Source organism: Populus alba, chromosome 13 (genome assembly GCF_005239225.2).
Source record: "Populus alba chromosome 13, ASM523922v2, whole genome shotgun sequence".
In the NCBI taxonomy this organism is placed as follows: Eukaryota; Viridiplantae; Streptophyta; class Magnoliopsida; order Malpighiales; family Salicaceae; genus Populus; species Populus alba.
In genome coordinates this window covers 1,473,591-1,616,049 of record NC_133296.1, presented here as the reverse complement: position 1 = coordinate 1,616,049, position 142,459 = coordinate 1,473,591, and the positions used below count along the sequence as shown (strand labels likewise).

Genomic DNA, 142,459 nt, shown 5'->3' with positions numbered 1-142,459 from the left:
CATGTGAAAGGACTCCAATTCCCTTGGATGCCTGTGTTAAGTTTTTTAGATGGAAGGAAAAAAGAGTCTTTACACTATTTTAAACAGTGTAAATGTATTTGCAGCTATAGTGGTTTCTAAAGGCCAATTAACTCTTTCTAATATTAGATCAACAATATTTTCAATGATCAAATTAAAGAAGAAGAAGAAGTTAATAGCTATTGTGAAAACACTATAGGCATATATTCATTGCGTTGTGGATTGGAACAGTGTAATACTAGCTTTCCCTCCAAGATCAAAAGCAAATGAACTTCCTTCGAGGGTAAAATGATCTTTTTCACGGGATCTGTTTGTCATTATAAAATTGATTGGGGTTTTAATGGCCTTTCCACTTAGTTTTAGCACAATAAAAACTATATATTTACCCTTAAAAGAGAGAGAGAAAAAAAGGGTATAAGAGGCTTTGATGTCATTTTCTTTTAAAAAAACGATAAAATAAAATTAGTGCCTCTAAAGAAAAAAATTGTAAAAATTATTTCTATAAGCTTTTTCATTTTTTTTTTCATGTAGATTTTTTATGTTGTTATCAAGTTGGTTAAAGGCAATTTAGTACTTTAACAAATATAGAATATTAAAGAAAAATGGCTACTACATGTTACTGTAAAGGTAAAAGGCAAGATTGAAGGTTAAAAAAACACTCAAGAATAAATAGGTGATCATGTTGAGAATTGAAGAAAATTGCTCATGGTAATGGCACAAGGCAAAATTGGTTATGAAAGATTTCAATTATAAGAAGGGAAATGATTTTGAAAAAATCTTTTCGCTCGAGGTCAAAGACGTCTTTAATTCGAGTTGTGCTCGATTTAGCTACTAGTTTTAATCTTGAAGTTGAACAACTTGATGACTAATACAAGGAGATCTATATGGAGAAGCTTCATCCTTTGATGGTAGAGCATGGTTATGATAGAACTACTTACAGGGTTTTCCACGTAAAAATTTCTAGTGTTGTTTGTTTATTTAATTTTCATATTTTAATTATGTTGATTGGTTGACTCTATTTTTAATTGCACAAAGAGAAAAAGGAATTGGGACTTTGGATTGTAGATTTGGTTATATTGGTGTCTTTTTTCAATATGTTAATATCTCAAAATAAAAGAAATAAGGATATTGAAGACAAAGATAACATGTCTTCGTGTACTTTCTGTTTTGAAAATATAAAAATTCACTCTAAAACTATCTCAAAAACAAATTAATTTTATATCTCCATTTTTGTCTCTTCATCCAAATAATTTTATGTCCATATTATCTTCCTCTCTTTTATTTCAAAATACTAACCAAATGTTAGTTGAAGGTATACAATACCTCATGTTAAAAAGCAAAGGGAATGCATTATTTTTTGTTTAGAGTATCCAACCATCCTATACAAATTTTTGTACATGTAATATTCAAAATTCTTAAACTATCAATCAAGACATTTATTTTATTTTATTCTAGAAAACATTCCAAACCATGAATAGATGCATGGTTCTACAATATCTCTTTGTTAAAAAGTATAGATAATGTTTTCTACGCGATATTGAAAAAGCTCGAACTATCTCAAGACAATTTTCTATCTCATCCCTGAAAACTTTTTGAAACTATGAAAATGCATGGTTTGATAATACTTCATGTTAAAAACAAACGTAATGTCTTTTGTTAAAACACATTGAAGTTTGAAATATCTAGTTTAACAAATGTAACATAATATCGCATGTTAAACATCTGATTATATGATGACTCTATTGAATAAGATGTTTCAAACATTCAGCCATTTTTTACAGATTTTTGTATAAATTATTCAAAAGTTTGAAGCATCTATCAAGACATTTTTCTATCTCATCCTGGAAAACATTTCAAAACTAGCTCGAGTGAAGAATCCGAAAGCACTTGAGAAAGTGCCAACAAATGTCATAGACTACGAATGCAGCTGAAGTTAGCAGGTGTGAAATTTTGAATTTTTTTTTTTCCTTACGGCTTAAAATTGGTCTGTCAGAGGTGTTGGCTAATTGGCATGCATAATCCATTGGATCCTATAAATGGGAAGAAAAAAACAATTGAAATAGCTATAGATTGTAGACCCTCCAATGTCCTGATACGCGTTGTCACAAGTTACGACAGAACTTTCTGCCCAATTGTCCATTCTTTATTAGAAAACTCATTAAACTTTGGAACACACAATCCCATATTTTATGCCTCCATCCTCCCTGCCATCATATAGCCAATAGTGTAACCTAATTTTTCTGATTTCTCGAAATCCATGCTCTAAAAAATGAAAGACTAGCTCCATGTGTGTCGACACACACACACACACACTCAACTCCCTGATAGTTCTTCGAATTATAACATCAGCAACTCCTCATAATTGCCTGTCAACCAAACACGCACGTAATGAATAAAAGAAAACAAAAATCAAATATTCGACCACCACCACCAAGAAGTAAAATAAGGGAAAACAAAATGAAGTGTCTAAAGGGGATTGGATGACCGGTCCGAGGATCCTAAAAATTGAGCAGGTAAAGTCCTTTGCTTTCTGATATTATTAAAGTGGCCATAATTGAGACTAGCTAGGCCGATTACATCAGGCATTAGGGCTTAGGCCAATCAATCTTTAGACTACTTCCAAGATTGATCCTCGCAACAACAACAACAAAAAAAACGCAAGGTGCAACAAGCTAGCTAAGCCACTAATAAATGGAAACGGTCTTCCAAATCCAAGTCAAAACCTTCTCCGAGTAAGTAATTATACCAAGTCAACATTAAATTAATTGCATCAACTACCTCGCATCTCTTTTTAGTGAGGTTTAAAGTTCAGATGCAATGGATGCCGCCTTCCTCAGGGAGTTGGTACTGTTCACAGAAAGCAAAGGGGCTTCCCATCTGGACATATGCAGGTTTGAACTTTGAAGAATTGAGAGGGATTTGGTTTGACCAAATGGCGATCGATAGGGATACTGGCAACTTTGGCAGTATCCATTCGAGCTGTGAATGAAACCAAATTGTTTTCAAGGATTTAGATTTTGTTGCTGTTGATTGAGGGTGAATTGTGTTTCTAAGATCTCAGCTGGCCTATTTTAGGTTTTGTCCCTTTTCTGAAATCTTGAAATCCAAGGAAATGACCCCTATGTATCACAGCTCACCCTCTACATAATTAGGCCATACGCAAGTATGTTTAGACACAATAACTTACCTAACAATTAACATTTCATTCAATTTTTTATGTATTTTCTATAGGGTCTATACTAATTAATCTATATTATCTTCGACAAACACGCATTATACAGAGCAATTAAGTCAATAAATGACCTTAAAAATTTCATAATATAGTTTTTTCTTCAGCTGGTGTCCAAAGCAGTTTAGAAAAAGAGCAAGTCTTCAAGATACACATGTCTAATCTATTCCAGAATATAAGGATTCCTGCTCATGGCTATGGAAGACTCCAATTTAAAAGTCCCAAGGTAATGTTCTTGCATGGTGGTGTATATATATATTCCCATATCATAAATTAATTGTTGATCCAATTAAGTAGTCCACAACTATGTATAACTTGTGATCAGATGCTTTGTATCTTGATTAAATATATGTCTCTTCTAATTTTATATATAATATCAAGATAGATTATGCCAGGCCAGTATAGTTCTACAATTGTTTTTATATGTAGGCCAATCACCGTGATATATGTGAATAAATGTAGGAAGAAAAAGAAATAATTATATATATTAGACACAATAAAAATTTGAAAAAATAATGAATATTATGGTATTATGAAAACTTCTTTCAGGAGTAAGAAATTCGGCTATTATTTTATCTAAAACCACGTATATAGTGAAAGAGATTATAAAACTAATTCTAATATTATCAATCTCAAAAAATATGAACTATGTACGCATATAGTGACATTGACAGTTAATAGTATGTCATCAAGAACACTTTAAAAGAATTAAAATCTTGGATTTAAAAGAATTCTTGACTCCGTTGGACAGATCATGGATGAAATTCAAGACTAAATATTTACTGTTTAATCAAAGATCCATCGTCCTAGCTCTCAGTGAACATAAAATACAATCATGTTGTGAATAATCCTGTCATAAAACCATGTTTATGGAGTTTAATTGAATTTTAATGAAGAATATGTTTTCAATGGAAATCTTTAGTTGTTCTCTCTTACTCTCTAGCTATTACTTTTTTATTTGTTTATTTGTTGTTTATTATTTCTTTTTGGTTAGAATTATTGGCAAGGAGACTCATAAATTCTTGCATAATATGTCAACCCAAGTAGCTAAGTGATCGCTGTACTTATCCATTAAAACCAAAAAGTTGCTGCTTTAATTTCTTTCCCCTATCATGCATCCATGCAACAGTTTGAGCATGGTATCGCTAAATTTCAAAGGCATTAATGCACACAGAGGGATCATTTCACATTCGTGGCAGTACTTTAGGCCATGCAGGGAGACGTTCTTTGAATTATTTCAACAAGATGGCCAATAAACATGAAGCAGAAACAGCAAAACCACTCTCGAAAGAGTAGAAGTTGTGTTCGATGAGCTATAGATGAAGCTGAAAAGACAACGTGTATCATGACCAATGATGCAAAGTGAGAAAAAAGATATCACAATTGCAGAATCGGCACTTTAAATTAATTCCAAAGCATTTTAAATTTATGATTTCTTTTTTTTTTTCCACAAATTAATCTAGAGCCAGCAATCGTGGATGACTATCCACGACATGCAGCCAACAAACACTGAATTTCCACAGATTAATCAAGCCAACAAACACTGAATCTCCACCAAATATGGTGGGATTCACAGTAGCAGCATGCGGACGAGATAGACTCAATTTCCATATTTAACTAAATAAACAAAAAATGGGAATTTAAGGCTTCTCCTTTTCAGGCCAGGAAGCTCGTTTTCCAATTCTATTAAAGTCTTCAAGACCCATGATCAAGGGCAGAGAACCTAACTTCAATTGTACCTTTAAAAATGCTTTTTTTCCTCCTGGAATGTCAAATTTTTCTACTAGAAAGAGAGCCCAGATCCACAAAAAGTACTGATGAAAATGCCATTTTGTTCACTGTTTAAGACAAGGCTGTACACGGAATGTGAAAAGGTTGATTATAGAAAAACTCTCTCATGAGTGTTTTTTTTCACACGGCAGCATCTGTTTTTAAATTTTTAAAAAATATATATTTTAATATATTTACTAACTACATATATTTTATATTTCGTATAAGAATTAATCTAAGGAACAAATATTTCATTTGAAGACTGTCCTACTAATTACAATGATTATGATTTACTCAGTAATCCATGCTTTGTTGAGAAAAATGAGAGATATGACATTGGTATGACACTGGCTTTACACCCATTTCATGTAGAAAAACAAAGGATTAATTTAGAAGATAAAAAAAATTAAAAAATGTGACAAAGACTCCTCCCTTTTAAGTCATTTCATCAGTGAAAGCACAAACTTTTGTGGGGTCTCATAATCTATACTATATATTCCCTCAATCTCTTTGTCTTTCTCCAGATTTCAGCGGTTCATGTGAGTTTTTTGGCGCTGGCTTCTTCTCACTGGGCAGAAAAAGAAATCCAGAAATATTTGTATTTAGCTCCATTAATTGAACCAGCCCTCGAAACGTCTCTGTTTGCAGACCATATATTATTATTGCTCGAAGCATGCATATATATATATATATATATATATATATATATATATGATTTACAAGAAACTAATTAATCATAAAAAGACGCACTTGTTTCCAGATCAATATCCAAACAACCTGGCAAAATCATTGTCGTCTAAAACCCTAATCAAATCTATCTACTTCTCGCAATCCTCACCTACCAGCCCCACAGACGATAAAACTTTGATTCATTATTATTTGAATCTCATAGCAAAAAGTCGATTCCCATCTAATCAACTTCTTCTCAAGGTTAATTCTAGGGTTGTGCATGCAATGGTGGCATAGCCTACCCTATTGTGTAAGGCACAATAATTATCTTTGGACTGTCAATGAGTCCAAGGTTGGCTCTTGTTACCTTGCAGCAAGGGAATGTGACCTGCGAATAGTACATGGTCGGTACCATAAAAGATGTCAGAGGACAAAAAATAATTGGAGAATAAAATGATATTAGTTTGGATTTTTTTACAAATATTGGAATTACTTTAACTTGGATTATTTGAAATCCACTTTCACTTTCAACCGTTGAAATGATACATTAAAGGCTATTCACACATATCGAAGTCTTGGGGTGTAGTTTCTTAGAGACTCTCACTCGATATACCACTGTTCTAGGCTGATCTGGGATTTGTTTTTGATTCTTTTCCATTAAAAAAAAAATTATAGAAAAAGATAAAGATCAATGTCTCTTGAATAATCTCTCACAAGGGCGTCAAGGCGAGGTGGCACGGGTGTTGTTGGAGGCTCACTTTTATTTTATTTTATTTTTTCTTTTCTTTATTATCATCTCGGTTTTAATGCCATCTTTTGTCGATTGTCTTTTAAGTTACTTTTGGTTTTTATACTTCTTTTTTATTGCAATCTATTATTTTATCCTCATTTTAACTGAATTATTTTTTAATTTTATTTTTAAAATTAAATTATTAAACTTTGTAATTTTTTTCAAGTTAACTCGAGTTAATTTGAATTGTTTTATTTTTATTTTTTTGGATTAATTTTTTTTTTAATTTCACCCTTCAACATTGTGTTGGTTTGTAAATTGAGATTTGTAATTTTTTTTAATTTTTTTTCTATAAAATTAATTTGTTCTCGTGACCCGATTCTCGAGCTTAGCAAGTTTAATCGGTAAGTGGCCCTTTTTTGGTCCTTTCTTTTTAGAATTGAATTTATTTTTCACATTTTTATTAGTTGATGTTGGGTAGTTTGAGATTTGAATTTCATAATTTATTTTGATTTGCTTATTATAGGATTATCACAGTCTCATCCTAGATCACATATTTTATAGGTTAACAAAAGTTGGTCTAAATCGATATAATATCACTAGCTCAATATCTAAAAATAAAAAAATATATATATATCATTCAATATGCACCCGATTTTGAGTTTATAATTAAAAAAAAAGTAGTGATAAAAAACAAGTGATCAATGTCTATATTTTTTTACATTTAAAAAAATATTTCAATTTACAACGTAACACAAGTCAAAGCTAAACTGTCATATGAATAGTACATTTCTACTATCAAATGAGTAAAGACGTGTGAAAACATAACTTGGAGAGCTAATTAAAGCTATAAAAAGACATATTAATAAGAAGACTGCTGTTAGATTTTTATTGGTCCGTTATTTTTAAAATAATAGCCAATAATAATTACTATAATTTTTTTATAATAACAATAATGGTCATTTTATTTTATAATTCTGTTATTATTGTAAATCACCAAATCATTCCTTCAAATAAAAGTATATTTTGAATAGTAAATAATTCATACAATTCTGATGAAAAAATAATACATATTGCTTATACAATGGTAAAAAACCAATCTAAAGAAAACAATCCAAAACTAAGCAGAAAAAAATATAATTAAAGCTAGAAATAGCTAGGAAAGTAATTAAAACTACAAAAACATCTTTTATGTTTAATTTGAGGGTCTTTCCGGGTCTCAACTGATTATAGTAATTTGACTCTTTATAAATGTAAAATCTTGTTTGAGAGTGTGGTCGTGGTTGTTTTTTTAAAGAGTTTTTCATGTTGAAATGTATCAAAAAATTTTTTTTTTTTTTTTAAAATTATTTTTGAGATCAACACATCAAAACGATCTAAAACATAAAAAAAAAAAATTAATTTTTAGCAAGAACAAATTTGATTTTTTGGAAACACGATTTGCACCACATTCCCAAACGGTGCCATATAGTACTAGACATAAAACCTTTTTATCAAATTTAATTCCAATTCAGTAGTTGAATTTAAAGTTATGAATGTTTTTTTCATGTTTGGTGTGTATAAGCTTCCTCTTAGACTTTACCATGTTTATTTAGTATATAAATACATCCACAAAACGTTGTACATCAACTTCACTTTGTTCCCGCACCCTTCTGAGCTCCTTTTTCCTGTGTCTTTAGTCTTTTTTGAATGACAATTTCACTCTTGAAATTGACATCTTTCATTTTTATTTTATTTTTGTTTCGAAGATCCTCTCTATCTTATATAAGCCTCAATGGATTTATGAAAATCATGTTAGCCAACGATTGAGTTCTATTGTTTTCACTGAAAAAGATTCGAACAAATTACATGCCCACGCAGCACAACTTTAGCTCTCCCTTTTGTCTCTGAGCCAACCATTCAGGGATATTTACATGATTTTGTGTTGCATAGATATGTATACACACACACACAATGACTCCTGTTATGACTAATGAGAGAATTAGAATCTTTGCTTAGAAGGTAATCTCATATGATTAACTTTTTTAATTTTTTCTTTGCTGTTATATAAAAGTTAATTTCCCACGAATATAAAGCCGAAAGAATTATCTTTTTTTTTTTTTCTTTTTGTTTTGTTTTGGAATATCACATGATCTCAAATCAGCCATCAAATCTACTCGTGTGGTGTTTGTCCCCTCAGGTGGGTTGAGCAGAGCTCTCTCTGTTCCCTAACATATGCATGCAAATTGCAATTCATGCAAAAATGCCTGTGAAGGCCTTGTTTACCCTGTTAACGTTTACTGGTATGAGACAATGTTTTGTGATTCGACATAAAGAAACTTGTCATCATGCTCTTGGAAGGGCACCTAATCGTTCTTATCAGCCATACACGTGTCACCAATCGTGACCTCTGATAGGGCATTAGTACTCATCAATCAATGTACAATTCCCTCTCTTGCTTGGCACTGCCAATCTATGAAACAATTACCAGCAACCTGTGTAGCAAACAACGGCGGAAGCCAAAAACCACTTTCTCAAAATAGAGTGGTTTCGATTTTTGGTTGTTTTTCTTGCAAAAAATAACATGAATGCTATTACTTTTTAGGTTCTTGTTTGTGAAGGTGATAGATGCTGACAGATGTGGGACAATGAACGAAGTGTAGTTTCTTTCAAGGGAAACAGTATTAGGTCATAGCTCGATCTTGCCCGCACCTTCATCCCTTCCTTCTCCTCCTCCTAATGAGGATGGTTAGCTAGGGTTTGGTGCTGACTGCTGAACCTTTGCATTAGAGCCGGTGGGACCCGTGCATGGAATTTACCACGTCACTTGTGACCTGTCATGATCACCTGGAGAATGGGTTTGATATGGTGATAATTCATGAGAGTAGTAGGCTCCATCTCTCAATAGAAATCTGTGGGTGCCAGCTCGTTGGTCGGTTGCTTGAGCCATGAGTACCCTTCAATACCATTGCATAATAACCTCAAAACTTGTAGTTGTTTTCGAAATTTCAACTTGAGAAGCTGCATATTCGATCCATCACATGTTCAGTTTACTATTTAAAGTCTGAATCTGCTTTTACTCCTTGGACGTGTGTGTGTGTGTGTGTGTGTGTGTGTGTGTGTGTGTGTGTGTTATTTCGACATCTTAAGTTCATAACAAAACGTATTGATGTTTAAAATAAGTTATTTTTTTAACATACTAGTACAAGATCCAAATATAGAGGAGATAAAAAGTTACTAGTTAGATAATCAGAGAGATGAAGACATAGAATAAATATATCCAGAATAGTTTTAAAGTGAATTTATATTCTTTAAAAATAAAAAATAAAGTAAGACATGTTTTTAATGTTCTTATTATTCCAGAACAATAATCAAATGATATTTTATTTGCATGTATATATTTATGATAGAAAATATATTATGAAAACATTTATAATTCAAAATAAATATATCCAGAATAGTTTTAAAATGAATTTATATTCTTTAAAAACAAGAAATACAGTAAGACATGTTTTTTATATCTTTATTATTCCGGAACAATAATTAAACACGCTATTTTATTTGCACGTAGGTGTTTATGATAAAAAATATATTACAAAACATTTATAATTCAAAATAAATACTCTTGGAAAATTGATTGGATATTCAAGTACATTAATGGAGAGTAGATCTGGTTTTATTGCATTCCATTCGGCTTAGTTTGCCAAGAAAGAATCCAGTTCTAATATTCACTAATATTCAAATTACTTTAATTAGTTTATGCTGGGTTCATCATCAAATTTAATTTGAACACCCTTAATAGTAATTCCGTGATTGAAATGTTTGTAACTTTACAAGTTTAATTTTCCCTATCATGTCGACACTTCAAATTAGTTGATAATGTCACCATATATATTGAACTAAATTATTGGAATGTCATGTGATGACTTTCACTCAAGATTTTCAGATCACATTCGAAACGTTGTGATAATTACATAATTTTATGTACTTACGTTGACAACATAGAGAATATGAAGAAATCATTCTCTATGTAAACTAGTCCGAGTGCTTTTCTTTATTCTTCATCTTTCCTGGCGGCTGACAGCTGGTTTTCATCATGAACTTCATATGAAATTGCTATCTCCCCGCATTAAAGCTTGTCTAGAGCTTGCCTAGGGCTAAAAACTTCCTTCCAAAATTCTTAATGTTAAGAGATTCTACTAGACATGGGCCTTGGGCACATGGAATCAGTTCAGAAGTTGGAATTCTTTGCCCTCAATATTATGAGATAGCATTTGTTCTTGAGGTGAAAAAGTGAAAATGAATTAAAGGGCGATGCACAAATAAGTTTCACTAATCACTAATTATAGATCATGATTACGATTGCAATGATAGCTACATTGAACCTAAACAAACTTCCAAACAACGTTTATATATATATATATATATATATACATGCAGCCTCATCCAGCCTGTTAACTTACGGACCCCCAATTGGAGAAATCGGCATTACAAAGAGAAAATAATTCTATTACAATCATAATTTATCTTACTACAAAGCACTTGTGCATGTTCTTGGCACCTCATGCAATGACAAACTTTTGATCATTTTTTTTTATTTTAGATGGAGACTAGCACATATACATGTATGCAGATTTCCAATTACATATAATGGCTAGGAAAGAAACTCCTAAAAGATAAGAATTGATCATTTTTTTTAATTAAGGGAAGAAGCTCTAGCAGTAATCTTTTGTATTATTGTAGTCAAATGCAGAAAAGGTGCTACTGTAGTATTGGGCCATCTCGCACCTTTTTACTGTAAGCATATGCAGTCTTTGCTTTTTGTAAGGAAACTCTATTACAAACAGAGAATTTAGTGATGAAGAACAGAAGCCCTAGATCCTGATCTGGTTATTAGGTTGCTTTTTATCTTTCTGTGTCGACTGTTTCTCCATCTAGTCCACAAGGTACAGGTGCCTTGGATGGGAACAAACCAGACCCACAATTCGTAAGCCACCCATCAATGGCTCAGGCCTGCTTGCAGAGGTCAGAACAATCCCAAAATCTTTCAAACTTTGCAAGAGTTTGGGGATCTCAGTGGTGTGAATAGAAAAACTCGATGAGGATTGATGGATCAAAGTCAGCCCAATATAGCCTTTGGGCCATAATAAAATGAAAACTCCTACCCTCTGCTCGGTTGTTTTGAAGAAATCCACGGAATCACTTCAAGCTTGGTTATGCTTCATGATCAGTATATATCACTACTGATGATACTAATATTCAATATTGTTTAATTAGAAGTTGAGGGTCTAGATAATTTATAAGCTATCAGTATTACTTATTCTCTTAAGAGGTATTATTTCTGGACAAAATCAACAAGGCTATGTGTCACGGGGTTAAATTTTTCATACCAAAATTTGACCCAATGGGGCAGTCTAGTTGCATAGCGCACACGTTTTTATTATATAATCATTTGTTGATGAGATAAATAAAAATTGAGAATTATTCTTGTAAAGTTCGGTATGCTTGTTTGTGTTTATTATTTGTTTACAACAAGGCAATTGTAAAAACTTTTTTGGATGAGCGAAACATATAATCATAAGAAACACGAGTAAAAAGGTAAGGTAATGTTTACTCTAGTTGGGACTAGATTATCGTATTGGGTTGAATTTGGGTTCGAAAAATTTAACCTCGTATCAGTCCCATCACGGGATATATTTTTTGAAGAATCAGTTGTGTAATGGATTTGGACCTATATCATCGATCGGCGATGTTATCCAAGAAAATGTGAAGTATGAGCTCCCAAGCCTCTCGGGGTTGATAGTGATATCAATATCCAACACTAATTAGGAGCTAATGGACTGATCAGCTTATAGATTCATTGTAAAAGAGCCCGAATGTGAGATAATACTTCTCAAAAGCTAGTCATATAACGAAATTTAAACCAACATCATCAATCAATATCAGCATATATAAGATCGCATTTTAAAGTATTAAAGGTTGTGGCGATTTTTTATATGATGAGAAATGATGTGTTTGTATATATAGTTTTCATAAAATATTCACAATAATTTTAAAATAAATTTTTGTTATTTAAAACAAGACGAAGACATGAAATATGTCATTTTTATCCAAGTTATTTTTATCACTTCCATTATGAAATAATAATCAAATCTGTACAAGTTTTACTGGATTTTCGACTGATTGGGTCAAATTTATTAACTTATTCATGAATTGAAATAACAAATGATAAAAATACTTGCCAAGTTTTTTTTTCAGAATTCAAGAAGATTCAACCTAAATAGAAATGCAAGATATCTGGGCTGAGTCATGCGTCTTCGGGACAGATGGAGAGACAGGAAAGCATACTGAGCTGGGTCAAGCTAAAACAAAACCAAGAAGCATGTTTGCATACATATATATATATATATAATAACTCTTTACTGTAATTATTAAACCCGGACAGGACTCAAGCGTGTCATACATGTTAGCCGCAATTTAAAAAAAAATAATAAAACAACTTTGTTTTAGGAAAATTAATTTTTTAAAAAAATTAATAATTTTTTAATCGGTTGATGAGTCACACCAAATTAAATTTCTCTATTTATTATAAAATTTAATTTAGGTTAAAATCTGAATCAATAGGATCAATCAAGCACTTTAGATGGGACTAATTATTAATTAAAAAGGCTTTTTCCTTTTTTTATTATTGTTTTTGGGAACAGATAATTCAGGAAAGAGCATTTTTCATAAAGAAAGAGCATTTTCTATCAATTAGCCAATAAATGTTCATCATTCATTGCATTTTGCTTACTCTATAGTTTCACGTCGTCATCAAATTTATGAGCATTTATGTATGATAAATATGCACACCTGTTTTTCTTACACCCTTTCTACAATAAGCAAGCCCAACAAGGGATTCAATAGCTTGTTTGTATATGCTTCCTTCATATTTCCCACCTTCAAAATTTAAACCTGAGATTTATTTGTTTGTTTATCTATATATTAAAAAAAAAAAAAATCATCCCTAAAAGTACAAGATATTTTTTTTTTGTATTTTAAAAATTTTGAATTTTTTTATTTAAAATTAATATTGTTTTATATTTTAGATCTGTGTTGATATAAAAATAATTTTAAAAATAAAAATTATTATTTTAATATATTTTAAAAAATAACTGTTACTTTTTTAGACACCCTTAAATAATTTGTGTATAACCTACTCTATGTATGCAAAGTTCTTTTTTCTTTGATGGACATCTTCCAGAAGATAGACACCTAACAACCGCACTGATAAATATATAAGCTTTCAATCAATTTATTGCAGCCCGCGCATTAATTATTGTGATAGGTAATGTAGTGAATTATATTTATTAAAAATATATTAAAAAAAAAATTTTTCTCAAGAAAAATCTTATTTTTTATATTAAAATCATAAAAAAAAACACTTAAAAATATCAATTTAATATTTTTTAGATAAAAAACTAATTTAATACTATTTTAAAAAATAAAATACTACAATAATATCAAACATACATGAAAAAATATAACAAAAATATAATTATTTCAAAAGGACATATAGAAAAACATCATGTTGCAATCAAGATTTAAACATATCTAATCATCTGATTGAGATTGTAATGATAGTTATAATATAAAATATTTTTTATTTAAAATATATTAAAATAATTTTTTTTTAAAATTATTTTTTATATCAGCACATCAAAATAATTTAAAAATATAAATAAATATTTTTTAATAAAAAAAATATAATTTAAAATAATATAATTTCAACTATATTTTCAAATAGTCTCGCATTGATTTTTTTTTTTTTTTTTCACGGTGAACCCAGTTTGAACACAGTGTTGGGGAGGGTGGATTCCTTTTTGCAAGGCAGAGGTTTGATTCAAACTCATCATGGAACGTTCTATATACTATCTAGAAAAAATGGGGAAAAGTAAAGGAAAAGAAAACGAGGAGGGTATGGTTTTCAAGTCTATGTAAACGCAATTGTTTTCACATGTGATTGATATCGAAATTTATGTTATATTTTAGACAACAAATACCCAGATAGATAGCGTGCCTGAGGGAAACTATAGATTGAATTTTGAATTTGGAAGAAGACTTGAATTTTGTAACTAAGAAAAACAAAAAAACAATAATAAAACTAAATTGTATGTGTGGTATTGTATTATATTGTGCTTTTTAAAAATATTTTTAATTTGAAAATACATTAAAAAATATATATTTTTTTAAAAATTTAACTTCATTATATTAAAATCATAAAAATAAAACACTAAAAAAATCAATTTGATATTTTATTAAGGCAATTGTACTTGTGAAAGGTTATAGCACTCTTAATATGTCTTGCCTTAGATAAATTATATTATTTATTTATCTGATTTAAACTAAGATAATGTCATGTTTTCTAACTGTTGGTTTATCTAGAGTTTAAAAAAATTCATCCATTAATAAAAAAAATTCTTATCTTATCAGATTAAAAACATAACTATTTTAATGTAAAAACATAAAAAATAAAATGAATAATCTTATATTATTTAATATAAAAAATACATTTTTCGTATAATTTTATAATCTCATATATCAAAAAAAATTAAAATAATTTTTTTTTATATATTTTTAAAATGTTAATCAAGTTCTAACAGATAATTATAAATTTGCTTCAATACCAAATGTTTACAAATGATCAAATCGCCATGTCTTTTATTTTTAGAGGTTGACCTTAGCTTTTTTACAAGATGATTTTTTTGAAAAAAAAATAATAATAATAATAAATAAAGAATAAATAGGATAATGAGTGGTAACCACAAAAATTAATTTAGGAGAAAAATATATAATAAAGGTAACCACATGATTAGAAACCCCAAGAAAACATGAACTTGAGTTAAAATCAACATGTATGACTTCCACTACATAACTAGTCTTGTTTGTCGGTGACATTGAAACATCAAAGGTGAATTATCCTGTTCTCTTTGAGTTCTTGAAAATAATTTATTCACTGTAACATGCATGATGCAATATTAGTGTTGAATTTTCGCTTTTGAATTTAGTGGTCAACTCGGTTTAATTACAAATTCTAATATTATTTAATAAGTATTTTTTAAAAGTGATTTTTAATTAAAAATATATATTATTTTAAAAAAATATTTTTGACATCAACATATCAAAATTAATTATAAATACTTAAAAAAATTAAAATGTTTTATAAAAATAATTTAAAAACACTTTTAAAAACAAAAATTTACATAATTTCAACCCATCATGATTCAATTCATTACACAGTAGATGCATTGTTAAATTATTAAATACCTTTACAAAAACTTAATTTAAATATGCGTAATTAACTAGTTGTGGTATGCCCCCACGTTGATTAAAAAAGAAAATCACTACTTCATATATATATATATATATACTTAGATTTGATATCCGCGCGATGCGGCGGGTCTTTTTTTTTTGTATAAAAAATATTAAAAAAAAATAAAAATTTAAAATCTTGGGTTTTCCTACAAAGTTATATCAAAAATCTTGGATTTGGCTGCAACGCTTAACCTAAGAGTAATATTTATAATATTAATAATAAAATTAAACTTGCATGACCCAAGTTTAAGTGAGCCTGACTATAACACCGAACCCAAGAATATTGGATGTGGGTATGGCTATAAGGTTGTGTCATAAAAGTGTGATAATTAAATAGATTAATTAAAAAAACAAAGAAAAAAAATCAACAAAAAGGAAAAAACTAATGAAGAAAAAGAAAAAAAAAATTGAATTAATTGGGTTAACCCTTTAAACCAGGTTATCCTCGTAAAACTTGGGATTTGCGTCATGAAAGTTTGATAACTAAATAGAAAAAAAATGACAGGTTTACCAAGAATTAACCGGGTTAACCCATCAAACCAAGTTAACTCATCAAGCTCAGGATACATGTCATGAAAGTCTGATAATTAAATAGAAAGAAAATTAACTTTAACAAACTAAACTAAATGAAAAAAATAACTCGTCAAATCAGGTTAACCCATCAAACCCGAGATTCGTATCATGAAAATATGATAACTAAATAAAAAAAATTTAACATTAACAAACTAAATCAAACAAAAAAAAAATTCATTAAAATAAATTAAAAAGAAAAAAACAAAAGAAAAAAACAGTCATATAATATATTACAATATAATAATAATTATAATGAAAAAACATGGGAAAGCTAAAGCTAAAGCTAAATTCTCAACTAACTCAATATTAAAAAAAATAAATTTAACAAAGATAATTTAAAAAAATAAACATGTAGGGGAAACACTGCAGCCAAACAAAAATCATGTAAGGAAAACACTGTAGTAATCCATAGTGTTTTTTTTTCTTTTTAATAAAAGCTACAAAGCTAAGTTCTCAACCAGCTTAATATATAAAAAAAAACCGAGATATGTGTAATGAAAGTATGATAACTAAATTAAAATTTTTTTTTTCACATTAACAAACTAAATTAAACAAAAAAAAAATTCATTAAAAGAAAAAAAAACACAAAGAAAAAAAAAAAAACCAATGGGCAAAATGAATTAAAAAAAAGTCAAGTGTTTCACTGTGTGCATAGTGATACATTATATGTAAAAAACAGAAGAAACAAAAGCAAGGAAAAAAAAAAAAAAGCTGCTACAGTGAAAAAACATTAAAAAAAACAAATGCAAAAGCAAAAGAAAAAGAAAAAGAAATAACTACTACAGAAAAAAAAAACCAAAAACAAAAAAAAAATGCCACCGAAGAAAAAAACAAAAAATAAAACTGCAAAAAAAAAAAAGCTTAAATAAGTAAGAGGTGTGAGGAAGCTACAGTAGTTTCCCCATGTCTTTTAATATATTAGAAAAAAAAAACCAAAAAACAAAAAAAAATACCACTAAAAAAAAATGAAAAAAAAAAAACTCAAATAAGTAAAAGGCGTGGGAAGCTACAGTAGTTTCCCCACGCCTTTGTATATTACTTAATATATATATATATATATATATATAGACACACACACGCACAAAGAAGAAGCCAGTTTGTAATATTCTAGATTGTAGCTTAGAGTTGACGAGTCAATGATAGTGAAGAATACAACCCACTTGGTGAAGTGCTTTTCCATGTGAAGGGAGAAAGAAAGAATAACGAGTACTTTAGGCACGAATGTTTATTCTTCAATGAAGGCATCTTACATTATCTTGACATCTTACAATGTTTATTCTTCAATCTTCTTCGACAAATTGGTTGAAAATATAGTAATGGTTGTTTTTTAAAGTGTTTTTGTTTATAAATATATTAAAATAATACTTTTTTATTTTTAAAAAATTATTTTTGATATCAGCAAATTAAAATCATCTGAAATTTTTTAAAAAAATATTAATTTGAAGTAAATAAAAAATTAAAAAATATATATTTTTAAAACATAAAAAAATACACTTTATTCATGCATTATGAAGCAAGATGCCAGAATCTCCATCAACATTTCTAATTCAAGACTGCCTCAGTTTTATATGTACAGATTCTTTCGTGTGGTTTTCTCTTTGCCTCAAAATTCAATGGAAGAAAGGATAACCATTAAAAAAGATAAAGATAGAGCACGTAGATCTACTTTAAGAGCTTTCAAGGAATTACGCATCATTATATAAAATTAAAGATTTTATTATAGGTATAAAAACTAGTCAAGTGTAAACTTATTTCTACAATTTATCAAATTGATTTGCATAAATTTCAGTATTATTAAAAATTTATATAATTATTAATTTTAAAATTTTAAAAATTAATTAATATATCTATAAATTAACCTAAATATTCACGTTAACAAAAATAAAAAAAGAGCGCATCTTGTGTTTTGTCATGCATAATTGCAAACATTTCAACCATGATCGTTCCAAATTAAAGATTCATGTATTGTTGTGGAGTATTTATTATAATAGCTTGAATGTTAGGTAAAAACAAAGAGAATTCTATTCCACACTGAAAAAGAAAGAGATTTTATTGTATTCTATTCCAAATTGTTCCTAGAATAACTTTATAACTAGAATGAAGAAGAACAAATTGAGGATTAATTAAAAGAAATCCGTGCAACCTTATCTATGAAACTGAACATTTATCCTTGATATTGAGAAAATATCTACATGAATGACTAATTAAGAATATGTTTGACATTGGAGTGGCTGGAAAGCGAAAGCATTGGAGAACTCAAGTATGGAGTTTTTTTTTTATTTTTTTGTGCAAAGCATACTGTTCCCTATCTAGAGATTATGGAGGAATTGAAGATGTGAATTTAGAATGATAGGATCGTTTTTTTGTCTCTTGTTTTGCTCCGGGTCCTGGACGCTGTTGGGCAGGGGTGGAAAAAAAAAAATAATTAGTTAAATAAAAAAAATTAAAAAAATAACTGAAAAAACCGAACTGTAAAAAAAAAACTAATTAGAATTTTTAAAAAACTGACCAGTTCGGTTCGGTTTCAGTTTTATAAGTCTGAAACTGAAAAAACCAAACTTAAATCCAAATAAAAGAAAAACTGAGCCAAACCAGAAAAAAATCAATCCCAACCTAAAAAATCAAGTCAAACCTGTTTGAACCGGTTTTGTTCTAAAATAATCGAATCGAAACCAGTCGGTTTAAACCGATTTCGGTTTGATTTTGATTTTTTAAAAAAAAACCTAGTTTAATTGTTTTTTTTAATAATAAAAATAAAATCAAATAAAAAATAATTATGCAACTGCAACCCAAAGAAAAGAACACAGTAATCTTTTCCAAGGAAAAAAAAAAAAGCTTTTAAAGCTGTAGGTGGCTGAAATTGTCAAATGGACGGTAAACAATCCAAATCATAAAGACGATTGACGATAATCACCCGAGTGGCCCAGCAATGGCGGCCTTGGCTGTGAAGCTCCCATTGTTTGACTTCAATATGGGATGCAGATTTAAGTCTTTATGCCTACATATTCCTTGTGACCGCTCTAATTAAGGAGCCTCTAGACTTTTTGACTATGATATCTTGTCGTTCAAGAATCACATTCTTGATCTGTAAGATAAGAAAAAAAAGATTATCTAATATTAATTCAAATTGTTTCACTCGGTTGTAATTATATCTTGAGTCAACTTGCAAGATATTGTATTAACTAGAGTTAATTATTTTATCTAAAACAAACAAATGTTAATATTTAAAATAATTTAAATAATAACAAAGGATAACTTGATGTTGATTAAATTTAATAAATGTTAATCCTGAAGTATATCTCAATTAGTCAGATTTTAGATTTATTTTCTAGAGATTACTAGTTTGAGTCTCGTAAATCTTAAAGTTACTAGAGACTTACATGATCGATAACTTTAAAATTTATAGAAATAATCAAGGTGCATGTAAGTTGGTCATTAAATTTAATAAATGATGCACAGACCAACCCTTTGATGCTGGTATGATAACATGATATAGAATTTGGCCCTGAAAAATTAAAAATTAAAATGTGTGTTTGTGTAAAATGCTTGCGGCCATTAAGTAATGTTTGTTCAACTAAATGTCATATAGTTGACTCTTTTATTTAAAGACTTCGTATTGCAAGGATTTTCACTGAAATTGCAGATGACACGATTTATATTGTAATCTTGAAATTCAAATGTCGGCTACGTATACAATACGGAAAAAATAAAATAAAAATGTTTGAATGAATATCACAACAAGTTTTAATATAGCGTATAGTGTAGATATATTCAAAAAAAAAAATATTTAATTCAATAAACTTCCATGAAAAATAGCTTACAATGTTGTATATATACGAAATAAAAATATTTTAATTAGTAAAATTTTAATTAAATTAAAAGTTTTAATCTAAATATAAAAAAAATCAAATACAACAAGAAAAATAAAAAAAATCTCCAACAACTTTTAAATTTTATTTTAAGGTTTTATTTACCTTAAGAAACTATGAAGTTTAAACCCTTCAAAAAATAAGGTCTTCTGAATTTTTTTTGGTTAAAAATTCAGTCAAATCTAAGTTATTTTGACATTGTTGTTATTTTTATCTTTAAACGATCTGTCTTCTGTCATTGAGCTCTTTGTATTGCCTCGTATGCCCTAAATGGTCTCCACTGATGTATAATGGGGTGGATTGCCATCATCTTTGTCCTTCAAACAAGCCAATAAAATTAGGGTTTCTTAATCTTTAAAGTTTTAAGGCTATAAATTGTAGAGAAAAAATAAAGTTTTCAAGCCCTATAAACTAGACATTTATATTTATATTAATTCTCTATTTAAAATTCTTTTAAAAAAATGATTCTTATAGAACTAACAGAATCCAATTAATATTAAGATTTCTAAACGAAACAAATCCTTATAAATATTAAAAAATAAAATAAATTAAATCTTTTTTCATAAAACCTTAGAGTTTCTCTTCGTTTCTATGCAATTATAGGTTATAACCACAACCTTGTGGTTGGAGAAAACTCCAATATATTTAGAAACAAATTTAACTCAATAAACTTCCATAAAAAAATAGCAAAGGTTTTTTAAATATAAGAAAAATATCTTAATTATTAAAGTTATAATTAAATTAAATTCCTAGTCCAAATTGAAAATAAATCCAAATATAGCAAGGAAAATAAAAAAAAAAATTGAATAGTAAAAAAAAAATATTGAATAGTAACCTATGTGTCTTATTTTTAAGGCTTTACTACTTACCCTTGATGAATATGAAATTTACATCTTCTAGAAAACAGTATCTTTAAAATTTTCTATCAAAATTTCAATATAATCTAATGGTTGTGCTCGTTTTACTAAACTGCATACTAGATTTTTCTAGAACTCCTCAAAACATATAAAATCTTAACAATTAAAAAAAATAATTATACAAAAAATAATATAAAAAAATAATATCTTATGTCAATTTTAGTCAATGTAATAAAGTCGTTAAAGTCACATATTTTTTTCTATCAAGTTTTATATTCCAATGAAAATTAACGAGAATAACATGACATACACACACATATACACTAAATATCTGACCCATACTTACCGTAGGTCAAATATTTTTTTAAAAAAATAAAAAATTTGTATGCACATGCTTCTTCAACATGTTTTTGTAGTTAAAGAAATTTTAAGTGAAAATAAAAAAGTTTATGTAATCAAATAAATCATATTAATAAATAAAAAATACTTATAAACAATAATTAAAAATAAAAAAATAGAAAAAAATACAAGATAAATATAGATTAAAATATTTAATCTTGTAAACCAGGACATTTACCCAATTGTATTGCTAAATTTATTTATTAAAATAATTTGTTTTATTCAAGCATATGATAATAGAAATAAAAAAATAAATTAAATTGATTAAATAAAATAAAAGGAGAAAAAACACTATGCAAAGTTGCACATATTAGAATTATTATCTAAAAATAATTTTTTATTTTAAAAAATAAAGTTTATTTGTATAAAAAATAAAAAAATAGGTATAGATTAATAAGAAAAAATATTTAAAAATTATATGTATAACAAAAAACAAAATGTCATTTAAAATAGTTTTTTTAAACAAAAAAAACGAGTATGATCTAAATATTAAAAAAAAATAGAGCGAAAAAACTATATAAAAAAAGAGTTTTTTTTTTAAATAAAAATAATTAGAAAAAAAAAAATCGGAGGGGCTTCTATCATGTTAACAAAAATTTTATTGCGGCATGTTTGGTTACTCCTCGTGGTCGTGGCTCACGAGAATTATCAAGAAAAAAAAGAAAAAGTTACATGATTCATGAGTATATACATAAATTAACTATAAATATTTTAATATATTTTTAAATAAAAAAAAAACTTTAACAAATAATTTAACATAATCATCTCAATCCTACCTCCAATAATTTCTGGGAACCTTCTGAGCAAATCAATTAGTGCACGTGGGCTCACTCTGACCCAAGCACTTACATCACCGCCACCACAGATCAAACAAATCAATGGACCCCACTTTCTCTACAGTCTTTGCTCTTCTGTTCGACACCTGATCACTTTTCCACCCCTTCCCTCTTTTATAAGGCCCCCAGGCCGCCATCTTCATTTCTACACCCCACCTCGTGCCCTCCCCGGCGCACTTTAGCAACCACAACCACCCCTGAAAAAAAACACCACCTAAACTGAACTCAACTGAACTGCATAGCTCCTGTCCGAAAATCACAATTTTGTCTTTTTTTTTAAAAGGTTGTTCGATTTCTGCCATCATGGATTCTTACACGTTCATACACAGGATCCTTCCTCTCTTGATTCTCTTCTTCCTTGCAACTCCTTGCGGTGTCGTTTCGCAAAACAACAGCCCGAACGACAGAGGAGCGTACAACAACTACGCGCAGGTAACACCGTCGATGGCGATTATCATTGTCGTTTTGGTGGCTGCTCTCTTCTCCATGGGGTTCTTCTCAATCTACATCCGCCACTGCAACGAAGCCAGCGCAAACGGGAGTATCAGGGCATTGGGTGTAGTCGGACTCTCTCGACGGGCCGCCGCATCGCGTGGGCTTGATCCTGGCGTTATCGAGACGTTTCCGACTTTAATCTACTCGGTTGTTAAAGGCTTGAAGATTGGTAAAGGCGCGTTAGAATGCGCCGTTTGTTTAAACGAATTCGAAGACGATGAAACGCTGCGTTTGATTCCGAATTGTGACCACGTCTTCCATCCTGATTGCATTGATGCTTGGCTGGAGTCTCACACTACCTGTCCTGTTTGTAGAGCTGATTTGACCAAACCCGCCGACCCGGTATCCCAACTCAGTGAATTGCACAGCCCCGAGTTGGACCTCGAGGGCCAAAACGGTGCCCTTGGGATCGAGCCAGAAAACGGGAATGCTAACGTGGAAGTGCAAGTGGTTGGACCTGAGCCTGACGTTATGAGCGTGAATGTGAATAAAACTTTGAATAGGAACCGGACACGTGGGTCAAGATCGGGTAGGCCACCGAGGTTTCCTCGGTCGCATTCGACCGGGCATTCTTTGGTTCAACCGGGAGAGAACACCGATCGTTTTACTTTGAGATTGCCGGTTGAGGTTAGGAAACAGGTGATGAACCGGAAGTTGAACCGATCTACGAGTATGGTGGTGCTGCCTAGACAAGGAAGTTCAAGGAAGGGTTATAGGACCGGGGTTGGTGAAGGGAGTTCAAGAAAGGTGTTAAATTATAAAAGACTTGAGAAATTGGACCTAGAACAGAGGTCAGACCGGTGGGTTTTTGGTAGGAACCCGTCATTCTTAGCAAGAGCGTCGTCGTTTCTATCGAGAGCTTCATCGTCGGTAAGGTCACCAAAAGTGGTGGCTAGTGACAACCAAGGGGGTTCGTCTAGACTCGGTGGATCTGACGTAGGTGAATCTAGCAGACCACCGGTTTAGAAGGGTGATCTTGCTTGTCCAAAGCTTTAGGATGCTACTATTAATTTCTTTTTCTTTTTTTTTTGACTTTGTCAACATTTATAAGATGTGTATTTTTATTTATTTTTTTCGTGATTAATGTAATTTAATATAAGATCATCAACATGGAATAGGTCAGGTCAATTTGAGAAAAAGGACTTCATTTTTTTCCCCAATTGTGGAGCATTTGTCAAAGAATCAAAGTGATGCTGCTTGCTCGTTCTGACCATTATTAAGCTGAGCAAGGGAAGTCCAATTTTGTTGGTCTATGATTCAAGAGAATGAATGAATGTTCCTGGAAATGTTTTGCCGGTGGAGGGTAAAGTTCATCGGCTGTGATGCCACAACATATTCATGGAGAGTCAAGTGAAGATTGTGTATAACAGGTTAGGAGTAACAAAATCAGTCAACTTTTTTAGCTATTTTTTTTTTAACCGTAAATATCCAAACTAACTTGCAAGCATTTTAATTAATTTCTAGAGATCTTGAAGTTAATGACCATATAAATTTTTAGTAGTTTTAAAATTTATAACAGTCGAACTATTAATTTTTAGAGAATAAACTCAGGACCTGATTTACACCCTCAAAATTATTTTTTTAGCAATTTTAAAACCACAAGTGAATGCAATTCATTCATGTCAAGAATTAAATTTTAAATAGAATTTCATCACTAAAAATAATACAATAGAGGCTAATTCTTCTTATTTAGTACACAAAGAAGATAAATCACATCTATCCATCTGTTTTTTTTTTTTTTGAGATTTTTTAAGAGACAAGATTAAATTAAATTTAAATTTATTTATTAGTTGAAAGTGATAAATTAAACTCAATTAAATACCATGATTAAATTGAATTTTCAACTTTCAACTTTAAAATAAAGAATTGATTCTAAACGGTCGTCTCATTTGTTTTCATGAAGTGGGGATATGCTCACGGGAGATTGATGAATGGATTGGTCACAGAATTCATGGCACCAGACCTTGCAAGTTCCTCGTTGGACACTGTTTCTTTCGGCTTTTATTAAGGAGATTTTGGATTTTGAGAGGAACGACTCGTATCCTCCTACGTTTTTTCAATTTTCCTTCCCTCCTTAGCATCTTTGTTGGCCTGCATTAAGTGCTTAAATTATAAACTTCCTGCTCCTTTTACTTGACCGAACTAAAATACTTTTTGGGCAATGAAACGACAAAGGATTCTGCGCTGCTCACTATGCATGGTCCTTGTCCAATAATACCGTCGATTGGCCAAGCGCTGAGCATCTCACTCTCTTGTCAAAAACGAATAAAGTTGCACGAGATCTTGGCCCAGCGGGTGAAGGGACTTGTTCTTTTTCTCTGTATTTTGGGTTCAAACCTCATCATGCATGTTTGTTACCCCTGCAGTGTCTTACATGTTCATTGTGTTTGCAGGATGTTCAGTAAGCCGTGGGATTAGTCGTGATGCGCGCAAGCTGGCCCGAACACCCACGTAAATAAAAAAAAACGAATAAAGTTTACTTCTGGTTGTCTCGGGTGGAATTTAATTAGTTAAATTTATTTATTTAAAATTATAAATTTAAATTTTATAAATTTTTAAAATTACTAAAAATTTATTTATTAATTTTAAAATTTATGAAATTAATTAAAATAAATATAAGCGGTAAGATATTTATATCAATAATAATATAAAAAAAAAAAAAAAACAACTAAAGTTATCATTAAAGGCCTCAAGAGATGCTAGCCAAGTCAAATGGCCATGGAGACTATAAACATTTGTCATTCAAAACGGAGGGTGAATGATTGTGCTGCCTCGTGTTTGTGTGCAACCAAGGTAATTTGTTCATAATTAGTGTTTTTTGGTATTGTATTTAATTATATTTTAAAAAATATATTTGATTTTAAAAAAATATTAAATGGATATTGTTTTTAATATTTTTTGATGAAATTATTTGTATTGACACAAAAAAATATTTTACACCACAATATCAAATACATTTATCATTTAGAAAATTTTGGTTATCAAACTCGCTTTCTTTTCTTTTCTAGTAACAAGCAACTTATCTTTAATTTCAAAGTATCATGTCAAAACTTTAAAAAATATTACTACAGTGTAGTAATTTATATACCTTTTTTTTATGTTTTCAAAATATTTTTAAAAAATATCAAATTAATTTATATCTTAGTATTTATTTATTATATTGATATGTCGATGTTAAAAATTAAAAAATATTAAAAATATTATTTAAATTTATTTTCAAATAAAAAATATTTTTAAAAATTATTTTTATACCACAATGCCATGCACCCGTGTACAACTTGACCCTCGAAACAATTCTTGTGAATTTTACTTTAGATGCGAGTGATTTGGGTGTTATAAGTGAGTGATATGTGTCTTTTCTAAGAATTAGGATGTGCATTTCTTGTAAGAATCTGGGATAACTGGAGTTTTACTCATTTATCTGGACTCACAAAATACACTTTCTGGAAAATAGAGTTTTCTCGAATCCAAAAAAAAAGATGTGTGCCTCTTCTAACAAGTAATTATCTCATAAACTCATATTGCCAATTGCCAGTTCTTCAGCTGATCTTTAGAAACACAAAAATGCATGGCCATTGCTAATTGACTCCTGCAAGCCGTTTTACAAATCACATAGAAACAAGACATTGCTTAGTAAAACCCCATATCAATTGTTTGTTTTTCTTGTGACATTCTTACATATTATAAGATTGTATGCTTGTTTTTGTTTTATAAAATGCAATGCCGCATATGGAACCTTTACACTCAGGGACGGAATTAGAGGAGGCAAGTAGGGGCACGGTTCTACAGAAGATTTTAGATTTTTTTATTATCTAGTGTTTAAATATAAGATGATATAATATTTTTTTATTTTAAATAGATAAGTTTTTTAATAATAAATTATATCTTGATTTTTGTCTCCTTGTTAAACAATTTATAATCTAAGCTTCGTCCTGATTACACTCTACTATAGTTATTAAATTAATCCTTAGGTTATAAATTAAATGGGTTAACTTGATCATCAAATTATTTAAAAAATAATTCAAAAAGTCAAACTAAATTAGGGATTAAGTCTATATTGAACTTTTTCTTGACTCCCGGCTTGTCCCAAAAGCCAGATCAACGAGGTCCTGAAATAAACGAGAAGTCCCACTCAAGTTTATTAAATGTGCCCTCTGCTACTACTCTAGACATGCATGGTAATTAGTAAAGCAACCTTTGTAATATCTTTGCTTCAACAAATTGATTTTTTCCCTCCTGATAATTACACGAATATAATTAATATACTAAAACGGAAAGGGGTGTTAAACATTGTGCCATACTTACAATGCAATGTTTACCCTGGAGTAGTGTTAAATTTGCTCATCAAACTTTTATTTTGAATAATTGAGTTTTTTTAGCCCAAATTAATACTTAATTATATATTTTTTTTGGAAAAAAGATTTGAATTGAAAGATAAAGAATTGAGGTGAAAAAAAAAACATGTAAAACAAGTGACGACTTTGAAATTTATTTGAAAAGTTCCTTTTAGTACCCATATTTTTTAGCTATTAGGTAATTGATCCCTTTAATTTTTAAAAATTTAATTTTAATATCAAACTTTATTTTCTTTGTTTTTCAGTTTTTTTTTTTTTGAAAAAGAAAGGGGCTCGTTGAATTTTGATATAGAGAGAGAAAGTTATTGTTTGCGATAATTTCAGCCACCAAAACTATCAATTTTTATGTCAAATAGTTTCATATGATAAGTAGAGCACAAATTAGATTTTTTTTTTAACCTTGAAAGAGCATGAAAAAAACATATTTGAGCTTGAGAAAATTTTTTATTTTAGGTTGATTTTAGGTTTTAAGGTGGTTTTTCGTGTTTTTGAAGGTCATAGATTGATTTAACAAGATTTTTAGCATGTTTTCAAGGTGTTTGGGGTCAAAAATAAGTTAAAATAATTTTTTAAATGAAAAACAAGAACCATACTTTTCCAACTACCATAATGAGTGGAATCTAGAGAATTCCAAATAACTTATTATCTATTTTTTTCAAAGAAAAAACATATTGTTTGCCGCATTAACTTGAAAAAATAATAATTTAAAGGCCTATGGCCATGACTTTACAGCACTACATGCATGCCTTTCCTTGATTGGTTAGGCTTGTCAGGCCCAACAATGTCTAATTTTATTTTTTATTTTTTTAATTAATACTTTTTATATGTATTTTTAAAAAATAATTTTTAAGTTTATATTTTAATTAATATCTTTTTTCTGTGATTTTTTTTCTTATTTAATATTTTTTAAATATCAATTATTTTTAATTATATTAGATATGTTTAATTTTTAAAAAAATTACTATGATTCTTCTGTAATATATGATTTCTACAAAAATGATGCTACATTACAGGATATTGTCACTAATAAGATTATTGATGCTAATAAATATTCAAACTACTATACACATGAAGACAAAATTGTAAGGTATATATAAAAAGAGGATTGTAGTGGGAGCTACAGGGTCATTAAGAGAACATATAATCATATTATAGTCCCTATCAAATCATTAAAAGGATTGGAGTTCAATGCATCCTATTTTTCATGTTTCTTTATTAAAGAAAAAGGTTGGAGATGCAGTTGTTGTCTGATCTACATTATTAGTGGTGGATGAAGTAGATCTTAGACAGAAAGCTTGTGAAGAAAGATAACAAGGAAGTGGTATTATAGGATTGATTCAATGATCAAATTCATTTCCTAAAGATGTAACATGGGAAGAACTAGAGAAGATTCAAATGCAATTTCTAGAATTCTGCGTAGATTCTTGAGGCCAAGAATCACACTTCAAGGGAGAGGTATATATTGTTACATTATGCATAGTCTACACACGTAATCAATGGCAGCTGATGGAAAGAAGGAAGAAAGCAGTAGCAATGGCATAACCATTAATGTTGAATGATTGAAGAGCAAGCAGCACGTGATTCATCTAGTTAAAGTGGTTAAGCTCAATTAATTAGTCAATATTTTTTTCAGCACGTGATTGGTCTTTTCGATATTGAAGTGGCTTTTCCTGACGAAGTTAATATATATATATATATATATATTGTCAAAGCAGTGTAAAGGTTTCGCCTTCTCCATTGGCATCAACTTCTGCTGCTTCTTTTGGTGTTTGAGGAGTACTTCAGGAATTTGCAACATTAAGGGTTATGAGCATCAAGATAACATAATACATGAGTCTTCCTTATTCTCCATGTCAAGTGTTGTTGAAGGTTAACATTCCTAACCAACTTTCTTCCAACTTATGATTTTGATCTGGGGATTAGAAGTTCTTGAGGTTAAAGTGCAACCTCAGCTGTATACATGTAGATTTCATAGAATTAGAATGATTCTGTTCCTGTTGACAATTGACTTCCACTCTCCAAAAGAAAAATGCAATGCAGTATTCAATTTTATTCTCTTTTTTATGCTGCAAAATGACCACAGATGAAATGTTCATGCACGCAACAAGTTCCCTTGAATGATACCTGCAAATTGGGCACAAAAAACTGGCAAGTTTTGTGTTCAAGTTTTTTATCAGGAGAATATTGTTAGTTTCTGCTTTCAAGGCCTCCTGAAACATTTTTGGTTGTCCTGAAAAATGTTAATTCATGCAAATTAAGGGTGCTTTTCCATCTCAACAGGAACCGCTGCAAGAACGTTGTCTTACATATTGGAGAGCGTGAGGGTTTTTTACTTTTTTTTTTGAAAGAAGCTGTTATTATTAAGTAATGCAAAATTGTGCAATGCAATCATTACACAGAGAAAAAGTTTGCTGAATTAGCTAGCAAACCTATTTAACATAAACCCTACAAACTCAATAAAAACCTTCCACCATCTGGTTCCTGCATAGGAGCCAAAAGAATGCCCCAATCAACATAATCTGCATTGGATTAAACAAAGTACCGATAAATTATCTATGAGGGTCATAGCCAAGCCACAAAATCAGATATTCTGTGCACTCCTTGTTTAGCGAGATGATCTGCCATGTGATTGCTTTCCCGGTAAGAATGAGAGTAGGTGATTGAATCAAAACATGAAGCTAGCCTCTGAGCTGAAGAGAAGAGTTTATGATGAATCCAAGGCCTATTATAAGAATTATTCATCCAGCTAATGACATTGCAGAATCAGATTCGATAATAATATGTTTATGATGTAAGAAGCAGTTAGAGGCTGACAATTCGATAGCTTTGACTACTGCTCTCAGCTCAGCTACATTAGAGTCTAAGATCCCAATCGGCATAGAAAAAATACCGAAAAGTATTCCATGATGATTCCGCAAAAACACCACCTATTCCGGAGGGGCCAGGTTTTCCGATAGAGGATCCATCAACATTCCATTTGAATCTATTCGTCATAGGGGGAGACCACATAATACCAATCCTCAACTTTTGAGAATTAGTCCACCGAACCAGACCTTCAGCAGATCGAAGCAAATCTGAGGAGGAGTAGGGAAAATCCGGTTCAATAGCCTTTAACCATAAGCAAAGCCGAGTAACAATAAGGAAGAACAAAGTATCATAATCTGGGATCTTCTGCTTAAATATTACATCATTGCGAAGAAGCCACATAGACCATGTCGCAGAAAAGAACAACATCACCCATACTTTTTTCTGAAATTTGCCATAAACCAAAGAGTCCCACTGAGAGAAGAGATTTGCCAAGTTCCTTGGACAACACCAAGCTAAGCCCCACCAATTGATGATTTTAGACCAAATGAGCCAGTGCTTGTAGCAATGAATAAAAAGGTGGTCGACCATTTCTTCCTCAGCCAAGCAGATCGGACAGATTGCAGCTGAGATATCCAGTATGCCTCTTTTAACTAACATGCTGCGGGTGTTGATTTTGTTGATGATGGTCATCCAACAAAAAACCTCTACTTTAGGTGGGACGAGACCTCTCCAAATCCCCTTAAAGGAGAAGACAGTGTTCAATGGAGAACTAGGAGATAAAAGCCCACATAGAGATTTAACCGAGTATCTTCCTGTGTTATTGGCTTTCCAGACAAGCCGATCCTCTGCTTCTTTGTCCAGTTGCATTCTTGACAGAATAGCGTACATTTGAGTAAGAAGTCCAGTATTCCGGCCTCTCAAATCTCTGATCCAGGAGAAAACCCAGCACCATGCATGACCATCCCACATTCCCATCTTTTCTAGGCTGGCGTCTTTATCGTTGGACAACTGAAATAGAGTAGGGAACTTCTCTGCCAATCTGCCATTGCCTGTCCAGTCATCAAGCCAAAACTTAATCCATTTTCCATTGCCAACTAGCATCACAGTGTTATTAGTCACAATATTCCGCAATCTAGAATCTTTGCCACAGTAATTAACAAGCCGAGACCATGTGCTTCCAGCACCTGTGATATGATCCTGCGGTATAAGACTGTGGTATTTAGGATTGTAAATGCTTGTAATCACATCCTTCCACATGCTCGACTCCTCAGAGCCATACCTCCATAGCCATTTGAATAGTAGAGCTTTATTTTTGTTTTGCAGAGATCCAATGCCAAGTCCACCAGCACTCTTTGGCATCGACACAGTTGGCCAGCCAACATTGCATATAGACTTGCCTTCCTCTTTTCCGGACCACAAAAAGCATCTAAACTTCTTTTCAATTGCTGTTGAAACCGCCACAGGCATAGGGAACAGAGAGAGAAAGTAAATTGGCAAGTTGCTAAGAACCGATTTAATTAAGCATAACCTTCCCCCTATCGATAAGAGCTTCCCTTTCCATGCAACCAACCTAGAGCTGATATTTTGAATGATAGGATTCCACATCAGAAGTCTGCAGGAATTTGCACCAATGGGGAGGCCAAGATATTTGAAAGGGAGGTGCCCTTGCTTACATCTTAGTGTCTGTGCAGTGTAATCACACACGTGATCTTCTATACCCACACCAAAGATACTGCTTTTGGAGAAGTTAACTTTCAAGCCTGACATGAGCTCAAAGCCACAATAGTATGCGCTTAACATTCTGCATGCTTTCTAAGGAGGCTGAACTAAAAATGAGTGTGTCGTCTGCAAACTGTAGATGAGATAAATGAAAACCAGCCTGCCCGATGCTCACTCCCTCAATCAGCCCCAGATCACACCCTCGTTGTAGCATGCAGCTCAACCCCTGCACCGCAATGTTGAAGAGAAAAGGAGAAAGAGGGTCTCCTTGACGAAGCCCTTTTTCTAAACTGAATTCCTTTGTGGGGGAGCCGTTTACCAGCACAGACATCTTGGCTGTTGATATACATTGCATAATCCAGCCTCGCCATCGACTTCCAAAACCCATACTGGCCATGACTTCATTCACATAGTCCCATAACACTGAATCAAATGCTTTGTGGAAGTCTAGTTTAAAGAGATATCCTTTGCCCTTTTTCTTCTTCATGAAGTTAATTGCCTCGTTGGCGATCAACACACTATCCAGAATTTGCCTTCCTTTTATGAAAGCATTTTGGTGGTCACTGATGACTTCAGGCAGAACTCGTTTCACTCTGGATGCTAGCAGTTTTGAGATAATTTTGTAGAGGCTGCCTACCAAGCTGATAGGCCTAAAATCCTGCAGCTTATTGGCTCCTTTTACCTTTGGGATAAGGGTGACAAAAGAGCTGTTGATGCCTGGAGGAAGAATATTAGTCCGGTAAAATTCATCCACCATTTGAACAATGTCCCCGCCAATGATGTTCCAAGATTTCTTGATGAAGAAGAAGTTGATACCATCGGGACCTGGTGCTTTGTTTCCTTCACAATCCCACACAGCAGTTTTGACCTCATCAGCAGAGAATGGCAGTTCTAAAGCAGTCGAGGACGAGGGCTGAAGCTTTAGGAAATTCAGATTATTGCAGGAGGCTCTTGGTCTATCTGTAAAAGAGTACAACTTGCTGAAGAAATTGAATACAGCCATCTTCACATCACCGGGTTTCGTCAAAGTGGCTCCGTCAACATCCAGAGAAAAGATTTGATTCTTTTTCTGGCGTGTTGTAGCAGATAAATGGAAGAAGCGGGTGTTCCTATCTCCAAGTTTGCACCACTGCACTCTTGACTTTTGATGCCATGCAGACTCTTGCATTCTGTATAACGTTCTAAGATTGGCAGAGATTATGTTGCTTCGGAGTAATTCATTAGCTGATAAGTCTCTACTCTCTCTTTGAGAATCTAGGATGTCTGCTTCAATTTCTAGAGACGAGATCTTGCTAGAAGTGTTGCCCACAACATCTCTGCTCCATTTCTTGCATCTATCTTTTAATAACTTTAAGGCTACAGCCATACTTCGTTTGCCAGAGCTTGAATTTGAGGCTGTATTCCAGTAGAGCTGAACCATCTTCACAAATTCAGAGTTTAGCCACCAACAATTCATCATCCGAACAGGCTTTGGTCCCCAGTTTGTAGAGTCTACCAGCATATGTAATGGTCTGTGATCTGAAAAATTCTTCGGGAGTCCATACAGAGTAGATGATGGAAGATGTTGCAGCCAATCGCCCGTCACAAACATTCTATCAATACGGCTTGCAGCATTTCCTCTAGACCACGTAAACTTCTTTCCATTTAAGGGGAGTTCAATCAGACCACAACTGTCAACACACATCTTGAAACTTAGCATGGAGGATGAGATTTTAGAGCTACCTTTCCTATCTGAAGGGGTGAGAGTTTCATTAAAGTCCCCTGCAAGACACCATGGTTTGCTAATGCTGTTTGTAAAAGACACAAGATAATCCCAGACCTCCTTCTTTAATAAACCATCATTTGGGGCGTAAACCAAAGAGACCATACATTCCAAATTATACCGAGACAGTACCCCTTCAATATTTAGAATATGACCATTCATAGCCACTGAACAATTAGAAACACAGAAAGATGCCGTATTCCATATGCAGAGAATACCCCCGGAAAGGCCTAGAGAAGGCACTGCAAACCAGTCCCTAGAATGTCTACCCCAGATTGAGTTGATAGTGCAATCATCAATATTTTCAAGTTTTGTCTCCAGAATACCCAAAATATCTAGATTAAATTTTCTAACAAGAGACCTCGCACAACTTTTCTTGTCTCTACCTCCTATACCACATGAATTCCAAATAATAATACTACTCATCAAAAGGAATAATAACCATACCTTGGACAAGAACTGAATAGTGAGCTCACTATTTCTTCCTTCTAATCCACTCCTCCTGCTCTTTTTCAATAAAACCTTGTAGTGTCTGTGTCATGAGATGGCTGTCCTCATGACTTTGCAATATTGCTTTTCCCACCACCCAGCAAGAGTTCGCTTCATCCCTGGGGTCAGGATGCACAGTCTCAGGTGTTTGTTTGTTAGTTGATGAGGAAAAAAGAACTTGCACACTGCTTGCATCATCCTCTCTAGCTAGGTCCCTTCCAGATCGAATAATAGCATTTCTATTCATGATTCCATTATCGGATACTGAATACTCAGTGATTCCCATCTCAGCTTGTTTAGAGCTTCGATTTTCCATTTTGCGCGATTTTCTTCTTTTGAAGGATGAAGATTTACGAGACAACTTTCTTGCCTTATTGCGTTGGGATCTCCTGTTCTGTAAATTCAAATCACACAGTTCGATTGGATCTGCAATGGAAGAAATAAAGTTGGCAAAAGATGGCCCACTGCTTGGGATAACACTTGATATCTGGCCCATATTGGATGGCTTCTGGATTTCATCTTGGCCCATCATTGTCAAATCTTCGCTAATGCAACCGGTTTGCTTGTCCAGCCCATATTTCTTGAAAAAACATCTTGTTTGTTGCACATCTGTCTCTATGCACTGAGTTGTAGCCACCCCAACATATTCATAAGGAACCAAAGCCAAACGGTTACTATAATCGTACATACAATCGTCTGATGGAGCTGCATGTCTGCAGACCTCCGTGATTTCTGGATGCAGGTACTCCGATGATATGGCAGATGTGAGAGATGCGTTGTCAACCTGGTTCTGGTTATCCCATGCACATAAGAACTCAAACTCAACATTTGGTCTTATAGCCCTGGGAATTGATACTGCCGGAATAATTTCCACTTCCACTTCCCCTGTTTCATCATCGGATAGCACAGATTCCGTGTAGAGAGAGACATCCATGGAGTGCTTGACTGTTGTGAGTGAGGGGATTAGATCACCCTTAATTTCTTGCAAGCTAACATCGACTTGTGTTCCATCAAGCTCGAGAATCACTTGATCGTTCAAAGGTTCCAACTTTCTAGTATTAATGAGAACTCTGATTCCAGAGATGGATCCCTGACTAACACATGTTGTATCATAGCCAATAATGTTTCCCCAACTCTGCAGGAGAATGTCAATGCAATTTTTGTTCCAGCCTTCCATTGGTAGGCCAAAAATTGCTAACCAAGCGAATCGATCATGAGCTCTAGTGCTTCCTTCCCATTGTCTGAGGTTAGTAAAAAGTGATTGCAATAAAGACCCCTCCTTTGCTTGTTCTTGTTGTACACTCAACCGGTCCACAAAAGTGATGATCCCCTGGCTGGCACCTAAAAATCTGAAGCTCACTGTGTTATCAACGGTTTGTAATATTTTTGCCTCCATGGTTGCGACATCGACATTGGGCAATATATTCCCTACCAAACTCCTATAAAGCCATTCCTTATCTTCATCTGTGGAGACATACTGCATCATTCTTCTTTTCGTACTGATCGGATGGGGTTTTGTATTTGTGAGAACCTCAATAAATGATCTGTTGTCTCGCAACGTAGACTTTGTGTTTTGTGTTTTGACAGGCTTTGGGCTGGGTTTTGGCGATGTAGGGGGAGGCCTAATGGGGTGAAGTTTAGCTGGATTCACTCTCAGCTTATATGTATCAAACCAGATGGTGTTAGCTTGATCGCATAGATCAGATATCGGAACAGGAGATAAGATGTCCACAAAGCCAAAACGTCTTCCAAGAACGGTCTTTCGTGTAGATATAAAGAGTTTGGTAACTCGACCAAGCTTGCAAAATGCTCTTTTCAGATCTTGGTATTCCACCCACGAGGGAAATCTTTCAAAAAAGAGTTTAACTTGTTCTGGGCCATAAGGAGTGATGATACAGGGTGTAGGGTCAGGTGCTTTGAAGATGGGGACAGAGGATGTAGTAGGGACAGATGCATGGTTCCTGAATGGGAGTTTTTGGGAGGTTAAGGTTGCTATGTTCAGGTGAGGGTGAGGGTGAGGGATGTGTTTGTTATGGTGATCTGATGGTTTTTTTGTCGTGAGGGCGATGGTGGGTTGAGAGCGAATCATGTTGTTCACACGGTTTCTGTTGCTATCATGGAACTAAGTTTCCCAGCAGTAGCTAGATGCAGAGCTGGTTAAAACAGCTTAATATCTCTGAACTGCCTCTCTCCTTCTTAGAAGCAGAAACCCAACTGGACGAAACACCAACACTGGCATCTCCTTCGCCATATAGTTGCTTCTCTGTTCGGCTGTCTCTAGGGGAGGAGAGTGGAGGCTGGCCTGGTAAGCTGATGAACCAGATCCGAAAACGAAACCAGCTGGGAAAGAATTCCTTTATTGCTGATGTGAAGGCAGGTACTGATGGCGATGAAGATAACAAGATCCAATTGAATCAAGCTACGATGCAGGCGGGATTGGACCTGGAGCTTCGATTAGGGTCCGATCCACACGAATCATCTACGAGGTCGAGTCACAGAGAATTCCTTTGATCATAGTGAGCTGCCAGATGTTCGGGATTGTTTACTGGATGCTCCTTTGCTCAGTGTTTTACGAGCAAAACTCCAGATATTGATGTCACGCAGCGAGAGAAGCTGATCTGCTGCTTTTTCCTTTGGATTCACCTTCTTCTTCTCCTTTACAAGCGGCTCTGTTGGTTCGAAGATGGAGGAGAGAGTGGCTGGGAGGCTGATTTGGTGGTCGGTGGAGCCCGATCTTTGCTGCGAGGACACTGCAGTCAATTAGTGGAGGTGGAGGTGGAGGGCAGGGAGGAGGTGGTGGTGGTATACAACATAGAGAATATATATATCTGAATTAGAGATTTTCATAGCTAGCCATGCATAAACTCTTCTACTCTACGGACTTCTTGGTCAGCAACAATATCTGCAGTGTGATTACCCTCCTCCTTATTTTTTATAAGTAAAAGGTTACAATGTGAGCTTTCAATCAATCTGTTGTTACATAGGCTTTGGTGGTCGTCGGTTAATTTGCTGTGAATGTGGTAGTGGCGTGGCTGTTGCTAGTGAGAGGCTGGTCTTGGATGAGGGAGAGAGGAAAAACTGCTGTGTTCGGTGAAGATAAAGGAGATGGGTTGTATTTTGGCTGGAAAAAAAGGCAACTATGGTGGTGTAAGAGTGGTCGGCGGTAGTGAAACCGTCAGGGGAGATGGAGGAGAAAGGTAGCTGAGGAGCTAGGATTTTTAAGTTTTTTTTTTTTTGGCTCAGCTAACCGTTTGTTTGTGAGGGTTTTTTACTTGATTTGTATAGAGGATAAAAGAGGGGGAAGTAGTTTCTGAAGTGACTTTTTTCGCATGGACCTACCCATATTAGGTGAAGCAAATCTGGATGTGATGATTAGTTCATTGATAACCGGAAGACATTCTATCTTGATAGATGGAAGGGTCAAATGCTCAAAACACAGTACAATTTTGGATTGTGTCGGGGACAATAACTTGAGAGGTAAAACCTATGCACGAGTTGAATCTGTTTTGCATTTTTCATAAGCGACAATGATGGACTATCTGTAACATTGAACTTTACTGCTAGCTTTATGGATAAGTTGAAGTTCATAAACATTATCATACAATGGTAATGGGCAACTGTATATGTACTTGCCATGTTTCTAGGCAGCTTCCGACCCTTCGAGTCTTTCTCTTCAAGATCATGCCCCTTTTGCTTCCATTTAATACACTCACATGGGAGTTGTATTGGTGGCGCCACCCCCAATTTTGTTCTATCTGAAACCTCCTTTTTGGAGGCTGCATTTACAATTTTCACTTGTAATTCTCACGCTTTGGACCCCCCCCCCCACCTCTTTCTTCACAAGCTATTGTTTCCCATGTCAACTTTCTTTTTGTAACCTATATACCTAGCTACAGAGAGAAGTTATTCTCCATTACCTAATTTGTAATGCACCATATTGTCACGCAAATACGACACATTACCCGAAGTTTCATTGCTTTGAATTTGAACCAAAAAGATAAATGATGTTAACACACTGCCAAATGACATGTTGCTTCTTTTCCTTCTTTTCTATCACTAGTTTGATCCAGAAAGTTGGATCCAGAGGGACCATCACTGAGTTTGCACTATAATCTGTAAGATATATCCCTTTCCGACAGTATTTTAGACCTTAATCCATCCATTTGCATAAATAGCCTTGCTTGAAGAACTGATTGAGTGGTTGCTGTATCGATCACTTCATATTATTTATGGAGTATTATTTTCAATGCATAGAGAATGATGGGTATATTTACGACATTACAATTCAAATGTAGGATAAATTTTTCTCAACTTGAACTTGACTGCTTTGCAAGATGATTACCACCAAACTTCTATATTCCGCTCAGGAGATCTTCACCTGATATTTAGAAAGATCCCTTGTTAAAAGTGGAGATCTTTAGTAAAGAGAAACTGCCTTCTCACTCCTATCTTCATCCTTGTCTGGTCCACGAGGAGCTGTAAGAGTAGCAGTAAAGGGAGATGGGCAAACCAGGGCTAAAAGACTAGGCTCTGAGACCGGCAAAGAAGCTGGAGGTGAAAAGCAAGGCGACCAAAGGCCTAAGGGAGAAGTAGAGGTATAGAGTTAATTAGAAAGCAGGCTAAGAAGCCGAAGGCTAATAAAAAGAACCCTAATTGGGACTGCAGCTGGAAGGGAAGGAGTGGAATTTGCTCCCCCAGTGGAATTCGCTTTCAGCTCTTACTGGCTTCGTCTCGTACTCGTGTATTAGCTACAGCACCCGCATAAGCGGGAACTAGTCCTATCACTGACCTCCTTAATTCTCATTGCCTGGTCAACATGAAACCAAACGATCTGAGTGGATCAACTGCTTTGGCAGCTGGGCCCATCACTGTAGAGCATCCTATTCCCCACTAATCTATTCGAACTCCGGCGATGGAATGGCAACCAAGAGGAGGCCCCATAAGCTTCGAAGTTTTCCAGGGCATATCAGTTACTTCCTTCCAGGGCGGACTGACCTGGGGCCGCGTCGTTGGCTCACTGGAACCCATACACCAGTGATCTGCTTCACTGCTGTCTGATATCCCCATCTCTCTTTCTTACCTACCCTCTCAACTTCCCGTTTGGATATCACAGAGAAAATCCTATACTCTAGCTTTCATTCCCCGCTGGCTGACTTGCCTGCGCTTGGAGATTCGAGCACAACAAAGAGCTGATTTACGGAATTTCTTCACATCTGTCCGCTTTCAAACCAAGCGTGAAAAGTCAGTGCTTCCTTAGATTTTGATAGAGACAAAGATCTTTAAGCTGAAAACTGGAGTTTAGGGTGCCTATAATATGAGGTCTGAACCCATATTTGGTTTGAATCTCACGTGCCTATTGGTGACTTTAAATGCCTAACAAAACATCAATTTCCAAATTCAAAGCTTTGATTTTTGATACAAGTGGTAGGAGTTCCTTTTATTAGTCTTTATTACAGCAAAATCTACATAGGCCTTGGACTTGACTGATTCATAAATCTAGATGAACCAGTGGAAGATACAGAAGAGAGGTTCTTGACCAGAGGGACGAGTGACTGAACAACATCTGTCATTAAAGGCCGATAATCTGCTTCTGGTTGCACACACACTGCTGCAATAGCAGCTACCTGTGATGAAATTAACAACAGCGTTCACCAATTTAGTTGGAAATTTTAGCTTTAGGGATACGTCAACATGCTGAAAGGATTAGAACTAAGAGGCAAGTACCTGAATCAAATCCTTCATTGAATACTGGCCTTGTAATGCTGGATCAACCATTTCCACTATCTTATCTCTGTTAGTTAGCCTTGGAAGAGCCTGCGAATTCATATAATAACAGGAACTCAGGAATTTGTAGCTAACAAACTTGGAAAGTCCTTACTAATTATCTATCAGAGCATGCTAGTGCATTTTTTACAGTCGATAAATGGTTGGTGAACTAACCCAGGGGACAAGAACATGTTCACCGGAGGGCCGCTTGGTATCAATCGGTATGCGACCAGTTAAGATCTGTAAAAGAACAACTCCATAGCTGTATACATCTGATTTTGTGGTAAGCTTGCCAGTTGAAGCATACCTAAACATGACAGAAAATAATCAAGCATTAACACAAGGAGCTTCAGAACCAACTAATTACTTTCAAGTACAATTTTTAACTTGTTGGTTGATGAAATCATTTGATGCTATCCCAAGATATTTGGTATCAATAAACTTGGTAGTGAAACTAATTAAAAACCTAATGTAAAATTCTCTTTTGAGCATGACCTTTCGCTTTCCATAACAGTCAGAAGATGAAGAAAATGACATGCTGCCTTGTGGGAAATTTCATTGCCCATGTGCAATCTTATATGACAATTGACATTGCATTGATAGTGTTTGTTCATGAAAATTGAGATGCGGGACAGATGATGGATCACTCACTCTGGTGCTAGATAACCAGTGGTCCCCAGAACACGCGTCGAATTCTGACCGTTGATCCTGTCCGAATCTATCTTAGCCAATCCGAAATCAGAAACCTTAGCCCTAAAATCTTGGTCTAGTAAAATGTTACTACACTTGAAGTCACGGTGGATAACTGCTGGGATAGTATGCTCATGAAGGAACTCCAGGGCCCTAGCACAACCAAGGGCTATCCTCAATCGTGTCCCCCATTCCAAAGGTCGATATTGCTTGTGATGGAGATGGTGTTGAAGACTACCATTATGCATAAATTCAAATATTAGGATTCTATGGTTTTGGTCAGCACAATAACCAAGTAGCTCCACCAGGTATGGTGAGTGCAACCTGCTTAGCAAATCTACCTGCAATATGGAGATAGAAAATGGCACAATGTATCACACACCATGTGCAAGGTTTGGTAGCATTCAATACATAAGAGTAGGTAGCTTGATAGATAGAAATATTTATGCATGTATTTCAAGTTCTACAAACAACTTTTCTCTTAAATTCTTATATATTGACTTTGCAACCCCATTTGAGCATTTGAAGTTTTGACTTTAAGCCTCTTAGGTCATTATTAAACTTTAACGGCAAATATAGAGATTGGGAAACAGGAAGATAACAGACCAAGAAGAGAGGCCAGATGAGGCCAAGAGTTAATAAATGAAGTCACTTGCCTCTACCCTGAATGCCCGCTCTCCTTGCTTCCCTTCTCTATGGAGCATCTTAATTGCAGCCACAGTCCCATCACTTAGGGTACCTCTATACACCACTCCATACCCTCCATTCCCTATCACATTTGATGCGTTGAATTTGTTTGTGGCAATCTCAAGCTCTTTGTATGTGAAAACTTGGACTCCTTTGTGTTTACTTGGAGGCTTATGACCCAAATTGCTTCCATATAGACATCCACCGTTAACATCTGACATGTTTCCAAACATACACGGCACAAGAGAAAATATGCATGAACCAGGTAATTCACATTTTAAGATGATTAGAGATAAATAAAATGGTCCTGAAGATTAGATGTTGAAAATTTACTTTCCAAACACAAAGAAAATCAAAATGAATAAAAATCATAGGAAGAACTTTGACATGGAGCAATTACCTGGGCTTGAAGTGAAGCTTATGGTGGTATGAGCAATGAACTTGCTAGTGTTGCAACTGCTCAAGTCTTTGCAACTGCCTCTATTCTTAGAAGATTTGAGTCTTCTTACCATTGCTATAATAAGAAAGATTGTGAGAACTAGAACGACAGAAATAGCTGATATGATGATTATAAGGATAGAGGTGGAAGAGAGGATGCCATGACGGTGATCATGGAGTTGAGAATGCAAGCTATGATGCTTATTGGTATGGTTTCCATGTGACTTTGCAGGTTCACCAGTGGTGCTAGGTTCCATGAGCACAAAGAGCAAGAAAGAAAAATGAGAGAGAGAGAGATGGGAATGATAATGTGTGGCGCAAGAATGTATAAGAGAGGGTTAAGTTTCCCTTCCTAGGAGGTCACGTTGCCTAGGCTGACAGAGAATTCCACTATCTACCCCTCTCTTGCTCGTGAGTACTGAAGGTCTTTTGTGTACTTCATTCGTCCCTTCTTTTGTATTTTGTAAGGAGAAGTCATTGTCAATATTGTAGCAGAAAAAGATTGGAACCTTTTGCACCATTTTCACTTCTATACTCATTAGCTCAATCAATACATATGTTTGACTTATATCCCTAGTTGGAGCTGATAATGCTGATTTCTTAAGCAATGGCATAAACCAAATTTTGTCATAACCCTAGGCATGCAATTTCCGCAAGGCTAAGTTACCACATAGGTCAAAAATTCCTTATTATGGTTGAGGCTGTCTTGCAGGATTATTCCAAGGGCAAGAATTGTGATCATAGACTCATCTGTTGCATTGAATTCAGGGAAACCAGAAGCACCCCGTGATCAAACAGCCATAGCCCCTATGTAAAATATTTTTAATTTACAGGAAGATTTCCGGTCAGTGAAGCTAAAATCACATCCTTTATCCGATCCCTCCCAAGAGTCAATTTGCCTTGCCAAATATTTTGATTTTTAATTATACTAGAACACAGCTCATTTTCTACTACTATAGTGGATGAGACCATTGGACTCTTCTTCACCTTAGTTAAATTGGTGTCATAAATTTTCCTTGCACCGAAAATTTTGCTCCACCTCCCCCACTTGAGCTTTGAGAAAGACAGCAAGACCTGCCCTCCCAACCCCAGCTATAGCAGGATATCACTATCTGTATGGGCTGGGCCATTGACCCTTTTTCTTCCATGTCTCCAAAACAGGGACCCTCCAATCCCTGAGATAGAGATAATTAAGAGCTGTCAATGCTCATCTGCAAGTCACACAGGTCATGTGGCAATCACAATTTAATACAAAACTGCAAGCCTTCGGTTTAGGAAAAGAAATAAATTCAAGTTGGGACCAGGTCCGATATAATTAAAAGAAGTTAGTGCTATACTACAATGCCATCTCATGTTACCTCTATCAGAAAAGCCATTCAAATTTCAGATCCAGAATGATATTCTCACCTACCTAAACCACCAAGTTGCCATCTTCTTACGTCAAGGGCTCTGGCATTGATCAATGTCAATGGTGTCGTCAACTGCTAGCTAAAGAGACCAGTTTACGTGTGCAAAATGGAACCTTTGATTGGCAAACTGACCATCAATATATACAGAATCTCCATGCAAAATCTTAGCATTAACCATCATACCTCTTCCAATTGAATAGCCGTATAAATTTCCACATGTTTGCCATTCCATTAAACAAAACTGTTATACAATGTGACATGAAAGTAAATATTGGACATTAACTTGTAAGCAAAACCAACTGGATTCCCATTTTTGTAGGAAAGCCAGACATGTCCTACGACAATGCTTTATGCCTAGCCAAAACAGGCAACTCAATAGCCTGGCAATGCTTCTATTGGCGGGTGCATAGCTACAGTTATCCACTTCAGTTACAAGATTTTACAGTTTCGTCAATCATCTGGGAAACCAAGAAACGTGTTCATAAGCTTGGCAACCGGTGTGGCATCACCTGATGGGTACGGAAGGAGGGACTCCACATTCATATCAGATATTGTCTGATGAAGCGTTTGAGGATGAGCACAATATAAATGCTTCCTCTCTGCTAGTTCTTCTGCAAGTTCACTTTGATGATTGTCCATCAAATCTTCATTTACCACTACAATTAGAGGTTTACCAAGCTGCAGAGTTTCAAATATGCTCCCAGACCCTGCCCAACAGATAGAACCAGTTAATGACCACTCCAGCATCCAAATTAAGTGCTTATCACTGTGGTAGCACATAGTTACCCGACTTTTTTTTTATCTCAAAGATTTTACCTTGAGATAGATACTTCACTAAATTATGAAGACATCAATGCATATCAAGACATCGTATAGCTTTGACCAGCTTAAAATTTCCCCCCTCCATCCCCTCTCAACTCTTCCTTTCTTTCATGTGAAAAGTACAGATTCTCTAGACCTTTCCAAGTAAAAACTGAAAAAGCCGCAGTGCAACATCACAATCACCAGATTAATAGTTAATCTGAAAAGTTCCAGTTGACATTCAGCAACCAAATTAGTAAAATTTATCTTTAATTTAAAGAAGTTAAGCATTCTCCTAAACACTCACAGGCACATGATGGGCTACATTTACCAAATAACAGAGAGCCTGAATTATTTCGTGAACCACGTTATATCGGCAACTCTCTCAATGATCTGCATCATTACAGATAAGAATAAAGCAGTAAAATGACTTTGACCAGTTTACCACTTTTGTGGACACAAAAGGGCAGGAATAGAAATCCTTATGGGCTATAAAACAAGTACAAGGAGCACAAGGTATCTACCTCATTTTGAATAATGAAACTTTCTGTGTTAATGATTCTCCTTTATAGAAATTGTAAAGGGGCACAAGATAACCTTGCTTCTAATGATGAAATCTGTAATTTTCCTCCAGATCGGTACTGACAATGATGTTTCCCCATGTTTACTAATTCACCTGATTTCAACTATTGTCTAATACTTTCAAGTCCTAGCCTATGGTGCTGTATACTAGAACAGAACCTGGCTTAACCCCACCAGCAGCATTTCGCTGCAAGGTAATCCTCAATTGCAGAAAAAAAAGGGTACATTTTACCCACATTTTCTGTCATGCTAAAATATAATAGTGCGTGTGAGCTTAGGTGTGAATAATATAGTAGTAATAAAGGGAAATATAACCCTGACATCCACCGAATATCAAAGATAAATAATAGCTTACCTGCATGGCTGATGATAAGAGATGCTGATCTCAGATGGTCTGCAATGCTTGGAGAAAAAGTGAAGTAATCAACAGCCAGAGATCCATCTTCTCCATCACACTGCATTTAAAAGGAACTTATAAGAAATGTGAAGAAAGCATGAATTTGAAGAGTAATATGTCCAAGGAAAGAATCAAGTGGAAAAGGAAAGACCCAATAGTCCCCAAAAACCCAACCTACTAAGAATCTTAAAAACCCAAATTATAAGCCTTCACTAAAGAAAGATGTAGTTGAGCTTGCGATAACGGGTGATTCTAAATAGTCATGTATGGGTCTGCCACAACTAGATGAGAATCTATTCTAAACAGATTACATGGAGGGCCTAGCAGATATATATATGGACCAGTGGAATAGGTCCAGGCTCAAAAGAAGGTCTGCTCGTGCCAGATCAAAATCACAACTTAAAAGAGCCATAATTTTTTATCCGACTGTTGAATCGCACTCAAATTTTTATAGGAATTTCTGGAGTAGCCAAAGAATCACTACTCTGACCATTAGATCTTTAGATTTTGAAAATCTCGCCCCGAGACCCGGGTTTTGACATTTTTTGTGTTTTTCCTTGTTATTTTCAGATTTCATGCTTCTTTCTTTTGTAATTTCAGATTTTTATTTTATTTCCTTGTTGAGTTTAGGTTTCTGGTCTATTTAAGGCTTTGTAAACCTCCTAAAAAGGAGGGACTTGAGGATTGTTATTATAAAGAAAATAAAACTTGTGAACTTGGAGTTCATATCTGCAGTTCCTTTTGCTCATTAAAATTCTTGTGTGTTTTTTTTGTTTGTTGTTATCTTTAGCTTTTGTCGGGAGAAGAGCTGATATAAGAGTTTAGGTTAGAGCCAATTATCCAGCATATTTATGACAAGACATCTCTATAAAACTCCTTCCCTCACCCTCAGGAATCAAAAACTCAACATCTGATCAAACCAAGAAGGACAAATGCAAGAGTGAAAAGGGAATGAACTATAAGAGAGAATACCTTAGTAGGAGTGTAGGATCCTCGACCCATTTGAATAACAAGGTCGGTATACCCTTTTCTTAATAACTCTTGTTTGACTTCCTTAGTATCCATTGTTCTCACTAGAGCATCAAACAATGTAGTTCCTACAGTTACAAATACCACTTTCTTCTCTTGCTTCACACTATCCCCGGAATCTCCCATTTTACCTTGTCTGGTGATTTTTCACTATCCAACCAACTACAAAACCCAAATAAAAATCAAAGGAACACATTACAAAACAAGTACGAGTGTCTTCATTCAACTTCTCGGTTCCTTATACTTGCACATTCCCATATTCACATTCTACATGTTGAGAAAATTATAATTATAATCTCACATCTTATTTCATTCTTAGATATTAAAAAAAGGATTAGAAGATCAAATCATAAGATTAGCAAGACTGTACAAACGATAGATATGTACAATTCCAAAAATTAACATTGTATCATATTATTAAGCATAAAGTTAGAGAATAATACCTTACACTTGTATAAGTAGCGTTTTAATCACCAACCCATCATTAACAGCGGGGCCGATTCTCATTAAAATAACCACAACGTTAACTTCAAAGTTCAAATTCACACTAAACGCAAAAATCACATCTAGTTACAACTCAAACTAATTCTTCCTTAAAAATTGAAAATTTATGTTTTTTTCATGTTAAAGTTTCCTACTTGACAGATTAATATGTTTTCATATTGCAACGAATTAAATTTCACCAAATGGGAATTTAGAAACAACATTATATATCTAGCAAAACCCACAACTTGAAACCATGAGAAATAATATAATTCTATATCCATATCTCATTCCACATTGAATTCAATTACTAATTAGACACTAAAATTCGCTTCAAAGGAACAAAAGGAAGATCGAAATGAATGCAGATGATGATAACAGCAACTGGGTTTTCTGTATTTTGCTCATTTTGATAGTAAAGTTTAATCTTTACATCTCTTGATAAGTCAAAAATGCAATCCTAATGACAGTGAAAACAAGGAAAAAAAAAGGTTTTTGAGTTTGGGTTACCTTGTTTTGATGGAAGATGAATTAGCCTCAGCCTTTGTATTCTTGTTTCTGTTTTTCCAATTCAATTAGGCAGCTCCTTCGACAGAGAGAGAGAGAGGGACAGAGACAGTTAAAAGTGGGGAAGAGGTGACTCTGTTTTGTCATTGGTTACAGGTTATCTGAAAGTAGGGAAACTTTATATTTGGTCCTTAAACTAAAAATTTATTCATTTGGGTCTCTCACCTGTTGGAATTTCTTGGTTGAGTACCATATTTTAAATCCATTAATAAATTGCATTTAGGATGCATATTTTATACGATAAAAAATCACTAGGTTAAGGACAGTTTAACATTTTTTTCCTAAAAACATCTGCTATAATTTTAAAATGGTGGACAGTGGACCAAATTGGAAAATTATAATAATTGAAGATCTGGTTAAGAACATGTTTTAATTTTCTACCTACCCTAATTTGGACGCAGAATGACACACACAGACACAAGTAGGAAATAGTTTATCCTTGACAACAGAGTTAGGTAATACATTGTGAGGGTGTTAGCTTCGCTGGGAGGTGCTATCATGGCTGGTCATGGAGAAAATGCAGCTGACAATATAGTTGCTGATGCAATTAATGAAGTTGATTACCATGCAGATGGAAATGAATATATAGATAGTGATGATAATGGTTTTGATGAATTTGAGGGTGATAGGCCAGATGTTAATGTAGTTGATAATGATAAGGACTGTTAAGAGAATGAAGGGAATGAGGCTGATGAGGAGAAATATGATAATGAGGAGAATGAAGAGAATGATTGTGGTGATTATTATGCTCAGGATGAGGAAGAGATTGAGGTGGAAAGATTCATTGATGAATCCTCTGAGGATGAGGACATATTTTGAAGTGCAAGTTAAATTGTCCATGATGAATCTAACAAAACCAGTGGTCATAACAAGCCTAGAATCCCAAGACAGAATGTTAAGGAAGCATTGAATGAAGCGGATGATGATGATGATGATGATGATGATGATGGGTTTGATATTGGAAAAGTAAGAAATTAGAATCTCCATATGAATTTGGAGATGAAAAATTGGAGAGTTTAATACTGAGAAGGACATGTCCAATCCATACTTTAAGCATGGTCTCAGTTTTGCCAACAGAGATTATTTAGGGAAGTATTAAGAAGGTTTTTAGGTGTTTAGATGCTTGAAGGATGACAAGGATAGAGTTACTGCTAAATATAAAGAGAGGTGTGGCTGGAGGATTCATGCTGCAAAGTTTGGTAGGAGACATTCCAGGTTAGAACATATAGGAGAAAACATAATTGTGGCTGGCATTTCAAGAACAGAAATGTGGAGGGGAATGGTTAGACCAGAACCATGTAAAGCCTTTTAGAGATGATAAGAACTGGAAGTTAGAGGCCTTTATGAGGGATATCAGCAGGGATTTTTAAGCAGGGCTTTCATGTCTACTACGTATAGGGCAAGGAGGGTGGCTCTAGAAGAATTGTTGGAGATCACAAGAAATCATGTTAAGAATGAAGCTATCCCACCAGCACCAGGCTTGAATCCTGTTTTTGAGAGTGTTCATCGGCTTTGCAGGACAAATGCAAGGCTTTCTTGCTTATAGATCTCTAGCATAGATGGAGCTTTTCTGAAAGGACGTTATGGCGGTCAAATACTCAGTGTAGTTGCAAGGGATGCTAATGACAATTTCTTCTCACTTGCAATGGCAGTTGTGCTACAAGAGTCAATTCCAAGGCAACCTGGCTGTGGTTTTTACAGCATCTTTTCACTGCTAATGGACCTGCAGAGATAATTGGATGAAGTCTTGTATCTCATATTTGTTATGTTGTTTTAATATATGTTTTTCTATATTTAACCGTACATTTGATTAAGAACATGGTAGTTTTATCAACATGAGGAGGTAAAATGTGTTTTTATACCAAAAATTTTACATCACTGTGCTAATTTTTTTAAAAAAAAAAACAGTGAACATGGTTTAACAGGGATACTGTGTTGGGCATCTTCGAGCCAACTTCAGAGATACAGAACATCTGGACAGAATTTCAGCAAGACATGACAGAGTTTCAACAATCCAGATATATGCATGCAACATATGGTTTGCAAAGGATCGAATTTCAACAAAGACAAATATACGCAATTTGCACATGGAATGTAGAAGATAGAAACTGAAAGGAAGCTCCTGTAGAGCTCCCTGCTCCATAAAAGTTTGCCAAAACAGAGGTCTTACCATATTAGGATGCACCTCGACAAAATAATTAATGATGCATTAAAGGATACACGGAGAAGCATTCATGGTAACACGGTTTGGAGATGACAGAGATGGCATGGATAACCTCATCCCTTACATCACCACCTTCCACCCTTTTATAAACTAGAAAAATAATTAGAAAATACCAAAGAAATATTCCGTAGGCATGAAGATTCAATCAGCATTTTTAATGCTAATAGAATAAACGATAGAATACTATTATTGAAAACTTCTCTCGGCCGACCAGATTTTCTATTTCGTCAGCACAGCATTTTCATCAACGTTTCTATTTTATTTTAAAAAAAAAATGGGAAAATTCTGCTTTTCAAAGCTAAAGGATCTTCAGGGTCCGTTGCCCACAGCAAACACAACCTGGATTCTTACACATTCAAACACTGGATCCCTCCTCTCTTTGATTCTCTTAAAAATCCTTAAGGTGTCGTTTCTAAGAACTACAATACGAGTGGCCGGGGACGGTACTATGACGACGAGAGGGGGTGACGCCGTTGAGGGCGATTGTCATTGTTGCTTTGTTAGCTCTGCACTCCTTCATGGTGTTCTTTTTAATAAACTAATTAATGCTTTTTAAAAAGCACACCAAGAACAATATTTGAGCTAACAAGGTGACCATGGCAATCGCCATGGAGGGTATCACCCCTGGTAGCAGCAGCAAAGCTGTACCCAGCCGCTTGCACTGTAGTTTTTGGAAACGACACCATAAGGAATTGTAAGAGAGAAGAGAATCGGTAGAGGAAGGATCCTGTTTTGGAAACGCACCGTGTGGGCTTCATCCTGCCATTAAAATGTCCGGAAGAAACTTCATAAAATTATAATTTTTATATGAAATATTTAATTAATTAAAATAAAAAAAAATTAAATTTTGATTATATCTCGCTTCATAATAACAGTATTTAGTAAATGTTATATTTTTAAAACACGGTATAATTAAACTATATTATTTTATTATATTTTTATATTTATTATGCCAATTTAAAAATTAAAATATATATTTATATTATATAGATAGAATTTCAAGGTTATGTGTGTTTAAGAGTTTTTAACCTAAAAAAAAAAACAAACCGTGTATGGATTTATTATTATCTTTAATGAGGACCCTTCTTGCCTTCTTCTCTCCACCGAGCTTTCCCAGTCAACCAAGTTAACAAATTATATTAAATTTAATATGATTCAAATAATTTAAAAATAATATATATAAAAATAACAATAAAAAATATTATTAAGTATTAAAATATGAACAGTACGTACGTAGATCTTCCGCCAACTAATGTAGCTTACCCAGATCCCATCAAAACCAAAGCAGAAAGTCTCCATAAGAAAACTTGGAACAAAACCTGTTCAAAGATGGGTTCCTCCTCAAGTAGACATGGAAGAAACCACCCCCAGAACAACAATCTCCACCACCGTCAAAACCAACCAGACCCTTCCCTGCCTTCCTCCACAACCACCCCAATTCAACAACTTGCCTCTTTCTCCACCAACAATACCAATAACCTTCCCTCGCAAAGCAGTTCGATACCATCTAGTAATAATTTTTATACAAATACTATACAGCCAACATCATCATCACCACCACAACAAGGGCCACAAAGTTATTATTTTGCAGCAAATGCACCATATACTACTCCTCCTATGATTCCCACAAGTTCTGCTTACGGTTCTTTTAGTTACCATCACCATCCTCCTCCTCCCCAGCTTCCTCTTCCTTTCAACAATAATGGGTGGGCCCCGTATAATTATCGTCAACCTGGTTTCATGGGCCCACAAATACCACCACCACAGGTGAAGCCTCATAATTCAGGAGTTGTGCAGCAGCCACGTTATGTTGACCATAATCACGCAAAGACAATCAAGAATGTTGTGAATGTGAACAAGGCCAGTATTAAAGTTGTTGCTGATGAGAATAATTCGGATTGTCACTTGGTTTCCTTCACTTTTGATGCTGTTGTTGATGGCAGGTACTATTCAAATTACTTTCTTAATGATGCTAGTGTTTGTGATTTTAGTGGGTGGGGGGGGTTGTTGTTTGTGATTTGAAGTGTGAATTTGAATAATTTATCATTGGTAATTGAGAATTATTGTAGTCTAGAGGGAATTGGTGCTGGAAAGATTTAGAATTTCTTTTGTTTGGTGTTGTGACATTCAAAAATTCTACTGTTGAATTTTGTGGTAAATTGAGTTGAAACTATTCTGTAAGAGCCTTAGAATATAAAATCCTTCCTTGACTTTATGTTGAAAGCAAATGGATGAGTGAATCCGTATGTGTACAGATTAATTGCTCTGTATCATGATCAGAACCTCCATTGGAAAGACAGGTGATTCAATTTTGGGAGGGATTCACAATTGAAAAGCTGAATAATTTGAAAAGATTATAGGATAACGATATCAATTAGAGTAACTTATTTTATTTAAGTTTACCATCATTGAAATATGAATTACATTAGGAGAATTATCGTGGTTTATAAAGTTGCAGGCTATTATTGGTTTCCTGGTTGAAACAAAACATCAGTCCTCTTTAGTTATCATTTTCATATTAAAGGGATAAGGATTTTCTTTTTGGTTGGTTTTAGATTGGTGGATGGAATTTAGTTTATTTTAATTTGTGTTGGTAGTAGTTCCTTCTTTCCAATCGGCTGTGGTAAGTATAGAGGCGATTTGGCAATGATCCTGTGGCAGTTGTGATAGAGCTTGTATTCATCATGTGATAAAAGTGGCATGCTAGTCATGTTAATATACTTTTGGCAATGATCCTTTGGCAATTGTGATAGAGCTTGTATTCATCATATGATAAAAGTGGCATGCTAGTCATGTTAATGTACTTTTGGAAATGGTTGGATGGATGATTGTGAGCCTGCTAGCTTTTTTGTGATGGGGGTGGAAATTGGTATTGAGGTTGCTACTGTGGAATGGTGTTGGCTGGACTGGCATCTGTAGTGGATTTGGATTATGAAATAACTTCCAGTAAAGCGTTTGTTTTCATCTAGGGCACTGTACAATTTGATTTTTGGGTATTTAACCATTCATTGTTTAGATTTTTAGTTGGAACCATGTTGAAGTGTCAAGCTAGTTAATTTTTATTTTAAAATTTTGATTAACTCAGCAATTTGCTTAGTAAGATCTTGTTAGTTTTCAATGTTCAGAAAATATAAACTTCTATTATTGATGTTTAGCTCATGTTTTATTATTTAGTTAGCTAGCTTGATCTAAAGCTCTTTTATTATCCCTCCAAGTTCTTTTGACAGTGACTGCTATTATACCAATACAAGTGACTGCTACAAAAGAAATTTTCATTTGAAATTCTTGGTTTAAGGCCATTAATAATGAAGATCTAATTTATGATTTTCAAGTTGCCTTTTACAATATGTTGCAAGCTTTGGAATGCACTCATTTTTATGCTGACCTTTGGAGTTCAAGAAAAAACTTGCTTTGTATGGTTATGGTAATGGTTTGGCGGATGTTTGAGCTTTGATGAGAAAATTTTACAATATGTGACATTTCTTTTTCTTTTCAATGGCAGCGTCACCATATTTTATTTTGGAAAGGAAGGACACAATTGTACATTTATGCCAGCATACCCTGAAATCTATATTCCAAGGAAAATCCCCTTTGAGAAAGGAGTGGGTAAAAAATTCTCTCAAGCATCAGGAACTGGCATTGACCTGGGATTTTTTGAGTTGGATCAGCTATCAAAGCCCTCACCCGAGGAAGATATCTTCCCGCTTGTTATCTTTGCTGAAGCATGCTCACCCTCTCTCTCTACTTCTACGAGCCAAGAGCCCGGCAAGCCTCTGCCTACCATGTCTACCCATGCACAAATAACTGAAGCTGTCTTGGAGAAAAAAAATGAAGGCCATTTTCAAGTAAAAGTAGTCAAGCAAATCTTATGGATTGATGGGATTCGTTATGAGTTGCGAGAGATCTATGGCATTGCCAATTCTGACAGTGCGGGCTTTGATGAGATTGATTCAGGAACAGAATGTGTTATTTGCATGAGTGAGCCAAAGGATACAGCCATTCTACCTTGTCGGCATATGGTGAGGATGCTGGACTTTACCTATTTATTTGCCAATTCTGACACTTTCTTACCATGCACCACCCTTCTTGCATCTGCTACTGCATCAAATAAACAACAAATTTCTTCATTGGCAGTGCTTGTGCAGCGGATGTGCGAAGGAGTTGCGGTCTCGATCAGATACGTGTCCTATATGTCGCCAACCTATCCAGGAACTTATGGAGATCAAGGTTAACAAGAGTGGGAGTTCTTAACCATTTTCGTTCATGCAAGATTTCCAGAGTGGCTATTTCTTGTCTTTGTTCTCCATTTATTTGTCTAAATGAAATCTTACCCTTGTCTTTTTTCTCACTTTCTTGCATAGCAATACTCCTGTACTCTTCCCTGTTTCTTTATAGCTCATCCTGAGTAAATAACCACTACACCAATGAATGAGGATTGCTGGAAATGTCTATGAAGAATTGAAGCGCAGAGTTTGACACACTAGAGCTGCCTTAGGGTTTGTGAGATGGCAATTTTCTTTATACAATGAAAGGTTGATTTAGTTTTTTCCTTCTTCTGTATAAATTTGATACATTTTTAATAAAGAAAAGAGCATCGTCAATTTTTTTATTTTTTTTTTCTTATAGAGATTGTAATGTATTTACTTTCACAAGGAGGATAAATTGGTCTTGTTATAAATAAATAAATAAAAACCAGTTAAGGATTGGTATGATAGTCTTATAGATATTAAAATTCAATTGATTTGAGAGGTGAGATTTTTTTATATAATTATATTATCTAATGAGTGATTAATAAGGTGTAATTATTTTACATAGTAAGTAATTAATAAAATATAGATATTATCAAAGTCAAATTGAAAAATGAATCTGAAATATATATTTATATCATAGAATATTTATAACTTTTAAATTTAATATAATATATATACGTGTATAATATATATAATTGTATCATCACGTGTGTGGATGTACATTATTTTTTATATTAATAATAAATAGTAGTGAAGTAATTAATGATAATATCATAATAAACATTATAATATCAAAATTTCTTGACTCAGATAATCTATTGGATTTTGTTTTGGGCTTAATTCTCTCTGACTACAAACGTTTTTTTGGGCCTGGGTAATTTTTTGGGCTTTTCTTCTATTATATCTCATTTTTGTTGGGTGTTGATCCATGCAGTGAAGTCCATAAAACGTAATAAATTTAAAATATTACTTTCACAAGGAGGTCTCGTGAAATTTCACGTGCTCATAAAATATTACTAATTATTTTTTAGATTTATTTTTTAAAAAATAAATATAAATAGAATAGAGAAATTTTAGATGCCAATATTATTATTATTGGTGGGTTATGGGTGTTATTTTTTCTCTCCTCTTCATGTTTGTATAATTGTATTTTTTTTAAAAAAAAATGTATTCGAAAAATAACTTATAGAACATCACTTACTTTCCAATAATTTTTTTATTTTTCTGAACTCGAATACATGATTAACCAGTAATTACAAAAAAACTGGGTGTACATATATATATATATATATATATATATATATATATATATATATATATATATATATATATAAAAGGCTAGAAGCTATGTCTTACCAGAAGAAATCAAACTAACTTTTATATATTTTAATTTTAAACTGAGTTAACTAAAGAATTAAATAGAGAGTATTAAATAATTCTTTTATAATTTGAATATTTTTTATTATATTAAAAAAAAAAAATTGATTTGCCCAACCCATCATGTAGACTAGTCTCCTACTAAAGTTCAAAGGCACCACCAACTTTCCTATTCTACAACGTACATAAACATCAACGCCTAACATCAAATCATAAAAATCAAATTCCTTTAGATATTTACATAGATGCATGCTTAAAGGATTTTCTCACATGTGACAGTGAAAGAATTAGCATGCTTTTCTTTTACAATATCCATTCTGTAAGGAGAGAGAACCTTGCACTTTTCTTGCTATATAAGCTTTTTAAAAAGAAATTGAAGACAAAATCTTCGTCTAAAACTATTAGTTAATGTCCAAGATTATCATTTGAAGATAACAGTCTGAAAAGAGCCGTTATCAGGGCTGAACTCTCTCCTCCTCCTGCTGCCTCTCAGAGAGAGAGAGAGAGAGAGAGAGAGAGAGATTGGAATATTTGCATTACAAGTTATCATATGAGGTGAAAGTAGTTTGAGATGTCTAAAGCATGGAGAACATCATGGTTTGTATGACAAAAGGAGGGGGACAAAAGTGGAGCCTTCGATGCTGAATAGTGTCTAAAGATGAAGGGAGAATCAATGACCTTACGCTTTTTCCATGGAGCTTGAATCTGCACTGGACCATCAACTTTCATGTCAGCTGCTGTATTTTGAATGCCATGTCGTCTAAGTGTCTCTTTTCGCAAGTAAATAATTCCATGTAAATGTCTGGTGTACCTTGCTTCCTCTTCCCTGCCTCATTTGCATGGATGCTTCAGACGACAAAGCCACCACAACCATGGAGGAAAAGTTATGAAAAGTCTCGGGTTTGAATTAAATTTTATATTTTTTATAAAAACTTCAAATAATTAAGATTTTATTCACTCATCTAAAATTATAAAATATGTTTTTTTAGAGGATAGAGTTTAAAAAAGTGATGAAAAACAATATCTTTCTCTGTACTAGAACAGAATCTATCAAGTGTGTACACTCGTTTGAAAAGAGAGGACTCTAGTCATTACTTGATCGAACTTTTAATGATTTCTTTCTTCTTTTTGAATTTTCTTTTCTAAAATATTGCTCTTATTTTCTTCTTTTTGGAACACTTGATCATAATTGATGTGCCCTGCATCTAACAGAAGTTTGTTCTCGCTGGATTTAATACGTGCTTTGTATTGTGCAAGTGCTTTTTAAAAGGTTTTTTTGGTTAAAAATAAATCAAAATTATCTATTTTATATCTACTTTCTTAGTTTCTTGCACTACTATAGATTAGTGTTGGAAATTTTGTTATGGCGTGGTTAATGAGTATAATTAATATCATATTATAAGTGAAGTTCACTCCATTTTTGAGTTAAGACCCGGCCGTTGGAAAATGTTCTCTAACATCAATTTTTTAATGTAAAAAAATAGTATATATAAAATTAATTGTGAGTAAATGAAAAATTAATTTAAAAATAATTTTGATTTGCAAAATTTTCAAACTAAAAAGTTGTAATCTCATATTAAAATATTATAAATTTTTTAAGTAGTTTGTATAGTGATGTTTTGAAAATTAAAAATTAAACTAGTAAGGTATTCAGTTTCTTAAATAAAAAAAAGACATGAGTAATGTGGGCTCTGAATTAAAAATATAAGTGTGCACTTGACTTTGAGGTACTGTTTGAAAACGTGGTGTAAATAGCGTTCCAACAAAATTTAAAATTTTATTTTGTTTTTTTGCTAAAAATTAATTTTTTTTGTATGTTTTGTATTGTTTTGATGTGCTAATCTTAAAAATAATTTTAAAAAAAAACATCATTTTAATGCATTTTAACATGAAAAGTAACCGCAACCATATTTCCAAACATGCTTTACTTAGATTAATTAGTCCATGTTCATGAATTTATTCAAATTCATTGAATCTATCCATTATAAATTTTTAATACATTATCCTAACAATTTTGGTCTTTATTTGAAACATTTAAACGTTTTTTTGAATTATTTTTTTAAAATTTTAAATATAAGAGTAATTTTTTAGACCAGAGAAATATATACTCTTCTCCCTTGACCTATTGTCTTCTTGTTCTACCTCTTAGGTTCTTTTGTGGTCGAGAAAATCGTGAGTTTTCTTGTTTGTAGGCTTAAATTGGAAGTGCATTCGTTTGAGATATTGTTAATTTTGGTGTTGTTTGTAATTTCATTTTAAATAATGTTTCATGAAAAAAAAATTATTTAAAATTATTTTTTTAATATTTTCGGATCATTTTGATTTAAAAAAATAAATTAAAAAAAAAATAAAAATATATTATTTAATATATTTATAATTTTAAAAAAAAATTACTACCATATTTTAAATCACCCTCAAAATTATTTGTTTGCACTAATCTACAGGTAATTTAGCCTTGTGAATGAACAGTAGTCTTTGACAACAATGTTATTTATTTTCTTGTTTTCGTCCAAAGATATGCAAATAAAATAATAAATACTTTATATATACACTTATTTTAACTGATATATTTATATATTATTCTCTTGATTGTATTGATTACGCTAAGCATATTTTTTTCCACCAACTAGAAATCATGGGATGAGCATAATGATTTCTGAGCATGTCTGTCTGATTTGCAAGTTGCTCGTACCTTCTGATCTACAACTCCAAGCAGAGACCCGATGCATGCTTCTTCTGTCCAAGGTTTCCTCGCAGCTTTTTTCTGAGGAAAATAAAAGAAGTAGAAATGAACAAAGGAGAAGCATTTACGTGATAATAATACCACTAAACAAAAGGACAAATAAAAGGAACACAAGATTAAAGGTAGGGTTTGGCAGCAGTGTAGAGGGTGAACCTTCACCGTCAGGTTAGGTCTGCCCAGCCATGCCTGCTCCTCAGGGAGGCCCATTTTGGCAACGGGTTCAGCAAGTTGTGAGCCTTATCAGGTCTGTAAGATTCTAACTCAGCCATGGCTGTCATCGGCCACACTGCCCTGCGTTGTTTGTCCAGCAACAAGGGTTCAGATCTGGCCTCCGTGCAGGGGACCCAGGACTGATCCCGTCAAGTCTATAGAAAAAGCCAGTCAGTGTCGCTGATGGAATACTGTGCCTCTATAATTGTTTTTTGCCGGAGAAAGGCCCTACTGAAGATTGTCAAATCTTCTTCACAGAACAACTGTACTGAATCGTGTGAATATGTCACTGTACATACTTAGATCCCCCACTTTAACATCTCTCATCAATTTTTTTAATAATACCAGATAGATTGATAATGCCTACAGTGTCATGGACGGTGGAAACAATGGGGCTAGCCCTGCGTAAGTGCTCTTTCCTATTTTAGCTAATAAGTTCATGCAATTGTACGACTTTTAAATTAAGTTTGTGTTTTGTATTGAGGTAGTTTTAAATCATAATTAAAATATAAAGAAAAAAAGTTAAGAAGATAAAAAAAAAGTTAATTTTATGGCTGAAAATATTAATTTTTCACAGTACCAAAACCGATCTCGTCGTTTTGATAAACAACTGGACTGATTTAGTGAACCGATCGGTTCGTTTCTAGAAACAATCGGACCATTTTGGTTATTATCTTTTTAAAACTAACAGGATTCAATCAAGAAAGAAAGGTAGCATTTTCATTTTTTCTTCCTTCCTCTCACCTTGAAAGGTTAGAAAAATGATTGTTCGGAGTAAAAAGAGAGGATTTTGAGAGAGAAAAACACTTGTACACTAAAAATCAAAGTGAAAGAAGATTTGATTAGAGAAGAAAAAAGAGAAAATAAGAGAAACTTTGAAAAAAGCTTGAGAGGTCAATCGTTGGAATACCTTCGGCGACCAGATAAGACGTTTAAAACCCATTTGTATCAATTACAACAAAAATGTGGTGGTTTAAACAAAATTGATCAAAGAATGAAATTAGGGATCTTCATATAAATATAGAAAAAAGATAAATTTCTTGAAAATTGAGTTTCTAAAACCCTTGTAGGTTTGTTGTAGGAGTGAAATAATAATGAAATAACAAAAAAAAAAAAAAACAGTAAAATCCCTAGATCTAGGTTACAGAGATTTGCTTTTAATGGCTATTAAGTAATTTTTTGTACTGAATAAAAGTGTAAAGATGCTATTGCCCATGTTTAATTCTTAGATGACTTTTTAACTTCTTGGAAAAGACTTTCCTACCCCCAATGTGAGGCTTAATGATGATTTTGTAATGTAGGGTAAAATCATCACTTCATTATTGCAATCCATGATAAATAAACTCATATTACATGTTTGAAACTTGAGTCCTTGCAGTTTTTTTTTTCCAAAAATAAGTTGTATCTTCAATGATTTAAAGATTGGTGTAATCTAGCCACATTAGTTTTAAATCATGAACAACTAGTTGCAATAGCTCAAAGGAATCCAATACATGATACAAGGAGGAAGAAGAAAGGAGTAATAATGGCATCAGATTTGATCAAGAATTTAATAGTTGTGATGTTCTTCTTGCCACATGCCCAACTAGGTTGACAGCATTGAGCACAAGGCAGTATACGATGAACTGTGAGTCAGGTCCGAGCTCTATAATCTATTGCAAAATGTGCTAGAAATTAATTCAGAATTAAGAATTCCCTGTGAACTGCCAGTCTTCTTCGCCATCTTCTCACCTAAACATCAAGTGATGCTCACGTGTGCTCATGGTGGACATTAGTGGCAGTACTGTAACTCCATTTGTTTAATTATTGGCTTAACCTCTGCAAGCTGATTTTGCATTGATTACTAACATAACACTCTCACTTTTTGTCTGCAATTAGGTTAAAAACCCTAGAGGGTACCTGAGATCGCTTTGATTTCTTCTAGGCGATAGATACTTAACCAGAATCTGCAAGCCCAAGGTTTCAAAAACGATTAAAGAAGTTCAAACTTCAAACATGGCCATTTCACATGTAATGAAAAGGGTTTGATCGGTCAAAGATTGGGCTAGAAAAGCCGATTTGTAACCTAACACTGTCACAGCCTATAAAGCAAAAACAAAAATATACAAGGTTGGATATTTTTGGGGATGTGTCTTGTGGCATGAGGAACACTTTTTGTCACCATCCAGACATCTTTTACAGGCGAAGGAAAGCATAAAAGAAGAACAGGGAAGGGCAGCATTTTCTTCAAGCATCTAGAGGTTGGGCTTTTAAGGTGGACAGACAATAATTTCGGTTGATAAAGAAGGGTTCAAAGCGAGAGAAAATCATTGCTCAAACACTTTTTTAATCCTGTATATTTTTGACTCTGGTGTTTTTATGCATCTGCGCACAACTTGGAATTATTATTTCCAAGATGCCCAGCTCCTGTTCCTGATGCCTCCATGAAATATCCCTCAGTGAGTGACAGTTTGGCTTCATGTTTTGTTCATTAGTGGCACTTTCGCTTTTTGCCACCAAGGGTAATATTGTTTTTTGGAATGCATTATTTTCAAGCTACAATGGCCACCATCCCTCTGAAAATGATGTTTTGACCTCCACCGGGACGTGCCAAAAACCCCTCCTCCACATTTCTTATATGCTTAGATCTCGAGCTGTCTCGTCGTCGCCGGTAAATTTATTATTACAGAATTTGAGAAATAATAAATTTTGACATGTAAATGTATTTTAAAAAATGAATCGAAGGTTTTGGACATGTTCTGAGAAGCATGGTTATCAAAACTACGGTGGTTTGATATTTCTTGAGACCGGATCTGAGTGAACTCCAATGATATTTGTATTTTTTATTCAAACTTGTTTTATTTTATTTTTAAGATTATTTTTTTATCTAAAACAGCTTTAGCTCCATATATAGGTTAATTTGCCAACCTTTAAATTAATCCAGCTATGTTATAAGTCGACTTAATCAGTTTATAGTTTGACTAAGTTAACTCTCGTAACTTAAATCTTGAATCGAGTAAGATCTAGGCCAGGTTTGATAAATATATAGCATATTAGAAGTGTTTGAAGAATTTCTGATTATATAAAACTTGCAATGCGCTGTATTAAATAATTTGATAGTTTTTTTAAGCTCATATACTTTTATTTTTAGCATTTATATTATTAGCTTTTTATAGGACATTTTATGAATTTGTAAAATAATCTGAGTTATGAAAAAATCTTTATATGTCATTTTTTTTTATTGCAATTACTTTAGCAATTTTTAAAATTTATTTTTTTATAATTTTATCCTTTAAAATTTAAGATCTTCCTTGACTCGATTTTATTTGATAAGTCTTTTGTGTTTCAAAATCTGCGTAACTTGATTTTATTTAATAATAAATTGTCCTTGACTTTTCTTCTTCTCACCTTGATAAACGAGCGAGCTCTGTTTTCAATTTGCTGAGATCTCTTAGAACTGCAGATCGATTATGCAATTTTTTAATCATCGTGGCAATAGCCCCTGAGACTTGTCGTTCAACATCATGTCGGTCTTCCTCACAATTCCCCATGTATGGTGTTTTTGCATAATTAATTGGTTAAATTAAGCAGCAACTGAGGCCACAGAAGGGCCATGAATATTCTTGCCAGACTTATCTCCCATAGCACTCTACCCTAGAAGGTTGGAATCTTGCTATAATCAAGAGAGGAAGAATATCTATACATCATAGCTACCCTCCTCCGAATTTCTCGAGTCTCCAGGATTATTTTTTTTTCTGTTTTTTTAAAAAATTTAATTTTTTATTAATTTTAAATTAATATATTTTTAACATTTTCAAATCATTTTTATATGTTAGTATCAAAAATAATTTTTAAAAAATAAAAAAATATCATTGACATGTATTTTAACACGAAAAATTATTTGAAAAATAACTACAACTACACTACCAAACAAACTCGTAATCTTGAACAATATTATTAAACCCTGGTTATTATCGAGTTTGAGTCACGAGTTTTATGAATTAATTTATATTAAATTAATTAAAATGAAGGTGTTTTTTTATTTTCTCAAATAAAACTAAACCAGTTTTTAACTTGGTTGCACTAGTGTAATAAGTATATATTTGATATTATAATGCATAATATTTTTTAAAATAATTTTTTTTAATACATCAAAATAATTTTATTATTTTTAGATATCAACACATAAAAAACAATCTAAACCCAAAATAAAAAGGAAAAACATTTTCAAAACACTCTATAAATCAATTCCTACCTTTTTTTATAAGAAACTTGGCTTAGTTAGGGCTGGACTCGAAAGTATATTTGTTTTAAAAAAATATTAAATTAATATTTTATTTCAATGTTTTATGATAATTTTAATATATTGATATTAAAAATAAAAAATATATAAAAAATAATTTTTAAACGAAAAATATTCTTCTTTGAAAACAATAAATATAGGCGGACTGAGAATAAGTTTAAGTTGATATAGATTGACTGGTAAGAAAAACCTCACCGCGAGAGGTAATGAAATTTGACAAAGCATATTTGTACACACCGCGTTATGGCCAATCTCATTAAAAAAATAAAAAGAAAAACCTGATTGATTATTTTGAAAAACTGAGTCATTCAGTTAAAATCCAATTATTAATTTTTTTAATTTAAATAACCTCATCTTGATTATTCTTTAAAGTTTTCTTGGATTCAACCAAGTTGACCTTTTTATTTTATTTTTATTTTATTCAAATTAATATATTTTTTGTATTTTATATCATTTTGATATATACTAATATAAAAAAATTAAAAGATATATATTATTTTGATATATTTATGAATGAAAAAATATTTTAAAAAATAATTATAATTATATTTTCAGACAGGTTCTAATAAATGAGTCTACCAATTTAACCTGAATTTAAATAAATATTTTGATTGTGAACTCTAATATAAATTAAAATTTTATTTTTATTAACAATTACGGCATCCAAATATATATTATTTCAGTCTGTATTTGTATTTCACACGCTAATTACCTAATTTATCGATTTTTCTCTTACAGGAATTTAAGTGTGGACTGTAAAGATTCACTGCTTCAACAATGGCATTGGAATCGTATGCTTAAACAATTTATTATATATTGATATTTAATAGATATATAACATAATATTCAAAATTTAATGATATAATATCACTCCACAAATATAATAAAACAAATAGACATTGAAAAGACACAACATGGGTGTACATTATCATACAACAAAAGACTATAATTTTTCCATTTTACTAATAATGGGTTTTTCTAAGAAATTTTTATCATGCACAAAATTAAGGTTTTGCGTTTTAAAAGTAATTTATAAAAATTTTAATTTTTTTAATTTTAAATTATTAGTTTTTAATTTTTAGATTATTTTAATGTGTTGATATAAAAAATAATTTTTAAAAAATAAAAAAAATATTATTTTAATATATTTTTAAATACAAATTATTTTAAAAAATAACTAGAAATCAAGTATTTTGTTGCTGAGTTTCATTTATAATTTTTTCAATTTCTCACACGGTTTGAATCATAAATATTTATTACCTTTAAGAAAACCGTTAACAAACTTCTTTTTATAAACACCTTTAATAAACTTCAATTCCAAGAGATTACTTTAATAAATAATACTTAAGTAAAATAAGTATCCAAATCAATCAATATTCTAGTTATCTAAGCTGTAAAACACTCAGGAGAATATGAAGCTGAGAGACTGAGATATATATATAAAGCTACTAGTCCAGCTGTGGTAGAAGCTAGCTACAAGCTCCTTTATCATGATACCTTGCCCATTGTACAATCGCCTCTTGTCTGGAGAAAAACAAGAGAAATAGAGCTTAAAAACGAGGAGCACTAGCTTTGCTACAGAGTTTAGCCCTAAAAATATTTGATTTATAGAAGAAGACAGCTAAAAGGATAGGTATTAAATGCACACCAACAACCGCCTTTAACCCTTTCTTTCTTTCTTATACCTTGCAGCGCTAGCACTAGCACATTCTTTCTTGTAATTCCTCTCCTCTCAAGTAAACACAAAACCCCATTTGTTTGTTCTCTTTCTTCTCTCTCTGTTAACTCAAACTCTCTTTAACTCCAGTTTGAGCTTGCTTGTTTTTTCAATTCTGCGTTGTCAAGTATGAATAAACAGGAGGTTATGAAGATGCAGGTATATCTCTCTATCCATTTCCTTGCTCTAAAATCTTGTTAGTTTGGACCTTTCTTTCAGTTTTTTGTCTAGTTCTTGATTCTTTGTGTGACCCTGTTGTTGTTTTTTTGTGGTCGCCTTTCATAGCAGACTCATATTTTGAAAGTGAACATAGAGTGTCACTGTGGTGGATGCAAGAAGAAAATAAAGAAACTGCTTCAAAAAATCGAGGGTATGCTCCTTATACTGTGACCTCTCTCTCTCTCTCTCTCAAGAAAGATTTAATTTTTATGTCTATATTCTCCTGGGAATGTTAATTAATTACTAATCTGACTAGCTATGTCTCCTGTCCTGATTTATGGAAGACTTGGATTTAATGAGATGGAGAGTCAAGAAGGTTGGAAGTTAGTTGTTCAATTGTAGAAGAGATTGATATTTTTTAGACAGAAAATGATTTCTTCAAAAAAAATCATAGCAGATGCAGAGTTGACATGCCAATGCTTTTGAAATTTTGTTAGGATTTTGATTGGGAAGGACAGTTGAAAGAGAGATGGATGGTCGCTTGGAGGTTGTGTCTAGCCTTTTGGTTAGATGGTCAAATTTTCGTGGGAGATGATACTTTCAAGAAAGCAGAAGCATTGTTTAGATTATTGGGTTCTTGATTGATGGGACTTTGCCTTAGAAGAAGTGTCATTTTCTAATCTTACTTTAGTTGTTTGTCTCATAGTGCCAGACAGTTTTCATTGAATTTTACTAATGTGGTAGCAATGTTTTCTTGCTCAGGGGTGTATACTACCACGGTAAATGCAGAGCAAGGGAAGGTAACTGTGACAGGAAATGTAGATCCGGCCAAGCTCGTTAAAAAGCTCGAGAAGTCGGGGAAACATGCAGAGTTATGGGGAGGTCAAAAGGGCTCAAACAACTTCCAAAACCTTAATAATCAATTCAAGAACATGCAAATGGGAGGTGGAGGTGGAGGTGGCGGTGGCGGTGGCAAAGATAACAAGTCTGGGAAGGGTGGAAAAGGTCAACAAGGACAACAAGTACAGATGATGCAACAACAGCTGAAAGGGTCTAAGGATCCAAAGATGCCTCAAAATAAAGACCAGAAGTCAGTTAAGTTCAATCTGAACGAGGACGAGTTCGATGATGAGTTCGATGATGAATTTGATGACGAGTTTGATGAATTTGATGATGAGTTCGATGATGAATTTGATGATGACGAGGAAGAGTTTGGTCATGGCCATGGCCATGGCTTGCCTAACAAGATGATGCCTATGATGGGTAATGGCCATGGTCATAATTTGCCTAACAAGATGATGCCCATGATGGGTAATGGACATGGACCTAATGGGATGCCAATCAACAAGATGATGCCTATGATGGGTAATGGCCATGGACCTCATGGCATGCCACCAAACAAGATGATGCCGATGATGGGTAATGGCCATGGACCTAATGGCATGCCAAACAAGATGATGCCGATGATGGGAAATGGCCATGGACCCCATGGTATGCCAAACAATATGATGCCCATGATGGGAAATGGCCACGGGCCTCATGGTATGCCAAACAATATGATGCCCATGATGGGAAATGGCCATGGGCCTCATGGTATGCCAAACAAAATGATGCCCATGATGGGCAATGGCCATGGGCCTCAAGGTATGATGAGCGGACCTGGGTTTAATGACAAAAAGGGTGGCGGGGGCGGGGGTGGGGGAGGTGGTGGTGGAAAGGGCAAGAAAGGTGGTGGCGGTGGTGATGATGTTTTTGAGATACCTGTGGTAATGAAGGGCAAGGGAGACAAGAAAGATGGCAAGGATGGCAAAGGAGGAAAGAAAGGTGGAGGTGGTGATGACAAGAACGGTAAAAGCAAGGGGGAAAACAAGAAACAAGATGGTAAAGACAAAAAAGATAGTAAAAGAGGTGGTGGGTTCCTAGGCTTCGGTAAGAAGAGTAAAAAAGAAGACGATAGTAGTACCAACAAGACAGCTACCAATAATGGCAGTGCAGGTGTACATGGAAACAATAATGGCGGTGGGCCCAAGAAAGGTGCAGGCAAAAATGGTGGGGTCCATGATACTAACAAAAATAAACAAGGGTTCCCTGAAATTGATGGAGCAGGTAATGGTGGTCACAAGAATATGGTTCATATGGGACAGATGGGTCCAATGGGCCCAATGGGCCCGATGAGTACAATGGGCCCGATGGGCAATTATGCTAGGATGGGTAATGTACCAACAGTGCAAGGACTGCCGGCACCGGGAGCAATGAACGGTGGTTATTATCAAGGGATGGGGCCAGGGCAAGGGAATCCTTATAATCAGCAGCAATACATGGCAATGCTGATGAATCAACAGAGGCAGCAGCAAGGGAATGACATGTTTCAACCGATGATGTACGCCCGCCCTCAGCCAGCCGTGAACTACATGCCGCCCCCCATGCCGCCTACTACGGCGACCGATCAGTACACGCACTTCTTCAGCGATGAGAACACCGAAAGTTGCAGAATAATGTGAATGTGAAGTTGTTGAGAGTAGTTAGCTAAATCATGTCCTTGTTTTGTTTTGATGGGGTTAGATGTTCTTCTTCATGTGATGGGTGCTAAGGTTTCAAAATATCAAATATGCCTATGTGACTTAAAGATAGGGGCCAATTCTTTATTTCACTCCTTGTGATATATTATCCTTCAAACTCCTACGATTTTTACACCAGTTATTTCAACTGTTCTTGATCTATGGCCTCATTTATGTAAATTTTTGAAGAATTTTGAGTTCAAGTCAGAGAGGCAAATTACAGTGGATGATTTAATGTTGGTCATTTCTAGTAAACTTTTCGAGCTCTAGCTGGGATGGTGCATTAAAAGGTAAAGCTGTTTTAGTAATAGTGTATTCCATTTACAACTGGAACTTGAAAAAATCATAGTAATTATTTTTAAAAAATATTTTAAAATTAAAAAAAAAAACTTTATTCTTACTGAAATCTATTCTTTTGACAATAGCCAGCATGATCACATGGCTTTAATTTCAAATACGAATTGAGAGAGGGGCCTATGTTAGGAAATTGCAGGGTTAATCTGCTGGGCCATGCAAGCTTTATTCATTATAAAAAAGAAAAAAACTCAGGCAAGCAATCGGCTATGGAAAAATCAATTGGATGAGATCCCAAGTATTCAAAATGATGGTTCTATCCCTTTTCACTTTAATGATTAAAAAAGAAAAAGAATTTATATAATTCAACATTGCAATTATTTTCAAAAAATAAAGATGTTTCCACGGGGATTCGTTTCTCGAGACTGAGTGGTTGCAACAGGCTTCTGCTACTTCTTTATACTGATTGATTGCAATGTTTGCGGCTGTATTATACCCTTTTTTTTTTTTCTTTTAATTCGAGAAAATCCTACCTGTTAGAAAGTGTATTTATGAGCTCAGGTTAATAAATAAAACCCTGATTATTCCAGATTTTTATAAAAAATACATAATTTGTTATACAGATCTTAAGCTCTTTACATACGGGCTGTATTATACCCCTCACGCCTAATCCACGTTGAAGACTCCACCGTTCTTAAATTTCTCCTGGCATCATTTAGACAAGTTTTTAATTAGACAATAGTTTGATTTTGTGATTGGAATTAGTAGTTTTTAATGTTTTTTTTTAAATAGTTTAGATGTATTGATATAAAAAATAAAAAATTATTTTTATTAATTTTTAAATGAAAAATATTTTAAAAAATATCATCAATTACACGACTATTTTTTATATTGGCCCTCGTCTCTTGTTACCTTTTGCTTTAGTTAAGTGACTTGATTATTTTGATGGTGTTGATCTAGTCCATGATCATTTTAATTATGAATATCGTCCTTGTACTTCATGATTTTGTGGGGACCTTTCGTCCACTTTTATTTAATACAGCTCATAGCTAGCTTTTGGTTACTGTCCTGAAAAAAAAGAAGAAAAAATAAATAAAAATATATTTTGTTGAAAATATAAAAATAAATTTATTTTTAAAATAATTTTAAAGTAAATTTATATATTTTATAATCAGAAGGTAACATGTCTTCAAAGATAATATATATTATTTTTAAGCTATCATTGTAAAATATTTTTAATTTTAAAATTATCCAATTAAAATATATAAAAATAAAAATAATAATTATTATAATTTTAAAATACAATTTGATGATCATTATAGATTAAATGCATGTTTTGGTTGGGCCAAGATCAAAGAGGATTCAGCTGAGCTTCGCCTAGTTCAGTTAAACATAAAAGGGTTAGACTAGGCTAACGGGGAAGGGTTTGGTTTGGCTACAAACAAGGTTAGGATATGAAATCAGAGGGTTAGGTTGGGACAAAGAGAGGAGGGTTAGATTGGAGATGGAAAGGTTAGGTATGGAGATAAGATGGTTCGATTGGGAAATGGAGAAGAAGGTTTGGTTAGGCCATTTTGACTATATATATATATATATATATATAATTTCATGCACCATCACTGTCTCATGCTTTAATGCACAACATCATTCATATCTTAAAGTAATAGCAATAAGGGAAACAAGCCATGTTCATTTTTTTAATCATAATGTTTTTTTTCTTTTATTTTTATCATCGTTATGTTAAAAGCCTGTTTGAAAGTATGATTGTGATTTTTTTTAAAATGGTTTTTATACTGAAATGTATCAAAATAATATTTTTTTTATTTTTTAAAAATTAATTTTGAGATCAAAATATCAAAATGATCAAAAATATATAAAAAAAATTAATTCTTATTAAAAAAATAAAATTTTAAATTTTTTTAATATAATCACGTTTCTAAACATTCTCATGTTCACGAACAATTTATATCATGTAACATCAATGCATCACTTTTATAAGAAGCCTAATTTCCTCGAATACAAAAATCCAAGCCCATCTTTAGGCCCAACATAAGAAACCCAAACTATGTTTAGGCCCAACATACGCACCGACTACAAGACATTGCATGTCAGCTGAGCTCTTTCCATTTTTTCATTGCCAAGTGTTTCTTCGCCATCACCAACTCATCTCTGTTCATATTTTCATCTCGTAGCAACACCATGCTGAAACTATCATGTGAATTTGTTATCTTTCAATTCACATCCAACGCAAAAAAGCTCCAAAATCTAATGCCAAAATTCGTATCTTCACAGATTTGATCGCTCACAGAGGCTATATAAAAAATAGACAGGTGTTTTTTTCATCGAGTAATGTCGAGCACTCCCTTAACAGCACAGAGAACTTCCGAAGCAGTTACTGGTTTCAATAAATTAATTCTGAATCTCAACAGAATCATCAGCCCAGGCTTCATCGACAATGAACCCTGGATTCCTGCCAAAACTCAAAATATAATTTTATTATTAGAACATCATCTTCCTCTTAGTTTGTATCGGATATTGCTGTAATCTTCAATGAGTTCTCGTTCAAGACGCGCGACTAAGGAAACTTGAAAACTTGTCAGGTTAAAAATTGACAATAAAATAAAAATAAAAATTAACTTTGGTAGGATAAAAAAGCACAGGAGGTGAAAACATAAAACAAAATTAATTGAAAAAACAATTCAAAAAAAAATAAAAATAGGAAGAGAATTAAATTCAATAAATTATTTAAGATAATAAAATCATAATAAAAAAGGACTAAATTTGAAAAACCAACAAATTAAAGGGTTATTATTGATTTTTTTAAGTGTTGGTGTGGAAATCTAAATGGAAGCAAAAAGAAAAAAGGGAAAAAGAAATGACCACCTGCCTCAAATCACTGATAATCATGGGACAAGCATTGTCTCATCTAGTTTAGGATTTGGAGACATTTCAAATGACATCCTAAAAAATAAAGTTTTAGGTTAGACAACCCCTCACACATCATCGAATAATATTGGATTATCCACGTGTTAGCAAATGCACGACACAAGCTAGTAAGCTTTTTTAATTATATTTAATAAATATGATTTATAACAACATCCCACTCTTGAATATTACAATAAAAAATATAAAATGTAAAAATAATCCTTTAATAAGAGTTCAATTGATTTTATCTATAAAAACATTAAAGTAATTATACTATTTTAAAAATACAAAAAATAAATGTCCAGAGTAGTTAATTTCAAATTATTTTATTCTAGAATTAAATTATTACTTTTATTCTGCAAAACAAAATGAATTTACCCTTCTAACTCCATATAATTTTAAAAAATAATTGTGTATTAGTAAAAAAATTAATTTTACTCGGTGGTCGCTTGTTCAAATAACCCGTATAAATTTAGTGGTCGCCTTTTTACAGGGGTAAAGTTGTAATTACAATATATATTTTTGTGTTAATCCAATCAGTCACTTGTTCAAACTTCAAATAACCCGTATAACAGACCCGGGCAACCGTTCTTCAGTTGCCCTTTTCTTCTCCGATGTAGCAAAATCAAAGGTAAGGATACGTTAATAATTTTATCTTTTTTTTTCCTGTACTAAACACTCAGTTTGGTCCTGCAAAGCTTAAATTAATGAACTTTTGTTTAATTAATAATGTCTTGTTTGGCTTTTTTGGTGGGTAATTTTGTTGTTCCAATATGAGCATCCATTTTTGTTGAAAAAGAGCTTAATTCTTAGTTATTTTAACACCCATTATCTTGTACAATAGTAAAATCTCATTTCTTTTATGCAATGAATTGATTGAGTGTAATTGGTTATTGCTTGGCCAGTATTTCTTTTAGATGTTAAGAGGTAGCTGCCCCATCTGATCCATTCAGGTCCCATTGGCGTTTGTGGGCAATGGACAACCCAGATGGGGCAGTCTCGACAGACACAGCTGCCCCTAGCGTCAGCTTTGTTTTCATGCCAAAAAGTTTGGTTTCCAATGAAAGTTTTGATCTTGGAGGTTGTAATGGTTGAAGTCTTGGGTTGCAGCATTGTAGTTGTGTCTGAGTTTGAGAGTATTCCAGTTACTTAATGTCAAACTGTTGAAAGATTAAATGAACAAAGGCCACTTTTTTGTTGTATGTAATTGATTAGTAATTTTGCGTTGTATGATTGTTTGGTGCTGATTGGGAATTGTAACATTCATTTGAAAGGAACTTTGGTTATAGTTAAAATCTGGAACTTCGATGTTGTAGGGTAAGAAAATGGCTGGCCAAATGCTTCCGATTAATGATCGAATGAGAATTAATTGGACGTCAATGATGGAGCGGTATTTCATCGATCTTATGTTAGATCAGTTGCATAGGGGAAATAGAATGGGTCATACCTTCAACAAGCAAGCTTGGACGGATATGCTGACCATGTTCAATTCAAGATTCGGGACTAAATATGACCGAGACACCTTGAAAAGTCATTATTCAAATTTGTGGAAGCAATACAATGATGTGAAGAATCTTCTTGAACAGAGTGGATTTTCTTGGGATGATAATCGAAAAATGGTTTTAGCTAGTGATGATGCATGGGTATCCATTATCAAGGTCTGGCAAGTCATTTTTCATGGGTTATTGTTTTTTCTTCCTCTGGCTTTGTGGGAAAGTAAACTGATGAAGTATGTGTGCAGGCGAACCCTGATGCACAGTACTACTGGAGGAAGTTTTTGGTGAACTTCAATGATTTGTGCTTGATATTTGCATATACAGCAGCAGATGGAAGATACAGCCGTTCAAGTCATGATATAGACTTGGATGATGATATTCAAGGCCTGAACTTTGGTATGTTTTTGTTTAAAATGTATGTGCAGTGAGGTTGTGTTTCTATTGGCATCTGAACTTGAGTAATGTCTATGATTCTTTATGCAAGGCTTTTGTTTTACAAGCCCCACCTTTTTGGTCATTTATAGTTACATGATAATGTTGCTGCTGTTATTTATAGTACTTGAGGCAAATGGCCATTTATCATCTCCAACATATTAGCCTTCGTTTCACTTGAAGTCAGCCATAGGCATCTACTTCTTAGCATAATTAGCATGCTCAAATGCCTGAAGCTAAGCTAAATACCTTCAAGTGCCATGGCTTTTATCAGCCTTGTTTACAGTCTTCTTAACATTTTTGTAATAAGAATGTAATAGTTTATATTTAATGACAAGATTCTAGTTCTTTTTTCAGAAATTGTGTATCGTTGTCTAAATTAAATAAGAACTATTTTGGGTTAGCTAGTAGTATTTACATCTCACAGCAAGTTTTTGTTTTTTATGAAGAAATGTCTCACGGACCAATTTCTTTCTCAAATGTAGATGCTGGAATGGGTGGCTTTCCCTCAGAAAGCACTAATTGTGTGAAGGCAAAGTGGACATCAGCCATGGACCGATTTTTTCTTGAGCTTATGTTGGTCCAAGTCAAAAAAGGAAGCAAAAGCAATAATACATTCAGCAAAGAAGCATGGAAAGACATGCTTACTTTGTTCAATGCAAAATTTTGTTCTCAATATGGAAAAAATGTTCTAAAGCGCCGCTATAAGAAACTTTTCAAGTACTATTGTGAGATGAGAAGTCTACTTGAGAGAAAGGTATTTCAGGGTATATATTGTTAAATCCTATTTGAGATTTTACTTCATACTGGTACATTTGTACTCACTATTGTAGATGTAGGCACACCCTGATATGCATTCATATAGAAAGAAGACCTTACTAAACTATCAAGATTTGAGCTTGGTTTATGGAAATGAACTCATCGGTGGACATCAAGGTTGCATTCACCAAGATGAAAACTTTGAAGATGTCACCGTACAAGTTAAAACTGGTAAGTTTAATGATTTTTTTGAAAAGCCAGGTTTAGTTATGAAGTTTGTGGAACTGATTTGCGAGATGTTTGATATTTTGCTTTCTAAAATTAATTTCGATGCTTTATTGAAGCCACTATATATTTTGCAAATGAATTATTTCACATACAAACTGGTTTTATCATTTATGCAGACAAAAATAAGGGTCGCCATCACTCTGTTCGAAGTGACGTGGGACCATGTTGGAAATCATCAATGGATCGCTACTTTATTGACTTGTTGCAAAACCAGGCCCTTATAGGGAATAAAATCGGTCATGAATTGACAACTGAAGCATGGGTTGAATTAACCAGGTTGTTCAAAGCAAAATTCGGGTCACAATATGATGATAGCATCCTGAAAAATCAGTTCAACCATTTGAGGGCGCGGTATAATGACATAAAATATCTACTCGAGCAGAGTGGATTTTCTTGGGATGAAACTCGAGACATGGTAACTGCTGAAGATTGTGTTTGGGATTCTTATACCAAGGTGAATTACCATCTTTTCATTTATCTGAAATGTCTTCAGCATCATTTTGTAACTTACAAGTAATATATGCAGGTGTATCCTCATGTTCGATCATACAGAAATAAATCTGTTGCAAGCTACTACAAGCTATGTGTTATATACGGGGAAGAAAGCTCCAGTGGAAGATACAGTGACATGGCTCAACTGGCGGATATTGACAGCAAACCTCCAGTGTTGATGGTTGGTATGTTTTTTATTCAGCCATGAAAATTAGGATAAAAATAATATTGCATGGAAGTCAAAGCATATTATCTCAAACCATGAGATTGACAGGTAAAAATTGAGTGAAAGTGCCTCTTATATCAAGTCTGTCTGAATGAGGACAATGTTGTATGATGCAAGTTGTTACTTGTGCTGGTATGTCCAGTATAATTGCTGCATAACTGCTTTTATTATCTCTAAAATATTCCCCTTTCCCTAAAGCTTTCAACCTTTTCTTTTCCCCCTGTTCCAATAATGTTCATGTACTTTGAAAGGTCAATTTGAATGTTATTTCATGATGGGGGCATTTGCTTTCTTTACACGGAAGAAGTAAAAGAAGGAAAGGCTAATGTTGGAGAATATATCCTATTTATAAGAGAAAATAGATTAATCATCAATGCCCCTATAATATTAACTACTTTAGTTAGAACATTGTGTTATAGAATATTTACTTTTAATGGTATTGTCATTATCAATGAAGTAAGTAATGCATGCCATTAATTCTGTTTTAGAAGGTAATCTATCTAAAAAAAAAAATTGTAAGCTTTGTAACCTAAAAAAATAAAATGTGTTAGATTTAGCTATATATATTCCTAAAATGGTGTAAGAGTGACATTGTTTGGTATGAGTTACTGTTTTTCTTACCTTGCATTTTACACCACAATTCTTTCTTCTGTGAGAATGATACTATCTGTTTCATTGCTTCAAAACTCACAATTCCAAACCTTACCTTAATTTTGCTTCCTTCAGAATGGAAATGAATCATTCTAGAGAATCGGAACTCTTTTTTATTTTTATATCATCAGAATTGGAATTTATTTAAAATATATTCTATTAAGAGACCTAGAAAGTTGTAATAAAGTGGTATCAATATGAGATCATCAATCTCAATTGTTATGATTACAAGATTTTCTTTTTTCTTTGCATGAGAAGAGGACCAATGCCTTGCAAATGGCGATTGTTCAAAGCCAGATTGGACACCTTCAATGGACCGCTATTTTATCGATCTTATGTTAGACCAAGTTCATAGAGGGAATAAGAGCAGTTACACCTTGGATGATCAAGCTTGGATTGATATGGCTGTTATGCTCAATGAAAGATTTGGATCACAACATGAAAAAGATATCCTTAGGCAGCGCCATGAAAGTTTGGGAAAGCTTTTTAATGGCATGAAGATTCTTCTTGGCCAGAAAGGGTTTTCTTGGAATGAAACACAGCAGTTAGTCAAAGCATATGATGATGTTTGGGAGGCTTATACGAAGGTGCTTTGTTTGTTTTTGATTTTATAACCACCGTTTACAGTTACAAATGGCTAACATATGGTACAATGTAGGAACATCTAAATGCCAGATCATACATATCCACTCCGAAGCCAGATTACAATGATTTGTATTTGATTTATGGAAATTCAATCTCAGATGAAGGCCATAACCAATCAGGTCAAGGTACTGGCTGTATTGGTGATTGTGAGTTTTATTTTTCCAAAGGTTTTTGGTACTGTCTTTTCTTTTTCCATTTTTGCTCACTGATAAACTTGTAAGATGCTCTATTATAATTGTCGAATGTGTGTGAAACATCTTGCTATCATGCATAAACAATCCTACTAATTAATTATTTACATGGCTAAAATCTTTTATTGCTTTTGTTCTGAAAATTCTTAAAGGAGCCAAAAATTGCAATCGCGGCTGCTGGAATGCTGATTGGACACCACCAATGGACCAATTATTTATAGATCTAATGCTAGAGCATGTTCGTCAAGGAAGTATGGTTGATCAAAGATTTAATAAACAAGCCTGGAGTGATATGGTTTCAAAGTTTAGTGCTGCATTTGGATCTCAGCATGACCAATATGTCTTAGAAAGGCGTTTTATGAATTTAAGGAAGCTATTTGGTGATATGAAAAATTTACTTGATCAGAGTGGATTTGCTTGGGATGACCGAAGACACATGATAATTGCTGGTGACAGTCTTTGGAATGCTTATCTGAAGGTACTTTTTCTGAATTTAATAATGCCCACACGAATAATGTGGTGATAAATAAAAAATTTCACCTTGTAAGTGCAGGATTACCCTGATGCACATCCATACCGCAATAGGGCTCTTCCTAATTACGATGATTTGTTCTTGATATATGGAGACGAAAACAATCATGAGAGTAACCACCATCGCTCAGTGGTTGGCAATGGCCATGTCCTCGGATCAAATGTTGGTATGTACATATATCTCTCTCCCTCCTCACTCCTTTTCTTTTCAATTTTTTATGATGAACAAGACATACAAGTACTGAGTGATGGTGGTTAAATTGAAATCTGAAGATAATGGGCTCAGGCCATGTGAAATCTGAAGTATTGTGTATTAATTGCAACTGTGAAGATAATGCTGTTGGTAATACAAAAGATACCCTAAATGAACTATTTATTTTTTCCTTTGGATTGACAGATGACGAAGATGGGCTATCCCCTATTGATTCTAATCATCCATGGATAAATTGGACAAAACCGATGGAAATATATTTTATAAAACTCATGTCAGAGCAGGTGCTTGAAGGGAACAAAAACCATGAGACATTCAATGAGCAAGCTTGGGCCTGGATAGTTGCAGCATTCAATGAAAAATTTGGACTTCTATGTGAGAGAGATGCTGTCGAAAGCTGGTATCTAAGCTTGATGAAAGAGTATAGCAACATTACAAATATTCTCAATCAGAACGGTTTTGCTTGGGATGAAACAGAGCAGATGGTGATAGCTGACGATGATGACTGGTCTGCTTATATCAAGGTATGTTCCCTTGTCAAACATAAAATTGTCGTCCTGGCTTCCAGCCTTAATTCCCCTAGCATGGTATGGCTGGCCTTTTATGTCATTTAACCATTAGAAATTTGAGAGTAGTGCTAGGTAATTGTACTTTCGCTTGCAAAATAACAATAATAGTGGTAGTTGTAAATAAATAAATAAAATCTACACAGGTACTTTTCTGGATGAAGAGATTGCAACTGTTATTTCAGTCCTAACAATTCCTTCCCCGAAATTTTATTAGCTTCTCATTTTATGAAAATTTTCTGCAGGAACACCCAGGTGCAATGAAATACAAAGGCAGGGTCCTGGGTAGCTATAACGATCTTTGTGTAATATATGGTAATAGCGTGGCAGCAGGGAGAGCAAGTTACTTGGGTGTAAACACGGTGATTGACAACAATGCCTTCGATATGGGGATTGATGGTGTTTTTGGAGAGGCACCATACCCTACTGGAAAACTTGAAATATCTGATCAAAGGCATAAACGGAAGTCTCTGTCTTCCTCCACAACGATGGCTTCGAGGAAAGTTCACAGACCTAAGCGAGGAGAGGCTAAAGAACCAGTTGGTCTGAAACCAATGGGAGTTATGGAGGAGCACAATGAAGAACGGATCTCAATCGAAGAAATTGTCAATGCACTTCAAGTTATACCAGACATGGACGATGAGAACTTCTTGGAAGCTTGTAAACTTCTAGAAAATGAGGAAAAAGCCAAGGTATTTGTGGCAATGGACGTAAAACAGAGAAGGAAATGGCTATTTAGAAAGCTTTACAGATAGCATTATCATATATCTGACTTAGCTATTGTGATTATCATTGTACAGTTCAAAGTTTGGTCTGTGTAAAATAGTAGGTCCAGTGCTAATGTAAAGCAGTTCTTTGAAGTGATCTGCTGTTCGATCTCCATACGACAAGGGATTACGAAATCTACTGATTTCTTCTATGTTTCAAGCCCCGCATTGGACCCCATATTTTTCAAGCAATTTCTTTTTTCTTTTCTTTTGCCACGTACACTGAAACCTCAGCTCCCCTCACTTCCTTCCAGTGTTCTTGTTTAGAGATACAGTGTTTCTTTGCCTAAAATGTGGGGAGTTTATCATCAACATGAAGGATTTCAACTTGAGATATGCCAACAGCATTTTGGGTAGGTTTTGGAAGTATAATCGATTATCTATTGAGTAAACATAAATCCTAAGAAAAGTGGTTGCAAGTTTACCCTGTTGGTCTGATGTGCTTGTGTCGGTGGTCAAAATAACAGGTGGAGCCAACTATCCCTAAAAAGTTTTTGTCTGGTAAACACTGCTATCTTTTGATCTTCTTGCTCAGCATTCATGACAACTCTACATCTTTCGGTCATAGTTAATAAATCCAAGTCTAACTTAACGGGTTTATTCGATGATTATTCGTCAACCTGAAACTTAATTTAAGTAATGAAGGGTTTTTTTTAAAAAAAAGTTGATAAATTTTTTTTGTGTTTGAATATATAATGTTTTTCTACTCCAGAATTTAAAGAAGGAGCTAAAATATAATTTTTTATTAAAAAAGAAAAATAAAATATGTTTTCAATGCCTTTTTTTTTATATACTTCAATTACCGAAGGTCATTTTATAAAATAAAGAAAGTTCCTTTGTCCTTTCTTTTGTAAATACAAACACTTTATTCTATCCTGTTTCATTAATTCTATTTTCCAGTCATGTAAACGCGTTAAGATTATTGTCATAATTAAGCATAAAAACAATAAAAATCGTCACTCACATCCTAACAAGATCTGAAAACCAAAAAGAAAATCCTCAATCAAATGAAAGATCATAAATTTAACCCAGTCAAAGCAAGAACCTCCCCACCCCCGCTCTCACTCACTCACTAACTCAATGAAAAGAGGCAAACAAATCAGCTTCAAAGGCCTAAACTTTGTATGAAATGGCATGGCCTTCTCCTCTCTCCCTCCTCTCCTAAACACCATTGTAGCAATCTCCATAACCCTCATCTCCACTCTCATTTTCTCAAAATCCCAACTTTACCCCACCCCGTCTCCTCAAATCCCCCATAGATCCCTCCTCGCTCAAAATCAAGATCAAAACTTTACTCTCTCTTGCACCTCTTTGCCCTCTTCAAATGGCTTTATTGACTACCTTTCCCTTCACTTTTGCCTCTTCAAAGAGAAGTTCTTGCTTTCAATTCCTTGCCTTTCATTATTCGTACTTCTTCATTTTTATGTTCTTATTGAAACAGCACAATCCCATTTCTCTATAGTGACAACAAAGCTAACCCATCATTTAAATCTCTCTCCAAGTATGGGAGGTGTGACCCTTTTGGCTTTAGGTAATGGGGCACCTGATGTTTTTGCATCACTTGCTGCTGTTAGGTCAGGGCAATATAGAACTGGGTTTGGTGCTATATTGTCTGCTGGGACTTTTGTTTCTGCCCTTGTTGTTGGTTTTGTTGCTATTTATGCTGCACCATTTAATGTGGATCCTGCTTCTTTTATAAGAGATGTTGGGTTTTATTTGTTAGGTGCTTTGATTTTGTTTTATGTTTATTTGAGTGGGGAGATATTCTTTTGGCAGGCTGTCGGGTTTGTTGCGTTTTATTTGTTTTTCGTTGGGTTTGTGTTTTGGATGGATTTAGGAAGTGGTAGTATTCCTGCTGCTGGCTGTGCCGGTGGTGATGATAGAAGGGATGCAAGAGAAATGGATTGCGAAAGAGGTGGTGAAGTGGTTGTGGGGAGTTTGGCGGGTGAGAAGGAGCATTCGGGATGTTTTGAGAGGGCTTGTGGAAAGGTAATGCCTTGTGATTTGGCTTGTGTTTTCCCTTTCTTCTTCTTCTTCTTATCTGGTGGATTACCAGTTTTTAGATAAATGGAATGTTGTTTGTGTTGTTTTGAAGTTAATGCTATGAGAGATGAATGAATTTAGTTTTGTTACATTTGGTTAAATGTCAAGTATCATGTGATTTGACAATGAAAAAACTGAAGCATATTCACTTGGATACTGTTCTGAAATCTTAACATGATTGAAGTTCTCATTTATTGGGCTAAAAATTAATTTTGTAACATGGGTGAACCTGTATTAGGAATGTGGACGAGGTTAAAAAAATTATCTTCTCTATTTCTCTTTTCAGTGTTTTGGTATTCAAACAGATAGATACAAATATAATTTTTGCAAATTCATAATAAATTCTTGGAGTTTCTGTTTCTGTCAACATTGGTGAAGAGAGCAGAAATTCGTATCTCATGAAGTTTACTCTGTTAGCCACTTGTGAAGGGAATTTGTAACGTTTCTTTCACTTCTGAGAAACCTCATTCTGTTCGGTTAGTGTTAGAATAGAATACCAATGGCCCTCTAGGCATGCTCAATCAAATTGAATAAGTCATTCTATGAAGTTTAAAACTTCCTGGGCTTGCAACCAAATGGTGCAAGTTTGAGTGCAAGTTTAATCACTTGATCCAAGAAATGTTTAACGATGGGAATCTTTAATTTTCCATGCATGGAACCATAATTCGGATATAGCCCATATACATTGTGATCATTTTTCATCCGACATATAAATAAGGGTCTTTTTCGAATTTGAATTGAGGATTTTAAATGGCTGATGTTATTTTCAGATTGGTGTAAAAATTGTTGATATTTCAGGGGTTTCCTTCTTTGAGTTTTTTAATCTCATCTTAGTCTAGGGCTTCCTCTCTTGTGATGTGGCCTTATCATAAGATTATGCCTTGAGACTGATATAAAGTGACTAATACAGGGGGAAAACACTAACAAAACCATTTGTATAGATTATGACTGTATTGAATGCTGATTTTTAACTTTGGGCTTTACCTTTTGACCCAGAAGAATATGTTATCTTTATGCTGCCCAAGTAAGAATACTTCGTGTTGCGTTTCTGGTATTTTGGGAGGCTCTTTGGCTTCATAAGCAATCCAGTTCATCTCTTATTGTCGTGAATTATCATGCATATGTTTTTTGCTTCACAATGACTTTCCTAAAGTAATTAAGTCTTTTGACATAAGAAATACCCAGCCAAAAGATTGCAAATTCTCCTATTATTTCTTAATTGATATTTACGTAATTATATTTATATTTAGATCATTTTATATATGATAAGTATTAGAAGTCTTCTTTTCTGATTTATGTTTCTGTCATTTGTACAGATCTCAAAAGTATGGGAGTTTCCTGTCTCTTTTCTTCTGAAGCTCACAATTCCTCAAAGTGCACCTTTGGAATGGAACAGGTCCTACATATCTGCCAACATTGCTCTTTGCCCAGTAGCTCTTTTGTATGCTTGCAACTCATTCATGCCATTAGATCATCCCATTGCATTCCTCTTTCCAAACACTCATTTCCCTCTCTGGTTCATAGTACTTTTGGCAAGCTCTTCACTCGCAGCTCTGCACTTTATACTTGAAAAGGAACCCCCAAAGAACGAGCAAATATCGGTGGTGCTTGTGGCATTTGTAATGAGTGTCTTTTGGATATCTGCTGTTGCTGGTGAACTTCTCAACTGCCTGGAAGCACTTGGGATACTTCTTGAAGTGCCCCCATCTCTCCTTGGGCTTACAGTACTTGCTTGGGGAAACTCTGTGGGTGATCTAGTTGCTGATGTTGCAGTTGCCAAAGCTGGCCAGCCAGCTATGGCCATGGCTGGATGCTTTGCTGGACCAATGTTTAACATGCTTGTTGGTCTTGGATCAGCTTTGGTGATATTAACAGCTGATGTTTATCCAAAAGCTTATAAACTCCATTTCCACGTTGGTATTGTGATTGCATTTGTGTTTTTGCTTTTTGGACTGATGGGATCTCTGTTAGTCATCACTTGGTCCAGATTTCGGGTGCCTAGGTTTTGGGGTTTCTGCCTTGTTGGGCTTTATGTCTTTTTTATGGCAGTTAGCTTAGTCATAGCTATGTTCTCAGGGTGATTGGTTTGATTCACAAAGTTGAAAATATGTTGCAAATTTGTCATCCATAAAGGGGAGGGGCATATACAAAGCCTTGATGCTGGATGATAAAGAGTGCCAAGATTATGAAATTTTTTATCTGTAATCTGAAAATAGCTATAGTTTGTATCTAGAGAGTTGAGCGTGTTCATCTCTTTCCCCTCAAATTTTCCATAACTTCTGAATTTTATTATAAACACCATTTCCATGCATATACAAATATATTTGTAATAGGAAATATCTGAGAAACTTGGTAATTTATTGTCCTGAATTTGATCAATACTTAAGTTCTGTCAATTTGCATCATGATTCTCTTCTATATGCTGATCTTCGCCCCATGCTTATGTTTCCTTGTCTTAACTCCCTTTTTGAAACTTTGCTAGATACTAGTTTCTGAGTACTGATTTCTGATCCTTGTTATTTTCTTTTGGCTACTGAATGTCTTCCTTATCAGCTAATATGTGATGGTGCTCGTAAGATATGTAAAATTCTATTCTAGCCAAAACAGGTTTGCAGAGAGTTGAGTTTAAACAAACCAGTTTCAGAGCTTATGAATGTCTCACAAACATGAAATACGCACTCGAAAACCAGTGAAATCTGACAGCAGAAACGGTGGTGATGGTCTTCCTTGTGCTAAATGCTAGTTTGATTCTCCGGATTCCAGTATTCTAAGATTGATCAATGCATTAACATGGAGGCTTTGACTCTGCTAAGCCAATGGATTGCTTCCTTCTAACTGTGGCATCCCAGACATGCCAACACATGCTTCCTATGTAATATTTGCTGTTCTGGGTGAACTTGACCATTCACGTCTTTGTTGGAAGAGGAGAAATCCAAAATGCTTCCAACCATCTTTTGAGTTTGAACAACTATTTGGATCTTTTACACATTTTGGCTTCATGCTTGCCTGATCAAATCTGTATGAAGTAAGGTTGAATAAGGAACAAGTGCCATAGAGTTTCTGCATGAGCAAGGACATTTGAAAACCAGAAGATTGTTAAGAGGCACTCCAGATTTAGCCATTACTAGATAGGGGCGGTGTTACGCCGCTGCTCACCCAGATTTTTTTTTAACATAAAAAAAAAAAAACAGGGTTGTCGACTTGGTTGAGTTTTAATAAACAGGCTAGTCTAAATAATATAAATAAAAAAATAAACTAACACAAAAAATTGAGAACAAAAAAAATACATTAAGCTCGTTGAAAGTAAATTGAGTAATATTATGAAGTTTCATTATTAAACAATTTAACGTTGAAAGCATAACTAAAAAAAATCAGTTAAAAAAAAATTGGAATCAACTTGGGTTAGCTTGCTATCTTTACAATCTTAGGCACATGATTGAGATAACCTCATAGAACAATGAAAAAAATACACAAAACCAATTCCAAATAAATTAGATGTTAAAAGAAAAAATTAAAAAAGAAAAACAATTTTATAAAAGACCAAAGTCAACTTGTGTTAACTTTTGAAACTTGATATCTTAGTCATGAGCCTAGCACCAACTCTATAGAAGAAAAACTATAAAAAATAACTCATCAAGATTCTAAATTATCAAAGTGTTGAGGGGTGAAATTAAAAATAAAAAACAATGCAATATAAAAAAGGATAAAAAAATAGCGGTGAAAAAAATTAGGATTAAATTTGATATTAAAATAATTTGAAATCAAAAGGTGATTGATGAAATTGAATTCAATTAAGAAAAGAAAAGAAAAAATAGAAACTAAAATAATAAGGATCAAATTTGATATAAAAATTAAACGAAATAAATGATGACAGAAGAAATTGAAGAGAAAAAGCAATTAAAAAATATAAAATAAAGAAAATAACAATAAAATAGAATGAAAAGTAAATTAGATAAAAAAAAACGAATAAAATGACACTTTTTATATTTTTACAACGAGGGAGAAGAAGGAAAAAAGCTCAACATATTCCAACCAACACTTCTTCGTGTATACATGTGGTACCAACAAAAAGTGCATGGCAAGCCACATCTAGCGCCATTCTAAAAAAATGTTTTTAACGTTGAAAGATACTATAGGTGCCAATAATTTTTTTTTAAAATAATATTTAGATTTATCAAATAATCAAATTATTACCCACTTGTTAACAACTACAAAAAAAGTAGTTTGAGAAAACATAAAAAATCCCTTGGTTTCAAGTTTAAGAAAATATGCTTTCAATGGTGTTAAAATAATTTTATTATGCATTTAGAAATAAAAAAAAATAAAACACTCTAGATTTCAATTAGATCATTAGTTTTTATTTTAAGAGTATTTTATGTTTTATATTGTGCTATGAAAAGCAAAAAAATAAAATAAAATTGGTTTTTAGAAAATAATAGTATTATCCTCCATAACTAGACTAATAGTTTTTTAAGAAGGGTAAAACTATAGTTATAATATTATCATTCATAATATAATGTATTGAGATGTATAGTGAATTCACTACTCCTAGTCACTTTTTTCTTTAATGTTACAAAAAAAATAAAAAAAACACAAACACAAAGAAATACATAAATTTATTGAAAAGGGTCTCAAATAAAAGAATCCTCATTGGATTTTTATTATTAAATTTTCTATATACCTTCTCTCTTTACAACTTTTCAAAATAAGCTAGACACCATAATTTTTAAATTCAGTTTAAGATTTGGGTTTTGAATTTTAGTCGGGTTATCAGATTTTAATTGGGTTTATGAATGGTTTAAATTAATAATTTTTTTTCTAAAAAAACAAAATCAAAATAATATCTTCTCTTTCTCTCGTGAACTTAGTTATGTGTTCATAATCAAACTTTCATTTAAGGTAAACATATCTCCTCTTCCTCTCGAGCTTAGTTATGTGTTCATAAACAAAAAATTATTATTTACCAAAAAAAAAAAACATATATTTATTAAACTTCTTACATTTCAGTAGAACCCCAACGAACTATTCAGGTCTCTCACGTTCGTTGTACCCCTGGCGCCACCACCACCCGTGGCAACATGCAAACCGCAAACAAAACAGCAGCCAGGTTAAAGGGAAAAGTCAAAGCAGAAAGCAAGCTCTGTCGGGGAAATAAATTTATTAACAGTAATACAGGGAGGTCTTAATTAAACTAGACAAAACTTAAAACCAGGTACAGACTGATTGATCTTAAAGAAGGTAAGGTAGTTTCCCTAAAAGGGCAAGTTCCTCGAAAAAAGGCAAAAGAGAGAGAAGCCATCCGCCGGAAAGTTAACTCGGCTATAAAACCGGGTTTTAAATTACACGGGTTAACTCAGGTCAATCAATTTGTGGTTTATATGCTTGGAAATCAAACAAGTGCAACAGAAAAATTACTTGTTATGAAGAACAAATGGATCTTTTCTTTGATCGCTAGCTAGAAGGGATTGGAAAGAAGAAAGGAGGAACAGGAGAAGAAGAGGAAAGGGTCGGGATTTGTGTTCGTAAAACAAAACGAGATCGTTTTGTTAATTTAAAAACATACATGACAAGTCTCACTCGGGTTGCTACGGGTCACCCGGGTTACGGGTTGACCATCCGGGCCGGGTTTATTACTATGGCCATAAGAGGTTAAACTTCTGACAATATATAAATCAAAGAGTCAGAAAGGAACGCAAGACAAAGCAAAAGCAGCTGCTGTTTCCAATCTGAGGTTTGTTCTTAAGAAACATCACTCATTTTAAATACAAAAACGTCATCACTAATGACTAAAACTCTGCTGATTCATCATCAAACCCTCAACTAAAAAGAGAAAAAAATCAGTTTACGGACACAGATTTTACATCAAGTAGATCCCATATTTCTTTTCTTGCTAAAAGTTCTGCTTTTCTTCAGGTTATTGATCTTGCAAGCAAGGGAACAAGCTCTGCAGAAAGAAAAGGTAGCACCACAATCTTTCTTCTTTCATAGACACACACATGCATGTCACTCGCTATGTGTTGTTGTTTTGCTTTATCGATCTTGTGTTTTACCATCCCAAAAGATTTATGGGTTTTCCTTTTCATGTGTTCTTACAAAGGCTTTGTTTTGAGTGGTAGAAATCAACGCAAGTATGAATTCTTGGTTTTTGGAGTTTGTGTGTGTATCAGTATGATATCTTTTTTCCTTTTTATTACTTGAGTCGTTTTTTTAGCTCAAATTAGTATGTGATGTGATGCTGCTCGTGGTTCTAGAAATGAATTGCAATTCTTTTGTTTGATTTTCTTTATGAAGAATACTTGGAATTTGCTTTACCGTTTGGCCTTTACCCAAAATTACCAGAAGAAGATCAAGATCATCACTAGTTTGCTTTGGGCTCATGGTTGATTGCCTAAAGGCATGTTGTAATACTGGAAGAGCTGTGTCAAATAAATCAAACTATATTTCATTAAAAAAAATAAAATAACAAAAAGCAAGTCGGTTAATATATTATGGATGTACTATTGGTAATGGTTTCTGGGTTATTTCTTTTCTTTCTAGATATTATACTAACCCTCAACTATTTTAGCATCTATGTATTTCGTCTGGATCCTGCTGTGTGCATGTATCTTGGCGATTTACTTCTAGGATAGGAAGTAGATCAAAGATGTACTGGGAAAGTTCTGGGAAATTAATTATATTCTGTTTCTGTTTGGGAGCTGAACAATTTCATCTAGTAATGAATTTCTTTCTATAATTGCACTATGTTGTTGTCGGGATATGGGTAGGCCTTCTACGTTCCCAAATGCATCTGTCTCTAATTATTTTCATCATCAAAGTGGGCATCATAAATTTTTGAGACTTCACCTTTTGAATTTAACTGCGGAACCATCACAGCTATGCGATTCTCTGCTTTTCCTAGCATTAAGAGGATGCATTCCTATCAAAACTTGGCTAGCGTAAGCCATTTGTTACCATGCTTGAATGTGAATTAAGTGTGATTGATGTCATTGATTGATACTGGGATATACCCTCATTAATTGAAGTGATAATATCCATAAAAGCTCATCCTTGATAAAATGCAAGGATGATGCTGTTATTCTGCATCTTGGATATTATTGGGGAGAATTGTTTATTTGTTTATGTTTTTGAAATCAGACAAACTTGGTTTGTGGCATTTTTTTAATAATTCAAACACCTGATTGGATAGTGTAAATTGGATTTGCATCGCCTTTTAGTTGCATCTGTTCTGCACCTCAGAGAATTGCTATTCATAGCAAAGCCATTTCTTTCATGAAATTTCCTTTCAGCATGCAATCATATGATATGTATATCTATATAGTGCAAATTAAATGCTGGATTTAGTTTTTCATGTTTCCTCTTGTATCCTGCTAAACAGAGTCATTAAGTTGCTTATTATTGTGTTTAGTTGGATCAAAATGGATCAGCAAGGTTATGGAACAAATCCATATCAGCCAAACCAAATGCCTGCTGCCTCAAATCCTGGATCAGTTACTGGTCAGCCTGCAGGAGCTCAGCTTGAACAGCATCAGCTTGCCTATCAGCAGATCCACCAGCAACAGCAACAGCAACTCCAGCAACAACGCCAGTCTTTTTGGACAAATCAGTATAAAGAAATAGACAAAGTTACTGATTTCAAAAATCATAGTCTTCCCTTGGCAAGGATCAAGAAGATCATGAAGGCTGATGAGGATGTCAAGATGATATCAGCTGAGGCACCAGTTATATTCGCCAGGGCTTGTGAAATGTTTATTTTAGAGTTGACCTTGCAGTCTTGGAATCACACGGAGGAGAACAAGAGGAGGACACTACAGAAGAATGATATTGCTGCAGCTATCACTAGGACTGATATCTTTGATTTCCTGGTTGACATTGTACCTAGGGAGGATATGAAAGATGAAGTGCTTGCATCAATCCCAAGAGGAACAATGCCTGTTGGAGGGCCTGTTGATGCACTCCCTTACTGCTATATGCCACATCCACATGCACCTCAGGTCGGGCCACCTGGGATGATAATGGGCAAGCCTGTGACAGACCCAGCTATGTATGCCCAGCAATCTCACCCCTATATGGCACAGCATATGTGGCCACAGGGACCAGAGCAGCAGCAGTCACCCTCAGATCAGTAGTAACTGGAGCATGGAAGTTCAGAAGTGTAAGCTCACTTTAACTTATCTACCGCTGGTTTGAGTTTGATGACCGAGACCAGGGTGATCAGATGGTTATGTTGTACAGGAATGCTTTCATGTAACTGATAGTGCCAATATTTCTTGCCTTTCTACCAGATTTTAGTACGCATATCATACTCCTTTTCTAGTGAAAACCATATATGGAGATGACAGTCGATGTTGAAAATTTCAGTAATGGTGTCATGTAATGACCAGACTTTCTTGTTGTTTTTTTCCCTTTCCTATATGTACGTGATAATTGATGAGCCATGAACATCATCCTTCTGTTATGGTATGTGAACTATGGTTGCTCAATGTGGATTTCTCTCTCTTTTCGTTTAGAACCCCCACACCCCAAATTCTTTCAATGTCTGCGTGTTCATATGTACTCGGTTTCCTAGCTCCATAAATGTTTTCATTGAGTGTAACATTTTTTGAACGTCTAGCACAAAGGGATATCCCTCATGAAATGGTGCCGTCAAGAATGGAGCTGAAAAGAAGCATGACTTTTTGTAAATAACATGCAGAAAAGATTATAGCTGATCTTGATTGAGCTTCTTTTTTCTTTTCTTTTCTTCTCTCTCTTGGACGTTATCCTCTCATTTTTATGTTTGAATCCTTTGTTCAGCATTGAACAGATTAATTTTTTTTGGTTTGGTTCACTCTTTATAAGTTCTTTCGCGTACCTTCTTCGCAGAACGATTAAAATGTGAAAAGTACAGCAATATTATGTTTCACTACAAAATAACCAGTATTATGTTCCCCTTTAAGAGCTGATCTTATGTTGGTGAACAACATATCCCTATTCTCGAAAGCATGTACTCAGCTGATACACATTTGCTAAGTGCTGCTTCCAAAGATTTGTGCTACGGAAGTTTCTGATTCAAGGACCAAAACATGCAAGATACATGTTAAACTTAAGTTGTTTGACCTCACGAAATCGGATAAAGAAGAAAAAAAACTTGTTGAAAAAGAGAAACATCTCAAAAATTTTCATGTAATGTGTGATAATATTCCATGTATTGGTGGAGAGGTCCTTCCGGAACTTGATGAACCTTCCATTTCTAACTTATGTACAGGGATTATGTTATCTACTTTACATGCTCTTCATGACAATCACCTCTAGAATCCCATCAAAGCCAAATTTGCCTGAAAACTGACTAGGATCAACCGAACCAGGCAGTTGAAATGAAACAGAAAACTGTCCCGGTGAGCAGAGGTTTCTGGATAGCATCTCAAACTTTTGAGAGAACCTGTACACCGTTTCCTCACCTGTTGTTGTGATGCCCTTTATCAGCACCTTACCATCATTTTCGATTTTGCAGCTGAATTCATCTGCAGAAAGAAGGATAGTTTAAATAAGACACTGAGCAAAGGGTTAAGGAAAGGAAAAGGTATCAAGATTGTTAATATAATGGAAACATGAGGTGATGCAACCTAAAATTAATAGGGTTACCTCTTTGGCATTTTCAAGCACACAAACAAGAAAACCATCACAGAAATTTTAACAAGAGTGGCCAGCGTAAATTATTATGAATCTTGGTGGCAATAAGTGTAAGTTACACAGTTAATGTTGTCTTCCCATGTGAAAGCTGAGATGTTTTCTATGGAATTGGAAATATGATCAGATCGATTGAATGTCATCACTGCATGGTACGCACATGGCAAGCTACAACATCATTTGATTTTTCCATCTAACAGACAATTTAGAGCATAACAAGCTGATAAGATATAAAAGGAAAATTAAGAGATTCATGAGAACTTTATGCTTACAATATATCTACTAAAGGTTAACTACAGCATCATGGAAAGAAAAAGGAAATTCAGTAAGAAGCAAGCATTTAATCATACTAATGATACTTACTGTCGTCTTGTCTCACTCCAGGAAGAGACACCCGGAAAAGGTATGCATCTTCACACTCACCAATATCAACAAGCCCGACAGTCTGTTGCACCTGGCCCATTGCAGCAGTACCAGTCAATGCAAGTCCACCTTTACACGCAGCCACCAGACTGCTCCACTCTTCCTTTTTTGCCCCTGATGGAAGAAAAACCATCCGTGGACTTTCTTCAGCAGATTTTCCAGAATCTCTGGCTGGTAGAGATGTTGTACAGCTGTGAGAAGGAGGCAAACCTCTATATGGCACACAGCTAAGAGGTTGCACATCATAGACATGCAGATCCCTGGCTTGCAGGTTGCCATCTGCATGTGTACTTGTGGGAGGCCATTCTACACCAGGTCCAGCCTCATGCACTATCACATCATATAGAGCACTGCCATCCAAATATGAGTGAAACCTTGCTGCATCTCTATCCAGCAGAAGATTCTCAAGCCCAGTTAATCTTATAAACCTCTCAATGTCCTTTGAGCCAATATGGGAGGTATTTGGGTTGTTGATGAATATCACATTTGACACAATTTGGTATCTATTATCCATTAGTGAATGAGGATGTAGGTGGGTTGGAAACATATCGGGAAAATGAGGGTAACTGGCAGTTCCAGAAGCAAGTAGGTTGCCTAGAAAGAATTGGTGCAATGAGGATAATTTCAGAGCAAGATGCTTCTCTGCCTTTCGAAGTGCATAGTGGTATATATGCTCTATTTCTTCAGTTTTGATGTAGCCTCCTGTTAGTTGTTCTAATAAGTAAGTTGATAGCCCCTCAGCTGCTCTTTGAAACAGTGATTTTTTAGGTCCTTCTTTCACATCAGGCCCAAAAAAGTTTCCGATGATGAAATAAAGGAGGAAAAGTTGGTCATTGTTGGCTATGACACTTGAATCAACAAAGGATTCTGATCTCGCAGTCGAAAGAGAATTTGCAGCCTGAGATGAAGTATCCATATGTTTGCAATATAATAAATCGGAATCTGCATAAAAAATTCAAAGCACTTAGGAAAAGAACAAATAATGATTCTCATAAATTTGACAAAAATTCAATTAATGTACTCATAAAAAAATTATGCTGACAGGCCAGTGCCTAAATTATACATGTTGTTATCATCATTAATCATATTATTTTCATTTTATGATGACAGGCCAGAGCCTAAAAAATACTTATTTTGGGGGTTAATGTTAATTTGAAACTACATTAATCATATTATTTTCATATGATTCAAGTGGAACACATGCTCCTGGCAGCATTTTACATATCATTCCATATTTGTTGAATTTTTGCCATGAACAAATATCTGAATTACTAAAACAACTTATGAGCTCAAGTTATATCATAAGATGGACGGCAGATTGGTAGGCTATGATACAACTATGTGTTGAAAAAATAACTTAGTTCAGCGCAAATACATCGAGTACACTGTATAGTATCAAAGATAGCCAAACTCCTCTAATCAATGACATGAACTACCATATATTCACAAACTTCTACAATTGACGAGAAACCATAAACGTATGCATGCAAACATCTACTCATTCATTTGCAAAATATTGGTGCATCAACAGAGATTTAGCAACATAACTGCCTATGTTTTACTCCCTATATAACATGATTAAAAGGGAGTCTAACTATCCTTTGGAATTCCGCACTTTTAGTTACAGGATAAAATTCCATTAGGCAAGGTATGGCTTCAGCTATAAAACTTTTAAATTGAAAGGTTCCTTGAACCTATGGCTTAACTGACATAAATATATCAGAAGAACTCCTAAAGCAAATAAATTTAGGGGAATGGCTGAGGAAACTTTATCTTTTGAATCTAAAAATAACCACCTCAAGGTCACCAGCCATTTCAGCAGCCAGAATTTTTCGTCATGACTAGCCTGGTCTCAGATAACAAAGGGATGGAGAAAGGTTGCTAGGCAGAGCAAAGCGCTACAAATGGTGAAAAGTCAACTTGCTAACTTGATAGAGCTGAATTCTTCAATGGGTTTTTTCTGTCGACAGATGCCCTTGTCCTTCACTTGTTGTCAGGAAACAATAACAAATAGGACAAGTATTCACTCTCTCTCCTTAGTCTATATCCTAAGGGGAAAACTTAATCTGCTAGCCCGAAAATATATAGCTAAACAAATAATAGCATATATGTTTTCTGATTATGACAAGGAGCAATCAAAGCAGTTAACAACAATGCATGCTTAGAAAAGATAAATCAAATAAATGTAGCAGAGTTTGAAGATTTGAATTGTGGCTGGAGTTTTGTTCATGGAATACATGCCATTGTGAACTTTCATAATGGGTTACTAGCATTGCAGGATAAACTTCTTACTTAACATGCCTCTCCTAGCCCATTCTGTTACAAGATGTAACAAAAAAGATCCGTCACTAGGGTCCACTACTTAATGTAACAGCTGATGTTTAAGAAAATAAGTAGTAAGACTGGAGATGAAAATGATAAAAAGGTTAGTTATAAGTAGACGTACAAGCAAATCAATTGACCCCTCAACTACAAACAAATCAATTGGCCCCTCAACTACCAGCCTGAGCTTTTAGGTTTAGTGCTTTTCTAATGATCTCTTAGAGAAACTATGACTGGGTGATCAGATGTTTCAGGCCTGAAACCCCCTATGTTACAATAAATTTCAACACAAAGTTGCAGCACATCTATGTTAGGTTCACACATTCAAACCAAATGACTTCTGCATAGAAGTGTGTTTAAAGATATAAAAACATGTCCTTAGAGCCTCAACTATAAGCTTGAGTTTTGAGGTCTGATGCTTCTCTCATAACAACTTCTGGACTCATGCTCTTTTCTACTGGAATTTGAAATCAAACTCTCATGATGTATAGAGCACGTGTCTAACCACAATGCCTGTGGAATGCAAGATGTCATCATCATACTAGATAGATCAACAACTCTAAAACAACCACATTAATTTGGACCATGACCATGGAGAACCCTAGCATTCTTAGGTCCCATGCTGAACCACAACCTGGATCATGCTAGCCAATTGCAGTTCATTAAGACTCTGGACCCATAAAAAATGGCAATCCAAGTATACTTTCACTTATTTCAAAATGTTTCTAGTAATTAGACAAAGAATAATTTACAAGTTGGAAGACATCAAGATGGAAATGCAACATCTAACCAAAAGAAAGAAAGTTTGTAGCTAGTTTTTGCTTATAAATTTTAGCACACATTTGCTAGTACATACAAGGAAGGGTAAATACTCACACCAGTCACATTTCTTGACTGGCCACAAACCAAACTTTATCATGTTCCATTCACACGATCATGAGCAAGAGAAACCTTACATTTCACATAATTCACCTCAATAAATTAGAATTAGAAAAAAGAAAGTGACATGCATGTACAAAATCTTTCCAGTGAATGGCGAAAGTGTTGTCATTAACAATTCCTTGGAACACAATTTCAGTAAAGCAAGAAAATCTTTTTAAGCTATATATCTTTGCTATTTGTAATGGCTCAAACTAGATATGTATCTTCAGTTAGTCACTGAAGTAGGAATACAACTGACATCACTCCATGCTGAAACATGTCCAAGGCTGTGACAGAGTATCTGCATTGCTTTAAACCATGGGAAGAGTATCAAAATGGAATCTGATCTGTCCTTGGTCATCTGAACACTGACATGATAGATTCGATTGAGAAAAAATCTGGCACAATCTCATAAAAATAATTGAAAAAAAAAACTCTATATGCAGAAGTTTTTACATGGTCCAACACACAAAGGTCCTGAGGAAGAAATATGGAAACAAATATAGGAGGGATGCTAAATCCACCTAAAAAATGGCTGAAAATTGGCACCTTTTGTTTTTATTGATCTCACAAGTTCTGTGAATTAAGAACTACTCTTAAAAATGTACCAGAACCTCTTCCAATTGTAAAGTTGGTTACTGAGAATTGAATAAATACGAACACAGAATATGGATGAAGCAAATCAATTTGCCAATTCCCCAGACCGGAATTGTTCCTTTCACCTTCGACACAGTGGACTGATTTAATCAGTCATTAACAGTAGCTAAGAATGAGCACAATTGAGATGGTTCATAAAACTAAGAAGGCAAGGGCCCTCTATTTTCCTTGGTAGCTCAAGGAACAAAAAACTAAGGGTAATAAACAGTAATATACAGCAAGGAGCAGACAAGTGGATAATAGCAATAAAACAAAGCATGATGCAACCACAACTGAACAATGACATCATTGGACGGGCTAAGACCAACATTAAATCAAGCGTTGATGTAAAAAGGAAAACATAAAGAGGCTGATTAAAATAATATTTGGGCAACTCAGGAGTCAGGATCTTTCCTGTGAATTGGTGCCTGACTTGATGATCTACTGAAAACTTCTAGCCACCAAGTCCAGCTGGGATCTAAGGGATACAAAAGCCTTCTCCTCGTTAGTGAACGACAAATTGAAAAACTGGCCACAACGATGAGATAAAAATCAAAAGATTATTCAACTTAACATGAAATTCATTCAAATTATGAACTATTATGCGGATTAGATCAAGACTAATCAAATTTGGCAACCAATCAAGTATACCAGCTTTGAATCACGGAAGAAATAAATAAAGGCGTCCAATTTGAAGGAAGTTTTAGCCACACCTCATAAAAAATTCCAATTTTAAAAAAAACTAGATTTCCTTTTTGTGTATAGTTCTACCAAAACAAGGTTACTTATCCAAAAAAAACTCAGCAAATTTAAGGCAAAAGAAGTTAACAGTCTTCATATCATTGACTCTCGTGACTGCAAAACTGGATTTAGGTGAGGAAAAAATGAAAGAAAATCAGCAATTTAAAGAACGAGATTTTGCTAGGAACACAAAACCAAAAAAAAAAAAAAAAAAACTTCAATAATTAATATAACAAAGGTTCATTACTGTATCATATATAAACTGATATCAAATCATGAAGAGAGAGAGAGAGAGAGAGAGAGAGAATCAACATCTATGAAATTATACATGCAACCAAAGATTCATGCAATACAACACTTGTCACCTTAACCATAAAAAAAAGTAAAAAATAAATTGGGTTACTCATCAAAATCCTTGCTTTTGATACAAGCAAAAAAATACAAACCCCAAGTTCAGATTCCAAAGAAAAATTAACACATCGAATTACAACTAACATAAAATTAAAAACAAAGAACGAAATAATACGTGATCAAACACATGCATACATAATGTTTGTAGAGAACGAGCAGTAAGAGGAACTAACCAGTAAGAAAGAGAGGTTGAGAGAGTAAAGGCAATGAAACGAAATAATGGGTTGTTGTTTGTTCTGGGTTTTGAATAGTAAAACTTGAGAAAGTTTGTCTTTTAGTAGTTTTGGCAGCTAGTAAGAGAAGCCATGCCATTTCTCCATACAAGGTACCTGCAGCACAACACAACACTGTTTTGGCCTGGAGCGTTAACCAAAACAAGACTTGAAAATCTAGAAAATAGAAAATATTGAAAGTTTGAAAAGGTAAGAAAATTAATAACTTGGAACACCCCAAAAAATTGATATAACCATGAATAATTTGAGAAATAATGAAAAACTTAAAAAACTCATGTCCTACAAAACTTATTTCGTTATCATAAACATATTTCTATTTACGAGGATTTATAGACGTAAGCTTTTCATTTTTAGACTTTATAAGTTAGTTTTTTTTTTTAATGTTTAATGTTTTCTATATTTATTATGGTGTTTCAATGTTTATTTTTTTTATTGTATGAAAATTACTTTTTTAGGTTTTGAATATTAAATTTTTATTTGGTTGTTGATGGGTATTTTCATTCGAAAAGAGGCGAAAGGTCATATATTTTTTAACTCATTATAGATTTTTTTTTCTTTATTAAATTTAATTAAAAAAAAAAAATAACTTAAAAATTTATTAAGAATGTGATTTTATTAAATGCTATTTAATTTATATTTAGTTTTTGAATAAGATTATAACTTCTTACTTATTTTTTGTACAACTTTTTATGATTTTTTATATATATATATATATATATATATATTTTATCATTTTCTTTATTATCTTTTATGTGCAAGGTTTTTCTTATTATTGCATGATTACATAAAAATATCTCCAAAAAGTTTTGGTGTATTATTCTTATATACTTTTAAATATTCTTGCAACAATATTATCAAAATATTTTTTTTATTAAAATATGATTTTATGGTTTTGATAATTTTTGTTTCGAAAAATAAACATTCTTTATAAACAAATTGTTATATTAAAAAGAAAAACAATTGCATTAATAGGATTAAGAGGTTTTAATTAAACATTTGCCTTTCATTTTTATTTTTTAAACGGTCGTTTAGAGTCTTTTGGATATTTATTTTAATGACCTTTGAGTTTTATTAAATAAAGTACATTTCTAAAAAAATTATTTACATTTATTTTCATTTATCTTAATTATTTTAATGATGATATGGAATCAAATAATTTAATTATTTGCATTTATTTACCAGCTTTTTGATTTATCTTTGATTTGTGTCAACATTTTTTAAAAGTTTATTTGAGCATATAATTTTTTATTTATTTTACTAAACATATGCATCAACCTTTTAGTTTACAATAACTTTTTTTTATATATATATATATCATACTAGAAAACATGTAGACAATGCTCATATTTTATTTTATTTTATTTAAAAAATAACTTTCTAATCCAACTCTTTGCCAAACAGTAATTTACTTCCCTTGATCTAAATTTTGAGTTTCATATGGGTACTATATATTAAATGGTTGATTCTTGACGTGGCTAATCGATCTGATCATCTTTCGTTTTGCTGGCTGGCAACAATGGTGAAAATGTGAAAAACAAAACCCCAAAACTTTCCATTTAATGGCTGTGATGAATTCAGGATTGTGTGGTTTCCCTACTTTTCATTATAAGAGCATCTAAAATCCCATCATCGCCAAAGTTGCTCGTAAGCTGGCGAGGATCAACTGGACCAGGCAGTTGAAATGAGATGGAAAACTGGCCGGGCGGGCAAAGATTTCTGGATAGCATATCAAACTTTTGCGAGAACTTGTACACAGTTCTCTCGCCTGTTATCGTCACTCCCTTTATCAGTACTTCGCCGCCGTCAGCTTCGATTTTGTAGCTGAATTCATCTGCAGTCAGAGAACAATAGTTTAAGAACAAGGTAGAATGGAATTCAGTGAGAACAAGTGCTCAATTTTCTATAAAAGATATACTTGCTTGGATCTTTTCTCACTCCCGGAAGAGAGTACACCGGGAAATAGTAGGCATCGTCACGTTCACCGATGTCGACCACCCAACAACTTGTCCTACCTGTTCCATTGCAGCAGTACCAGTCAATGCAACGCCGTTTTTAGTGGCAGCTATCAGATCACTCAACTGTTCTTTAGCTGCTCTTGAGGGAAGAAAAAACAATGCCGGACCATCCTCTGCCAATCTTCTATCTGTGGCCTGCCGAGAAGTTGAACCGCCACTACCTTGAACATGGTGATGCCTAGACCGCGGGATTCTATCTGCAGGTTCTGCTCTCTTACGAGAGAAACGAGTACCGGTAGGAGACAGTTCTATTCCATGTCCAGCCTCATGGACTATCACATCATATAGAGTACCATCTGCATATGAGCGGATTGATGTTGCTGCATCTCTATCTAGAAAAAGGTTCTCAAGACCAGTTAGTCTCTTGAACCTTTCAATGTCCTTCAAATCAATATGAAACGCATCCGGGTTGTTGATGGATATGATACTTGATACAAATTTATCCCCGTTTTCCATAACTGAATGAGGATGCAGATGAGCCGGAAACATATCAGTAAATTATGGGTATCTGTTAGTTCCCGGAGTAGGGAGACTGCCGAGAAAAAACTGTTGCAATGGCAGCAGTTTGACAGCAAGATGTTTTTCTGCCTTCCGAAGGACATAGTAATATATCCTCTCCATTTCTACAGTTCCCATGCACGAACCAGTAAGTTGATCAAATGTGTACATGGCCAAGCCCTCAGCAGCTCTTCGAAAAAGTGATTTTGGGGGTCCCTCCCCTTTCAGATCAGGTCCAAAATAGTTGCCTAAGATGAAGAACAGAAGGAAGAGCCGGTCATTGTTGGCACTAACGTTTGAATCGAGAAAGGATTCTGTTCTTTCAGCAGAAAGAGATCTGTTCGCAGCCTGGGAGAGGGAGCAATGTCCATAGTGCTTGCGATACGATGAATCAGAATCTGCTAGAAAAAATCACCATTAATAGTTAGGAACTTAACATATATATAAAACAGTAGTTGATAAGAACACAGACATTGTACATTGCATGTACAAAAATAACAATGAAATTAAGGAGCTAATTACCAGTGTGAGTGAGTGAGAGAGATGTTGAGAGATTAAAGGGAGTGGTGAAGTGTCATAAGTTGCAAAAGTACAAAACAGCAATCATTTCCTTACCCAACTGCTATTATATTTTTTTAACCTGATTTTCCTACAGTACTGTTACCTGTTAATTTGACGTTAATCATTGTTGGGGAAGAAAATCTAAACAAAATCTGAGTATCATGGCTCTTTAAGTGGAAGTTAATCCAAGTTTTGGTCAGAAAATCCAAGTATGATGACTTATTTGCATTGTTATTCCACCATGGATGATAACTTGGGGGCATAAATAAACGCAAAATATTTATGGTTATAGAAAGAAATGTTAATAATTTCTTTAAGGAAAATATATACGATCAGCTTTATATATATATATATATATATATATATATATATATATATAATATGTTTGATCCGAATAGTTAAGTTGTTTTTTTTTAATAATAAATGATTTATTATTTCTTGAATGAGATTGGAAGTTAATTATGATTAAATTTTATTTTTGTATAATCCTAAAGATATATCGCTTTTATGCATTTGAAAGATTATATATAATTTTATTTTTATGTGATCTCAAGTTTAAACTCTTTTATTGCTAATATGATAGTTATTGGAGACTTATATGATTGTTAATTTCAGAGTTTGTAAGATTAGTCGAAGTATGTATAAACTAACTCAAAAAAACCATGTTAATAATAATAAAAAAATAGATTAAATTATTTCATATATTGTTTTCAAGGATAAAAATCTTAGAAAGTTAAGGAATGTAGTAAATAGCCTTCTTAATTAGTACCATGCACCAATATTATATTATTAATTATTTTTTATTATATATTTTCATTCATTTTCGTTTCTTGACATTCAAATAATTTTATAAAATCTTTGTTCAATGCCTATATTTCTAATTTCTATTCATTCCACATATGATAATTAAAGTTTAAAAATAACAAAATTACATCGAATTAACTTTAATAAATTAATAAATTGAACCTTTGTTATTTTTATAGGAGCCCTTGGTTGTTTTCTTATATTTCTTGGACTCCGTTAGGAGAAATTATTTATACATTTTGACAAACTCTACTAATATTAAAAAAGGACCTCTTAATCAAAAGTTATAATAAAATCTTTATTTATTGTATTTTTATCTCTATCTATAATATTTGTCTCGTTTGTATTAAAAATAACTATTTAAAATAAAAGAATTTGAAAAAAAATATAATACTAATATAATCATCTTAAATTTTAGTTAAGCATTGAATAAAATCTTTATTCACATCTGTACCATATATATTGTGTTATATATAGATTGTTTTAATTTATTCAAATTCTATTTCTATATAGTATTTTATTTTATCTTTTCATTTTCTCAAATTAATTTAATCTTTATATAAAATTTTTATTGATACTACCACACATGCATTAAAAATACTAGTTCTAATAAGAGTGCGTTTAAGATTATATTAAAAATTATTTTTAAAAGTATTTTTTATTTTAAAATATATTAATATAATATTTTTTTAAAATTATTTTTGATATTAACAAAGACGATTAAAAAATATAAAAAATTTTTAATTTGAAAAAAAATTATTTTTTTTCAAATTAATTTGCCATACAATTATAATCCCAACACACTGCCTAAATATAACATCATGATATGAAATCGCATCATTAAAATAGTTTTAATTTGTTTTTTTTTGTATTTCAATGGATATATACAAACTGGTTTAAGGGCATTCCTTTATCATCAAATAAAATACAATAAGAGTAACTTTGAAAAAAAATTAATTAATTTTTTTATTAAGATTCTAACCTATAAAATTAAATAATAAAATAAATAAATAATCTATGCACTCCAATATAAAATTATTATGAAAATAACACTAAGAAGTTAGAAACTCTATATAATCAGAATCATTACATGTATTTGTTTGTCTCAATGTATATCCGAACAACCTTAAAAGATAAAAATTGAAAATAAAAATTGTTATTTAGTTTTATAGTAACTAGAAATTTTGAATAGGTTGTAGAGTTATAAATAAGAGGTTGATTATATTAAATGGATGATGGTTATTACCTTTAAGTATTTTACTTAAAATAAGTTGTATTTTGCTTGTTTTTAATAATAAAAATACTTATTTTATTCTTGATAAAGTTGACCTAAACTGAGATATGTATTATCATGAAAAGAAAAATGATTTTTAAACCTATGACAATGATTTGGGACTTGAATATGATATTAAGACTCATTCCTCACTTTTTAAAATACTAATATTAGATTCAAAAGGGTGGGATTTGAGTTCGTTTCTTGGATTATGCCTAAAATAAACTTGAAGGCAACCACTCGTGGTTGATGAGTTTTTATGAGATCATGCTGATCTAATCTAAGTGTACTTACAACGATGGGATAATGTTGTAACACATGAGAAATTATAAAATAAAATTTGCACACATTAATGACATAATAAAAAGAGAAAAATAAAATTTATAATTTGAAAGAAGATATATATACTGATAGTCCCTTTGAAAAAAAGAAGAAGAATATTTTAAAAGTGGTAGTAATATTTTCATATATATATATATATATATTCAATTTTTTCAAGTGGTATCTAGTTCTTCTAACATTGACCAAAATGACTTTACTCGACGACTAATCATTCACGCATCAAGGAGTAATTCCTCCTTGTAACCCCCGAAGAAACACTGTCATAAGACAGTACAAAACTTCAAATAATTTCCTCTTTATCACAGAACTACTCTTCTCTGGCTGCCATCAATGGCTTCTCCATACAGGTATCTGTTTTATTTACTTATACATGTATAAAGTTTCTGATGTTTTTGATAAGGCTTGAATTTTTATGGCTGCATTTCTACTTTGCTGTGTTTTCTGTTAGGGGTTTGCTTTTATTTGTTGTAAAGATGGATTGTTTAGTTGCATGCAATTACTGATAACAGAATCAGCTAAATAAACAAATAGAGGTATTTTTTTTATTCAATAATTTATGGTTTTGGAATAAGAATTGTGGAGAAAGAAAATTGAACTGATGTTAGAATGTTTATGGTGGTGTATTGGGTAGTTTTTAAAAATGCTTTAAAGGTTTTCTATTTAGATGTGATGATGTTATAGCGAGTGAAATGGTGTGGTTTCTGGGTCTTGAACGTTTGGTGCTGTAGATCTTCTGTTTTTCTTGTATTGTGTCAAGGATTCTTTTGTTGAAAATGGACCCCGATTTCTTGAAATGGGATTAAATTGTTTTCGCCCAGATGGTACATAAAATTAAAAATGAATCCAATTTTCTAGAAATGAGTTTAAAAGTTTTTCGCACCATTTTTTCCCCTTTTGATTTATGGTTTCACAACTTCCTGCCAAATTCTCAAGAAAGAAATGTACATAACGACAAAATGGCAACATGGCCTGACGGAGAAAGCTTGTTGTTTGGTTCTTGTGTTTACAGGATTCTTCAGCCTTGTCAAATTGACCTTAATGGTTGTAATATTATGTTAGTGGCTTCAATTAGGTTCATGTTAGTCCATGGATCCATTCTCTGGTATCGACTTGTGATTTGAGAATTATTTTCCTTCCCTTCAGAACAGACTAGGACACTTGGTAGAAATTAAATGGTATAGAGCATGCATCCGATATCTTTAATTTAGGTTTCAAGGATTATTTTGGTAGCTATTCAAAATTATAGAAAGCAAAGTATGATAATCATTGAAGGTGAGAATCTTTACTCTGTTTGGATGGAGACAAATGCAAAATTTCAAAAATAATTTTTCATCAAGGCAGTTAGGAATAGGATGGAGATTCTTGTTTCTTTTTGATACATTGCAGCTGGCTTTTTTAGGAGCACTTTGCTTGTTGGTATTCGAAAGGGTTAGAGTGCTCATTTATGTTGATTTTTGTTACTGTCTAGTTTATGTTCTTTCAGAGAATGGCATATTCTCAAATATTTATTGTTATCCTGCTTCTTCCTAGTATTATGCTGTTCTTTTATCCGTGCTAAGAAAAAGACAGTGGTAAGTGAAACCTTTTTCAAAAGAACAAAAAGCTATAAACAATTGAATAAACTTTTGGAGGTGGTTGAAGCATACTGAAGGGAGATAAAGTAAAATAATATATTTGGCAGTACGAATGTAGGATGAGTTGAAGTGGAAATGTATATTATGTTGGATGACATGGGTGATTTTCAGCTCAAAGCTGCACAAGTACAAAATGGTGTTTCTTAGCATACAATTGAATCCATCAAGTTAATTAAATCCAGAAGCTTAGGACATTATTGTGATAATTCTAGTTTTTTAGACTTATTTTCAGATAATTCTATCACCTCAGAGCTTGATAGATACAGTGTAATAGTTCGTATGACAGTTATCATGGAAAGTAGAATGGTTGTTGAAATAAAGGATCAGTGGCTTGAGATTTCATGGTTGTATTTGGGAGACTCAAGGCACCACATGTTGATAGTATTATAACTAGATATGTTGCTGTCATTTTAACAAGATGGCAGTTGCAACTCACACACTCCCAATTCAATGCAGCAATATTTTCATAAAGTTTCCTAATGAAGTGATTTCCAATTGATAATGGAAACTAAATCTCCATTTTAAAATATGGTCTTTTCCATAACAATCTTATTGATTCAGCCTTACTATTTAGTGGATGCAAGTCTTTTTTCCTCAAAAAGGATTTCCCTAGAACATTTCTCTTGAACAAAATAATCCAACTTGTCTCTAAATTTAAGTTCTTATTTTTCCATGTTCCTCTGTGTGAGCATGCTCGAGTGTTCACATAGCTTTTGATTTGCAGGACATGGGTTGCATGTGAACAATGCATGTTCATGTGCTTTAAGTTTTATTGAACTTGCGGCCAGCTTCCTCAGAGAGAGAAGCACATTGGCATTCTCATAGCTGTTCATTTCTTAGGCAGGGATTACATGTGACTTACATTTTGTTGAAAACAAGGGCCCAGCATAGCTTTTCATTTTCTAGACTTGGATTGCTCATTAACAGTGGGCGCCTTTTGTTTTAAAACAAAGTGCCTATTTTGTTGTGGAGAACCACACGGGCACGTTCACCTTGGTGTCATTTACTAAACAAGTATTAGGTTGTGCTTGTGCCTATGGTTTTAATGAAAACAAAGGGCTAACCTCTTTAGTATGAAGATTATTTTCCTTAGGGGGTAATTATTATATGCTAAATGACGAAGAGGGTTACGGTTTGTATCTCTGTTGTTCTTTGATTTTCTTTATCAAGGAATTCAATCTGTTCTATTAATTGACAACTCTCGTGAAAGAATGTTACTTTGTACAACATGTTTAGTTCAGAAATGCCATAACAACTTTGAACTACATGTTTAAAATACAAAAACATGTAGGAAATAGAAGGGTAATTTTCAAAAAGGAAATGGTAAATGAGGGTGGTTTTGAAACTCCCTCTGAATGGTTTTGTCAATAGTATAAATTCAGGTGGCAGGGTTTAGCAATAGAACATAACTACTTGGTGAAATTCCAGGGAGGGATCAGGAAGACTAGGCATCAGAGGTTTAGTGATTTCTCCATATTTAATTTTATCTTACGTCTTAAATTTTGTCCTTCTAGCTATCATGATCCTGTTTTCAATGGCTTAAATGAGCATTCCATTGAAATGAGTAGTTTTGAGTTTTTTCTTGTTCCTGACTGATTTCAGTAACCTCACAAAAAAAATTTAGATTGATCTTTATCTTGATTAACTTTGCAGTAACTACAATCTGTGTTTTTTTTTTTACTTTTTAATGTTTGAAATCAAATGGATTTTTAGACTGGCGGAATTTTGTAACATAGCCCTATAATATATGTTGGTGATGTTGCATTTAAGTAATACACATGTTTGTCAAATTTATTTATTTGTAGCAGTGAGTCAATAAAATTTTTGGGTGTAATGCAGAAGAATTAGTTTACAAATGATATGCTTTCGATTTTGCTTACAGTCACAATTCATAGAATCATTGTTTGAGTTCTTGTTGACAGTACGAATATTGGTGGATATTATCCACCAAACAATTTATTTTTATGTTTTTCAAGCTTTTGCTTTTCTGCAAGGAGTTGTTCAGATATTTTGTTGGCTGTAGTTATATCTGTATTAGGAACATAACTCTGTACTATTGAGTTTTCTACAACAATTTTTTCAACACTAATTCTAGTCACTGATGCACTGCTGCATTTTCATGTGGTATTGAAAATTAAATATGCCAAACTTTGATGGTCTCCAGGGCTTCTGACATACGAAGAGGGAATAGTGTACCCAAGCCCATAAATCCTCATCAGCAGGTCCTTGAGGTGGCACCTCTCAACAGTGTGCCATATATTGGTCCTCCTGCTCCATTTGGTGATAGGGTTGGATCTTCAACCCCTGGAGTTCAATCTCAAACGCACAGGGTAGAATCTCCAACCCAAGGGGATGTGGATGCTAAACCTGCAGAAGCTGGGCCTTCTATGGTATTTTTCCCATCTCAGACAACTCAAAAGGTGTTGGATGATATCATGGATTCTGCCAGAAGTGGAATTGGGCTGGCTGGGAGTGCTGCAACGGGAAATGTGGGACCAATTGTGGGTGCAATGGACATTGGCGAAAGCGATGATGCCTACTTGTTTCGAGTCTCTCTTCCTGGAGTTTCAAGGGATGAAAGTAAGTTTGTTCAAATATGAACATTTATTAGTTACTGTATTCATTATTGCTTTACGTCCTGACAAACAATACTAGGAGAGATAGCACTCATTTCTCCCTATCTCTGTGGCACAAACTAGTGCAAGCTGCTTGAAGTGTTAGAACTGTAAATCTAATTAATAAATTGAAATCTTGATTTAGGGCTATCTAAAATTTAATTAGTTTGGTTGATCTGAACTTGAGTTTCACATGCCATGGATATTAAAAAATTAGATGGTATATTTTCATATGCCTTTTCATATTATTGATGTTGCTGTGGCTAACTGACCTGATCTTTTGTTCCACAATGGTAGAAGATTTCAGTTGTGACATTGATACCGATGGCACGGTGTTCATAAAAGGAGTTACCACGACTGGTGAGAGTACAGTTTGCAAGCACTCTCAGATCTTCAGAATGCAAACACGGAATCTATGTCCTCCTGGTCACTTCTCCATCACCTTTCAGCTACCTGGTCCTGTTGATCGCCAACAGTTCAAAGGTAATTTTGGCATTGATGGGATGCTCGAGGGGATTGTAAAGAAAAGGTGATGGTATAGTATCTTGGATTTCTTGTTTCTTCAGATCAGATAAATCCCTTGCCTATTTTACTTACCAAGAAGAAAGGACCTTATGATTTTGGTTTCAGTACAACCTTAAGCCTCGGATTTTTGTGGATTAGCTTGTTGAGAGAAGACACCATACCCCCACATGCCTTTTGAGAAGTGAATTTCAATAACGATTGACAAATTCGCGCAGCTGTAACCTTGTAATTTTGTTAAAATGGTTTATTGAGTTGAGAACATGCTAAAATTAGCAAACATTAGAGAATTTCGTTTGTTCCATTTGTTTCATGTTCTTTCACAGAGCCTGAGCCTGGTCGAGATGCGAGATAATGTCTCTCGTGTACATTTTAGTTATGAAATCAAACCAGCAGTTAAAAGAAATGTTGTCCGCTCCAAAGCAACTTCGCTGCATGTCTTTATAGCATCGGACATGAAGAATGACCGATATTTTCCATGTCAGCATTTGATTTTTTCTTCGTTTTCCTGACTACACCATATTTTATAAGGCAATTTTCAGAACAAATTTTTAGAAATAATTCCTTTTTTTTCCCCGGTAAAGATTGTTAATTAAAAGCAGGTGGTTAAGCTTTTTACTTGAAACATGAAAGAAGCCATATATGAAAGGGATGGCTGTTTTTGTCAGGCCAACTTCCATTAGACTATTTGATTGCGACTCTGTCAAATCCTGAGTGTCCATTGCATTTTACAAAGATATTGAAAATTGAAATTATAGCATAAATTTTCTTATTGCTCTTGCTTAGTATCTTAACAGAGTATGGAAAGTCATGGAATCTATATTTCCATTTCAGATAGTCATTCCCAAGCATTTATTTACAAGGTTTCAACCAAACATCTGTTCCCTCTTACATGTATTTATCCTGTGTCCTGACAATACTAACCAAGGTTTTTGTACTAAACTCTCATCAGCCGGGCTATGTTGGCTCTATGTGTTAGTATGAAGCTCCAAGAAGTGACTTCCTCGGGAGTCACTATCATCTCCTCCATTCTTTTCAAAATTCCTAGTGCTTTCTCAGCATATCCATACATAGCCTAGCCAACTACAGGGACAGTCCCTGCCATCTCATTTGTCTGCTACCCTGAAACATGCCCAGTACCTTTTGAAATTGGCGTCCACTTCCACCCTGTCCACTTCCCACCCTCTCCATAGCATTATCGTCGACAATGGGTCTTTTAGTACACAAGCTGTCATTGCTGCAATGCCAGAGCCGGTAAAAGCTATTACTACAGTATATTATACAGCTTTCAGTGTGAAACCCAGAAATCTGCATATCAAAGAGAGATCCAGTGATCTGCATTGATTGATTCTAAGCAGCTGTCATGGGATGCCATGCGGCCAAGTCATTTGAATTCTGTTAGTTGCTACTGAGAGAATCACATTGCAATCACAACTCAAGGATAAGCTTCATGCCCAATTGCACAAGCATAACAAATAACATATTTTTGTTTGCCCTAGTCTGTACTTCTAGAATATAGCATCAAGCTAGTCCAAGTGACCATATTCCAGTTTTGAAATACCATCAAACACTTCCAATCTAGACTGATTGCATCCACAAACCACAAACTATAAGAGCATATAGCTATGTTAAACCAAACATTCATTGTGCAACCAAGGACACATTTCGTATGGTCACAACTACTAACCATGAAACATGATCATAACTGGGAATGCACAATGCCAAGAGCATTGCCTGGCTTCCGTGAAACAAATCTTGCAGAAAGAGACTGAAAGAGAGTTCATTGATGATCTTTCAATATTATAATTTCATTAAAATGACTCCACACACACAAGCTCAACATATAGGGGGCCCTTAAGAATCATACTGAACTTGTATATCATAAGAGGAAATATCAACAAACATTCAAGCAGCACTACCTCAAAATGAAATCGAAACTTGCAACAATAGTGTATTGTAACTCAATCAAATCTCAGTGGAGAAACTGTAAACAGCTGCAAAACTTTCCTATAGTTTCATGACTAGCCACATTAAGGTCTTCTTGTACTTGGAACACATGCAATACAAATGTGAAATGAAAAATCAGTCTAACTAAACCAAAGAATAAATCTTTCCTTTATAGCTTCTGTTACCAAATTCTCCTACCATGTCTTCTCTTTCCCTTCATAAGCACCAAAACTGGTGAACGAACCCTACATCTCTCAACCCATTTTTGCATCTCTCCTTTCTTCAATCCCAAACCCAACAGAACACCAAAAAAGCAAAGCCCCAAGATCCAATCTTTAATCCCTGTCTTAAACCCTTTAACCAAAACAGCCCCTAATAAACTCAACACCAAAACCCCAGAAACTACATCAATCTTTAACTCCCCTCCAAACAAAAACAAAATCAATCCCAATCCAGAAACCACCAAAAAGCCTAAAAACCCTGAATTCATCTTCCCTTTTCTTCCCCACCCATCAAATCTTCCGCCTCCGAAACCCTTCCAAAATCCTAAATTCCCTCCACCTCCACCTCCACCAGCAGCAGCAAATTCTTCAATAACCAAACCCAATGGCTCTGGCAAAGTGTTGAGATTAGATGCCATAAAGGTCACAATTTTGATTAATTTTTTATACCCAGATCCTCTTTTATTCTTTCTTGCACAAATGATTGGTTTTTGGACATGGGTCCTGTGTGAAAGTAAAAGGGGAGAGTAAAAAATGTGAGCTTTAAATGCAAAACTTGTACTTTTCGGGTCAGTGAAGGTCATTTCACCGAATGGGTTTAAGAGAGGGGATGATTTTGAAAGAAGAGGTTGAGGTTTGTAGTGAATAGCTCTTGGCATTTTACTGTCTTTTTTGTGAGATGCAAGAACCAAGAAGAAGAAGAAGTGGTGACCGTTGGAAAAGAGGGGTTTATTTTGAATTTTGGTAGTAGAGGAAATGCTTCATTTTTAATTTCCCAAATGAAAAATTGTAAGATAGACTGATAGATTTTGAAAGATGTGGACCATTTATGTTTGGTTGATTGGGAATATTTGCCTAAGCCTTAAAGTCTTTGCGGAATTTCCCCCTTTTTCTTTTTTGAGAGTGACTTCGTGAAAATGATTTGCTTACAAAATAATATACGCCAATGCTCGAAGCCAGAAACTATCTAGTTGGCCTTTCCTCTTTATTTATACAAGATCACAGACACATGGAACTTCTCTGAATCTCTATAACATTTCACATATGCATCCTGTCAACATTTTCTCATTGTCATTTTTTTCAGCCCCTTCTACAACAAGATCATAATTTATTAATGACCTTGCTGAATTTCTTCTGGCAATTTTTTTATTTTTATGGTTGCAGATAAGATATTGGGTCTAAAACGAACTATACTACTGTAGATTCAAGAAGAAAGTTTGATTTTATAGCAGTAAGTTTTAATGATGTTTTTTCCTTTTTAATTAATTAATTAGTCTATCCTCTATTATATTTGCTTTTCAATGCAGAGGTCAAAGACACAATTGTTGTTTTGAATGCTTAAAAATCTACATTTAAGGTAACCATTTGTAGTTTTTTATTGGGTTTTTATTTTACTGTATTGCTTGCGTAAATGTTTGTGATTGCTTTAATTGGGTTTTTTATTTTTGAGCAATGAAAGGAATGTTTGTAGAATTGAAAACCCATGTTTGTGCTTATTTTCGTTGATAATTGAAAACCCATGTTTAAGCACTGAAAGGAATCTATATATCTTGATCTAGTGCTTGCGGCATTGCAAATTAATTAGTCAGAATTGCAAATTAATTATTTTTTGTTTCTTCAAATTAGTCAAATTGACAACAACAATATGAGGAAGTGCAGAATATATAAAACTGTTTACCAAACCAGGTAGGCAGAATTGAAAACCCATGTTTGTGCTTTATTTTCGTTGATAATTAAGGAAATGAGAGATTCCTTATCACACTCCACACCTAACCTTTCAAAGTTTTAATTGTTCTTCAAACTTCATCTCCATTCTCCAGATCTAGCATACCACCAGCCCCCTCCCAAGCTCCCACACGCCACACCCTACCTTTCAAAGTTTCAATTGTTCTTCAAACTTCATCGCATACCATCAACCCCCTCCCAAGCTCCCACACGCCACAGCCAACCTTCCAAAGTTTCAATTATTCTTCAATCTTCATCTCTATTCTCCAGATCTTGCAAACCATTAGCCCTCTCCTAAGCTTCCACACGCCACACCCGGCCTTTCAATCTTCGTTCTTTAATCTGCATCTCTAGATCTTCATTCGGTCTGTTCTTTCATTTCCTGTTTTCCTTTAATTTTTTTTTCTATCGTTTTGTTTCTGTTCATTGCCATTGTTACAACACCGTCCCTAACTTCTGATTGTATGTTGTACAGGTACATTTTACAGCTCCCCTAGGCCTCGGCAGCAGTCCATATAAGCACCCTTCCCTTGTATCTCCTCTGCAAAGTTCACTTCTTTCTTGTAAGATTTCTCTCTGTCTTTCTCTGTTAGGTTTTTTTTTTTTTTCGTTGGAGGCTGGTGGCTGAATTCTGGCGTTCCTGGGTAATAAAATAAAGAACAAGTTGAAAACTCAAATATATACATATAGATAAGTCTTAACTCATCCAGTATGGCATCAGAAAAGTCAGGCCTCACTGCAATTAAAAGTCAAAGAGAAGAAAGCCTAAGACTATTTAATGATTGCATGAAAGAGTGAAAATCACTAAGGAAGCTACACTAAATAAATTTTTCCCTACATTCTAATCAGAAATAACCAGAAGCCTGCCATTCATTTCACATGATATATTCAAGGTTTGAGGAATCTAGAATCAAATCAAAACTAATATACTCCGACATAGTGAACACTGCACACTCACTAAAATAACAGTGGTATTGTGACGTTCAATTCAATCAACCTTTAAACATAATGTAAATATTCCACAAAAATGAGTTCCCAAAGAAAGAGTTCTAAGGTCATGTCAGAAGTTTTTAGCTGTCTTATGATGCATTGTTACCTTTCTCACGTGAAATCGAAGCTGAGAGAATGCCAAGATCACGATTTAAGAATGTAAGTGCAGACTCGCACTCTGAAATTATTCTTGTAACAGAAGAGGGCTCGCCAGCTTTTGTTTCAGAAGATCCAACAGCAAGAGCTGCATGCGAGTCTCTAAGATTTCTTAAGTTCCCTAGGAACTGCCACAAAAGCAGAAAATGGTCAATTCCCATGAAAGCATAAATGGCAACTTCTCTTGTTTGCTTGATTTAAGTTCAAGCAGAGTTTCACAAATGCTGTGAATGGCTTTGAGCTTAAATGGAACGTCTCCATAAATCATTACCACTGATTAGATTATATCATAATAATGCAGAAAGCATTATTTTCAGGCTTTTATACTTCACTAGTGGGGTGCTTGATAATTTTCTAGCAGGAAAACATATCCGAAACATTTGAGCACAATATTGAAATACAAAAAGAAAACAAAAGGAGAAAAACTCAAATTGTTCACAAACATCTAAGCTAACCATATAAATTCAAATGTATAGCAGAAAATGAATAAAATCTTCACATTGAATAACTGGAAGAAAAAAAAAGAAAAGTAAAAGGGAACTTCCAGTTCTAGATTAAGCCTATGGAAAGGGCATGTTAGGTCTCCATGCTTTGGTGTTCAAGAAAAATGCCTTGGTAGGAAAACAATTGCATGATTTCCCCTGGTGTAGGACCACATTTTCTTTAGCATATGGTGATAGGAAGAATGTAAGTTTCCAATAGAACAGTTGGTATGCCAAGGCTGGGTCAGTGTTGCCTATGCAAGCCCTTCGAATTTCATCTCAAAGGTTTTCTCTTACTTTTCTCCTTTGGTAACATATAATGTTAGTGATAATCGTCATAGTTTTAAAAAGATTTTCGATACAAGAATCAATCTTTTATTAATGCTTCATGTTTCTAATAAAATATGATGCCCCGATTTTAATTTTTTTTTCTTAAGGAGATGAGCTTTATTAGCATTTCAACTTTTTCAGAAATTTAAAATACCCTCAACTACTTAGTGCTTCCCCCCACCCTTTCAGTTTCCTATGAAGGACATGCAGAATTTCACCCGATTTTAACGATTTTACCTGATTTTGACCTGATTTTACCTATTTTCGAGTTTTGTGAACGATTTAGCACGTTTAGCCTATATTAACTCGTAAAATCATACGATTTTACGAGTTCAATCGCGATTTTAACAACCTTGGCTCGAATCTAGGTTTTGTTTTGTTTTTTTATATAAAAACAAACAAATATTAGTTTAGTAAAAATATTAATCTTGGTTAATTTGACAACTCATTCATCCCATAATTTAGTGATTTTAGTTTTTTTTATAAATTAATCTCAGACCGGATTTAATAATTAAGGGAATGTTTAATATTGTATTATAAAATATTTTTTTAATTTTTAATATTAACATATTAAAATGATATAAAAATACATAGCATGGTTATATTGCATTCAAAGTATTGTTTACGAAAAAAAAAAAACCACTGAGTTATTAGAGTTGCTCTTATTCTGATTTGAATTGGAGTCGATTATGGTATGTAGTCTTATGGGGTCACCTCTAACAGAGAAGGGGGGAATTTATGTCTCTACGCTAGTGGATGAGAATTTAGAACAGCAATCATCCTGGTTTAAGTTTCTATCTTTCCACTGGCCACACCTATGCTTGCAGTGACAGGAGATAGCAAAAGGCACCTAACCCTATTAATGGCTTAACTACTTCCTACAAATTATTTCGTATAGTTGCAGAAACCTGAAGTGGATCTATAAGTTGGATTAGCACAGCTTTCTTTCCTTTTGACAAAGCAACGCTAACATGGGAAGCACAAGTCTTGATAGTGGAAAAGCTACTGTATCTGGTAGGAATCATAACAAGTGTGTTATTCTTCCAGCTAATGAGAACATGGTTGCTGAAGCTCTAGAAAAAAGAAACCAGAACTGGTAGTCTCTCTTTTTCCTGCTGTGAAAACATTTGATTATGCATGTTCTTCTTCAAATTGGCGCTGAAAATCCAATTATTCCCCTTTAATCTGCTAAAATCATCTTCTGCAACTATAACTGATGTTTTTTTGTCTGCAGGACGGTTTGCGCCAGAGTTGCAAATGATTTGATCATACAAGTTGGAGATTCCAGCTTTCAGTTGCATAAGGTACATTGAACATGCTTTAATCAATTAGACCTAGTGAATCTTTCCACTCTTTATGAAGTATGAAATCGAATCACACTGGTCTTGTGGGAAATGAAATCTATATGAACATCTGCATTATCATTGTAGATAAATTTGTGTTTAATTATTTGTTGAGCTGCTGGAGGTTTTATCCTGAGGTTGGACCATATTCCTCTCTGTAATGTTATGGAAACATGCTTACGGATTAATGTTACATCCAGACAAGAGAAAATCTTATAGTTGTTAGATATTATAGAATCCATACATAGGTATGGTTGAAAAGAAGATTTAGGTAACAAAAATTGGAACGAGGGAGCAGTTCTAGCAAACTCTTTCTATCCTTCTCTCAGCATTGAAATGATGCGTTGGATTATCTCTCTCTCATTTTCTTTTGACATATCTTTGTTCAGATTTGAACTTCCAGTCATTTTCTGTGTGCTCAGCTTGCCATGGTCTCAAAAAGTGAATACTTGAATAGATTAGTATTCCAGAGAAGAAGCAATGGAGCAAAAGATACCCTCCCCAAGATTCAAATAGACAATTTTCCAGGTGGATCTGAAATCTTTGAGTTAGTAGTGAAGTTCTGCTATGGATGTAGGGTTGATCTTACAGCATCCAACATTGCTCCAGTACACTGTGCTGCACATTTCTTGGAAATGAGTGATGATCTTGAACAAGGAAATCTGATTTCCAAGACAGAGGCTTTTCTAAGTTTCGTATTGTTTTCAGCATGGAAAGACATATTTCGGATTTTGAAAAGCTGTGAATCAATCTCTTTGTAGGCGATGAAGTTGCAAATCCTGCAACGGTGCTCTGACGCCATTGCTTGGAAGGCCTGCATAGATCCCAAGTTATTTACTCTCAGCGAAGACGATGCAATTAGCTTGAATGTTCTGGCAAATGATGCAGAAAACTTGAAACATAAAGGCATAGCAGAGAATTGGTGGTTTGAAGATGTTTCATGTCTTCGAATAGATCATTTTGTTGAGGTCATTAAATCCATCAAGAGGAGAGGAGTGAGGTCGGAACTTGTTGGATCATGCGTAGCTTATTGGACAGCAAAATGGATTTCTGGACCAGACAATCTGCCAAAACATCTAACCCACCATCTACTGAGAGTTACAACAGAAAGTTTGGTTAGGATACTTCCTGAGGAGGAAAATTCAGTTTCTGTCAATTTTCTGCTTCACCTTCTCAAGCTGGGAATAATGATGAGAATTAGCAGTGAACTATTGAATGAGGTAGAAAAAAGAATAGCTCTCAAATTGGAAAACTGTCGGGTTTCTGATCTGTTGGTCAAGAATTATGGCAATGATGATACTGTTTATGATTTGGGAACTGTTTCCAGGGTGGTGGAAGCTTATGCTTCTTCTATGTTGAAGAACCCAACTCCAAAACTACTTGTTGTCGGAAAGTTGGTAGATGGGTATCTCGCACAAGTTTCACGGGATGACAAGCTTTCAGTTGAACAATTCCGGTCACTTGCAGAAGCATTGCCGAACGATGCTCGATACTGCCATGACAACCTCTATTCCGCCATAGACGCATACCTAAAGGTATGTAAGAGGTTGCTCTTAAGCCTTTACTGTTTAGATACATCAAATTAATGTGTAAGCTACTTTTTTATCAGTTCAGCAAGGTTTAAACTTTTCGGTGCATGTTGATGTTCATCTTAAATAAACTTTGAATCTAGTTTAATCCTTTTTCATCTCACTAAACAAAGCCACCTTGTTTACATGTTTCCTTTGCCAATGACGCAGGCACATCCTAGACTCACAGAAGAAGCAAGAACAAGTGTGTGCACAGCCATGGACTACCATAAACTATCAAAAGAAGGTCTTGAGCACGCAGCGAGGAATGACAGGCTGCCTGTAAATATTACAACACGGCTTATCCTTCTGGAACAAGTAAATATGGCAAGATCAATGACATCCGTTGGATCCAATTACCAGAGAACAAAGACACAGGCCATCATCAGGGTAAATAGATGTGTGGAGAATGAATGGATGACATCCCGGAATGAGATAAAGATGATGAGAAAAGAGGTCGAGAACATGAAGATGCAACTAAGTGAATTGCAAATATGCAAAATGCAGATCCAGAGAAGAGCCAAGGGATGCCTGATATCAAAGAGAATTTTCGGTTCTGAGCATTCTGTAGCATAGAATTAATATCCCAAGATATTGCAAATTTCTTAAATGTTTCCGAACCTGAACTACCATATAATCTATGGAGAATCAATACGACAATATTGATACCATTTTCTTCTCTTGACATCCAATTTCGCAGCATAGTAGTCGTAGTAAAAGCTTAGCAAAGGAAATCTTTGGCAATTATAAGGTAGAGGTATACATGGCATAGTTTTAAAATCCAAACCGATCGATAAGCCTAGATCAACTAGGTTTGATCAAAAAATATTTTGTAGAAAAAACCAATGGGTTAAGGGTCAGGTTAATTAGTTAATAATTTTTAATTAAATTAACTGATTTTTTTTTTTTTTTTTTTCAAATCAAACCGGTCATAATCTTAGGTTGGCCAATTTTCAATCGACCCGTTAGACCAACGTAGGTTTTATAACTATGTCAGGACATTAGATTGTGAAAAATGAAAATATGAGCAAAATCTTGTCACGTCACCAACATGCTTCTTGCCATATGCACTTCATATGTGGACCGAGTAGTTCTCATCACAAGAAAGAAATTTAACATATTTTTCTCAGAACTAACAAATTAACTAACCAGACAGCTGTTTTACCTAAATAACAACTTTGAATTGTTTTCCATTCTTGAGAAAAAAAAAATCGAATGAAGGATGCTCAATGACTTCAAATTAGCAGTGTGCTCATCATCATCTGCCTTTCCTTACTCAGAATTACAACTTTATTGCATCCGATATTCAATACTCTCTCTCTCTCTCTCTCTCACACACACCCTATTTATTAGGTTTCGGGTATCTTGTGGGTCAAGTGTCAAGTTTGAATTTCACAATATTTATATCTTATTCATTACCCATTAAATAAAATAATTATCCAAAAAAACCCACCCATTTAAATCAGGTCAGAATCAATCAAAATCGGATTAAATTACCAACCCTAATTTGCTCCTTCATTTAGTTAAAAATTCCAAACCAGGACATATTATGAATTTCAGAACTGAAATGGAAAATATGGTAAGTCCAACCACTCAGCCTCATTAGGAAAGCATTTGCTCTTCACACTATAAAATATCATCAGCATTGGAAAAATGTGAGAGGGCAGCAAGAAACATGTTTCACTGAAGGGGATAAAGATGAAATGTAAAAATTCTTATGCAAAGAAACAAAATGAATAGCCTTGACAGAGATCGATGGGAATTGAAGTACAAAGGACAGCAAAAAAGCATAAAAAAGACAGAGTTAGATTGAAAACAATTAAGTGTGAGTTAGATTGAAAATATTTTGTTCATGGTTAGAACAGAAAGAACTCTAATTCGTAATTTTATTGCTAAAAATTTAATTAAAATTTTCTCCTAAACTAAGTAGAAAATAACAACAACTAAAAGATATATTCTCTCCCTAAAAATCCTTTTGCATCAGTAATTTTATCTTCATTGTTCTTGGACTTAATGACTCTTTCTTCATGCCTATTTTGTGATATTGACAGATTGGATATCAGAACAAGTTACCATCACCAATGTAAACTGAAGCAAGTGGAAGCATAAGGACAATAAAAACAATCACAGAAAAACAAATTTGAAAAACAAAAAGGGCTGCAAGCTTGAACTCTAAATTCATTGTTTTATTTATCCAAAAATAAAGCAAATAAAGTCTTTTTCTTAAAAAGATTTACAACTCAAATAGGTCAGAAAAAATTATCTCTACCGGGTAACAAAACAAAATCCTAAAACATGGAAAGATATCATAAAATCTGGAAAGATAAATCAAACAAGATTTTTAGGGCCTAATTTGAGGACTTCTAGTCGTGGGATATGTAGCAAAGTGCCTTCTTTAGGGAACATGGACTTGAGAATCTCTTAGAGTTAAATATAAAGTTACAATTTTTTTTTTGAATACCATACAGGTTTCGCGTGATCAGATCTTTTATTGAACCTATCCTTATTTTAATAGTTCATAAAAATATTTGTTATATCATCTATATAGTCAATCTGCTTAGGGCAGTTCCCTATCTAATTGCGTTAGATTCTCATCTTAATCTTTGGAACATTGAAATTTTATTAGACCGATTGCATGCATCATAAACTACAAAGATAATATTTTTCATTTCGGAAATTAACTCATTATTCATTGGCTTAGTAGGAGTTAATATCATATTTTAATAGCTAATATGAGTTCATAAATATGCAAATCTACTATGAGGATCAGTTCTTGAGAAGGCTAAACCATAGTAATTAGATTCTTTTACCATGGACTGTACTCTTTACTTATTATGGTTTCTTCGTGATTGGTTGCTGATCTATAGGAGCTTACTACAGCTTGCAGCCTTTCACTGGAGTTTTTTCAACCTTATCACCAAACTCATTACAGCTTGTTTTGGAGCTGGTAACAACAAAGTTCATTTCTCGAAGTCATATCTATGGCTGCATTAACACAAATGAAACCTGTATATGGTAACTACAGAGAGAAAAAGAAGAGTATGAATTGTAATAATAGAGGATAAATGATAGGCTTTGTGTCAAATACAAAGCAAAGTTTTAAGTTTTTGCTCTTTCACACATCTCCATGTTTTCTCCACTCTTCAAGATGAAGATTACATTGGATGAACAAGATATCATCGAACAAGGTAGCCTTAGCATGAAAGGCAAAGGAGTATGCAGCAGTGGTTCTGAAACCAGTAACCCTTGGCCATATAGAATAAAGCTTACAGCAGACAGTATGAGATGGGACAGCCTTAAGATTTCACCATCAAGGGAATTCAACAATCATGTTTTGGAGAACATGTCCGAGGCCAATCGTGACGCTTTGGATACGTGGAAGGCTGTTGAAGTATCAATCTATGATGTTGATACTCAAGAAACTTACAAGGTAAGTTTGGCAAAGAAGGAGGCCTTTTGGTTTGAACCATTTCCTGATGTGGGGCAGAGAAAGGAGAAGTCTGCTTCTTCTAATACAACAATGGAGCACTATATATATGAATTTGCACGAAGGAGAAAATATTTCTTTTACTCTCTTCAGCCTTTCAGACACATCATCAAGAAGAGGGGTCTCAGATATGATCAAGAGATTGGCTTCCGCTGCTCTGGTAACGCAACTGTTGACACAATTGAGTTCTCAGTAATATATACACCATGGTTAGAATTGCACAGCTTAAGGTTTTAAGAGGCAAGTCAAACAGTATGTTTACTATAATGATTCCTATTTTACATACTGATCTTTGATATATCCAAAACATAACAGTATTTGGCATAATTTTTGTGCAGGTTGATGCAGGAAAAGCGACAAACCATTTTGAAGAAAGCACGTAAAGGGAGCTGTAGCACGATGTTCTGCTGAGAAAGGAAAATTGGGAGGATGAGTAGACCTTATGATATCTGTTTATCTTTTTTACCCTGCTTAGATGAGAATGATCCGAGTCCATGAACTTGTTAATCACACATAAAGCATCATTTTCAGCAGTACAATGAATTCAATCTAGTTTCTGAAACTAAATTTCTTGCAGCAGCTTTTCAGTCAATCGCTAATGTGTTCTGCTTCTTCTCAGGATAATGTTGATCCATTACACAATCTTAAGAAATGCCTATTTTTCTAGATATTATCCAGCAAAATTTACTCAAAATCAACAGAAGGGTAGCAAAATACAATGTTGGCAGATATGTTTTTAAGGATATAAACTGAGAAAGAACAGGTTTTGCTGGAAGGAATAAAATGAATACCCTCACAGAGAAGCAACTTTTCATTTCTTGAAAATCTCTATTTTCATTTTTTTTCTTTCTCCAATCTAATAGCCCATTGAAGTATTTTTTACAAGAAAATATGTTATTGGAAATGATTCACTGCATTTTATTTTTCATTGCCTTGTAAGGAATTTCTGTCAGTAATTATGGCAATGCATATTAAGGAAACAGATCTATGTTCTAATTTATGTACGTGTATGGATTGATTTCATATATGCTAAGCACAGCGAGATAAATGAACATGAAAGATAGAAGATTGACTGGGTAGAATCTGATTAAGGAAATGTATGATAGATCCCTCTCTAAATAGTAAGATGCAGCATATAGCGGAAAGAAAAAGACTATGATTTTTCAAGTACTAATTTAACTTACAGAGAAAACTCTAATCTGATAAATTCTCAATATGTAAAAAATTCTTAACTTGTTAATATCTTCAATGAAATAACATTAATTCTGCATATTTGGAAGTATAGTTATGGTTTCTTTTCAAAAGTATTTTTCCACTCGGAAATGTATTAAAATAACATTTTTTTTTATTTTTTAAAAATTATTTTTAACATCAACATATAAAATGATATGAAAACATCAAAATAATATTAATTTGAAGCAAGTAAAAAAAATAAAAAAAATTAAAAATATTTTTAAAACAAAAAAAAAAAAAATTCTGAAAAAAAAAACTAAAAAATTCAAAAAAAAAAAATTCTTAAAACAACATCTTTTTAATCTAATTTAGACATGAAAACAGCCTCGACTAGTCGACTGGCACTAGCTTGTTGATTTAACAGGGGTAGGGCCTGCAGAATATGCTGATCAAATTTCACCCGATTCAATATTTAAATATAAAATTTTACATATTTTCATCGGAAAGCTTGTTTGACTCGTAAGAATTTCTTCTTAGAATTTGACTTATCAATATGCATCCCTTGTCATAACATGATCATTTTATATTAACTTCTGCGTGTCCTTGATCTCTGCAGATTTGTTTTGGTTCTCTTGTATGTTAGGTGTTTTAACACCTTCTATTGCCTATATAACCTATGTTTTGGTTTTGATACGTGTCTGCTGATCAAATACTAAATATATATTTCTTCTTTCATGCAAAAAGGTTACCAACAAATAGATGTAGTTCTCTTTCGGTTTTTCTTTATATATATATATATATAAAAGAACATGTAGATGTTGTTAATTCCTTTTTATTCTATAATGTTCAAGGAATCCTAACCATCAAAGACCTGAAAGAATCATAACTATGACCAATTTTCATATTTTGCCTAATACATTTACAGACAAAATCCGAAAATAAAAATAAAAAATAAAATAAAAAACTACTTAATTCAGGATCTTGATGAGATTTTTAATATCTAAAAATTTGACGGTCCGCATAATGATGCAATGGTTACTATAGCGCAAACAACTCTAGAAAATCCTATAAAAATCTGAGTGTAATGTAACGATCAAATTAAAAATTATAGTCATTTTAAATTATTATTCTGATCTAACACGGCTAAATATCCTTTTGGATTTTGATTTATCCTACTGGTCAATATATATATTTATTAGACTATCCATGTAATTGTTTAGCTAGTAGCAAATCCCTTTATATAATTGTGGTAGACCCACAACTGACTGCTTAAAACCTCAACTACATCACCTACGCAACACTTTCCTATGAAATTTAACATTTCGAGATTTTTGTTAGTTAATAATTGTATGGAATTATTGTTACATGGAGCGAAACAAGAAGAGTTCAAAGCTCTAGCATCTATTGTAACGAGGCCTTTTCTGACACCAAAAACAGATCGATTTGTGGATGGGTTGGAATTGTTTCTTGGTTCAGTTTTGAACATCGAAGCTTATGATGAAGTCTACATGTAGTTCGTACTTGTATATCTTTGATGCTGACTCTGATGAGAGTGAATGCAAAATTCTTCCTATAAATTACTGTTTTTTTGGAAACTTCTGAAATGAATCTGTATCTTCAATGTCCTTTTCAAATAGGGTCTTAATTAGAAACCACATGATGCAGGAGATTACGGGAAATCTAAGCTTTCAAATGCAGATTTGTTGTAATTGAACTATGTAATGTTTAGCAGATATATTTATAGACTAAACCCGTGAGTATTTGAAAACGCGGTTGTACTCGTGTTTTTAAAAAAAATAAAGTTTTTTTTGTTAAAAATTAAATTTTTTTGTATGTTTTGAATTGTTTTGATACGCTGATATTAAAAATAAAAAAAATATCATATTAATATATTTTAACAAAAAAAAAAACATTTTTAAAAGAAACCACATTTACATTTTTAAATATCTGGATCCCTAAACATTCTTTCATTAAAAACAAGTATAACTTTGGATTCGAATTGGTTGGTGTTCAATTTTTTGTTTCCTAGTTTTTTTTTATTATTAAAAAAAATTTATCAAATTAAGCTACGATCACCACTAAAATGAAACTTTCCAAATTAATTCCAATTCCCGTTAATTTTGTGTTTATAACAAAAAAATCAAACGAAAACAAAAAAAAGAAAGGAACAGCCTCATGTTCCTATGTTTATGCCTGTTTACGTTTCCTTGGTTCTCGCAGTTTAAACATTTGCTTGAAACTATACTGTCTTTCATTGATAGCATCTAATGCTATGCATGTTAACAATCTATACACTAGGGCATCAACTCATGCATATTTTAAGATCAGAACCCTTTGTGTTAAGCAGCAAGCAGTTAAAATTTTGTAACTAGTGAAACAAATTTTTGTCGTTTAAGCATTCCAAAAACATCGAAGTTATTATTTCGAACTAGAAATTGCAGAAGGAAATGGAGTACACAGACCCTATTGGCTGTAGCCATCTGAAGCTGGAAAGCTTATGAAAGCTGTCCAAGACAAAGTAGTAAAAAGTTTCAAAGCAGGCTTCGATCGAGTAAAACCAAGCAAGTCGCCAGTACGGATTTATGCACAGAACTGCTACGATTACCGACACCACAATTATGTAAGTTTTTCCAAAGCTTATGTGGAAAATGTTCATGTCTATGGGACCATCATCTTCTCTTTCCCCATTTGAATCATCTGGCATCGGTGTGGATGGTTCTGATTCAATTTCGCCGCAATTGCTTCGTAAAGGAGGTCCGCAAAGAAAAGGATTCCCCTCGTGACTGCTTTCATCAAAGGTCCCAAATTGATCTTTCAACTCTGGAGTTTTACCTGACAAATTATTGAATGCCACACAGAAAACTTCCAGAGTACATACAGAGCGGAAAGTTGTGGGGGGATTCCACCATTCAAGTTGTTGTGAGAAAGATCCAAGCTCTCAATTTGCTTCAAGTTTGATAGTGTCGCCGGAATGGATCCCGTGAGATTGTTGTGTGAAAGGTTGAGTGCATGTATCTCTCCTAAGCTTCCAAACTCTGAAGGGATTTCACCAGTGAATCTGATCAATAGCCGACATGAAATAATGGATATAACCCTTGTACTTGTAGGTGTTTCTTTTCGTTGTACACTCTACAACTTCTTCTACACTGAGGGCTGGATACGTTGTTGCGCTTCCAGGATAAAAATCTCTTCCTCCTATGTCTGCTCTCGGTATGTCTCCCAAAGAATACTCCCCGCTGCCAACATTTAAAGAAGGGATATCAATGGATTTCTCAACAGTAGACATAGAAGTTAACTTGCTCAAACAAGAGGGTAGAGGACCAGAAAATTTATTGTGGGAAAGGTCTAACATGCTTAATTGTTTTAACAAGCATAACTGAACAGGAAAACAAGCGTTAAAAAGATCGGCTCTTAGAAGGATGACACTCAACATCGAAAGGCTGCTGATCCAATTTGGAATGGGGCCACTTAACCTTCATTCTGTCAGCTTTTTTGAGAAAATATATTTTTTCCGTCAAAATAAAATTATTTTAATGTTTATTTAAGTAAAAAATTGAAATCGACACTCTCATTCGTGATTTGTGCCTGGTACGAGAATGGGTTTTACAAGTATCATATGTACTATTCATGTATTTTATAGCCAAACTCTCTGAACAACATTTTTCTGCTTTTTTTGTGGTCAATTCTGAGCCGGTCCTACAAGTTACAACTATGTTGTTTTAACCTCGTAAATGCTGACTTGTCAACAGCATTTTTCTGCTTTATACAACGTTTGGGATAGACTCGACAGAGTCCCGTTACAGTCACACACACACTAGCTAGAACAGGACCAGACATGGCAAGAGACCCGGATTATGGAGCTTTCGTGGACAAGTTTGTGCTTGAACTTACCTCTTCAGCTCATGATCAACCATTGCAGGGCCTCACTTTTGCAGTTAAAGATATGTAAGTCCCTTCGATTTACCTTTTCCTTTGCCTTCATTTCCTCGACAAAGATACTTTAAGTCCTTAGAAAAGAGTAAAGGAAAGGGGTGTCCTTTTATTTATTTTCAAGCTTCTAGGCCAAGTTTCTAATTCTTGGTTTTGGGTTTATGTTTTTGCAAGTGGTGGTGTTTGTGTCTTTGCAAACTTCTATATGAATTGTTCTTTTTTCTTGTAGTGATTGATGAATTTGTTTTTTGTGAGTTGAATTATGGAAATAGATTTGATATGGAGGGATATGTGACTGGATTTGGTCATCCTGACTGGGCAAGGACTCATTCTGCTGCTACCTCAACTGCTCCTGCTGTTTTGGCCGTCTTAAGAGGAGGAGCCACCTGTGTTGGCAGAACTGTCATGGATGAAATGGCTTACAGGTAAGAAGGCGAAAGCCTTTTCCTTTTCCAATTTTCTTAAACAAGAGCTCATGCCATCATAGGATATGATTAAACAGGATTCATTTGGAGAATATTGGATTATACCCCAATAAAATTACACAAGATCAACATGTAAAAAACTAGTTCTGGAGTTAAGTTCTACAGAGAGTTCACGATTTTTCATAAGTCCTTGTTGGAAAATAATTCTGAAACTTGTGTTATAACATGAACTCAATTTTTTACTGTATTAGTGTTTTGAAGACAAAGGATAAGCGTTTCGTAACTTTAAGTAATTGAAGCGAAGTTGTGGGTTTGTTAAAAGTTGCAAGGATTATGAACATATACAGGCTTAGTATAATCATTTTTAAAACTTACCATCTTATTGAATCCAGTGATTCATCTTAATAGCACATGTAAATTTAATTATAAACACAAGAGTTGAGAATTCTAGATAGCCCCTCATCTTTCGAGAGTCTTGCAGCACCTTTTAGAAGGTCAACTGTACTATGAAACCTCCCATAACATTCATTACTTATAAACCACTTTTATTTGTTGAGGTTTAGTTGTTGATGTATATGAACTCCTTTTTATGAGGCAGTATAGATGGAGAAAATATACATTACGGCACACCTACAAATCCATGTGCTCCCGATCGTGTACCCGGAGGATCTTCAAGTGGGTCTGCCGTTGCGGTTGGTGCAAAAATTGTAGACTTCTCCTTGGGTAAATTCTCCAATCTGAATGATTCTTGATGTATTTTGATTTGTCATAGGTAAAGTGAAGTAAAATGTTCTCTCGACAACAGGTACTGACACTGGAGGAAGTGTAAGAGTCCCTGCATCATATTGTGGAATTTTGGGGTTTCGACCTTCATACGATGCTGTTCCGAGTGCAGGAGTTGTTCCCTTGGCACAGAGTTTTGATACTGTGGGTAAGAAACGGAGCATGTAATGGTTTCATTTTGAATTTTATTGCAAACAGGTGAGCCAATAAACTAACCAGCAAGTATTTTGAGCTTCCAATATTCATGGCAACATTCTAGACTTTTGAATAATGAGCTGCATAAGACAACTACATTGTTGAAATTTTACTTCATTGATAAAAGTTCAGTTCTTATGAAACTAGTTGTTGTTTCTAGTTTGTTTGAGGTTGCCCATACAGTTCTTTGTCTGCATTTGTTTGTAATAAACTCTAATCTGGTGGTTCACTGTTTTGACACTAATTTTTCGACCAGGATGGTTTGCCAGGGACCCTGTGATTCTGAGTCGGGTAGGACATATTCTGCTCCAATCGCCTGTTATGGATCCTATCAAACCTAGTCAAGTTATTATTGCAGAAGATTGTTTCCAGCTTTCAAACATTCCAAATGATCGACTAGGTCAAGTTCTTGTGAAATCAGTGGAGAAGATATATGGAGGTCAGTTAATCTGTAATTATGATACCATGACTACTGCTCAAGCCCTAAACCAGAAGTTTTGAAATAACTGTTCTAACTTCACAAGGTATTTTAAGACTCATTTTTAAGTTTTGATTCAAAACATGACTGATAGAATATCACGTAATAAAGACTAGTTCTGATACATTGCTTTTGGTGCCCAAGAGCATTATAGTATTTGCATCAGTTTGTTATCATTTGCTGAGATATCACTTGCTATTTTTGTTTACACAGGCCATATTTTGAAGCACACGGTCCTCGGGGACTATGTCAAGGAAAAAGTTCCAAGTCTCGAACATTTTACGAGTAAAGATATAAAAGAACTGGAGAATAACATTCCATCTTTGGCAGCCCTCTCAAATGCCATGAGATCACTAGAAAGGTGCAAAAATTCAACGGAATTTTCCTGGAATGGATTTGATCAATCAACCTGAATTTCATTATTATTTGATGTGTAGGTATGAATTCAAGGATAACCATAGTGAATGGATCACTACAGTCAAACCTGAATTGGGTCCAGGAATATCAGGAAGGATATGGAAAGCTGTAAGAACAACTGGGGAAAACGTTGATGCCTGCCACTCTGTAAAGACTGAATTACACGCTGCCCTTTCAACTCTCCTTCAGGTACCTCTCTCATGTGACTACAGAGCATGGATTTATTTAGCCAAGGAAGAAATCATATACTTAGAATCTATTATATTCTACATTTTATTAGGCTCCAAATTACGCTCCTGTTCAGTTATGAGTTCCTTGCAATTGCAGGATTTTGGTATCCTAGCTATCCCTACTGTTCCAGGGCCTCCACCGAAACTGCAAACAGATCCAGCAACACTGGAAATCTTCCGTGCTAAGGCTTTTAGCTTGCTGTCCATTGCTGGAGTATCAGGATTCTGCCAGGTACTATATATAGTAATGAAATTTTACTTTATATTGTTCTCTATAGAACTTCCGGATTATTTCCTTGTGTGGATTTCTTACCAATATACAGGTTAGCATACCGCTAGGGATGTATGACAATCTTCCTGTAGCTGTTTCATTGTTGGCAAAACAAGGTTCAGATGCTTTCCTGCTCAATGTTGTCGAGAGTCTTTATGGTACCCTCAAAGAACAGGTTGAGATCACTGAAAAATAACTTGCTGGCTGAGAATCTAAGAGTGTAAGCTTGACCTAACCATCCAAATGTTAAATTTGGAACAAAAAATGGTGATATGAAAAAAATAATTCTCGCTACAGAGAAACAGAAACACCATCTGGATTTGGTATAAAAAAACAAAAATATAGTTCTATTATGTTCTATTCTGTTATATTTTTGTTACTTTTCTTTGTTCTGTTGTGATGAAGAAAAACACAGTAGTGAGCTCCAACTCTCAAGCAGATAGGTGAGAACGCCATTTTGAGCAAAGTTGATCAAAGCTGGATTAATTTGAAAGTACAGCATTTTTCAACTCGCTATTCTGTTAAGTTATGCGTTTTAACAGTGTTGACTGGAAATGATGATGATTTGAGAGAAAAGAAAATAATTAAGCATATAATAATATTACAACATAATCATTTATAAATTAATTACTAGACAATCAAGCCTTCCATATTTAAGAGTTGGTAATAATGCATGCAGATCCAGAGATTTCATAACCTGTACACACCAGAGTTGTTTGCACTTGAAACATCATCTTCACACCAGCTTTCTTAGCAGGGCTGACCTCGTACTGTCCTAAGGTTGATTGATACTCTGAAGTTCTTCACGCCCTCACCGATGCCTTCTTTCTCAGCTTTCCAATCTTCATCTTTTAGGAAAGCACAAATGACTTCAGAGTTGTAGGTTTTTTTTATGGATGCCTTAACATCCGTGCATGTTAATCCTAGGCATTCCAATTTCCAACGAACCACGTGTTTGCTTGTTTCGAACCTTCCGTCCATAGCAGAACACTTCACTACTATCTCAAAGATTTCAGATCCACCTGTAAAATTTCCTGATTGAATCTTGGGGAGGGTACCCTTTCCTCCATGGCTTCTTCTCTAGAAAACTAATCTATTCAAATATTCATTTCTTGAAACCATGGGAAGTTGTGTACACAAAAAATGACATGAAAGCTAAAATCTGAGCACAGATTCTTCTACAGGGCAAAGAAAACTCAGCCGTTTTTTTAGAAGTTTAAAGGCAAAACACTTCATAATTGGGGATAGACATGTATGACATGTGAATCAATGAAGCATCATAATGCAGATAATTTTGATACCTGAATCTTCTTGGCAGCTGTACTATTTAGCAGCGATAAGATTCTTTCTTGTCTGACTCTACCTACCATGTATTGGTAAGCTTTTTTCCATGATTTACAGTGAAGGAATATGGTCTAACCTCAGGATTAAACTTATAGCAGCTCAAGAATATTTAGACACAAATTTAATGCAGATATTCAAATAGATTTCCCCCAAGACTGGAGTGATTCACTTTTATAGTGCATAAAGCGAAATCAGATAGATCAACTTTTCCACTGTCAAGACTTATTATGTTTTAGTTTAGATAATCTTCAAATAATCTACAAAATCAACCAACATAATCTACAGAATCTTTAAAGTAAAATTCGGCTTGAATTAGGCTCTTGGTGGGTAGATTATCAGGTTGACCTGTTCTATAAATATGTTTTAAGAGTACATCCCATCTGGAAGTCTTAAACTTGACTTGATTGAAACATATCGACATGTAAATGGCTCAAGATTAACAATTTCTACATATTAGAAACAAAAAAGAAAGAAATTTCTATGTTCTACGATTGTTTATTGTTTCCCAGTTCTCGCAATTATGTAAACATTTGCTTTAAACTCTCACTGTTTATCATTGACAGCATCTACTGTTATGCATACGAGCATTTAATGCATTAGGAGATCGGCTCATGCATATTTAAGGGATTAGAAACCATTGGAGCTTACATTGCAAGTGAAAGTTTAATTACAGGTGAAACAAATCTGCGTTTATGCATTCCACAAACATCTGGGTAGTTTATTATTTCAAGCTGGGAATTGCGGGAGGAAATGAAGTACAGAGAGACCCGATAAACATCTGAAGCTGGAAAGCTTATAAAAGCCGTCCAAGACAAAATAGTAACAAGTTTCAATGCAGGCTTCGATCAAGCAAAACCATGCACGTCGCCGGTACGAAATTATGCACAGAACTGCTACGATTACCGACACTACAATTATGTAAAATATTCCAAAGCATAGTATGATAATAATTATTTTTATTTTTATATAATCTAGTTTAAAGGTTAACCCAAACTTTAACTCGGGGCCTAACCTCGAGTCGACTCTCAAATCAAATTTTAAAAATATAATAATAATCATTTTTATCTCTGTATTAACATGGGTCAATAGTTCAGCCTATGACATGGGTCTGACCTCAAAATCAAGTTTTAAAACTATTATTATTATTACTAATATTATTATTATTCTTACATTGAATTGGGATAATGGTTAATCCGATTCAATTCCAATAAAAAAAATTTAAACGTGATCCAACAATTGAATAAAAATTATGAACATTTTGAGTCACCACTCAACCACTCAAATCTGGCATGACCAAACTCTCTCTTAAACCTAGACTTATCATATCGGTCTATAAATATATTTATTAGGTTATTCATCTAATCTGTTTGTGGCAGATTTTCATCTAATTATAACACTTGACTGTTGAAAATTACTCATTATGGTAAATCCGACTACATCACCAAAATCACTTGTTAGTCGTTTAAATAAATGGTATCGGTTCGAGCCCTATAAATGCAGTAAATTTTGTTAGGAGATGTCCTCGTCTTGACGCATTGAAGAATCTCGAAGAAGAAGTCCTCGGAAATAGCTCGGGGATAATTTGAAGAACCAAAAAAAAATATTTGCATTCCATTCAAAGAAGAGCAAGGTGGTCACTTATTCTTTGCACAGTTAAAGGGAGGAGAGGTACAGGGAAGTAGCAATTGCACCCATAGTACCCATTCGATGATGGTTGCCATCCTGCTCAGGACGCCAATTTTGACTCAAATAGCACTCTTCTTCCAAGTTCTCACTATATTAATTATAAAAAAAATAATATAAATCATATCTTGAAATTTTATCTAAGAGCTTAAACTATTAGGTTGAGATGGTTTTTTAATATGGTATCAGAACCTTAATAACCAAATAGTCGAGAGTTCGAATCTCATAATCTATTTATTTAATAAAAATTATACACAAAGTAATGTGGGTCATGTGCAAGTTTCAAGTCCAAAGAGTTTTCATTTGAATTGGGAGTATGTTAGAGAATAATATAAATTATATCTTGAACACCTCACCTAACCAGCTTAAGCTATTGGGTTGAGATGGTTCTTAACACTAACCAACCTTTCATGCTAAATATAAAATTAAACAATTTTCACCACTAAAGTCAAGTTATTTTCCTCTTTTTCTTTGTGGACTTGGATGCATGTTTTTGCTGATGCATTTTCCTGTTTTTTTTTTTTTCTCTTTTTGCTTCAAAGACTTGGAAAGTTAATTTTCTAATAACCAAGACAAATTAATTTGAAGATACTAATTAAAAAAAATAAAAAATTGAAGGCCATCAAGAAAACATTGGATATCAACACATATCACTATTCATCAAAATAGAATAATTACTTTTTTTCCTTCTAACAAAAAACAATTAACTTGTTCTTGGGGTAATTTGATCTTTTTGACAAAACTCATAAGTCATTATACTATTGATTGGAAACAATTTAGTTTTTTAACATTTCACAAGCATAGTGTAAAGATCTTTATACCCTTGAGAACATAAGAAATAAAACTTACAACAAGGGGCAATTGTGTATTTTTATTCTGGTATTTTTTTAATTAACAGTTGAACCATGGATGATTTGGCATTTTCATTAAGTAAGATATTAATTTAAAAAAGTTGACAACAAGTGAGCAACTATTGCACCCTTTAAGCAATGTGTGCAACGTCGTCTCTTGTCCAGATGCTGCTTTTTCAGGATGATGTTTAAAACGGCTCAATGTGTTTTTTCCATAAGTGCCCCATGTGTTGATAGTGGTGGAGTGGTTGAGCTCCGCTAGTTTTTTTTTTTGTAAACTCACTCTTTTTCTCTCTTTTATCCTTGCAAAAATTTAAAAAGTGTTATTTATTTTTTGTATTTATTTTGATCTTATTCTTTTGATTATTGTTTTCAATTTCATTCCAACACATTTGATTTCAAAATGGTTTTATATTAAATTTAGATTTTATTTTTTTTATTGTTATTTCATTTGTTTTGGAGCTCTTTTATTTGTATTTTTTTTTCAATTTTATCTTTTAATATTTTATTGATATATAATTTCACTTTATTATTTTTTAGGATTTTTCTTCTATGAGGTTGGTCTCACACTCATGACTAGAATCACGGATTTGAAGGTTAACACCGGTTGACTTTGATCTTTTTTTCATATCCTTTTCAAATTATTATTTTTTTTTTCAAATTTATTCGTTAACATTTAATTTATTGGGAATTAGTCTTTAATTTTTTTTCTATGAAGTTATCACAATCTTATGAACCAAGTTACCGGATTAATGAGTTAACCATGGTTAACAATTTTTTTTGTTGCTTAAAAAAACATTATTTTTACCCTAAAATATTGAGTTGTTTTATAATTGAGTTTCATGGTTTTACTTAGTTTATTTTTAATGGGGCTATTTTAATATTATAACTAAGTCGCATATTTAACTTTCTAATCTTGATGAATTTTTTATTAAAATATTATTATTTTTATTTTTATTTAAAAAAATAAAATTGGAATAGATATTCTCTTTTGAGATTTGTGCCTTGTACATTCATGTATTTTATAGCCTAACCCTCTTAACAACATTTTTCTGCTTTTTTCATGGTTAATTTTTAGCCTGTTTTACAGTGTGTTTGTAATTACTGTAGAGATTTTTTAAAAAATTTGTTTTATTTAAAAATATATTAGAATAATATATATATATATATATCAAAATTTCTCTAAACAGCCTTGCAAGTTACAAGTTACAACTATGTTTTTTTAACCTCGTAAATGCTGACCTGTCAACAGCATTCTTCTGCTTTAAACAACGATTGGGATAGAGTCCCGTTACATTCACACACACACACTAGCTAGAGCAGGACCAGACATGGCAAGAGACCCGGATTATGGAGCTTTCATGGACAAATTTGTGCTTGAACCTACCTCTTCAGCTTATGATCAACCATTGCATGGCCTCACTTTTGCAGTTAAAGATATGTAAGTCCCTTCAATTCACCTTTTTCTTTGCCTTCATTTCCTAGACAAAGATACTTTAAGTCTCTTACGTTTATGAAAACTTCTTAGAAAAGAGTAAAGGAAAGGGGTGTCTTTTTTATTATTTTCAAGCTTCCTAGGCCAAGTTTCCAATTCTTGGTTTTGGGTTTATGTATTTTGCTAGTGGGGGTGTTTGTGTGTTTGCAAACTTTTATATGGATTGGTTCTTTTTTCTTGTAGTGATTGATGAATTTGGTTTTTGTAATTATGGAAATAGATTTGATGTGGAGGGATATGTGACTGGATTTGGTAATCCTGACTGGGCAAGGACTCATTCTGCTGCTACCTCAACTGCTCCTGCTGTTTTGGCCGTCTTAAGAGGAGGAGCCACCTGTGTTGGTAAAACTGTCATGGATGAAATGGCTTACAGGTGAGAATGTGAAAGCCTTTTCCTTTGCCTTTTCCAATTTTCTTAAACAAGAGCTCATGCCATCATAGGATATGATTAAACAGGATTCATTTGGTGAATATTGGATTATACCCCAATAAAATTACACAAGATCAACATGTAAAAAACTAGTTATGGAGTTAAGTTCTACAGAGATTTCACGATTTTTCGTAAATCCTTGTTGGAAAATAATTTTGAAACTTGTGCTAGAACATGAACTCAATTTTTTACTGCATTAGTGTTTTGAAGATAAATGATGGGGGTTTTATAACTTTAAGTAATTGAAGCGAAGTTGTGGGTTTATTAAAAGTTGCAAGGACTATATATGAACATATACAGGGGAGATCTTGTAAGGTTCTCAATGTGAGTAAGAAGTGAAAAACACTCTGTAAACATTCCTCTTCCAATTAATGCACTTTTGTGATTAGTTTTGTGTGCGTGTTTATTCCAACAAAGTAGTATTAGAGCAGAGAATCTTGGATGAAATAATATGAAACTGAATCAGATTGCGTCATACAAAGGACTTCAAGCTCTCCATCTAAGTGTTTGAAGGTGAAGTTTCTTCACTTTGTCAACACCTGTACAGGTGTTTTGAAGAATGTCCTGAGCCTGCTTGAAATTGGTTACATTGGCAACCTTCTCAAACATAGTATCATCCAAACACTGGTGGATGAGTGTAGGTCCCTGCTGGCCTTTCTTTCTTAATCTCTGCTAGGTATCCACATCTTCTGGCTTTACATAGCATCTCTCCATAATTCCCAGCATCTTGGAATCCTGATAGTGCTTTCAGACATAGTCTAACAAATTGAAATGGAACTAAAACACTTGCCATTTCAGATTTACTAGGAACTACAAAGCTTTGATACCACGCTGTTGGAAATGAATGCACACTCGCTACTCACAAAACTGTATTAATTGGAAGAGGAACTGTTACAGAGCATTTTTTTAGAGAGTGAATACAATAATTGCGTTAAGCATTTTTAATCTTTAAAATTTCAACACGAGGTATGCCCTCAAGTTTTCAATCATAGAGTGATGCAATCTCAGGCCCAGTGATTCTTGGATTACAATTTTAGTCTTATTATGCCAGTGGCCTCTAAATTGCATCTATGTACACTGGTTGTTGTAAGAAAAAATCAACTGTTTTTATATGGACTACAACATTCATGTTGAACTTCACTGGTCTTTTGCTGAAAATTTTACTAGCAGGCAAAATTAGCTCTTTTGATATCTGTTATTATTACTCTTACTATTTCTAAAACCTGAACTTTATAGACATAGTTGAATTAGTCTTTTAGATGGCAGTGTTCATATGAAATCCCAGTTATAACAGATTATCAGTTAGATAATTTGGCTATCTAACTGGTGTATTCTACCATGCTAGTGCAGCGGTTATTGACCAGTTAGTTCCTAGGTTAGTGATATTGGTGGCCTTGTGGTAACCACCAACAGATGGCATTGACATGCCAGTCACGTTCAATTTCATAGTAATTAAAACCATCTGAAAATGTTGCATTTGAGCATGCTCTTTCTTTGAAATGAATTTGCTGGGTGAAAATGCTTAGTATTATCATTTTTAGAACTTACCATCTTTTTGAAACCTGTGATTCATCTTAATAGCACATGTAAATTTAATTATAAACTAAAGAGTTGAGAATTCTAGTTAGCCTCATCTTTCGAGAGTCTTGCAGCACCTTTTAGAAGGTCAAACGTACTATGCAACCTCACATAACATTCGTTACTTATAAACCACTTTTTTTACTGAGGTTTAGTTGTTGCTGTTGTATGAACTCCTTTTTATGAGGCAGTATAAATGGAGAAAATATACATTATGGCACACCTATAAATCCATGTGCTCCGGATCGTGTACCCGGAGGATCTTCAAGTGGGTCTGCTGTTGCGGTTGGTGCAAAAATTGTAGACTTCTCCTTGGGTAAATACTCCAATCTGAATGATTCTTGATGTATTTTGGTTTGTCGTAGGTAAAGTGAAGTAAAATGTTCTCTCTACAACAGGAACAGACACTGGAGGAAGTGTAAGAGTCCCTGCATCATATTGTGGAATTTTGGGGTTTCGACCTTCACACAATGCGGTTCCGAGTGCAGGAGTTATTCCCATGGCACAGAGTTTTGATACTGTGGGTAAGAAACTGGGTAGTGAAGGATTCATTTTGAATTTGATTGCAAACAAGTGAACCAATAAACCAACCAGCAAGTATACCTGTAAGGTTTTCTCTGACAAATGTGTTGCAAACTATTTTGAGCTTCCAATATTCATGACAACATTCTAGACTTTTGAATAATGGTTTGCATAAGACAACTATGCATTAAAAATAATACATTCCATCTGAACGTTTTAAATTTTACTTGATTAATAAAAGTCTCGTCCCCAGCAAACTACTTCTTTCTAGTTTGTTTGAAGTTGCCCATACAGTTCTTTTGTCCGCATTTGTTTGTAATAAACTCTTATGAAACATAAACTCTTAGTTGTTTAACATTTTTAGAGCTTTATAAATTTCGTCATCCTCTAATCTGGTGGTTCACTGTTTGGACACTAATTTTTCGACCAGGATGGTTTGCCAGGGACCCTGTGATTCTGAGTCGGGTAGGACACATTCTACTCCAATCGCCTGTTATGGATCCTATCAAACCTAGTCAAGTTATTATTGCAGAAGATTGTTTCCAGCTTTCAAACATTCCAAATGATCGACTAGGTCAAGTTCTTGTGAAATCAGTGGAGAAGATATATGGAGGTCAGTTAATCTGTAATTAAGATACCATTACTACTGTTCAAGCCCGAAACCAGAAGTTTTGAAAGAACTGTTCGAAGTTCAAAAGCATTTGAAGACTCATTTTTAAGTTTTGATTCAAAACATGACTAATAGAATATCACGTAATAAAGATTGGTTCTGATTCATTGCTTTTGGTGCCCAAGAGCATTATAGTATTTGCATCCGTTTGTTATCATTTGCTGAGATATCATTTATTATTTTTGTTTACACAGGCCATATTGTGAAGCATACAGTCCTCGGGGACTATGTAAAGGAAAACGTTCCAAGTCTGAAACATTTTATGAGTAAGGAACTTAAAGAACAAGAATATAACATTCCATCTTTGGCAGCCCTCTCAAATGCCATGAGGTCACTTCAAAGGTGCAAAAAGTTCAACAGAATTTTCTTGGAATGGATTTGGTCAATCAACCTGAATGATATACTCTTTGGGGGAAGTGCCATACGAAACTGTTCCTAATCAATTCCGGACTCCTGAATTTCATTATTATTTGATGTATAGGTATGAATTCAAGGATAACCATGGTGAATGGATCACTTCAGTCAAACCTGAATTGGGTCCAGGAATATCAGAAAGGGTATGGGAAGCTGTTAGAACAACTGGGGAAAACGTTGATGCCTGCCACTCTGTAAAGACGGAATTACACGCTGCCCTTGCAACTCTTCTTCAGGTACCTCTCTCTCAAGTGACTACAAAACATGGATTTGTTTAGCCAAGGAAGAAATATTATACTTACTCTATTGTAGTCAACATTTTATTAGGCTACAAATTATGCTTCTGTTCACTTATGAGTTCCTTATACTTGCAGAATTTTGGTATCCTAGCTATCCCTACTGTTCCAGGGCCTCCACCGAAACTGCAAGCAGATCCAGCAACACTGGAAATCTTCCGTGCTAAGGCTTTTAGCTTGCTGTCCATTGCTGGAGTATCAGGATTCTGCCAGGTCTATATATAGTAATGAAATTTTACCTGTTATTGTTCTCTTTAGAACTTCTGGATTATTTCGTTATGTGGGTTTCTTACCAATATACAGGTTAGCATGCCTCTAGGGATGCATGACAATCTTCCTGTAGCTGTTTCATTGCTGGCAAAACAAGGTTCAGACGCTTTCCTGCTCAATGTTGTCGAGAGTCTTTATGGTACCCTCAAAGAACAGGTTGAGATCACTGAAAAATAACTTGCTGACTGAGAATCTAAGAATGTAAGCTTAACCTAACGATCAAAATGTTAAATTTGGAACAAAAGTTGGTGAAATGACAAAAAAAATCCTCGCTACAGAGAAACACCATCTGGATTTAGTATAAGAAGCAAAAATATAATTCTGTTCTATTCTATTTTTGTTACTTTTCTTTGTTCTGTTCTAATGAAAAAAAACACGTTAGTGAGCTGCAACTCCCAAGCAGATAGGTAATGATACATGCACATTCAGAAATTTCATAACTTGTACACGCCAGAGTTGTTAACACCTGAAACAAATGAACAAAATAAAAAACTAAGAACAGGTTTTACTAAAGAGGTGTGTGCTCTAGCTGGTGATGAAACATATCTTCTCACCAGCTTTCTTAGCAGGGCTGACTCTGTATTGTCCTATGGTTGATTGATACTCCGAAGCCGTTCACGCCCTCACAGTTCCCTCTTTCTCAGCTTCTGAATCTTCGGCCCTGTTTAGGAATTGTGATAATGATAGCAATTTAAAGTGTTTTTTTGTTTAAAAATACATTCAAAATAAAATTATTTTATTTTTTAAAAATTATTTTTGATATCAGCATATTAAAACAATATAAAAACATAAAAAAAATTCATAAAAGTTTTACCGTATTTCCAAAGAAAGCACAAATGACTTTATGTATATGAAATTGAATATTAAGAGCAGAAGGTTATTGAATATGGAATTAATTTATCATGTAGAAGAGATAAATTCTTCGTGAGATAAATTATTCATTAGTTTGCAGGACGTAAGGCTGTTCAACCTCTCTGTCTTGATTATTTTTGGTCCCTCCCTCCCTCTCTTTTTTTCTCCAAGCTTGACCTTAAATTAATATTTCATTAAATTTATAAGATAATACACTAAAAAAAACACATAGATACTGTTTATATATAAATTAATAATTTTTTTATACATCAAAATTATATTTATGCATAAATCCATGAGGAAACCTTTGTAAAATATGACTCCTGTTACTTATTTTCTTTAAAATTGTTACTTGTTTACTTTGCAATTAATATTCCATTGAACCTTTTCTCGAACTTTTCTTAGTGTATTAATAAATTTTGGCGTAGTATTCTCGTGTTACAAGAAGAAATTATGCAATGTGATAGTTGCTTCAAGTACATCTTTGCATGAGATAGACTATAGTATGAAATTATATTCTTCAGCTTCATCTTCTTTGATGTTCTCAATAATTAATATATAAATTAATAAAGTATTAAGTTATTGATTAAATAATATCTGAATTAATTAATAAGTTTTCATGGTCTAATGGTGTTAATTTATGGAAGTTTAATGTCATGCTCAAATCAGGTTTTAATTCAAAAAAAGATATGTGCTATCGAGTATCTTGTTAATTATTTTTATTAAAATAACATCTTTTCATTTATTTATTTTTTTTCTTGGTATTGACTTTGTTGATTTTGGACTAGATTTAGCTGAGTCAAATGAATCATTAAAAATCCAATCAAACTAGATTTCACTTTAATTATTAAAAACTTTATAATTTGAGTCAATTTACCATATCAAATTTAAAAATAATAATAAGTATGTTGACTTCTAATATATCAACCGTCCGTCAAACATAACCTTACACTTAGACTTCTTCCCTTTGTCTTGCCTTAAAAAAATTTATTTAATTAATTAAATAAAATTTTTTATATTTGCTATACACTTATAATTATTATTGTTATGTTTCAAATCTTACTTTTATATAAGCTAAAATAATATGTTTTTTTTTTTTTTTAGAGATTTATTTTTTATTTATTTTACGTGAAAAAATTTATATTATAATAATTTTAATCAAATATATTTTTTTTAGAAAATAAAATTAAAAATATTTTTAAAAGTTTATTTTTTTAAAACTACAACGCTCATCCTTCAAATTAAATGTGCTCAACAGAAAGACAACCAGGCCTGTATGTATCACATTTATTTTCTCGTCAATACGGGGGCCCACAATCTTGGTTAGCGTCATTTTAAGACAGATTTAAAAAAAGAAAAGTCAATTCAACAAGATTGCAGTATGAATTAAAAAAAAAAAGGGGTAAACTTCATTCTTGCCCATATAGATTCATCAATTTTCCACTTATACTCCTAAGGTTTCGATTTTCCCAATGCCACCCTTCTAAGCATTACTCCTACCTATTAAATATCTTACGTGTTTTATTTCGTTTTTTCTAGTATTCTTTTTTTATTTTAATAATTTAAGTGTTTTGTGTGAGGTATTATGATATATGATATATGATATAAGGATGATATATTTACGGGAAATGTTTAAGATTGTAGTTCACAGTACTTTTTTAAAATAGCCTTTTTTATTTAAAAAAGATAAAAATAATTTTTTATTTTTAATATTAACACATTAAAACAATTAGAAAAACATTAAAAAATCACTTTAATATCCTTTCAAGTAAAAAACACTTTTAAAAAATATGTTTTTAAAATTATAAACAAAAGTATAAGTTTTTGCCAAACATCCCAAAATTCAAACCAATTCCATGAATTTACTTGGGACCACTCGAGATTTGAATTGATCTAAGTAAAAAAAAAAAATTGATCTAAACTGACGTCGTAAAAACACTAAATTGATAGTCAACCTAAGTAAAACCTAATGATTAATTTTTTTTTTAAATCTTGTTCAGAATAGCATTATTTTGATCATTTTAAAATAAAATATATGATGGAATCAATTCGGGTTGATCTTTCCAATCCATAACGTGAGTCTCGCCATGAGTGAAACTAAGTTATATTTTAAAACTATTGTTGTTTTGTGAGTTATTTCATGTTAAAGATAAGATAGAGACTTTTTAGGATTATAGATGAATATTCAAGGACGAAAATATAGTTTATCTATGAAAAATATTCAAAGGTGAGAAACTTGATTCTTGTGTTTACTTTTTTTGACCTTTTCAACAAAGTAAACACAACGGCATTGGACTACCTTTTATAATAATAATAATAATTCACTCCAAAGTCTTCATCATGAGATAAAATTCAAATTCTTTTGTGGGATTATGATAAACACTCATAATATAACAATTTTCTTATTTATTTTTATTTTATTTTAAACGTGAGCTCAATTGAACTAAATGACATATTCTAAATATCATCACAATGAAACTATAATTTCTTCATAATTTTTTAAGCTTCGACAATAAATGTAATTTTTAAACTATTAAATGTATTAAAATCTTAAATGATAACTTGAAAATAAAATAATTCATCTATCAATTTAAGATTTCTACACTGTAATTTGTTAATATTAGTTAAAAAAAATATAAATTTTATGTAAATAAAAAAATTTAATTAACTGGTGTAGTGAATCTTACTCTATAACGAATTCATGTAGTAAATTAAGAAAGTGGTGGTCTTGGTCCAATAAATTAGGTCCATGTATACATATATTTTTTTTTTAAGAAAACAAATCTTCAATAGTTTTAACAAGACAATTCACCAACAACTTAAAATAAAAAAAATTGAATTTTCCATGAATGATTGGTGAGAGAATTTTTATTTCATTTCAAGCATGTTTACAAGTGTAATTATAGTTAATTTTTAAAAAGTTTTTTGTGTTAAAATATATCAAAATGATATTTTTTTTTATTTTTTAAAAATTATTTTTAAAATCAGCGCATCAAAACAATCTAAAATATATAAAAAATTAATTTTTAATAAAAAAAATTAAAATTTTAAAGAACGTGGTTTACACCGTGTTTCTAAACGGTATCTACAAATTCATATAATAATAATAAATTTTTGTTTTTGTAAAAATAAGTCCGAGAAAAAATAATCAATAATAAGATTATAGGAGATTGAATCTTTATAGTTTTTTAAAATCATAAAAATTAATACAGTAAAAATAATTTTTTAGAAAAAAATGATGGCATTTTGTTTAGTAATATAGTTGAATTCGCTTGTCTTTTTTTATTAAAAAATATTATATTAATTTTTTAAATATTTTTTAATATATTAATATTAAAAATTAAAAATATTTTTTACAAAACACATATCCAAAATTTTTTTTTTAAGCAACAATATCAAGTTATGGATAGATTTAAGAAATATAGGTTAGGCCAGAATTCATTATTTCAGGTCCATTCCGCACCTAATATTTATTTAATAGAAAGTGGATACAGCAAAAACAAGAATTTTATGTTACCTTTGTTTGCTTGTCTGGAAAAGAAAAAAAAACCTGGCTGATGCCTCTTATTGACCCCCTCAATTTGTCAATCAAATCAACTTATGGGTCTTTATAAATCTCCACGTTTGATGCTTACTCTTACAGTAGCAATAACAATTACCTAATGGTGTTGCTGTCAGCCCACGATTCTTGAACAAACAAAGAAAAGAAAAGAAGACAAAATGGAAGTGAAAGCAAGAGCTCCAGGGAAAATCATTCTTTCTGGTGAACATGCAGTTGTTCATGGATCCACTGCTGTTGCTGCATCCATTGGTCTATGCACCTATGTTTCTCTTCAAGTTCCCCCTTCTAATGGTAAAAAAAATAGAGCTTTAACTCATTAAATCAGTGATTACTCCATATGTTTATTTATTTTTGTTTGTTTATTGATTGAAAGATGTAGACTTTGATGTTTTATTGAGATGAATATGCATAAAGGTTGTTTCTTTGGGCTTGTTTTTGTAATGGAATTGTTTGAAATGTTGATTGAGAAATATCCTTTTGAGATGATATGAAGACGTGTATTGTAACTTTGGCTTTCCATTGGTGTTTCTGGGATTGACTTTGTATTGGTACTGTTTGAAATGTTGATTTGAGGGTGCCCTTTGGAAGTTTATAGTCTTAGTTGCCTGGACAACTTGAGATTGATTGAAGGTGCATACCGATCTCTGCAAGATTCTAATTTCTTTGGTCTTTCTTGGATTGTTGTCTATTGGGATGGTATTGAACTACTGTTTGGAAGAGACCTTTTTGAGTTTTTTTCTTCCGTAAGGATCTTTTGACATTTGAGTGATGGTGTATGTTGTTTTCTGCAAGATTTTGATTCGAATGTGTACATGATCTGTCAATGGTAATTTTTACAACGTTAGTTTCCTTTCCTATCTGTCCAGTAAGGAGCTTTTCAAAACTATTTCTGCCCCCACAAGCTCCACACAACTAAGCTTTTAGGATCCATTAGGATAAAGCAGCCATCACAAATCAGAATGGCTACTCGAATTGCAAGGCGTAATACAATTTATTTTCTATGTGGTTTGTGAGTAATTAATGTTCTTTAAAGTGCATCAAACTTAGAATTGGTTTTCAGTACGAGGAATACTGGTGACATTTTGTAATATTGAATTAGGAATGATCAAGTTCCACTCTTGCCAAGATTCTAATGACTGTTAAGCACAATTAAGGTTTCCCAAACCTCATTTCTAAAAAAAAAAAACATTATCTCATGATCATGAAATGTTCTATCAGATTTGGATACCACACGTTACTAAGGATTTGATATGTGCAATCCAACCTGATTTCTTATCTGTTCACTGAGGAACATGGAAACATTGATAACTTTTAATATTGTGAGTTTCATTTATTGACATATAACTTCTTATTTTTGGTTCCACCCTTCTTTGAAATTGTGATGATACAACCTCTCTCAAATGGATTTTTACTGTTATTCTTCTCCCCACAGAGAATGATGATAGACTGACACTCCAGCTCAAGGATATGGCTTTAGAATTTTCGTGGCCAATTGGAAGAATCAAAGAAGCACTATCTAGCTTAGGAGGTCCTTTCCCATCAACTCCCACGTCCTGCTCAGCAGAATCATTCAAGTTAATTTTAGCTTTGATAGAAGAGCATAATATTCTGGAGGCAAAATTATCTCTTGCTTCTGGAGTGTCTGCTTTTCTGTGGCTATACACATCAATCCTAGGGTATGTAGTACTTCCTTTTCAATGTTGACTACTTTTCTTATGCTATTTTCATTTCTAAGTTGATCCTCTCCATGCATCAGATTTAAACCCGCTACTGTAGTTGTCACTTCTGACCTTCCACTGGGTTCCGGCCTTGGTTCATCTGCCGCACTCTGTGTTGCATTCTCTGCAGCTCTTCTTGCTTGCTCAGACACTGTGAACATAGACATGAAACAAGAAGGGTGGTTAGTGTTTGGGGAGTCTGAGCTTGAATTATTGAACAAATGGGCTTTTGAAGGTGAAAAGATAATTCATGGAAAGCCATCTGGGATTGACAACACTGTTAGCACATATGGTAGGTAAAAGTTCATGCTAGCTAAAGCTATCTTCTTGCACCAGATTTTCGATGTTTACATGTTCCACTCCTGTGTCTTCAGCATCGTAGTGACTATTAACTAGATTTTGCAGTTAAGCATTACTAGGATAAAATACAGTGTTTCTCCTTCTGAAATTATAAGATTAAGAATAGTAAAATTTGTAGACAAATTCATGTTGGCATGTCCAGATTTTTTTAAGTATTCACTTTTCTGATTTGCTAGCAGAGGAGGTATCTATACCTGTAGCCTCTCTCTCTCTGTGTGGGTGTGTGTGTGTGTTTTGACCTCTACTCCCCATGCAACAGGCAACATGATCAAGTTCAGGTCAGGTAATCTAACACGCATCAAGTCCAGCATGCCACTCAAAATGCTCATTACTAACACAAAAGTTGGGAGGAACACAAAAGCATTGGTTGCTGGAGTTTCAGAGAGAACCTTAAGAAACCCTGATGCCATGAGTTCTGTTTTTAATGCTGTTGATTCCATCAGTAAGGAATTGGCTAATGTCATCCAGACACCTGCTTCAGATGATCTGTCCATAACTGCAAAGGAAGAGAAGCTAGAAGAGTTAATGGAAATGAATCAGGGTTTGCTCCAATGCATGGGGGTAAGCCATGCTTCTATAGAAACTGTTCTTCGAACCACATTGAAATACAAGTTAGCTTCTAAGTTGACTGGAGCTGGGGGTGGTGGCTGCGTGCTGACACTGTTGCCGACTTGTATCCTCTATAGTTCTTTTATTTTTTATTCTATGCATATGTGGGCCTCTAATTCTTTTTTATTTTTTTATTTTCTAGTTTATGTTTGTGCCTTCAACATTTAGTTAAGAAACATTGCATTAGAGTACGAATCTGTAAAAGTTTCTTCTTGCTTGCCATGCTTGATGTGATTTCTTATATAAAAGGATAGATGCTGCATGCCGTCCAAAAGTTACAATTCATAATCACATACCTATCTTTTATGATTTATGTTGTTGAAGTGGAACATTGGTTAAACTAGAAAGTATTGTTTCCTACTGCCATCGTTTTGAAAGTTGGAATGCAATGGTTTGATTTTAATAGGAGGTATCATTGGTGTTTCTAATATAACTAGAGTATTTTAACCTGTATGTTTATTAAATGGCTTCATATTTTCTTTCGTTTCCATTTCTAAGGTTTGTGATTAAAGATATGAAATATGACATGCTGAATGATACAAGTCATGCATCTCTGTGAGTTTCACTGTCCTAAAGAGAGACCACCCACCTACCATCCTGAAGATGAATAAAAAGAATGTAAATCATCTAAGAACTGGCATCATGCCACTTTATTTCATATTTATTAGATGTTTCCTTGACTATATGTATCAGTACTGTCAGGAACGATTGTAGATAAAGTAATTGCTGAGCTAGAGTCTTGCGGATTCCAATGTTTGATTGCTGGAATTGGTGGGAACGGTGCTGAGATTTGCTTCAGTGCTTCTTCCTGATTATAGAATGGAAGGGAGATAAATTTGAGTAAGATCTGATCTCTGATGTCCATTGTCAAATAAGAGCTTAAAAATGTATGTTGCTTTTCAAACTCTTCATCTATGTCTACTATGCATTAGTTTGTTGTTGTATCTTTTTCCCCTTATTCGAGTTAGTCCAAACTTCTTTGATGTTTTGGGATTATTCATCTTCATTCTTGCTAATGTTTGTGGCCAATAAAGAAACTTTGCAAAAAATTTGATTTCTTTGTGAATGTTTTTCTTCTTTGCTACACCAAGCTACTGTAAACCTTGATAATAGTCATCATTGATGAGTGAATTTGCTCGTTCTTGGGAAAGATTCAGAAAACAATAGTATCTGATCCTTCATGCATGGATATTAACATGGTATCTACATGCTTCACGGAGCATTATGGACTTGTGTCATG

At 33.7% G+C, this 142,459-nt stretch overlaps 13 protein-coding genes and 2 pseudogenes across 26 annotated transcripts; 11 read left to right on the top strand and 4 right to left on the bottom strand.

Annotated features, from left to right (window-relative positions):
* The first annotated feature begins 22,413 nt into the window (after positions 1–22,413).
* LOC118060826 (E3 ubiquitin-protein ligase ATL6) lies at positions 22,414–23,938 on the top strand. The gene has a single exon (XM_073403752.1). The coding sequence runs from the start codon at positions 22,587–22,589 to the stop codon at positions 23,742–23,744; it is 1,158 nt and encodes a 385-aa protein (XP_073259853.1). The 5' UTR covers positions 22,414–22,586; the 3' UTR covers positions 23,745–23,938.
* Positions 23,939–39,299: 15,361 nt separating this feature from the next.
* Positions 39,300–41,869, bottom strand: LOC118060825 (probable serine/threonine-protein kinase PBL7). Its single transcript, XM_073403749.1, has 6 exons — positions 41,455–41,869; positions 41,020–41,268; positions 40,329–40,704; positions 39,852–39,984; positions 39,636–39,725; positions 39,300–39,535 (listed from the first exon to the last, which is right to left on the bottom strand). The coding sequence occupies exons 1-6, from the start codon at positions 41,747–41,749 to the stop codon at positions 39,374–39,376; spliced, it is 1,305 nt and encodes a 434-aa protein (XP_073259850.1). The 5' UTR covers positions 41,750–41,869; the 3' UTR covers positions 39,300–39,373.
* A 1,229-nt stretch (positions 41,870–43,098) lies between these two features.
* Positions 43,099–46,847, bottom strand: LOC118060824 (uncharacterized). 5 transcript variants are annotated; one of them, XM_035074113.2, is made up of 4 exons: positions 46,704–46,847; positions 45,654–45,872; positions 44,640–44,739; positions 43,099–43,608 (listed from the first exon to the last, which is right to left on the bottom strand). In XM_035074113.2, exons 2-4 carry the CDS (start codon positions 45,834–45,836, stop codon positions 43,352–43,354), a joined length of 540 nt encoding a protein of 179 aa, XP_034930004.1. In that variant the 5' UTR covers positions 45,837–45,872; positions 46,704–46,847; the 3' UTR covers positions 43,099–43,351. The 5 variants fall into 5 exon arrangements, 3 of the variants coding, with proteins under 3 accessions (XP_034930004.1, XP_034930005.1, XP_034930006.1); XM_035074114.2 differs by having other exon boundaries at positions 45,654–45,977; positions 46,704–46,817; XM_035074115.2 differs by lacking the exon at positions 46,704–46,847 and adding an exon at positions 46,154–46,697.
* A 3,380-nt stretch (positions 46,848–50,227) lies between these two features.
* Positions 50,228–53,593, top strand: LOC118060821 (probable E3 ubiquitin-protein ligase LUL4). The gene is made up of 3 exons (XM_035074112.2): positions 50,228–50,927; positions 52,487–53,003; positions 53,119–53,593. The coding sequence occupies exons 1-3, from the start codon at positions 50,314–50,316 to the stop codon at positions 53,233–53,235; spliced, it is 1,248 nt and encodes a 415-aa protein (XP_034930003.1). The 5' UTR covers positions 50,228–50,313; the 3' UTR covers positions 53,236–53,593.
* A 9,683-nt stretch (positions 53,594–63,276) lies between these two features.
* On the top strand, positions 63,277–66,372 carry LOC118060820 (uncharacterized). Of its 2 annotated transcripts, none has more exons than XM_035074111.2 (3): positions 63,277–63,722; positions 63,852–63,933; positions 64,485–66,372. In XM_035074111.2, the coding sequence occupies exons 1-3, from the start codon at positions 63,693–63,695 to the stop codon at positions 66,221–66,223; spliced, it is 1,851 nt and encodes a 616-aa protein (XP_034930002.1). In that variant the 5' UTR covers positions 63,277–63,692; the 3' UTR covers positions 66,224–66,372. The 2 variants fall into 2 exon arrangements, with proteins under 2 accessions (XP_034930002.1, XP_034930001.1); XM_035074110.2 differs by having other exon boundaries at positions 63,849–63,933.
* A 3,652-nt stretch (positions 66,373–70,024) lies between these two features.
* On the top strand, positions 70,025–76,914 carry LOC118060819 (uncharacterized). Its single transcript, XM_035074109.2, has 13 exons — positions 70,025–70,130; positions 70,816–71,157; positions 71,241–71,391; positions 71,913–72,184; positions 72,267–72,417; positions 72,591–72,928; positions 73,001–73,151; positions 74,102–74,430; positions 74,502–74,613; positions 74,832–75,157; positions 75,233–75,377; positions 75,608–75,945; positions 76,233–76,914. Exons 2-13 carry the CDS (start codon positions 70,825–70,827, stop codon positions 76,740–76,742), a joined length of 3,156 nt encoding a protein of 1,051 aa, XP_034930000.1. The 5' UTR covers positions 70,025–70,130; positions 70,816–70,824; the 3' UTR covers positions 76,743–76,914.
* Positions 76,915–77,675: 761 nt separating this feature from the next.
* LOC118060817 (cation/calcium exchanger 5) lies at positions 77,676–81,029 on the top strand. The gene is made up of 2 exons (XM_035074107.2): positions 77,676–78,743; positions 80,114–81,029. The coding sequence occupies exons 1-2, from the start codon at positions 77,889–77,891 to the stop codon at positions 80,876–80,878; spliced, it is 1,620 nt and encodes a 539-aa protein (XP_034929998.1). The 5' UTR covers positions 77,676–77,888; the 3' UTR covers positions 80,879–81,029.
* Positions 81,030–84,424: 3,395 nt separating this feature from the next.
* Positions 84,425–87,277, top strand: LOC118060818 (nuclear transcription factor Y subunit C-3). The gene is made up of 3 exons (XM_035074108.2): positions 84,425–84,528; positions 84,711–84,756; positions 86,203–87,277. The coding sequence occupies exon 3, from the start codon at positions 86,213–86,215 to the stop codon at positions 86,921–86,923; it is 711 nt and encodes a 236-aa protein (XP_034929999.1). The 5' UTR covers positions 84,425–84,528; positions 84,711–84,756; positions 86,203–86,212; the 3' UTR covers positions 86,924–87,277.
* Positions 87,278–87,905: 628 nt separating this feature from the next.
* Positions 87,906–94,340, bottom strand: LOC118060816 (increased DNA methylation 2). Of its 6 annotated transcripts, none has more exons than XM_073404005.1 (4): positions 94,091–94,232; positions 92,085–93,243; positions 88,827–89,828; positions 87,906–88,297 (listed from the first exon to the last, which is right to left on the bottom strand). In XM_073404005.1, the coding sequence occupies exons 2-4, from the start codon at positions 92,125–92,127 to the stop codon at positions 88,059–88,061; spliced, it is 1,284 nt and encodes a 427-aa protein (XP_073260106.1). In that variant the 5' UTR covers positions 92,128–93,243; positions 94,091–94,232; the 3' UTR covers positions 87,906–88,058. The 6 variants fall into 6 exon arrangements, with proteins under 6 accessions (XP_073260106.1, XP_073260107.1, XP_073260105.1 ...); XM_073404006.1 differs by having other exon boundaries at positions 90,683–93,293; positions 94,091–94,228; XM_073404004.1 differs by having other exon boundaries at positions 92,085–93,293; positions 94,091–94,228.
* Positions 94,341–95,874: 1,534 nt separating this feature from the next.
* Positions 95,875–97,349, bottom strand: LOC118060842 (uncharacterized; annotated as a pseudogene).
* A 2,456-nt stretch (positions 97,350–99,805) lies between these two features.
* Positions 99,806–104,820, top strand: LOC118060814 (alpha-crystallin domain-containing protein 22.3). 3 transcript variants are annotated; one of them, XM_035074097.2, is made up of 3 exons: positions 99,806–99,990; positions 103,442–103,857; positions 104,193–104,820. In XM_035074097.2, the coding sequence occupies exons 1-3, from the start codon at positions 99,974–99,976 to the stop codon at positions 104,423–104,425; spliced, it is 666 nt and encodes a 221-aa protein (XP_034929988.1). In that variant the 5' UTR covers positions 99,806–99,973; the 3' UTR covers positions 104,426–104,820. The 3 variants fall into 3 exon arrangements, with proteins under 3 accessions (XP_034929988.1, XP_034929987.1, XP_034929989.1); XM_035074096.2 differs by having other exon boundaries at positions 104,190–104,820; XM_035074098.2 differs by lacking the exon at positions 99,806–99,990 and having other exon boundaries at positions 103,431–103,857; positions 104,190–104,820.
* Positions 104,821–108,026: 3,206 nt separating this feature from the next.
* Positions 108,027–113,863, top strand: LOC118060812 (root phototropism protein 3-like; annotated as a pseudogene).
* A 7,741-nt stretch (positions 113,864–121,604) lies between these two features.
* On the top strand, positions 121,605–124,944 carry LOC118060810 (amidase 1). 2 transcript variants are annotated; one of them, XM_035074090.2, is made up of 9 exons: positions 121,605–121,781; positions 122,039–122,191; positions 122,790–122,914; positions 122,997–123,122; positions 123,426–123,608; positions 123,861–124,008; positions 124,085–124,253; positions 124,392–124,526; positions 124,618–124,944. In XM_035074090.2, the coding sequence occupies exons 1-9, from the start codon at positions 121,672–121,674 to the stop codon at positions 124,759–124,761; spliced, it is 1,293 nt and encodes a 430-aa protein (XP_034929981.1). In that variant the 5' UTR covers positions 121,605–121,671; the 3' UTR covers positions 124,762–124,944. The 2 variants fall into 2 exon arrangements, with proteins under 2 accessions (XP_034929981.1, XP_034929984.1); XM_035074093.2 differs by lacking the exon at positions 121,605–121,781 and having other exon boundaries at positions 122,795–122,914.
* A 4,771-nt stretch (positions 124,945–129,715) lies between these two features.
* LOC118060811 (amidase 1) lies at positions 129,716–134,452 on the top strand. Its single transcript, XM_035074094.2, has 9 exons — positions 129,716–129,884; positions 130,159–130,311; positions 132,138–132,262; positions 132,345–132,470; positions 132,899–133,081; positions 133,333–133,480; positions 133,620–133,788; positions 133,927–134,061; positions 134,152–134,452. Exons 1-9 carry the CDS (start codon positions 129,775–129,777, stop codon positions 134,293–134,295), a joined length of 1,293 nt encoding a protein of 430 aa, XP_034929985.1. The 5' UTR covers positions 129,716–129,774; the 3' UTR covers positions 134,296–134,452.
* A 4,024-nt stretch (positions 134,453–138,476) lies between these two features.
* LOC118060809 (mevalonate kinase) lies at positions 138,477–142,202 on the top strand. Its single transcript, XM_035074089.2, has 5 exons — positions 138,477–138,823; positions 139,965–140,208; positions 140,289–140,542; positions 140,870–141,283; positions 141,913–142,202. The coding sequence occupies exons 1-5, from the start codon at positions 138,691–138,693 to the stop codon at positions 142,029–142,031; spliced, it is 1,164 nt and encodes a 387-aa protein (XP_034929980.1). The 5' UTR covers positions 138,477–138,690; the 3' UTR covers positions 142,032–142,202.
* Positions 142,203–142,459: the final 257 nt, after the last annotated feature.

Coding starts and splice junctions, on each gene's coding strand:
- LOC118060826 (XM_073403752.1), top strand. CDS start 22,587: ATGGATTCTTACACGTTCATACACAGGATCCTTCCTCTCTTGATTCTC.
- LOC118060825 (XM_073403749.1), bottom strand. CDS start 41,749: ATGGAACCTAGCACCACTGGTGAACCTGCAAAGTCACATGGAAACCAT. Junction 40,705..41,019: donor GGCATTCAGGGTAGAGGCAA/GTGACTTCATTT, acceptor TATTGCAGGTAG/ATTTGCTAAGCAGGTTGCAC. Junction 39,985..40,328: donor ACTGGTTATCTAGCACCAGA/GTGAGTGATCCA, acceptor TGTCATGTTTAG/GTATGCTTCAACTGGCAAGC.
- LOC118060824 (XM_035074113.2), bottom strand. CDS start 45,836: ATGGGAGATTCCGGGGATAGTGTGAAGCAAGAGAAGAAAGTGGTATTT. Junction 44,740..45,653: donor GATCCTACACTCCTACTAAG/GTATTCTCTCTT, acceptor TTTTAAATGCAG/TGTGATGGAGAAGATGGATC. Junction 43,609..44,639: donor TCTTATCATCAGCCATGCAG/GTAAGCTATTAT, acceptor TCTGTTGGGCAG/GGTCTGGGAGCATATTTGAA.
- LOC118060821 (XM_035074112.2), top strand. CDS start 50,314: ATGGGTTCCTCCTCAAGTAGACATGGAAGAAACCACCCCCAGAACAAC. Junction 50,928..52,486: donor GATGCTGTTGTTGATGGCAG/GTACTATTCAAA, acceptor TTTCAATGGCAG/CGTCACCATATTTTATTTTG. Junction 53,004..53,118: donor TTCTACCTTGTCGGCATATG/GTGAGGATGCTG, acceptor CTTCATTGGCAG/TGCTTGTGCAGCGGATGTGC.
- LOC118060820 (XM_035074110.2), top strand. CDS start 63,693: ATGAATAAACAGGAGGTTATGAAGATGCAG. Junction 63,723..63,848: donor AGGAGGTTATGAAGATGCAG/GTATATCTCTCT, acceptor CGCCTTTCATAG/CAGACTCATATTTTGAAAGT. Junction 63,934..64,484: donor ACTGCTTCAAAAAATCGAGG/GTATGCTCCTTA, acceptor TTTCTTGCTCAG/GGGTGTATACTACCACGGTA.
- LOC118060819 (XM_035074109.2), top strand. CDS start 70,825: ATGGCTGGCCAAATGCTTCCGATTAATGATCGAATGAGAATTAATTGG. Junction 73,152..74,101: donor ACCTCCAGTGTTGATGGTTG/GTATGTTTTTTA, acceptor TTGCATGAGAAG/AGGACCAATGCCTTGCAAAT. Junction 75,158..75,232: donor TTTGGAATGCTTATCTGAAG/GTACTTTTTCTG, acceptor TTGTAAGTGCAG/GATTACCCTGATGCACATCC.
- LOC118060817 (XM_035074107.2), top strand. CDS start 77,889: ATGGCCTTCTCCTCTCTCCCTCCTCTCCTAAACACCATTGTAGCAATC. Junction 78,744..80,113: donor TTGAGAGGGCTTGTGGAAAG/GTAATGCCTTGT, acceptor TCATTTGTACAG/ATCTCAAAAGTATGGGAGTT.
- LOC118060818 (XM_035074108.2), top strand. CDS start 86,213: ATGGATCAGCAAGGTTATGGAACAAATCCATATCAGCCAAACCAAATG.
- LOC118060816 (XM_035074099.2), bottom strand. CDS start 94,229: ATGGCATGGCTTCTCTTACTAGCTGCCAAAACTACTAAAAGACAAACT. Junction 89,829..94,090: donor TCAACCTCTCTTTCTTACTG/GTTAGTTCCTCT, acceptor TTTTTTATGCAG/ATTCCGATTTATTATATTGC. Junction 88,298..88,826: donor TGGAGTGAGACAAGACGACA/GTAAGTATCATT, acceptor TTCTTTCTGCAG/ATGAATTCAGCTGCAAAATC.
- LOC118060814 (XM_035074096.2), top strand. Junction 103,858..104,189: donor TGGAGTTTCAAGGGATGAAA/GTAAGTTTGTTC, acceptor CCACAATGGTAG/AAGATTTCAGTTGTGACATT.
- LOC118060810 (XM_035074090.2), top strand. CDS start 121,672: ATGGCAAGAGACCCGGATTATGGAGCTTTCGTGGACAAGTTTGTGCTT. Junction 122,915..122,996: donor AATTGTAGACTTCTCCTTGG/GTAAATTCTCCA, acceptor TCTCGACAACAG/GTACTGACACTGGAGGAAGT. Junction 124,527..124,617: donor GAGTATCAGGATTCTGCCAG/GTACTATATATA, acceptor ACCAATATACAG/GTTAGCATACCGCTAGGGAT.
- LOC118060811 (XM_035074094.2), top strand. CDS start 129,775: ATGGCAAGAGACCCGGATTATGGAGCTTTCATGGACAAATTTGTGCTT. Junction 132,263..132,344: donor AATTGTAGACTTCTCCTTGG/GTAAATACTCCA, acceptor TCTCTACAACAG/GAACAGACACTGGAGGAAGT. Junction 133,789..133,926: donor CCCTTGCAACTCTTCTTCAG/GTACCTCTCTCT, acceptor TTATACTTGCAG/AATTTTGGTATCCTAGCTAT.
- LOC118060809 (XM_035074089.2), top strand. CDS start 138,691: ATGGAAGTGAAAGCAAGAGCTCCAGGGAAAATCATTCTTTCTGGTGAA. Junction 138,824..139,964: donor TCAAGTTCCCCCTTCTAATG/GTAAAAAAAATA, acceptor TTCTCCCCACAG/AGAATGATGATAGACTGACA. Junction 140,543..140,869: donor CAACACTGTTAGCACATATG/GTAGGTAAAAGT, acceptor CCCATGCAACAG/GCAACATGATCAAGTTCAGG.